General features: G+C 44.8%; 2 protein-coding genes across 2 annotated transcripts; both read left to right on the top strand.

Moving 5' to 3' along the window:
- The first annotated feature begins 534 nt into the window (after positions 1-534).
- On the top strand, positions 535-74,721 carry CASR (calcium sensing receptor). Its single transcript, XM_030471968.1, has 7 exons — positions 535-557; positions 35,981-36,426; positions 44,508-44,814; positions 47,686-48,567; positions 65,130-65,360; positions 68,534-68,657; positions 71,546-74,721. The coding sequence occupies exons 2-7, from the start codon at positions 36,242-36,244 to the stop codon at positions 72,994-72,996; spliced, it is 3,180 nt and encodes a 1,059-aa protein (XP_030327828.1). The 5' UTR covers positions 535-557; positions 35,981-36,241; the 3' UTR covers positions 72,997-74,721.
- A 2,081-nt stretch (positions 74,722-76,802) lies between these two features.
- On the top strand, positions 76,803-82,591 carry CSTB (cystatin B). The gene is made up of 3 exons (XM_030471995.1): positions 76,803-77,085; positions 80,915-81,016; positions 81,789-82,591. Exons 1-3 carry the CDS (start codon positions 77,020-77,022, stop codon positions 81,915-81,917), a joined length of 297 nt encoding a protein of 98 aa, XP_030327855.1. The 5' UTR covers positions 76,803-77,019; the 3' UTR covers positions 81,918-82,591.
- The last annotated feature ends 39,305 nt before the right edge of the window (positions 82,592-121,896 follow it).

The following is a 121,896-nucleotide window of genomic DNA, read 5'->3' as shown; positions in this document are numbered from 1 at the left end:
CCCCACAGCGGTGTCCTGCTGCAGGGTAAGGACTCGGGTGCCAACCTGTCGAGTGCCGCTGCATGGGGAAGCGCTGGCCCTGCGGCCGTACCCCGGTGCCGTGCAGGGGCCCTCGCACGTCGATCAGCGCAGCAGCGGAACAGTTCGCCGAGAGCTATCCGACTTCGCTGCCCGTCCTGGCCGGTGTGCGCGATGCTCTGGCCGGGGACGCCGTGCCCGAGAGCAGCGCGGCGCTACCTGCGAGCGCAGCGCGGGGCGGCGCGGAGCGGGACGCGCCCGGGCGGGTCCCCACGGTCGCCGCCACCGCCCGCCCCGCCTTGCGTGGCCCGTGGGAGCGGGCCCGGGTGCCGGAGGCGGCGGGGAGGGCTGGGACGGGGCCCTGGCCGGGGGTTTCTCTCTCCCCCACCCCCTCCTCCCCTCGCCGCCGGTTCCCGTGAGGCTGCAAGTGCCGCCGCGGCAGCTGGGGGGCCGGCGGGCGATGCTGCCGCCGCCCTGCCCAGCGCCGGAGTGAGGGCAGGAGCTGGTGGCGGCAGGAGCAGCCCCGGCGGCGGGACGAGGTGAGCGGGGCGCGGGGCAGGTGGGTGCGGGAGTGGGGCCGGGGCCGGGGAGGGCAGTGCTCCCGCCGGGGACAGCCCCACCGCGCTGGGGGCGCCCGGGGAAGGGACGGGGCGCAGCCTGCGGGGTTTGCATGGGCGGCGGGGAGGGGAGGGGAGAGCCCGCAGTTGCAGCGCCGGAGTCTGGCTTTGGGGGTGCAGACACCCGGAGGAGCAGAGCCCCCGGTGAGGCGGACTGGGGAGCAAGGCGAGGGCGGAGGGGAGCCAGGGGTATTTCAGGCTGAGCCCGGCCGGCGGTGCCAGATGCAGACGTAATTCCACGGAGGGACCCCTCCGCCTCCCCTCCCCAAATCTTGGGCAGGGTGGCTTCTGAAACATGTAGGATCAGGCAAAAGGCGAAGTTTCCGTAGAGCTCTGACTTGTTTTCTCTGGCTGAAGTTATCTAGAAATAATATTGAGGGGAAGGACAGTAATTCATAACAAAACTTTAAAGAGCAACAGGTTGTTTTACTGAAATCACACGCGCTGGGAAAAAAATCACCTCAGGTGGTGCTGATAGAAACCTGCTAATAGCAGTATCATGCAAACCTATTTATAACATAATTAGGAGGTTTGGAAGCTCTTAGCCTACTCAAAACAAATTTCACCATATTTCTGAAGAGAGAATCATATTTTCATATGTTTGGTGGAAACGTTTCCCTTTTTTACTGATGATTTTCCTACTTGAAACGGGTGGTTCATTTTGCACAGCCCTCCTGCTCACTGTCAGGCTCTGCCCCCCCCCCAAACCATCTCTGTGTGTCTTTCTTTGCAGACCTGGTGCAAACCAGAAATAACCCTGGGCTGGATTCAGAGAAGTAGGGGAGGTAACAGGTCAGTAGCCCTACGTCTCCTAGCCATGCCCGGTGCAGTGCTCCTGTTCAGTCATGTATGTGGGGGAGAGCAGCTTTGCAAGCTTTTCCTGATTTTCCCTTTCCAGTAGTGTCCTGTCACAGACAGGACTTTTTTGTCTCCTAAAAAGTCTCCTCGACTCTTTTGTCGAGTTTCATGCAAAGAGGATGTGCTGGGAGGGGCAAGGTCAGGGGTGTATTAGTGAGGCATTGCTACGGCTATTTCCCAGGCAGTGTAGCGTCCCTGAAAGCATTTATGCTAATTGTGGACCTTAACTCCTATTCTTGATTTAGGCTGGCGCTGGGCAGCTGTGGGCTCTTTTCACTTAATGTCCTCCCCTCTTCACCACGCTGCAGGACTAAGCTCTCCTTTCAATGAGAAATGTGAGTTCCAGCCCCGGGGACAGGATCCAGTTCTGTTCCCTGTGCATACACTGGGGTCCCATCATTGATCCCAGTGTTGTGAAGTCTGGATCCAGACATGTCTTCTAGTTGTGAGAGAGAAAAAAAATTAGTGGGATGATTGTTAGGAATATTTTTTGCTGAGCTTTACTGAGTGGTGGTGAAGGGAGCTGATGGCTGTTCAGATGAAACACTGTTTCAATAACTAGCTGACATTTAATGAATGCGTTTGAAGTTCTTGAAAAGTAGATAGTTTTAAAGCAGATTGATTATGGCAGGTTGGTGACGAGAAGGCATCCCAAAGTAATTTCTTTTATTCTGTGACATGATATGGCTGATGTTTGGGGTGATCTGTAAAATTATTAGGGTGATCTCAACTCTATGCCCAAGTGTGTGTCAGTTTCATCACCGTATTTGTCATGAGACTGTCCTACCCATAACCTCTCAAAGAGGCAGGCAATGGAGTGGGTGGCATGCAGGCAAAATTTTGACATCATTCTAAAGTAGCACTAGAGCAATACAGAGAAGGCTGTACAGTTACCTCATGTGCTAAACTTTATGGCTCAATGAAAGAATTCCGATCCCAGGTCTGTCAGTCTGACATCCTTTGCACCATTGTCAATACTTTCTTGATATTGTTAGAATTATCATCTGAAATACAAGCAAAAATGTCAAGTGAAACAGGGGCAGCTTTTCAGTCCACTCCTATTCCACCTGCATGTCGGTTGCAAACTGTTGCATTTAGTGTTGGTTGCAAACAACCTCTTCTGCATAAGTTGATAGAGTTTTTTAGTCACTTATTAACTGCAAGAGCGCGAAATGCTTTACCTGCACTAATTTGTGCCAACGATTGCAAGAACATTATTGACACTCAGGTAGACTGAGGGGGGCGTTGATAGAGTGGTGGTAGCTTTAGTACCAAAATCTTCTCTGCTGATGTATCGGGGATAGTTTTTATTCAGCTGAGAAAGTTAGGATAGATGAACCACTCAGCTTGCAAAATATGAGAGATTGTAATCTCTTCATACACACGTGAAATGCTAGTGAAGGCAACACAATCTGGAGACTTCATTGTAAAGATGATTCCAGAACCTGTTCTGGGCTTGGACACTGACCTCATGCAAACCATTTCCTTTCAGTTTTCCAGTTTCAAAAGCAGGGATAAGGACCATGCCTCACAGGGTCTTGTTAGAAATGTGTTGTTTAGAAACAGGGGTTTATAAAGCGCACTGGAACTTCCATGCAAAAAGCTCTGTATTGTTCTAAGGTATGGTTACCATGTGGGAACACACAAAGCAAAAGGGTGCAGAAGTTTCGGAACCTTTTCCCCTCCATTTTCAGGAGGTTTCAACTCACTGTTGTGGTGCACAGGGTCAGGCAACCACTTCTCTGTTCTGCAGTCTTCAGGTGGACCTTATAACTAGATCCCCTGTACCTGAAACTAGCTTTACTGATCTAAATCCATTTTGGAGTTGGAGGGAAAACTTCATGCTACTGAACTTGATAATTTCTATTTATTAATAGTTTGGGACACATGGAGCTTGCATATTAAACAGTCTCTGCCTGCAGTGCCTGGCACTGGAACAGTCTGCTTGGTGCTGAATACTTTGGTGGACAAGATATTGACCACCTGCATCAATGTCTGAAATGGGTATGGCAGTTAGTGCCTGGGTTCTGATTTTTGGTTGTTGAAAAATGGGGGGGCGGGGCATGAAACGCAGCTGTGACATTGCAGACAGAGATATGCAATATTCTTTTGTGCAGAAAGTCAGGGCCCTAGTGCTGTGTCCTAAGTCTGGAGGTACATTTGAACCATCACACATCAGGACTTGTCAGTGTGCAACTACTTGTGGTTATTGGTGGCACTTTGCATGCTAACAGTGACCATTCCAACACATTGCACAGGGAATGTGAATTTGTGATGCCACATACAAAGAGCAGAAAAAGAAGACGGAGAAAAGAAAGAAGGATGGGGAAGGAAAAAGAGACAGGAGCAAGGGTGGCAGTAATCCTAGCAAAGGAAACATTTTCCAGTAAGCAGTTCTAAATGTGATATACAAAAATAACAACTGAAAGTTTTATTTTACTACACAGAGCCCAAATTCTTCCTTTGATCTCTGTACAAGTTTCCTTTTGGCATCTGTGGGAGATCAGTGGAGAGAGGGGAGTGTGTAGTCTTGAATTTATGATGCAGCCCATGGTCAGCCATGAGATGGAATTCAGTCCTCTCAAAAAATGAATACATAGCCGTGAGTCAACCAGAAAGGTATACTCATGGTCCTAAAATAAATGCTCAAAATCAGTGTGTTCACAGACATCTCACAACCAAAACAGTAGGTAAGTTATCTGAATATTCTGTTCATTGAAGCTAAACTATTGGCATATATTTAAAACAAAAACAACCAAAACAACTCAGTATCCATGCTACTGTCTACAGGAATTCCTTAAACCACTTGATTTGTGTAATAGTTCACACAACTACACTGTTTTTGAGACTTTTACCAGTATTCAGCATCTGCAAACAGTTCTCTCAGCTTAAGAAGTTAAGAGCACAGTAAGTAACTCTAATGACTACCAAAAAATTCTCTGCAACGCTTTCTTAAATTATGGGATCAGATTACTAAATTTTGGTAATTAAACTCACTACTTGAAAATAGCTTTAAAAGCTATGTAACAGATGTAGCAACCTTTCTGAGCAAACCAAATACATAAAAATTCATAGAACTTAAGATGGTTGATTTCATTATTTTTTTCATCTGTTTATCATAAGTAATCCACATATAGGTCTATTCATCTACAGAAGGCTCACTTTAACTGGAAAGAATTTGACGTCTGATGTTTCTGTTTGCCTATTGTGCTATTGCTGTACTTGGACACTTGATATCTTGAATTAAACTGTTGGGAAGCTAGGGGCTTTGGGGTTTTTTACATACATCTTACAAGAAACAGAACATTTAGGAGCAACTATAAATCATCCCTGCTGTAAAAAGCTCTGCATGCTCTCTGCTGTCAGTCAGCAAGTCCTTCCAGCACCATGACACTGCTCAGAGCAGCCTGCTGGGTTTTGCAAGTAGCAGGGCTGCTGACCATTACTTGTCTCCACTTAGGAGGACATCTTATAAACCAGAATAGTGGTTCACAGTATCCTCTTGCAAAACAGAAAGGAGAGCTGGTCCCTGCCATAAAGTGCTGAAGTTGTCTCAGGCAGATTAGGTTAAATAGATGAAAGACAGTTCATGTTTCCATTTCCTGTCATCATCTCCTCAAGGCAGAGTTTAACAGATCTGAGTCCTTTTTCATCTAACCTGTATTTTATGCTTTCTGTTCTCTGTGCTTTATTTTTTTCTTGTAACATTAATCTTTTTGAAAAGTGGATGTTTATTTCCCATTCCTGTTTTTCTACCCTCTGGCTCACAAATGGCCTGGCACCATTTTTTAAGCATTTGCTTGTGAAGTTTCTTTGTTTGAGAACTGCCTGTGCTAAAGGAGCACCACTGAAGACAAGCTGTTGGAGGAACGTAATATTATGGGGAGGTTTCCTCTATCCCCGTTACTCCTGGCTCCTCTAGTACCAACTGGAAACATCAGGAGGGAATGGGAGCAGACTGGCTGTTTCAGTGAATGCACAACAGATCTGTGTCACTTATACCAACTGTTAGTGTCAGAGCGTCCAGCCAACTCAGGAGCTCTCCAGAAGCATCCACTCATGGCTACGGTCCCATGGTCCATTGCGCAAAACTTTCCACAGGGGCAAGGCAAAAAGGGAAGTTGAGGGCTGGTGGTGAGGGGGTTCATCAGTGAATTTACGGATTAGTGACTGAGGTAGCAGCTGGGTTGTTCATCCAATCTTAAATCCTTTTTTAAGAAGTCTGAGCTGATCTAGAGCTTGCAGATGGTTTGGCACCCTCTTCCCAGAAAGGTTCAGGTACCTTTAAAATACACGGTGAGTACCATTTCAGGTGCACAGCAGTATGGCACATAGCCTGCAGCAGCTGTGCTCTATAAGGGCAAGGATCTTTTGCAAGTTCTGTGTCACATCTGCCAGTGCAGTTCTCTGATATACTAGCAAGGCATGGTATAGGCAGGTTTAAATGTCTAGACTAGTGCCTCAGTAGTCAGTGCTTGTGGCAAGGATTGGCTCCTTATTCCCATCTTTTTCCACTTTTCACCTCATTGCTGTCTTTGCCACATGCAGTACATGTTTCTGCTCAGTTCTTTGGTGCCACTTGAAACCAAGTTGTAGGAAGCCATGACTGAATGGGTCCTCATGTAACATACTCAGTCTGCTATGGTAGCTTCTTTCAAGATGACCTATTTAGCTGTATGAGTTTTTAAATATTCCAAACATATCATCATTGGTACTTATTAGGACCTTCTGACGAACCCTGAGCAAGTCAGCTGTCCTGCCACAGTAAGCCCTGCAACAGCAAGGCAGTCTTCAGGTATCTCTCTTTGTTTACGTCTTAGAACATTTTACCTTTAGCCTTTCAGGGGGAATTGAACTAAGCTGTACCCAGTCTACACCAAGCAGGACGCTCTATACCATCAGTGTTGCAGCTGTTCAGATGCCATTCTCTCTACACAAGTGTTTTGTAAGTATTTTGAATTGTGGAGGTAGCTCCTTCCAGGTGACTTTGTACTGGAAAGACAACAGTCTGCTCAAAGGACAACTAATATACAGCACATTGAAGTCCCATGGGTGTTTTATGTCTTCTGCATAGCCATATATTTTGCAAGACTGTCATATTCTTGCACAAATTATAAAATGTCAAACCCTGCTGATGAGTTTCCTCAATTCAGAGGCCTTCAGCCTTGGGAAAATGCACAGATTTATAAACTGAGCTCTAATCCTAAATCTTGTGCTGCCTGTGTTTATTATTTCAGGAAACCTGTTTACAGTCCTTATCTTACCTTAGGGAGGCAACTGCATAATTCTCCTGGTTTGTGTATTAGAGATTGAAGGGGCAGGATACAGTTAGTGAATGACAAATCTGGTTTCTAAACAGCAGAAACAGGTTCCTTCTGTTGTGCCACAATGTCATTTAAATACATTATTCCGTATGATACCCTTGTCCAAAGCATTGTAATAAAGATACAAATATTAATAACAACAGTGGTGTGTGAATGTATATATGAATGAATAAGCATGAATTCTTGATATGATTTAGACTTCTGTCTTTAAAAACACATCAATAGCAGATAATGGTTCTTCTACTTGTCAGGATGCTGTTAGGTTGATTAATTGCAGCAGCTAGCTAAGGTACAATTACTGCTGCTTCCATTTCTCAGGAAGCAGTGTTTGCATAGTTAATGGTTTCTGATGTGCCATGTCCATTTTCATGGACAGTTGCATACGTAAGCCTTTGAAAGTAGCCTCAGTCAGAAAGCTTCACTTAATCTTAAGGAGAAGGCTTTAGCCTCCTTTCTCCACAGTTAGATTAGAGCATGTACTTTGAATATGCTGCCTGGAAGCTTTCAGTTGAGAGCTTGGAGCAGTGTCTCTCTATGGAGTGGTGCAGCACCAGTGTTAATGCACTGGCTTGCAGAGATGAGATCTCAACCCACTAGGCTAGCTGGATGACACTTCTGAGAGTGGAAAAATCTGTGCCTAAAGTGGACGATGAATATCTTAAGAACCTTTAAGGACCTAAGCTTCAGTTCCTCAGTGTTAGTAACTGCAAACCCTTCCTCTTCTGGAGTGTCTGCAATATTTACTGTATTTGTTTCACTCAAGCATCGAAGTCTTGGTCACAGTCACAAGAGCTAGAAGTATTTAATTTTAACTGAAAACTGAGGTTCAAATGAAACCACATGGTACCTAATCACCAAATCCATATATGCATTCTTGCTGAGTTTGTGCTCTGTCCAGGGATGCATCAGTAACTGTGGCTAGAATCTCACACAGGCAGGACCTGCCACCATGTATTGGAAACAGCCAGAATGAAGCAGATTAAGTTTTGGGGAGTTGTTTTGCTGTACTTATTTTCATTGCTTTCACAGACTCTATTTCAGTTTTCATTTGGGGCAATGAAGTACTTCATAAAGGAAGAGCAACAAAAATTGGACACAAGGCTCCTAGTGGGATGGGAGTTCACTACAACCAGAAAAATCTGTATGTACTGGCCACTGTCATAGGCGAACAATATGGAGAGGAGTGCAGTGGTTCTCTGTGGTTGGACTTCCTGTGAGCAGTGACAGAGCTGAAGGTACTCAGCTAGGGGCCTGGATCTAGCCATTTTTCAGTACTTGTCAAACTGGAATTACGCTAGCTGAAGTAGGACATGTTATACCATCAGCACCAGGCGAGGTAGCTGGCAGCACAGTGTGATGAGAAGCCTCGCAGTGGTAGCACTGAAACGAGCAGTAGTGAGGGAGTCTGGAGCAGATGTGGAGATCTCACAAGAGGCGGTGGTGGGTGGGAGCTGAGCACTGTCCTCTCTCTTGCAGACCTGCCTAAGTGAGAAGAGCATCATCCCTTGCGTGGCTGTGGGAGTGAACAGGGTCAGCGAGGTGAAACAAGGGCCTGCAAGGCTGAGCGCTCCTCATTTGTTGTGGCGCTTGTATGAGGATGGTGTGCTTTCCCTATATAATGCTTGGTTCCTTTCTCCCCTCATAAACTATTCCTTGCTTTGTACATCAACGTGTTATTTGTAGAAATAGACTTATTGCCTGTTAATGCCACTGTGTCATAGCACCTAATTTCCGTAATTCTAGGTGAGGACTATTGCTGGTTATAGCTGCATTTGACATTTTTTAAGACCCTTTAGGTTGGTGACAGTGCCTGGCAAATGACACTAAAGATGCTAACGACATCCTGCGAGAAGAGACTATTGATAAAGATTATTATTGAGGAACAGATTATTTTAATGCCATTATATCAAAATAATGTAAATAACTTATTTTGAAATTACTTCTTTTTCCTGAAAGTGTTATACTTTTGCCAGAATATCTTTCCTATAAGCAATGCCATGATATTGTTAGTGTTTGCAATTTTTAGAGTGAAATCTTATTCTAGGAGGTGATTTGTAGTAGTCTCATTTTCTTATTCAGTACTTCTGTTGCCATATTTATCAAGGTGATGGCTGCAGTTACTAAAGACTGAAACAAATCTTGGCACTGTGGTTTATTAACATTGCAAGACCAGCAGAGCTGACACAATGATTTGTATCCTCTCTCTTCATGTGCATTGCGTAGAGAATTACTGACTTGTAATTGAGAATTGTTGACAGTTGTGCCAACAAACTGGGGGTACAGAAAAGTGTAGGTGACACTGAGGGCACAGTTTGTTCTGACGACTTTTTGTTGCTGTTAGCAATTTGCAAACTGGCAGGTAAGACTGAAAGGATGGCCATTAAAAACTATAACATCTTGTAAATTATAAAGAATGTACTTGCATACAACACATGTGGAGAGTTAAGATTTTGGTTTTATAGGCACTTTTTGAAACAGCCCTACATTATATGGCCTTGTTTGAAAGCTGTGCCTGTAGTAAATCAGAGCATGTTGAAATAGCTGTCTCAGAAATAACAAAAGTTGGCTTGATTGAGCCAGGGTTCGAACATACAATTCCAGGCAGTAAAAACAGTTGACAACAGCTTGGCATTCAGATACTGTCTGTCATCCAAAGATCTAAAAGGGCTTTTAAAAATGTCTAATTACAACATAATGGGTTTCCATTTTGTATAAAGGATTATCAAAGTAGAAAAAATGCACTACTATAATTTCAGGTTCAGATTTCAATTGTTGTGTACTTACATTAGTATTATGCTCATGTTTTTGATCTAAATATGAGGTTTAGATGGCCACTTGCATTCACATTTTAAAAGTATCTTATTTCCAGACAAGGATGAAAAGAGAGAATTTTTTTATGAGCATATAAAGCATGTAAAAGCCTGGATATTTTGTTTTTCTCCGGGATTTGTGCTTTCAAATATCTTTTGCTTCTCATAATTTTCTCTGACTTCAGCCTATAGTTGCCACCTAACATATGTCTGTGACAGTTACACTAATATTATGCCACCTTCTTCAGAAGCAAAGCAACCACAAAAATTATTCAGGGAACATTACAGGAACAATAACTAGGAAATCATAATTCTTAGTTAAGCATGTAACACGGCAGTGCTGGCGTGCACCTAACAATGTACATTTCCTCCTAAATGAAGGATTTTAGGTGAGCAAGAGTTCACATCCTGCTGGAAAAAGGGATTATGAGATATATACCTCTTAATTAAGGGAATACAGTTTCACTGATACAGTGGGATTAGATAACTCGCAGGTCTCATTTTTTCCTTTGTATACTGTGGACTCATAGAAATTTAAGATGAACACAGTGATAAAGAGATCTCTCTGCTTTGCCTCTATACTTTGCCCAGTTTAAATCTAATCTATTAATTTTATGGCATTGTTTCATCCAAAAAGTTCACAGAGTACAGTTTTTCTCTTTCCTTAGTACATGCCAGCCCCCTTGATGTTTCTTGTAGGTGGGGACAATACCTGTGGCAACTAAAGTTCACCTTCTCTCAGTGGCCCTTAGCCATCAAACCCCGTGCTGGAACCGCAGAAAAGTGGGTGGTATACACAGTGGTCATGTAGCTATAGGGTGGCATGCAGGGCTGGGGCTGGTTTCACTGTTTGTTACTTGATTTGGGCAACTACAAAGATGGCATAAAGCTATTTTTATTTCACCTTCTCTGGACTTACGCCAAGAAAGAATCTAGGCATGACTTGTACAGCAACATTTACTTATGTGTAATTGTTCATTGAAGCACATAGTCCCTTCTCAGTCAAATGTTTATGCTATGGGTTGTAACAGATGCCTAGATTCATTGCTTGCTGCTATCTTCATTTTTTATTAATAAAGTAATAAAATCTTTATTTGCATGGGCTGTGTAAAACTGAAAGAGGCAAAAAATAAATCCCTTTTCCACTGCTTATTTAGTTTGTAAAGCCCACTGCAGTCCTGTTTAACACAGTGTGTGTTAATAAGTGCAACTTAAATGATTTAGAGTAATAATTACATATAAAAATGTACAGATGTCCTCACTTTGAACAAAATCCATAACTGTAATAAAGTGGCAAACCTTATCCCAACCTTTGCTCACTATACCTCTATTTTTCCTAAATGCTTGAAGAAACAGAAAGGATCTTGTGGTTCCTTTGCAGATTGCTAACTGAACTGCCCTTCTTACACTATCTTCTTGGGCCACTTCTTCAGACATATTCTACATGTTCCAAGACTCTACATTGATACATATAAAATTACAATAACAGCTGCCTGACATGATATTATGCTAGGAATATACTGCATAAGTGTGTAAATAAACATTGTACGATAATGCGCATCTCAGCTAGTTGAAAAATCAAAAGGTCATTATCATTTATTCTATACTGTGATGAAAAATGAAAAAATGATTGAATAGAGCAGTACAAATTTGAGCTCATGTTGTGGAGCTGAGCCAGTTAATTCTTCAGCTCAGTTCTTGTTCATTTGCCACCATGACTGAAGTTATTTCAGCTTATTTAAACAAAATAGCTATGATTTGAGGAAAAGCTCCTGCTCCCTGGTTACAGAATGATTTAATCATGCATAAGTAATCAGATAGTTACAAATTGAATATAGATAAAATTGATGGGTTCTGAAATTTGAATTAACTTTGCACAGCTTTTAATGTTGAGAAATTTCTATCAGGAATTAATTTCCTTTGCAGTTCTTTGTGTATTGTTTGCTATTCCATAGTCTTAACTTGTTAGTTTAGAAATTAGAAAGCATGTATGTAACTACTGGATCCTTTTAAGGTCATCTGATATCAAGAGAAAGAAGCTTTCTCAAATGTTATTTGTCTGAACAACTCTCCTGCACCTTTGTTCAAAGCTGTGTCCTCTTTTAGAGCACATCCAGGCTTCTGGTACTGTGCATTTTTTGCACACCGAACCAGGATTTCCTCTTGTCACACCTTCCCCATGTTGCTAAGATTGAATGAGTCCTCTTGCTGCGTGGTCTGACCAGTGGAAGAGCATGTTTGAAGGCTGGTGCTCTGCAGGTGAAAGATATGTTCTTCGGCCTAATTTAAAAGCCCTGCCTCCAAGCCCTGACCGGGAGTCTGAGCTGTCTAGAGTGCAGGTACATTCACAAACAAAACAGCAGGTTCTTACAGTTCTGTGTGACTAGGGAAGAGTCTGAGAATGTTTTGGATCATACAGCTTTAGAGGAGAAATGAGGGTAGGATTTGACAGAGAAAGTGAAATGATGTAAATCAAATCACGGAAGAGTATAAAAGTTGTATTGGGAAAGTTGTTGGTTTTTCTTCAAACACACAATACAGTTTTGGGTCAAAAAGAGGAAGACCCATTTTATGGTTGAATGATCATAACCTAATGTGCAGGTGGGTCACTTGCTATGTAGGATGGCCCAATTCTAGCTTTTCAGCCAGATCAAGGCCAAGTAGATCTAGTTGGACTCCAGAAGGTGTGTGTCGTGGAAAAGCGCCCATCTCACCAATGGCACTGGCCTCACTGAGCAACGTTTCTGACATTTTTAGCTTAAAACTGGGAAAGTTCTTGCAGTTCTTCTGATGTGGAATGGAAAAAATGACCTAAGTTCTCTCAGCATTCGCTGCATGGGGGAGCTTTTTTTGACATAGCTTCATTATAGGGGTGGCTGGCACGTGCTTTTGAAACTCCGAGTGACACCTACATAGTAAACAAGTACTCCTTAGGTGTAAACCAAACTCCTGATGCTTTTCAGCACCACTTAGGTTCCCAAGAGTCAGATTTCTAATCGATACCTGAATATAAGATTAGTAGCCTACTGAGCTTTCCCAATGTCCCTAATCACCTAGCTCTTTCTAGGCTTCAGTTCCCAAGTCTGAGGACCCAAATGTGGAGTATCCATTGAAATGGCAAGTTACAGTGGTATGTCATTAAACCGTAGTCCAATATGTTTTCTCTTGCTAAATCTCCACTTCTTACTTTCAGTTGTTAATTTCTTCATTTCCTATTTTTATCAATCATTGTAGCTGTCTTTATTCAGAAATTTGTTTTGCTGGAGGTATATCAGAAATAGGTCTCCATTTATAGGCATATATATTTTTAGGCCTATATAAGGCACTCTGGCTTAGGGAAAGCTGAACTAACTACAATGATTCATCCATTTCAACATATGTCAAATGCATTAACAGCAAATGGTGCTTAAACAGCTGCCTGCCTCAAGGCCTGAACTTTTTAAGGTGATGGAGCTGTGTAAACCATGCTGGATTGGAACCTGTGTTCCAATTGCAAATGAGACATCATTTTTTCCCCCTAAAACCTGTGTTGTTTTAAAGCTGCAGGTAAAGACTACTTTGCTTATTTTTACCGGGCTGACATGATACAAACTTTATTCAACATGGCCATATCCCAGAAGACAGCATAGCTGATAGTTTGATTAGCAAGGCCAAAGCCAGGAAGAACAGGCTGGCAGACAGAAACACACTGCTGGATTTATGTTACTCTAAATACATAAATATATTAAAGACCTGAATATAAATGAATGCTTATAAATTCAGAAATATTAATCACCCAAATATACAAATAAGAACAGTGGTGGTGTCTGGTTCATAGTTCTTGATAGAAGATATGGTGACAAACACACATGGAAAGGACAATTAAGTTAAAAATGGCTCACCTTTGAAGAAGGAAAAGGAGCAACTGAACTTTATGGATTTCAGCAGTGTTCCTCTTTTTTTTGTCTCCTAACTACAGTTTGAGCATTGTCTCTTCCTGATGGTCTTCATGGATGCACAATAATGTGTTTGGGGACACTTACCCAGCTCTGTCCTTCAGACAGGATAGATACAGAAAATCAGTATAGGTTTTCAAAAGCACTCTGCATATGTATGTCAGTCAGTGGAAAATTTAAGCAGCAGAGAGAATTTATGGGCCTAAGAATATAGCAGGCTTGGAAAAATGCTTCTTTTTAAAGAAAGTAGTGATGAATAGTCATAACAGTAAGAATATTCATTGCTAATGATGGCACGTATTGGTAGAAAGATGAAGTCCCTTAAGCCTCGATGCTTGAACAACTTGCAACTAGTGGAGAAGAAGGTGGGACTTGAGGTGGGAGGTTCATTATCCCAGCTTAGCATATTTTGTTCTGAAATACCCAGCGAGGATTTCTGCTGGAGAGAGAACCCGGGCAGGTTCTGCAGAGGTGTGGATCTTTTTTTTTCCTGTCTGTAAATAGATGTTGGTGCTTTTACTGGAATGCTGATAATCAGAATAACTGTTAAAATATTCCCACCTTACTAAGCTCTCTCTAAAAGAAATGATAGAAATCTTCTTTTGTCTCTCCAGAAAGCCCTTTGCAGGCTTCCTCTAAACTCTGAAGACACTTATTGTTCCTTGATATTGATGTGCCAGACAGAGCTATTAATGCTGAGCCTCCAGACACAGAAATTGAATTTACAGGCTCAATATTTTAAGGCTTCAAAGAGCTGAAGGGGTGGAGAGATGCTGGCATGAAATAGTACACTTTTCCTGATTTCACTTTTGGGAAATCAAATAAACATTTGCAAATAAAATAATGAAAGCATTTTTCTAAAATTAGGTGTATAAGCATTAGCTGTTCATTATATTCTCCCATTTGCAAATTACAGTAAGGAGACATTTATCTTCCAAGACTGTGGTAGCAAGGCTTAATTTAATGTTCGTTAGGAAGTCTTGGATCCTTGGAGAGAAGCTGTAAGAGGATATGCAGTATCAGTATCATAATTTTATATATAATAATATTCTGTTCTTTTCTTTTGCTGAGGAACAATGATTCAGTCTCAACATCCTCCATCGTCCACAGAAGAGGTCAAAGCTAATTGTTGTCTCTATTTACTGGTCAGGGAAGCAGAGATTCCTTTTGCTGCATTCAGCATAATAAGTAAATGAAGCTGTCAAGAAGTAAGGCATATCCAGTGAACACTTGAAATCTTACTGATGTAGTTGTTTACAGGAGTACCTACTACCACTGTTTTCTTAGCAATGTTTTTGTTGCAAATGGGTTGAGCTCAGAAAGAGGTTGCAAATGCTAATGTTAGTTTTGTGCTCTCCTTGATTCCTTGCAGAAGGACCATAGAGGGGGTGATTTGTTTGATTTGAAATGGTTTCCTTCAGCTTTGCAAATAGTAAGAGACAAGAATACGGTGTCTTCTGAAGGTTTAGGAGCAGCCTGCCTGGGTATTTTATCATTTGAAAAGCTGATTGTGCTGAGGCTTTAGCAAGGAACTCAGTGTTATCAAGTAAAACAACAAACAAACAAAAGGGTTGAACAATTTGATTAAAATTTGCTGCTCCCAGTCTAAATGTTTGTTGTCTTGACTTTTTCACTGCCTATGTGGTATTTGCATAGAGTTTTCTAGTTTACAGAAATCCAGATTAGCTCAAGTGTATTTCTGTGGTACACCTTAGGTCTGTCTTTTCATTAGTGGGAAGGTAAATAATATGACCATTTTTTTCCACTGATAGATTAATTTTAAGAGTGTTCACTTTGTATTGTATTAGCTCTTTTAGCTGTCTGAAGATCTGGTAGACTTGGGCTTACCAAGGGTGCATTCTGAGTACTGAATCTGTACAGTCAAAAAGAGGAGAAAACAGGATATCACTTTAGCGAGAAGCCTCAGGAGGATTTGAGAATGAGTTTTCAGGTGCAGTGTTTGTACTTCCCCTTGTAAGTATGGGCAGCTCTCATAAAAGTGAGGTATCAATGAAATGACCTCTTGCTCATCTATATTTATTCTCCTTTCGAGGTTTGCTCTTTGCTCTATTCAGTTTGTAAGTCAAAACAAAGTATCACACCATTGCTAACACTGCAGGTTTTAGCCTGCTATCTGAACATCAACCCAGGCTTGTTCTGCTTCACTGCAGTAGCACCCACAGGAAAAGGACTCTGGATCTGGAACTTATCAGTGTTTTTTGTTTATGCTTGAGACAAGTGTACATGTGACCTAGACTTCAACTTTTACTGTGCTGACACTATAGGAAACACTTCGCTTGTCAGTAAGTTGATATGTCAACACCAGAAGGAGTTACAAGAGTTACAACTAGTGGCTACTTTTTTGGCTATTTTTCTGGTCATTTTTTTAGATACTGTAAGAGGACTGCCTAAACAACTGAAACTTGACAGCTCTGCTCAGGGAGTTAATGCCTCTACAACCAAAGTTCAGATAATCTCCAGCAGAACTCAGTGTCACATCCTTCTTATTTTATGTCAGTGACACATCTGTAGCGCATTCTATACATATGTTGGCTTTCCCTATGCCCCGAGCTTGTGTTATCCCCTGAGGAGCTTGCAGTAAAACTGTCATGCGACATACAATGTCACATATACCTTTCCTTTACCCAAATACTATGCATGTCTTTTGCCCCACATTTACTGAGAAGAAAGAAGCCTCTTCGAGTCATGCAGTGATCGCATCCCCTGAAGAAATATGTCTTATTTTTTAAGATCTTGTAAATCTATCAAATCTCTGGGTTTAAGTTTGTTATTTACATCTCTCTGTGCAAGTCTAGAGAGATAAGAAGAGAAAACAGTGAGTTAGCTGCTCTTGGGATTCTCGCCAGTCTTGGTGGGATGGAAAATTCCTTCCTAATTCCATATCTGACTTTAAATTTGACCCTCAGCATGTGAGCAAGATAGACCAACACACACGCTTCAGGAAAAGAAAAAAGATCCTTTGTGTTCTAGCAGGACACTGGTGCAACTTTTTCAGGGTCCCAGTCTAGCTGCTGCCAATCAGTGAAACTTTGTCTTCCCTCCAGCATCCTAGAGCCTGCGGGTAAATTGGGCATCAGAAAAGGGAACTGTCCTCTCCCTCCTGCAGGCTGTCAGCAGAAGCCTGGAAACATGAGATTTTGTTGTAGAGTTCATCTCAATACAGAGCTACCAGAAAGATGGGTATGTTGAGCACAAAGCAGAAAACCACTGGTCCCCAGGGAGAGTTGTGGTTTTGTATATTCCAACATTAGTGACCATTTATACATCAAAACTGTCATCTTTACTGCTAGCTTTGTGTTCTCCATTTTTAACAAACAGTTTCAGTTTACTATCTAGAAGACTGATTAAACAATATTGAATAGGTTCAGAATGAGATTGATCTCTCTGGGTGATGTCTTTAGAAATTACTCCACTTATCGATATCATGCCTTTAACAAAATTTTTGAGCTCTATCCATAAACTAGTTTTGAATCTCCCTATTAATGGCACTTTTTACATTTGTACAGTCATATGCCTTGAAGAAGGCCATGTTTTACCCTATACAGTTGCCTGTATCAAGTCAGCTTCCTATAAAAAGAACAGTGGGGTTTTCTGACAACATGGTGCATATTAATTGTATTTTATCCTCGTTGATGTTTAGAAAGAATGCTGTCTTAACTCATTTCCTCATTGTATCCATATTGGTGTTGGGGTACGGTGTCTCTAATTTCCTAGGCCTTCCTTCTTTAGTAGTTATTTAATACCTAGATACACTTGCAGTTCTCTGACCCTTTGGAATTTTCCCATTTTTCCATGAGTTGTTCAGTATCAACACTAGTGGTTCGGAGAACTCCTCTTTGAGTTTATGTAAGACTCCAGGCCTGTTGATTTGAAAACATTTAATTTTAGCAGACCTCGTCTCACATCTCCTTTTATTACCTACAGTGAATTTTGTTGTGCTGACGTAATATGGGATGATACATTCTCCAGCTTCATTCCAAGGACAAAACAATGTGCGAAGGACAAAATGTTTACTGGATATTTCCGCCTTTTTTGGATTGTCAGTTGCAGTTTTATCACCCGCATCCAGCAATGGGCTCACGGCCAGGCTCAAGCACACTGATACTTACAAAAATACCTTTTTTGTCTCTTTACCTCTGTTAACTATTAGTACTTCCTTGATTTTATTAACTGCCTTCATAAGTTCCCTGGATATCGTATCTTAAAATGGATATTAACTTTTACTTTACTCTTTCTTCCATGCTACAAATAAGTGATTTTTAGTATGTTTTATTGCCATTTTTTTTCCCCAGACAGCTTCTGGTTTAGTATAAATATTTTTGTGCTTGTAAGTGCTTATTTGGCCTGTGATTGGGTAAGCTTAACACTTCAGTTTACATTTCCCATTTGATTTTACACTACCAGTCAATTGAGTTGATTATTGTTCTAAACTTTTAAAGTTTGGCCTGTTGAAAGTTCCAAGCCTACACTGTGGAACCAGTCCCCTCTTACTGGTCGATGACACGTTCTGCTTGCATATTGTAATTGTAACTACATCACCTTGGTACCTAGGAAATTGCTAGGTTCAAGACAAGCACTTGAAACTTCTAGTCCATCATAAACAAGTTGGTGGCTGAGCTTTTTCCTTCACTGGGAAAATTCTATGTTACCAGTAGAACCCAGGGAAACTTGACCATCATTTTGTTGCTGGCCACTTGACAGGTATGGCAAAGCACATTCCCTATGACCCAGTTTATTTTAACCTGGATACAGACTATTTCAAGTTAGCAAAGGAATTATAAGAAGTGGGCAGGAAATGTGAGCAAAAAGTCATTAAGAGCAATTCTGATGAGATTCCCAAAGGAAGCATGAGGGGTTGCCTGAAAATCCTTGATTTTTTTTTTTCCCTTTTGCTGGCTGCTCACACTTGCTCCATGCTGTTTGCCGCCCCTGTTGTTGTGCTAGTGGAAACGTTTGTAGAGCTGTGCTGTAAATAAGAGCACCAAAATCCAATCAGATTTTGTAAATGTAACCAATGAAGACGTGTTCTGATTTATAGCAGCGTTCCCTGGAAGTTTTATCAGACAAATATCTATTCTTGGAAGTTTTAATACCAGACTGAATAAAGCACAGGACAGTATATTTTGTCCCTGTCCCCAAAGCAGAGAGCTAAGCTGGATATAGGTTATTCTTTACATTGCGGCACAGTGGGTCAGTGCAACCCCCAGTATCAATACAGGCTGGGGGATGACGGCATTGAGAGCCCTGAGGAGAAGGGCTTGGGGATACTGGTGGATGAAGAGCTGGACATGAGCTCGGAGTGTGCGCTCGCAGCCCAGCGTATTGTGGGCTGCATCCAGAGGAGCATGGCCAGCAGGTGAAGGGAGGCGATCCTGCCCCTCTGCTCTGCTCTAGTGAGACCCCACCTGGAGCACTGTGTCCAGCTCTGGAGTCCTCAGTACAGGAAAGACATGGACCTGTTGGAGATGGTCCAGAGGAGGCCACAGAAATTATGAGAGGGCTGGAGCACCTCTCCTGTGAGGAAAGGCTGAGAGAGTTGGGCTTGTTCAGCCTGGAGAAGAGGAGACTCCGGGGAGATCTTACTGCAGCCTTTCAGTTCTTAAAAGGGTGAGAAATAAGAAAGATGAGGAGAGACTTTTTAGTAGGGCCTCTTGTGACAGGGTGAGGTGTGATGATTTTAAACTAAAAGAGGGAGATTCAGGCTGGATGTGAGGAAAAATTCTTTACACTGAGGGTGGTGAAACGCTGGCACAGGTTGCCCAGAGAGGTGGTAGATGCAGGATCCCTGGAGACATTCAAGGCCAGGCTGGATGTGGTTCTGGGCAGCCTGATCTAGTTGAAGTTGTCCCTACTCACTGCAGGGGGTTGGACTAGATGAGCTTTGAGGGTCCCTTCCAACCTGAACTATTCTGTGATTCTAAGTATAGCTGACATGCTCACTTCTGTAACTTCAGTGCTGTATGAGCAGCCTTGGCTGCAACTTAAGGAGGCTTTACTCTGAGATATTATAGGGCTCCCCCTTAGAGAGAAAAGGGAGAAAAAAGTCAAGTTAAATAACTGGGGTCTTGTTGGAGATGAGGAAAGCACGTGAATAAAGGACCATCAGAAAGGAAGGCTGTCCTTTCCGCTATAAGTACAGTTTGGTTTTATCTTTTGGTGAAGGGGAGACTGGTTCAGCTGCTGGTCTTGCACTCATGTCGTTGCTAGAGAACAGCAATACTAGCCCTAAATGAAGAGGCTCCTCACCTTTTGACGTTTAAAAATGGACTGTCTTGCCTCCCTGCAGTTCTTTTTCTGACATCTCCCGAGGACAGAGGAAGCCTTTCTTTGGGGGTTTATAGGCTGCAGGAAAAATTACAGGAGTAGCTCAGGAGAGGGCAGGATTTTTTTCTTTCAGTAGGGTGCAAAATTCCTCCCAGGAGAGGGGGAAGTATGGCTAAGAAATGGTGGATGAACATTTGGTTAATGTCACAAGCACCTTCCATTCCTGCACCTGCAATAGTGACTCTCATCACTCATCTTTTCTCCCTTTTGCCTTTCCCTTCCACGTAGAAAACAAAAGAACCCATTAACTATGCCCCTGAGAACCATGTAGGGATGGAGCGAAGCCCTGTGGACAGGGGGCTGACTCACATGGAGAGCGTTACTGGAGGTGAAACACATGTCCAGGTCTGGCCCTCTCTGGTGTTCTTTCATTTGCCACATTAATCCTGACAGCAGCACAAGCAGTCAGCATAATGCCCCATTATAAACAAATATACACATGAAATATCTAGTCAAGGTAGAACGTGTGGGTTTGTTGGGGTTTTTTTGGGGGGTTGGTGGTGTTTTTTTCCTGTTCTTTTCTTTTTCCACTTGCTTAAATAAGCAGAGCAGAGCTGGTTTTTTATCACGCTCCTGCTCCTGCATTTTTCCAACCCAATTAGGCCATTACCAGGGCTAAATGAGGCATGGAGCCTCCAAAAGTCACACCGTCGTCCCGGAGATGAAACACGTATCGCTGCAGAGTTGGCAGGCAGGCGAAGTGCTGGGGCTCACCGGAGTGTGACCCCACGTGTTTTTCTGTTCCAGAAAGATCACCTTCAGAGTGGAGCAGGGGGAAGCCAATGCAAACATATTGATTTTCACAGTGCTGTTTTAATGAGGGGTTGCCACACCACGGACAGTTAAGGCGGCTGCATGTCTTAGGGATGCACGGAGGAAGTGGGTTGCCACAGTGTCTTGTGAAAATGGCCAAAAGGGCTGTGAAGACTATGAAAGCCTTCATGTATCTTCCAGTGGTTCTGATGGTAGCTTTTTCCTTGCTGGTCCAGGGCTCCCTCCCTGCTGCAGCCTGCCCCAGCTCTGCAGTGCTCCCAGGCAATCTGGCTCTGCTGGCGGACAGCCGGTACTCCAGTGGCCAGGCTCTCTTTCCAGCTGAGGGCCTTCAAGTCATTCGTAGCTTGCGTAATAAAGCAGGGCACTCCTCAGCTCTTTCCATGACACAAATACCAGGTTTGCTTCTATTCCCAAGCTGTTGGGAACTCTGTGCTGGATACAGAAATGATCCAGAGGAGGGGGTCATCTGTCCTGCCCTGAAGCTCTGGTAGCCCTCACCAATCATTCTTAAATTATGAAGTGGAAAAATGATGTTGGAAGTTTCTAACACAAGGGGGAAAAAAACCAGACTTCATGTAGAAAGACAGAGAGCACAAAGCCTAGCAATTAGACTCATCAAAGACAAGCCTTCTTTACTTCAGAGAGGAGCTCTGCCAGGAAGAATGGCAATTTTCTGACACATACTGTTTCAAGCAGATAAGATTTTGTATGCTGAAAGAAAATGAGCATGTGCACTTTTATGAATTTCATTTTTGTACAATGAAAATAATGGCTGAAGTCCTTTGCTCTGAAAACAGGTTATGTTAGAAGCTGCATAGCTTTCCTTGTCCTTATCTTCATGTCAGTTCTGCTGTCCTTTCTTACACTGAGCAATACCTTAGTTACCAGCTAAATCATATGAAACCTCTTGCAGAATATGGTAGCAGAATCAGATGCATTACTTAATTCACCAGCTAAGTAAATCTGGAAGTGAGAAAGATACAATTCCTACCATTTTACTGTGGATTAAAAGTGTATTAATAGATCCGTTGAGATAAACATAGCCAAATGAAGCCCACACTTAAGCATTATTTGACATCCTTGTCTCTAAATTGGAGAGACATCAATTTGATAGATGGACCACTGGGTGGATAAAAAACTGGCTCAATGGCCGCACGCAAAGAGTAGTGGTAAATGGCTCGATGTCCAGTTGGAAACCTGTAACGAGTGGTGTCCCTCAGGGATCGGTGTTGGGACCGGTCCTGTTCAACATCTTTGTCGGCGACATGGACAGTGGGATTGAGTGCGCCCTCAGCAAGTTTGCTGATGACACCAAGCTGTGTGGTTCGGTTGATATGCTGGAGGGAAGGGATGCCATCCAGAGGGACTATGACACGGTTGTGAGGTGGGCCGATGCCAACCTTATGAAGTTTAACCAAGCCAAGTGTAAGGTCCTACACCTGGGTTGGGGCAATCCCAGGCACTGCTACAGGTTGGGCAGAGAAGAGATTCAGAGCAGCCCTGCAGAAAAGGACTTGGGGGTGTTGGTTGACAAGAAGCTTAACATGAGCCGGCAGTGTGCGCTCGCAGCCCAGAAAGCCAACCGTATCCTGGGCTGCATCAAAAAAAGCATGACCAGCAGGTCGAAGGAGGTGATCCTGCCCCTCTACTCTGCTCTCGAGAGACCTCACTTGGAGTACTGCGTACAGTTCTGGTGTCCTCAACATAAAAAGGACATGGAGCTGTTGGAGCGAGTCCAGAGGAGGGCCACGAGGATGATAAGAGGGCTGGAGCACCTCCCCTATGAAGACAGGCTGAGAGAGTTGGGGCTGTTCAGCCTGGAGAAGAGAAGGCTGCATGGAGACCTCATAGCAGCCTTCCAGTATCTGAAGGGGGTCTACAAGGATGCTGGGGAGGGACTCTTCCTTAGGGACTGCAGTGGTAAGACACGGGGTAATGGGTTCAAACTTAAACAGGGGAAGTTTAGATTAGATATAAGGAAGAAGTTCTTTACAGTGAGGGTGGTGAAGCACTGGAATGGGTTGCCCAGGGAGGTTGTGGATGCTCCATCCCTGGCGGTGTTCAAGGCCAGGTTGGACAGAGCCTTGGACCACGTGGTTTAGGGCAAAGTGTCCCTGCCCATGGCAGGGGGGTTGGAACTAGATGATCTTAAGGTCCTTTCCAACCCTTACGATTCTATGATTCTATGATTCTATGTTCTTCTGGATCTAGCTGCAGCAGTTTGAGGACTTATTCTTACATCAGCATGGTCTTCACCTGGGCAGTCTCCCCAGCAAGAACTATGCTCCTGATCTGCTTCAGTGTCAAATTCTAGCTAATTTTGTAAATTGTATCCTCAAAGCAGTTTGAGCTAAACTGCCAGAATTTGCAGGGAAAAGCTAAGGTGAAGGCTTAAGATCTATTTTGATGACTCTTTTGAGCTCCAGATGACCTCCAATAGTGAGTGGTACAATAAATAATCGCAGGCGAGATAGAGATATTTTATGTGATAGTGCCAGCTGAGCAGAGTGACAGGGAATTTCCAATAGGAGAATATCACTCAGCGATATTAATCAACTGCTAACTAGTGGAGCTAGAAATATTCCTTTTAAGACACTAATGCTATAATTGTCTAGCACATTCAACATTTTTGAAACTGGTATCACTGGGTACTTCTGGAGGCAGTTTCTTACATCAGATGGACTGCTGAGTCTGGATGGCAATTTCCATAATCCTCCTATGTTACAGGGCAGAAAACATGCCTCTGTAGGGTTCAAGATGAATCCTCTAAAGAATCTAAATGGGATTATTGAAAGCAAGTTTACGCTTGTCCTCCCCATCTGTTACAGATGAGGATGGAAAGTTTGCTTCATACAAACTTGCAAATAATACAGTGCATCCCCAAGAAGGGCAGGTGGAGAAATAGGGGAAAGCTGCTTTGGTATTGCTACTTGCCAGTACTGGTGGTGTGTCATGGGTCTGTGGAATCATCTTACTGACATCTTCAGTAGGGAAGTGCAGCCCCACAGGCCCAGCCAGCATTTCTCAGGTGAATAATGTAAATAGTCATAACTGATAAATAAGTCCTTGCATATCACATTGATCTTCCAGTGCATTGCACAGGCAGATAAGGGTCACTGTTCCTGTTCAGGGGCCAGTGTATAGCGTACAGTATTGTTTTCCACCCCGTGCTCCATCCCCCATGAGACATGCTAATGCAAGCCACCTCTGCAAGGAAGAGTCAGCAAAACCTGCCTTCTCTCACCATAGGACTAGAGTGGGACATGTGCCTGTTCAGGCCAGTTACTCACCTCCCCTCACAGATGCATTTCTACACTTGATTTTCTTCTCTGCCTTCCACTGGTATGTTTAGTGATTTTATGGGTTCAGCAGAACTTCTATCCTTGCTAGCGTCCAACGTTTCTAGTGAGCTTACAGAGATTCCCTTTACATTGAACCTATTTTCCTTTTTTGGAACCCTACTCACTCCTGCCTTCTTTAACAGAAAGAGGTTACGCATAGTACACAGGCAAAAGAAATACAAAAATAGGAAAGAGTGTTTGGGTATTAGAATGAAAGAAGGGGAGGGAGGAAAGCTGGAGAAGGAATAATAACTATGCCGTTCAGAAAATCATAGAGAAAATAAGCAATGGAAAAATAGGAAGCAAAGACATCCTGGGACAGTACAGAACTAGAAATGTAAGGGAAAGGGTAGAGAAAAAGATCACAAAAGATTCATAAAGACTTATTAATAAATCATGCTGGACTTAATGTAAAAATAAACCATCCAACACAAAGAAAGTGTTTATTTGTTTTTAATAATAGCATAAATGAGAATGGAACAGCCAGCCAGGGGCTACTTTAGTCTCTGATTCAGCAAACCGCTAAAGTACTTGCTAAGCTTTTAGAATCTACTAAATTTCATTAAAGTCAAGTCTCACTAAAGCTAAGCGCATACTTTAGTGTTTTTTCTGAATTAGATTTATGTTGAAATTGGCTCGGAATTACAGTTGTCCTTATTGTTTGGTTCACTGAGGATTCTGCAGGGGGAAAAAAGGGATCTAATAAAACATTTTCTTCAGACACAGAGGTTTTAAAAAAAATCAAGTAAAATTAAAGGAAATTATGAAGCAAATTATGGTGTTCCCTTGTAAGCAATTTGACAAAGTTGAATTGGAAAAAAGTTCAACTCTCAAATCTGTATATTTTTTTTTTGCTAGAGAAATGCCTGAATCAACCTTGATTCAGCTGATTCTCAGCTTGACATCCATTGACATGGATGAAGCATAGTTGCAATACATTTCTGAACTTCTTTCTGGACACTATTACAAGTTGGGAAACCAAGCCCCAGATAAATAAAGTGGCACAAGGCTGCCGAGCCAGGCAGAAGAAAGAAGCAGGTATCATGTCAAGGATCTTTTTCCATGTCAGCTCTGGTAGAACATGACTTTCAACAAGACCATACCGAGTGGTTATCAGAAATCTGTTCTCCTAGTTTATTTAAAAGCTGCACTTTACAAGCAGATTGACTTTTCTAGTGGCTTGCACCTAATACTAATGCATGACAGAAGGTTTTGGAAAGAAGAATTTTGCTGATATAAACCAGATTCTTCTTCTCATGTTTATTTACATGATCTGACCTTATTTGCTCCTGCTCTTTTCTAAAAGAATGATCAAAAGCTGGTTTGATTAATGCAGAGAAATACAGAAAGTTAATTATGCTTTTCCTTATTCTAGTGTTCTTACTCTGTCATCTCATGTTCCCCGATCTTTTGGTTCCCTAATCAGTAGATCTTACCCTGGCCAGTCAGAAAGTGTGACATCTCTTTTGAATAACACTGCACTAAATTGTGTGATTTTAATTACTTATAAACAGCTGTCTGCTTTGGCATCTCCTGAACCACTTTTCCATTCTTTCCTGCCTTACAGTGTAGCACAGAAAGAAAACAGTTCAAAATGGCTTTATCCTGGTGACCAGTCTTTCTAACCTCTTATGTTCTAAACATACGAGACAAAAATTAAAGACAGATGTAGGTATAGAGCATCCGGGAGGTGATAACAGGGGTAGTTCCTTCTTATTCTTTCCAGCACACACTAGAGCAGCGCAGTTTCATAAATTATGTTCTTGGATTGACATTTATTGGTGTTAAAGAATTGAGCTGAAGCCTTTTTTCATTTGCTTTTAGAGAAGCGCATCTTAGAAAAAAATGCCCTGATGCAAAAGCCCCTAACACAACCATGTTGTCTTATGGGCATGCCTAGCAAGGGAGAAGGACTATTCTAGGGGGGATTGAGCCCTCTTGTCAACTCCAGAGATGTTTCTGGTGAGAAAGGAAGAAGATAGACCAGGAGCTGGGAAAGATGGAGAAACTTCCCAGTTACATATGCAGGATTGTTCTGTAGAGCAGTGGTGGACTTTACTTCTGAGGGCTGTGAACACAACACCCATTAACACTTCTGTATCCCCAGAAAAGCTATTAATCCTGCAAATTAGAAATTAAGAGCAATTTGGTTGGGTGACACTTGCTGGCAAAACTTCTTCATTGGATGTAGGAGGAAAGGTTTGCTTGAGATGCAGGAATGTATATATAATATGCAGGAATGTAAGGTACTTTGGAAGGCACACAGGTTGAATGCCTGGTTGTTTCACCTGCAGGCAAAAGTTTGAACTACCCCAATTTTGCAAACAACATCCGAGTGCCATATGCACCATCCCACAAGGATGTAGAGTGCCTTCATTCTGCAGAGCATTCCCAGGCTTGCTTTCTCCGTATAGTCACTGCCCAAAAATCTGGAGTGGGGTAAAGTAGCTGTCACTGAAATGCACATTCGTTAGTGTGGTTGGTGGGACTTTATTTAGAAACAAGGACAGTTGAGGACACTAATTTCATAAAAAATGGTACCTTAGAAAAAATATTTCACCTCCTGTTTTACTGCAACTTTTAAGGCTCCTAATCTCCCTTGTACATGAAGACAAAAATCATTGAAACTACTGAGAAGCCTTAGACTGATCTTATATCTAAGGTATCTTTTCACTTTAATCAACTGATAAAATGGTAGGCTTTTAACAGGAGGGATAGGAAACAACTAAGTCAGTAAACCATGACTCAGCAAGAGAAGGTCAGAGTCTAGAACACAGAGAGGCAAAACAGGACAGCTTTAAGATGAAGACAGATGGATTCCCTGCTTCCTATATTCTCTAAATCTGAGATTGCTCAAAGGTCTGGTGCAACTCACAGCATAAATTAGAGTAGTTAATAACTGGTGGGTTTATGGCAACTTCCCAAAAGGCTGCAGATCAGGTGCTGTGGCTCTGGAACTCCCTAGGATTAGGAAGTCCCTCCAAGCCCTGCTGTTCTGCCATGGCTCCCGTGCAGTGCTGTAGCTCCTCAGCATTTCTTGCCAGTTCATTAAGCCATGAATTTGTCAGATGTTGTTTCTTGTCTAGTCATTTCCCAGTGAGTGCTGGGGTGCAGCAGAGTGCTTTGCTTGGTAGGATGATACCTTGGTCACCTCATGCATTTCAGTACTCCCTGTGTATGCGCATACACTTTTGCTGCGCTTGTAGTGAAGAAGTCACAGGAGTGGAAAGATGAGAAGTTGCAGAACGGTCTTAATCCATTCCAGTATTTGTTTCAGAACTTTGTGATATGTCTTGTAGAAATGAGCTTTAGCTCTTACTGCATGAAATTCTTACCCTTCGGAGGAATAAGAGCAGTCATGCCTATAAGGTCCTTAGAGCTGCTTCTCAGGCTGGCTTACAGCCATGCCTATGTGGAAATGGCTCCAAAGACATAGGTCACCCTCCAGAAAGATTTCCACCAAGTACTCATGGCTCAGAAAACACTTACAGCTCTGTGTTAGCTAATACATCCCTGTGTCTGCTAACGATGTTCACTGAGTGCATTTGATGAGTCTCTAAGGTATTTTCTATTACCGCTTCTGTTTCTGTTTTTTGCTTTCCACCACCAGCAAACACAGAATTATTTCCACAAAGGGATATCAGTTCCCAGGACCCAGATTACACTGATCAGGGATTTTGAACATGATACTGATGCAAGTTACTTGAGAAGTGTTATGTGAATCCCAAAGAAGAGTCCTGGTTGAAAGGTGGTTGCTATAGAGCCATGCAACCCCAGCTACATTGCTTGGCATGTGATTGTGTGCACTTTATGAGCCAGTGCTGAAGTGGGAAGAAGACCAAAGGCCTCATAACCCCATATTAAATCCACACATGGTAAATGCTGCCTGTGGGCAGGTTTGGATTTTTACCTGGTTGTGCAAGAGACAGGAGCTGTTGCTCTTTTGACTGCTGTTCCTACCACCAAATTCGTTTGAGACCCATTGAAAAAGTGTTCTGGTTTCCTTTTTCAATATCTGCAGTTCCCCAGAGGCTCGGACAGGACTCTGAGGCTCTTACCAGTTTAGGCTTCCTTGTTCTCAAGTAGCTGTGTTGAACAGAATATCAGCAGTGATACCCTAGGTGTATTTCTGCCACTTTGGTATTTCTTAGTGCTAAACATGGGTGAGGGTGTGACTCTACACTCTTTCATAGTAGGCTCTTTATTACTTAGACACCAGTACATGAACTTAGAAGTAAAGAAAAACTAATGGTATGACTGCTACATGAAATAATGTTATAGGTATGGATATTCTAGAGATTTAAATGGTAACTCACTGGCAAACTTAACAATGTTGGGCTTATCAGATGTAGAGGAATTAAATGTGATACAATTGCCTGGTTTACTATATTTTTTAGAACATTTTATTTATCTTGTAGAATTGATAATGTTACTCTAGGACAAGTGCTTCAGTTTTTCATGGCCAACTTTGGCCATGCCTGAACTCTTCCTTGTCTGTTGAGAGCAGGTGTGTTGATCATGGCTTCAAGCTTACCATGATCTAACTGTATGCCTTGCATCAATAATTTCAAGGTACAGCAGGATATCTGCTGAGGAATTTCTGTTACTTCAGCAAGATACAACTCTCGGTTAGAGTGAGGCTTAGTGAATCCCAGATTTAAAAGCCACCAAAAACCCTAATGAATTATTCTGGCACCTGCATTATACAAGGTATAGCTCTCCAGACAGTAATTATTTTATCACATGAGCAGGTTCTGACTGAGGTATACTGGATCTTCTAGAAAGATACAGAAACATGAAAACTTGAACAAGCAAAAGCTGAAGAGGTTGTGCTCAAAGCAGCATCTTCTGAGAAAGCAGCATTTCATCAGGAAACAGTGATTTGTCAAAAGCAAGCAGCTCTGTGGAAGACTCCTGGTGGGACAGTGCTTTGCTGAGGTGCACCTGGAGTTCCCACAAGCTTTTGCTTCATGCCTGTCAGGCGCCAGGGGGTGGGTGAGCAGCTTGGCTCCTCCAAACCACCCAAAATCGCAGCTCCAGGGCAGTCTCATGGGCAGACTGTGCTGGCCATGCACATCCAGGCCTCCCAGAGGCAGGACGACCCTGCTGAATAGGCTGTGTGGAAGTCCAGGGTCTTCTGGGTCTGGGGCAGCCCTGTTGCCATGGCCAGTATCAGGAATCTTCCCAAGATCTCTGCTGTATAAAGGTCCTCAAGTCCAGGAGACTCAACTGAGCTTGAGCACGCTGGTTCCTTGTTGGTATTGATGTTGATCACACAAATTTAGCAGGTTCTACCTTTGAGCTGAATGGGAGGGAAGAGCTTTTGGAAGATGAGAATTTTCTCTCCTGTGAGGTTTCATGGCCTTGTGGATATAAACATGCACAACTTTGCCTTGTGTTCAGGTGATGATCTACCATAAGTTAACAATATCATGCTGTTCCAAAAAAGACAAGTGCCATGCTGAGATGTATCTACAGGGCTGTAGCTTGCAAGGCACATGAAGTAATCCTACCACTCTGCTCAGCACCGGTAAGGGCCCAGCAAGGGCACTCTGTCCATTTCTGGGCACTGGTCTGCACTAAATGTGGAGACATGCTGCAGAGAGGCCAGAGGAATAAAACAAGAATAATCTGAGCTCAGGAAAACACCTTTATGAAAAAGAAAATATATATTACATTTAAGTTTAGTTTGCTTGGTCTAAAAAAAAAATCTAGAGAAAAGGGGAGGTGAATTGGTGAATTAAAATCCTAAATAAGGCGATTATGAGTAGGGAGGCACTGGACTGCATGTGATAGATGGGAGAAGACAAGCTTAAGTTGCAACATAAAACATCCAAGTCAAATGTGAGAAAACATTTGCCTCAGTAAGAGCAGAGAAGCATGGGAATAGGCTGGCTTGAGTGACTGACAGGACTTCCTCCTCAAAAGGTTTTAGAGAAAATATGCTGGGAGCAGCACTACTATTGCTGAGCCCTTGTTAGGCTAAGGTACAGGCTGCATGACCCCTTGAGATCCTTTCCAACCCAGCTATTATATGAATTTGAGCAGCTGCTGTTTAAAGCTGTGGTTAGTTACTGTTTCATTAAGTACTTCATAAGTAATATATGCTATGAGTCTGCCATTCAGCTTCTTGTCATCCACAGTAGAAAGATTCATTGAACATTTCTGGCTTTTCTGCATAGTTTGATCTGACAACTAAAACATTCACCATCCCTGGAAGCGCTCACAAACTGTGTAGATGAGGCCCTCAGTGACATGGGTTAGTGGTGGCCTTGGCAGTGCTGGGGAACGAGTGGACTTGATGATCTTAGAGGTCTTTTCCAACCGTGTTGATTCTATGATTGTATGATTCTAACTAGCATGGTACCGATTGCTGCAAGCCTTGACAGTACCTCCTCAGGCACTGTTTCTGTCATGACAGTAGTGGCCTGATGTCTCCCCCTGTTCCTGGAACCACTTCAACTTCCTCTACCAGAGCTTAGGTGAGATAGCTGCTACCTTACTTCCACTTCCAAGAGAGTTCAAAATCGGAATGTCTGATAGTTATAAAACAGAGTGGAAAAAAAGTATTAAGCAATATTTTGAAAAAGTGGAGAGGATTAAAAATAGGGCCATTAAAAAAAATTTATTTATTTTTTATATGTTTCTTGCAAAGGAATTCTTATGGAATTGTATTTGCTGAATATATGTACAGGGAGAAGGTGTTCTGCATTGAAGAGCTCATGATGAAAGAATTTTTGTGCTAACAGTAAATAATGTTTTAAATGTAGAAATACTTGCAAAGGAAACAAATAGCAATGGATTCCAAGCTGCCTTCATAATTCAGATGCTTGTTAATTTATTCTTTTCAATTTATTAGCTGATAACTGTGGGACCCCAGTAATTTGTTCTCTTAGTAATATAATTTCCAGCTATATTTTGCTAAGTTTTATGTCTTCAGGCATGCGTCAATGGGTAATTCAATCTTTGGCTGCATAATGCTTTCCTTTAATAAGGAAGAGGCTCATAATCTTAATCCAGTTAAAGAAAAGAGAACTGAAGGAAGATTTGCCACGACAAAAGATGATACTAGAGGATATTACCTTGGGGTACTGGCAGGAAGCTAATAAACATTCATCAGGAAATCAGTATCTTCAAATATTTTCAACCTCAGGCATTGAGAGCACTTGAAAGCAGCTGGGAGACCTCTATCTCCTATTAAATGAGTTTGAGATACTTGGTTTCCCACCTCTAGTTGATATTTAGGTACAGAGAGTTATAAATTTTGACACCGAGATTTACAAGGTGCTGGGCAAATGGTTTTGTTTTTTCTGGCTATCATTTCGTGCCAGAGCATCTTTGGACATTGATCCCTCAGTTTGCTGCCTCAGGGATGTGTTTTATGTATCTACATCCCACATCCCATCTTGTTCACAGACAGCACCTCTGATACTATCTCAGTTCTGTGTCCTGTCCCTGAGAATAGCTTGTTCCAAAGTATTCAGGGGATACCAAGTTGTACCATGAATCAATAACTTTGTTTTCATTGAATAATCTCTTGTGATGCTGTCAAATGACATCTTGGAATACTGAGTGCTGTAAACACTGTTTTAAAATGAACCCTATTTTATCAGTTTAGATCTTCCAGCTTTGTCTACTGTGAGAAAAGAGAAATAAGAATGTGAATTTACTCTTTCTACACTTAAAACTTCAGCCACATACTGTCTGGTGGCAAAGAGTGGTTCCTAAATATTCAGTTGCATCAGCTCAAACCCCTCCATAGCATCCCAGAAAACTAAATTACATTGTCTGTCTGTTCATGATGAAAACAGTTTCCTTTTTCATAAGCAAAGAACCCCGAAGGTAAAAGAAAGTGTTATTAAAGGAAAAGCAGAAAACCGGTAATAAATCAGGAGGCTGCGGTCTCAAGCTTACCCCACAGCAGACGGGGAAGTCACTGATCCCATCCCACCTTGGCTGAGTCTTATGTTTGGTTCCAGGCTCAGGGGAACCCATACTGGCCTCCTCCATCGCTGCCCCTGAAGGAGCATGCAGTCAGGTACCTTTGCCAGCCAGGAGGGAGACAGGGGAGGGGATGCCCTAGGCTAAATAGCATTAGTCAGACCATCACATCTCTTTGTTGCTTCCCTTCAGAAATTATTCTCCCTGCTTCAAACATCTGTCTTCTAAGTCCTGACCCCACCTGCACTGGCCCTCACCTCAGTATAGCTGAATCAGCTTTTTACGTGCTGCTTCTTTGTTTTAAAACTAGTGAAAGAATTAAAATCCAGACCCCTCTTCCTCTTGTTTCCCTTTCCTAGGGCTCCTCCATGCTTTCCTGGAAGGCTACATTGCTGACCGGGGTGACCGCCCCAGCCTGCCCCTGAGCACAGCAGGGTTTGCCCATTCCTTACCGGATGGGATTAGCAGCATTTTAGTCATATTATCCTCAAACCTAAACAAGAATGCTGTGCCCTAGCACAATTGCTGTGCCCATGATGATGGCTCCCCTGCACCCCCTCAATCTCTAACAGATGCAGGCAGAGGGCTCCCCGTAGAAAGTGGCCTCTGGCCAAAGTTCTAGGTTGCTTTTCTTTGCCCACAAGTGTCAGCCATGAGCTCTTGCCTGTCACAACAGGCTCCATGTACTGTTCATAATCTCAGGTCTTTTCTGCTCTTCCCTTTCCTTTGTATCCTCTCTTAATTTAAAGAGTGCCAACCTTTCTAATGACGAACTCACTCCTGGACACACAACTTTTTTGCTGGCTTTCTGAGCTGCTTTCATTTGTGCTATATGCTACACTGGGAAGGGTGTTTCTGAGCCAACAGTAGCTGCAGGCATATTTAGATTGACTTTAATAATACTGCCGCATTACTTCGTGGTTTTTAATCTCACTTTGCTACCCGGGAGAGCATTTTACTTATTTTTGACTGATTATTTTTACTGAACTGTCCAGAAGAGAACCCAATTTTAGCCTGTTGTTATTGATTTTCTTGTGACTGCTCATTCTGGAACATGCACAGGAGCTAATCAAAATGAGTGTAAAAATATATTGTTCAACTCATAGTTGCATCTAAGAACAGAAGCTCCCAGCGTAACTTTTCATGCCTGTGCCAAACAGAAACGGTAGTTAAGCAGGATGTGTATCTACTCAGATCAATGAAGCAGGCAAAGAGGCAAGTGCAATCAGTTGCACCAAAGGCAGAGCACACTCCTCCACTGGAATGCAACATTCACACTGGGACTGGCTGGACCAGAGCTCGTGTGATGGACCTCACTTGTCACCCCAGGCTTTCACAGAATATTTGCAGGCCCCAGAACAGTTCATGAGGGCCCTACCCACCTTTGGATGTGGTTGAAGAGCAGACTGAAAAGGAGGTGAAGCAGTTCAGCTGGAGAGCAGACCACTCTTTTCCTCAGGGCCCCCATGCTATTAGTTCACCCAGTGCTGGGAGGGTGCCCTTGGAAAGAGGGCTGCAAGGAGCAGGCTGACAATAGTAGAACAGTTTGAATATGTGTCTCCTTGCTGCCTGGTCTGAGCAGTGCTTGAGAAAAAGGACAAGCAGAGTAGCAGCAGGGATGCTCTGGCCATGGTTCTCCATGTGAGTGGAAACTTTCCAAAGTGGTCCTCACACTGGGGCAGTGAAGGGGCTGTGAGCAGATGTAGGCAGCATGCATGATATACTTGAGCTTCCCTTCTGCAGCATATCTGATGCACTCCCGAAGCACTAACCTTGCTGCGCTTTCACCATTCTGTCTGGCTGTCAGGAAGGTTAGCTATGTGTCAAGACAGGGGGCCATGGTGTAAAACACTTTCCTGCAGCTGGCACTCCATGTCTTTCTTCCAGCCACAAGCCCAGAACACCCATTCATATTTCTATGGGGCATCAGATGGCAGGAGGGCTTTGTGAACTAGGACAGAATGGAAGGTGTCCACAGCTGACTGCAGTGATTGTTTGCCTTCCAGAAATTTGCCTCATAGGATGTGGCAGAGTTAGCCTCAGAGAGGTGGAGAGAGAGAACATCCATCTAAAAAATGTCTGATATGCTTTTTCATCTTTTCTGAATCCATAAGTGGCGGGAGGAGGATGACCTTTCCATAGCTGAAATGTGACAGAGTGTTTCCTTCCTTATTCTGTTGGGCACCAAAGAACCAAGTACTACCATCCATCTGTCAAGAAAAATGGGAACCCAAAAGCTTGGGGACACTTACTTGTGGCACTGCTCTGTCAACACCTAATCCTGGCTCTGGTTAAAGTTCAGTCATCCTGCTGTCAAAGGGCCACATGCCAATACCAGTGGCTCCTTAGTGAAGGGTACCAATCAGATGTTAAGACAATACACGAGTGGTAGACAGTATTGCATCCTGACTAGAGTAGTGCGACATAATTCCAATTGCTTGCCAGAGGAGCATCTTGAAGTGTTCGACTGCCAGTGTCAGCAGCCACTGGACATTTCATGTCCATATTTTAGATTTTGAGAATGGTGTTGAAATCCCCAGTCAGGAATAGGGATCTAAGAGTCAAGTTTGTAAAAAATGGGAGTTTCTGACTTTGGATGGAGTCACTTGGATGAACATGAAATACGTATCTTTTCACGTGAAAACCTGTATGTTCCTACGAAATCTCTCCATGTGACTCCCCATTTCCTGGTAGAAAATTGTTTGCCTAGATATATTTTGGTCTCTAGCTGAAGATTTGATTGCCCTTGCCAATAAATTGCGCTTGTTCAAGCCAGGACCAAAGAACAATTCAGAGTGGACCTACCACAGAGAAGTGCAGCATCTACCCAGCTGTCCAAGTGTGTTGACCACAGAGCATGAGAATGACGTGAGCTTTGTCTCTTCTCCCATTGACTGCTGCATTTGGACCTTCATTTTAACAAAAATGTATCAATATTTACAAATGCTTGGTGGTCATACAGCATATGTAATCATTAAGGCTAGCTGCTAGAAGAACCTTCATGATCAGAGTGTTTCCCTGCAGTATCTCCTTTTTTGACCTAGGTAGAGGTCAAATCTGTCCAGGTACATTTAGTACGTAAGTCATCATCCTCATAAGAAGATTCCCAGCACTTGAAAACTCTTGATGACTTGCTTCAGAAATTCACTGTCCTCAGGATTAGCAACATATGCCTAACTTCTATTCTGAATTCGACTAACTTCAGGTTTGTACTACTAGCTTTTAGACCTATTCCAAATAGGCTGAAGAGCTGTGTATTGTGATTTTTGTGTGCTACTTCCTCCCCCATAGCAATATCCATTTTCATATGCCATAATTAAGTTAGTTCTTCCTTTGGCAGGCCTCTAGATGTGCTGCAGAGAGAATATATTGAGCACAGAGAAACTGCAGTATTTCTTATCCCAGGATGTAGGCTTTAAAGCTCTACAGCTAAGCTTCCAATGACATGATCACCAAACCTTTCAAGCCTTCATGATTCCTTATGGAGAAGTATCTGGATTTCAGAGGCTTCCCTGGAAGCCATCTTCACTTTCAATGAGAAGGAAGTCTTTCTTGTGCCCTTGTTTCATTTTTAGCAAGGATAAGTTCAAACCAGAGAGTTAAGAACAATCAAGGGAAAGGAGGGGATGGACCAACATCAGAAGATTATCATAGTTATTTGCTTAAGAGAAAGGTTTGATTCTTACTGCATTTGATGCACCCTTATTTCCCACTTGCCCATCCAAGTCTCTCACTGTGTGCTGTCTTCATGGATGTCCGATTACAGGTTTTACAGGTGTGACCAGAGTCACACAGAACCATAGAATCAGGCATCTCACACTTGTTTGAGGAGGTGTGGCTGGCATCACTGGGGTGCCTGGCTTACTCTGTCGGGGTTGCTATGTGTCCCAGGCAGGTTGTTGAGTGGGGGCAGACTCAGGGGCATACTGAGAGGTTGATTTGACAGAGCAGAACCACCATGGCAGCATGGGGCCCTGGTGTGTAGCTGGGATCACTTTTCATGTCTTTCTTTTACAGTTCTCAGAGATGGGCTCTCTGTAATGCTTTGGTTATGAAGAAAGAAGGACTGCTGAATTGTTGTTTTGCAATGGAGAAGACAGAGGGAGAAACATCAGCACTGCGGCTGCCACCTTGTTGCTTATCTCCCTGCAGACATGTGTCCCATATCTTCTCTGTGCTATATTAAGGAAAGGAAAAGCTTAGACATTACAATATCTGCTTTCTTACATCGTCTTTTCCAATTTCGCATCCTATAACTCCCTGGTGAAAAGAGGAACAATGACTTTATATAGCTGCTGCTTGATTCTTTTGCTATTTACCTGGAACACTGCTGCCTATGGGCCAAACCAACGGGCACAGAAGAAGGGAGACATTATTCTCGGAGGATTGTTCCCCATTCATTTTGGAGTGGCTGCTAAAGACCAGGATCTAAAATCAAGACCAGAATCAGTGGAGTGCATAAGGTAAGCCAGAAAAAGTTTTGCTAGGGAAGCCTTGACCTTTCTCAACTCCAGATGACATGCTATACGTTGTATAAATACACTCTGTGGTCTGATGCTTGCAGGGACAATGGGAAGGTATGGTGTAAATAATAGAAAAACCAAGTGTGTAAGGTCAGGAAGTGCATATGTTAAACGGTAACATAAATAATATTTGGACAGTGAAAGAAGGCAATCATTGTATTACTCAAAGCTACCAAAACGTGAATTTACTGATCTATTTGGCCATTCACAGTAGATACTTGAATAGTATCTGAAAATCAGCTTTCCTAGTAGGAGGGTGGAAAATAACCCACAGTGCCCTTAAGTTCATTTAGTTACAGTCATGCACAGCAAAATAGCTTAGAAATCGTTTTTCCCCCCAGTTCTGCCTCTCATCTTCTAAGATTTTACAAACTGTTCAGTTGCCTAAAAACTGAATAGATGAAAGTGAGATAGGTCACTGCTTTTTAAAAATTCCCACTGAACACAGAGATGTCTCTTTAGGACCTTAACACAGAGATGTCTCTTTAGGACCTTTACCAAGTCCCAGACTTGAACTCCTTACCCAGGCTTTCCTCACCCAAAGTCCTTTTTTTCTATGCAGATAGTGCATATAGGTTTTGTCTTCAGCCTTTGGCAGTTAACCCTGGAGGAAGAAATGCACATGAGAACAATTACTCTCATTATTGAAGTGTAGCCATTTTTAGGATGAAACATGAGGAATTTTTAACCTTACAACCTGACACATAATACATATAACAAATGGAAAGTGTGGCAGAAACTGATTGCAACTGAAATGTCACATAAACAAAATATAAGAAATTGATGTGGAATTTTGTCATGTCCATGCATGGGAAAACACTTCAGTGTTATGGGACCTTTTCCATAATCATATGTGAAAAATTGTGTATCTGGAATTCTTTGGACTGCTCATCCTAGACTGGGGACGTAGCACAGTTTTGTTGCAGATGGCAGTGAAGAATGGCTGACAGCATTCCTGCTATGCTTACAGATTTCAGGTGCAGTTTCCCATTGAGATGCTGAGCAAGACACGTCCATCTAGGTTATGACATCATCCCCAAATGCTTTCATATGAAGCACTCAGAAAGAAGTGCAATTAGACAGGGGTTCTTTTGACTTCTTCTGTGCATGCATAGGAAAGACATGAACTAAATGTATGTGGAATGTCTACTTCATGGAGCAAGAAGCTCTGCTAGATTTTCATCATTTGTTACTCTCCCAGATGATGTATTTTAAAAGTGGAATGCTGAAAAGCAATAGATGTTTTCAGCTTCATTGTCTTCTTCACCTACTCCAGGTGGCAAGCAGGACAGTGCAGGTATTTGCAAACTGAACATAGCTTTCATTTCTGTCAATGCTGAGCCAGCCTCAGTGACTGTCTTGACATGGTCCCATTATTAGAATGGATCACAGGAGAATGTTCCCCCACGAGTAGTAGAAGTGTGTGATTGCCAAAAGACTTTTTAACGAAATAGCACTGCCAGCAACAGGCAAATCCTGAAAAGCCAGACCAGCTGTTTTAAGGACACAATGGGAGATACTCCTGGGCAGCATTTGATCTGCTCAAAAGCATCCTGCACGTGAAATTTGCCTGGATAAAAATCTGTGTACCTGTTATCCCTGCACCAAGAAGCTGCAGGTGCAAAAGAGAGGAGTTAACTGAAGAAGAAGGCGTTTGTGGCACTTTGCTGCACTCCTTCAAGGAACTGGCTAAACTGTGAGTTGACAGCATAATGCAAATGGAAAGAGAATTCTTAATGAAGGTCAGAGATCTAGCTGCAGAGGTAGTAGCAATTACGACAGCAACAAGGATAGGATGGTTGGAGCAGAGAAGACTGGAATTTCCTTCATTGCAGATGTCTTTACCAGAAAATGTCCACTTCCAGGAAAGGTTTAATTCAAAAGAAATTGGGTTGAGAAGACTTTTTGCGACTGGCCATCACATTTTAAGGATGAAGATAATTACTCCATGGGACAGTTTATGTGTATTCCTTCTTACTGCTACAGTTAAATTGAGAACAGATATTTTTCCTGAAAGGATTTTCAATTTTCAGCAGCATTTAAGTCAGAAATTTCTTCTGGCTGGACTTGTACAGGGATCTCTCAACACAGCTGTGGTGGTCCTTTATGGTTTTGGGCTCTGTGGTTTGGTGGTAGCCTGTGGCAGGTTTGTGCATGCTGACTGTAGGAGCCCAATACATTCTTCAAGTCATGAGCTAGAGTCTTTCATATCATGTTTGAGTTTCTTCAGTTCTAGACAATTGCCTGATCTGGAATGATTGAAATCATATTTTTTTGGGGGGAGGTAGGAGGGTGGAAAGGCTCCAGTTTCTTCACAAAGTAAAATCTCCCCAATCTTGTAGTGTCAAAAACTTCTGTGAGGTGGGAAATCTGCTAGAGGTGCTTAAGTGTGGCTGTACCTGGCCAACCCAAATATGCTGTATCTGTCCCATACCTTTGACTGTCCTTGTTGCCCTTCTCTGAGCCTTCTCCAGCACTGCTGTATTCTTTTCAAGGCTGAGGCTAACCAGTTTAGACCTGTCCCCGTTTCAAATGTCTGTGTACATAGGAAAGCGTCTCATATCACATAAGAAAATTAGACCCAGGTCACTGTAGGAGTATGGGCATCCTCTGTCTTTCCTCATACTCTCCTCCATTAGGCAGCAGCAAGGCATCAGACCATATGAAAAGCTCCTTGCTTTGAAACCAAGAAAAGAGACCTAAGGGTCCCGCTGAAACCCTGTGGGTGGTTGCCCCGGTTTCTTCTGGAGTTCAGTATCAAACAATTTAAGGTAAGGTGGCTTTTCCTTTCTTTTGAGGACTGTTCAACCTGATCTGTGCTGTTTGGACCTTTTTCCACACATTTATCTGTGTTCGGTGGCATATCTGTGCTCCCAAACAGAGCTTCTCAAAATGGGTAGGACAGTTGCTGTACCGTTTTTCACTTTTCACACTTCTCATGCTTTTTCTCCCCAGCTCAGCATACGTACTGGCCTGAACCTACTGTGCCTACCTTGCACTTGATTATATATACATAACTCAGCAGCGAAAGGAAAAGAGAACAGTAACAGTCTGTTCTCCATTCTTTTTGGCAGATTTTACTGAAAATACATCTTCATGCTTTAAGCAGAGTTGTAGAGTCCAAAGTGAAAAATGACTCTTGATTTTGCCACACCAAATGTCAGATAGGAGTACAGAAAGTGAGAGCAATTTAGTTTCCTGTTTATTGCTTAAGCAATCAAGTATCCCACATTTGACATAAATACACCTTCTGTCTATGTAAGCCTTAGGTGCTGTTGCAGCAACTTTCCTTGTAACATTCTCTGATGCGCATCTGATGTGTGCAGTGGAGACAGTGGCTGAGCACAGCACAAGCAATCCCTGACCCCCATTCTCTGTCAGCATCTGCAAAGGCCTATTCATAACCTGATCCCTCTGTCAGTTCTTTTTTTCAGGTAAATTAGCAGTAGTGGTAGTGGTGGTATCATTGATGTTATTGTTATCATTATTGCATGGATAGGCCATACCCATGTGTTCCTCTTACTGTAATGAACTGCAATGAGGAATGTATCTTACTGAGCTGTGATACAGTGTGGCCAATATGGTGTCACTAGGTCATGGTTTTTAGTGCATATTTCCAGTATTCTGATCCGCAGTCAGGCCAAGGTCCCACACTGTGGCACACAGCTTTCAGCTGTGGTGAGACATCATCCCCATGTCATAGTGCAGGAGTTCACAGAGTATGGCTCTGGGACATGTTAGCTCACTGAGTCTTTCTGTCCATCTGAGAGAACAGAGTTTTAATTCTACCCCTTGCAGACATATTTGCTAATCCTGCTGCAGCACTCAATACATAATAGGATATGTAACATTTCCTTTCTAGACCAAATTATTTCCTTTTTCGCTTTTCATTCCACCCACCTTCTGAGTTTTTAATTTTTAATTTTCTTTGGTCTGCACAGGACCCATAGTACTAGCTTGGAGGAGTGGTAAGCAACTCATTATACCTACCAACTGCAGGAATCTAACAAACGACTGAAGGTCTCCCCTTTGCACAGCTTAGTAATAGCAGTGGTAGTAGCAGCAATAACATGTAATTAATGTACTGGAAATCTAGAGAGAACAGAGAAATTAGTATGTGCATACAACCACTAGAGAAAGAGGAGTACTGGCATGAGCCGAGAGGCATATGCAGGCTTTGCCACCATTCTTGAATAAAATTACCTGTCAGATATGGGAGGGTAAGTGAAAGCTGTATTTAGAGCTTTCGCATTACTTTCTCCTTCTTTTCCTTCCTATTCTGTTGCTTCTAGTTTAGTGCCTTGCAAGTGTTGATAAATGAAGATCATGAATTCACATGAGACTGTGAATTCTTCCTTTCTGACCAACAGGGATCAGGACTAATTTCCATGCAGGATCCAGACAGTAAGAACTGTTCAAACCAAACCAGACAAACAAACAAGCAAACAGGGGATGAAGCTATGGGGATCTTAAACCATGCAGTGAGCTTGTGTCCTTTAATTTACATACTCTTGTAACATTGACTGGAACAGTTAAGCCAGCCTGAGCATCCCTTGACAGACACATTTATACCAACTAGAAAGAAACCTGTGGGCATCAGTGAGATCTTGCGAAGCTGCTATTTAGCAATCTGAGCTGCTGCAAAAATAATCTGTCGCTTGCAGATATGACAATTGAAATGAGAATTTGTGGAGGAATTGTTTCTGATTTCTCTTTCCCTGTTTGTGCTCCTGCCTGGGAATAAAAAAGATCAGTGGGTTGCATGCTCTGACAGGTGGGAGAACAGGCATCAGAAGGAAAACCTTTAAAGAAATGAGAGTAAATAAAAATGCGTATCTACACCTTTGGGCACTGAATCATTTCCATTAATCTCTCATTTAGAGCTTAATGGCCATTTTTCATAGTACCACATCTCAGAAATGTTAAAATACAAGACTATTGCCAACATAACTGTAAAGTAATATGGCAGAAAATAAGTTTTGGAGGCTGCTTCTTTTGCACCAAGAAAAAATCAATGGCTGTTTAAATATTCTGAAATTCTAATGGAAAGTTTGCTTCTGTTAGCAAATCCTTTCCAGTTTCTTTATGGAAATTGCCAGTCAAATTTCTGAATAGTTGACAGAGCACTCCATCAATTAGTCATACTACCTTCTCTGAAGCTCTATCAGGTATTAGAGAAGATAGATCCATCCCATTGGATCCTCTTCTCCTGATCTACCGATGCTGTTATCAAAGAAGTACAACTGAAGAGAACTCCATGTCTCCTGCCCAGGCTAGTTTGAGATAAATTACCAAAAGCATCTTGGAGGCATTTTTGAGTCTAGCTCCCAGAACACACCCCCTGCCCTCCTTTCCCCTTCAAAATTAAACCAGTCCTAACTCAAGGCTGTGCTGAAGTACCAGCCTTAATCATCAGGAGCATTTGTCACAGAGGAAAATAAAATCTACTGTGTATCATGGGCCTTAGTCTGCATTTACTTAATTCAATGGCAAATATTTTCTTTGAAGTCAAAGGGGGGACAGTCCAGTTCTCACTGCTTTTGAAAGTGAGACCACCACCTGAAAACACCACCTTATGGTATTTTAAAAAGTTAAGCCAAACTGCTGTCAAGCAGGCAAAATAATTTTGTGTCATACTCCACCTGTATCATTTACTGTGAGGAGGCTTAAATTTACTTTTACACATACTCAAAACATAAAGCTTTCCACAGTAGTGAAGTGGTACCTTTGAACTTCCCAGCTTCTCAGCAGTCTTCTCTTTAAATATAGAAAATGCTTTCAGATTTTTCTCTTTTACATGAGGAGCCTGGATACAGGGGGTTTTGGGTTGGTTTTTTTTTTTTGCTTCAAATCCTATTTTCACTGTAATTAAAAATATCTGTAAACACATTTAGCTTTTTTAAGAGAAGCGTCACAAAATCCCTCCTTGCTGCCATTCATCTCGTGTATTTCTGACCACGTGAGGCAACACGGTGTGCCCAGCATGTCTTTTTTCTGTACACAACACTCACTGCCTCATTCACTCTGAGACTTTCCCTTTTATTTCCAAGCTTTCCCACTACATCTCACTCCTCAGTGGTTTGGAACTAGAAGAAAAGATCATCTAAATGACCAAATTACTTCTCAGAGTGACCCACACTCCCATGTTCTAAAGGGTGTCCTTAAAAAGAGTGATCTTGAAAAAGCTGTCCCTTGGGTTGTAAGTTCTAAGCAAGGATTTTTATTGGCCTCAAACATTTTGTACTGAAACTGTGCTGTCTGGATGTTGAGGTACAACTTCAGAGCAGAACTTCATTTGGAAGTTGGCCGAAGATGTCTGGAGCAGATGACAAAAGTTGAATAAAAGAAGTTTTTAAGACTTAAGGGTAAACCTGAGATGTGGTATCTTTAGAAATTGTGATCCCAGATGAATCAGCTAAAACTCCTGGAATGGAAGTAACGTGACTACGTTCATTCCGTTTGAAGAAGTCAGACACAGCTGACACTAACTGGAAGCGGTTCATTTAATCCAGCAATTTAAAAAGTTCGGATTATATATCTCGGAGATGGAAAGTTTATAATTTCATAAAGCTTATCTTCAGAAATCTTCACCTTGGTAACAGAAACATCTCTCAAAGCATTTCAAAATGGCACTCAAGTGAAACCTACAATTTACCATTTCATGTAGAATCTGTTCTTGGGCAGGCTATTTCCCCAGGCTCTTCCAGTTCTAGGAAGAGCCTGTCAGTTTCCCAATGGATCTCAAGCATAACAGCTTTGACACTTTCCTGTTTTCAGCTGCAACTCAACACAAAACTGCAAACTAACTGCTGGCCTGACCCATAGTGCATTACAAGGAAAGGCAGGTTTCAGTTCATGAAAGATTCTGCCATTCCAGCTGAATTACCCTAAAACACGGCAGCTTCACAGGCACACAACTGGTTGCTTGTGCAGGAGAAAACACAGTAAGTAAAATTTGAGAATAACATATATCAAAGCTTCTTTCTTCCTGCTGCTTTCCACAAAGAAGCTTCTCTGTTTTGTGGATGAGTAATCACTCACCCTGCATCAGCTTCTTTCACTGCGAGCCCTTGCGATGCTCTGAACAGGGACTCCCAGGTCCTGCAGCACACTTGCCAGCACTCCCCAGCTCTGGGTTAGCTCCATGCACTGCTGAGAGACAGTCAGAAAATTCAGCTTCTCCATTTTAGAGATTAGAGGAGGCTTCAAAAAATGCAATTTTTTCATAGGCCATCTCTTAGGACATCTTCTGAACTCGTGTCTAAAGCAAATGTATGAGAGCACTATAATAATGAGAAAAGTTATTCCTTCAATGAAAGCACTGAAGTAACTAATTAACAACTTAGTGAGTTACGCCTGGATTTCCATTTATAGAATGTCTGTGTTCTCTGGTACAAACAGGTTGACTGTGCTCTCTCCTCACAATGTGAAGTGTGTGATGTGAGGCCCCATTTCCCTGAGCAGAGCTCCAGTGGCATGCCAGTGCTGTGTCTCAGCTTGCTTTGCCTGCCTAAAGCCATGAGGAGCTGACACACCAAGCACCCCTGAGCCCAAGTCCCTGGCAGCATGATGCTCAGCACAGGCTTAGCACACACTGCCATCTGCATTCAGAAACATGTCAGAGGAGCCTGGAAGGAAACCTGGTAGGTGTAGCTTTGTGTCAGAGCATTTACTCAGAAATCACGAGATCCAGGTTAGGGTCCTGAGCAGAAGGGAAAGGCCAGAGCCAACCCTCCAGGCAATGCTCTTTTTCAACTTTCCCAGACTTTAGGCAACTTAGAAACCCCATCCTCATGACCTCTGAAGCGAAAAGTCAAAAACCAAACAAAACCTTGTAGCATATGCATACCTCTTCTGTAACTACTGGAGACAAAAGCAAAACTTTCCAAATTTAGTAGGATGCAAGAAATGGCATAAATGGCTTTTGTATCCGGAGTTCTTCACTCTGTCTTTGTCTCAGTCCTGGTCTCCTCTGCTTCCCTCCTTCTCACTCTATTTCATTGTTATTTTTGCTCCCCCAGGTATAATTTCCGAGGCTTCCGCTGGCTCCAGGCTATGATCTTTGCCATAGAAGAAATAAACAGTAGCCCAACTCTCCTTCCCAACATGACCCTGGGATATAGGATATTTGACACTTGCAATACAGTCTCTAAAGCCCTGGAGGCCACACTGAGTTTTGTGGCCCAGAACAAGATAGACTCCTTGAACCTGGACGAATTCTGCAACTGCTCAGAACATATCCCTTCCACCATTGCAGTCGTGGGGGCAACCGGCTCTGGCATCTCTACTGCTGTGGCCAATCTGCTGGGACTCTTTTATATACCTCAGGTATGCTTTTACCTCTCTTGTTTAGGTTACAGAAGTGGCCTGCCCCTCTGCTCTGCAGAGATTAAACAAAGGTTGTTTCATCTTTGCCATTTCACATAGAACCTCAAGGAGAAAAACAATACAAAATGTGGGGGGTTCTTACAGTGAAAATGTGTCTTGCTAGCTATTTGCAGTCCCCAAAACACAAAGGTTAGCAAGCAGCCAATAACAACATTCAGCCAACTTAGTCTTGGAGGACTAGAGTCCTTTGGAGTGGTTTAGTCTGCGAGCATGGGTATTTTAGGTCAGTTACTGGCAGTTGTCAGCCTTGACAGGTTAGTTGTCACGTTACTTCACCATGGTCACTGTCTAGTCATGCCCAACACCCACAGAACCCACGTAAGGCAGAACTCAGTCACTGCCAGCTACTCTTAGGTCTGTCAGCATCTCTGGTTATTCAGGTAGATGATCTGTAAAGCTGTTGCTTGTGCTGATCAGGTGCTGTGAAGGTTTCTTCTGGGCTGACCTGCCTTTCTTTTGCCCTAGGGCCTCCAAAACGGGGTTTGTGAAAGCACATGTATATGCCCCTTCTTGTCCTGGGGTCATCTGCGTGGTGGTGTAGTTATATCAGCTGCTGTGCCACAGCATCCTTCTTGCTGCATGCTGACTCTACTGGGGCCAGTGCTAGTATCCATGGTCCCATCTTTTTGTTTAACAAGCTTCTTGTTCTGCCAAGGCCATAAGTAGGAGGCCGGCATATTATAGCTTAATGTTGTTGCTCTTCCAAAGACAACTTTGGAAAAAATGCTTTGCCTTATCCATTTATGTGTTGCCTTGCATAGCCTCTTCAAAAATGAAGACAGGTGCCAGAGTTCACAAGACTCCCTGTAACAAGATTGTGTCACACAGTACTCTCTGTCTAACCTGAGATGATATATCTTTACTTCAGTCAGGGCTCCAATTCTCATCTGCACCACAAATGAAGAAGGAAGAATTCTTGACTGCCTGGTGCACAGTAATATATCTCGTCTACTTAATGTTATCAGTCTGACTCCCTTGCAGGAGTCTGAAAAAATGCACATTTGGTCTTTGAGCAGGGTAAAAGAACGGTTTAAGCTAAGATCAGTGTGTGCTATCTAGGTATTGCCGGGTGTAGCATTGGAAAGTGGTGTGTAATAAATACCATAATGGCATTTAAGGGGTATTGTTAATTTACACATCACATTACCAGCTGAACAAGGGCAGCCAAGAAGGGCTGGTAGGTTGAACTGAGTGTAAGAGATGTCTGCAGTTCTCAGACTTTCCCTTTGAACAGTGTTTGTGCTACCAGGCAGTAGTCATATCTAGAGGTTGCAGAAATGGGTAGATGTCAGGAGGTTCAGTTCTGGAACAAAATCTCAGCCAGATGGTTAAGTATGACGACTGAAAGCAGGCTTTTAAACTGCGAGTTGTTGGGCAGCATTAGAATACACGTTATCACTGCCATTTATAGCAAGGCCATTAGCAAATTCATGCTTAATAGACCCTGTGTTTCAGTACAAGTTGGAGGTATATTTTACGTTTAATGTAAGGCTCATTACTCATTCCGCTAACATAGAAACTGAAAATGTTAGGACTTCTGTTTCTCAGTATCTTCCCTCAGTGTACTCTTACAGCACATGTAGGAGTGTGGTACCTTGCAGGAGCGGGGTACCTTGCCTCTACCTCCTGGCAGTAGGATGTGGAAGATGACAGTAGCACTGAGCAGGAGCCTGTCCAGGGGAGAGTGTAGCTTTGTGAAAGGAGTATTCCATCCTTGAAACTGCACTAGGACACCTCCTTTTCTTCCTTCTTGCAGAAACATTAAATGTCAGAGTTTAAGGAGGAGATAAGGTTTTCTGTAAATTTCCACTTTGTACAAAATGAACTGCTTATGGAACACATTTTCAAATGTCTTAAAGAGTTCAAATGCCAATCTCAAAATACAAAGATAAGTGCATTTTAAAAGTTCTCCAGATCTTTAAACTATTCTTTTCTGGGTTTTATGGCTTTCTCGCTACTTGTAGAAAATTCAAATTGTATCTTAAGAGCATATGGCACTTGTTCTGATTAGGAAAAGAAAAAAATTATTTCTCAGTAGCTCTTTAGAAAAGGAAATAAAATCCCATTTTAACTGTGAAAAATGGTGTCTCATGGAGCATGGAATGCCTACTGGCTTCTTTGCTGATTCTGGCCAGCAATCAGGAAATACTGCTAAGGTAGTATTGACCATATTGACCATAACACTCCGCAGGGTCAAGGCGACAGATATACATCACATTCTTCTTACTTCAACTAGCAGAGATTGTATATAACATGCATAGAATGCTGGATGGAGCCTGTTTAAGGATGGGGACAGAGACAACGAGAGACAGAGAGAGTAGGTTCAGGATGGCAATACCAGCTGGCTGTCTCATCTCTGGTTGAGGCCAGAGGAAGCCTGCATTTTGTCAGAATTATCTGTATTTCCCTCATTTATCTAAAAGATACATTCTTCTTGTATGTGGATTTGGAAGAAAGTGCAGTGAGGTGGCTCACCTCTTCGCTACTCCTCCAAACTAGTGTCACTGACTCTCTCCCTCAGATCCTTGACCTCACAGGTGGACATGAGCTTGCTCCAGCCTCTTGGGTCCGAGCAGCTACAACTGTATGTGTGCCTCTGTAAGACAGTCGGCTACAAGAACACACAGACTCTCAGAGTGGATCTTGTGCAGCCGCAGGCTAAGAGTACGTGGCTGCCAGTGTGGTGCTCAGCTTTCTCTTCATCCCATCCGAGGTTACACAGGTTGACAGTGATGCTAGATAAATGTAGGCAATTCATTCCCAGGCAGCTCTCTTCATGGTGTGTTTTCCTTGTTTACTGTGCCCTCGCAGGTCAGCTATGCCTCATCCAGTCGTCTCCTGAGCAATAAGAACCAGTTCAAGTCCTTCCTCCGCACAATCCCCAATGATGAGCATCAGGCCACAGCGATGGCAGACATCATTGAGTACTTTCGCTGGAACTGGGTGGGCACGATTGCAGCTGATGATGACTATGGCCGGCCAGGGATCGAAAAGTTTCGGGAGGAGGCAGAGGAGAGAGACATCTGCATTGATTTTAGCGAGCTCATCTCCCAGTACTCGGATGAGGAGGAGATCCAGCAGGTGGTGGAGGTCATCCAGAACTCCACAGCCAGGGTGATCGTTGTTTTCTCCAGTGGCCCAGACCTGGAGCCTCTCATCAAAGAGATCGTCAGGCGAAACATCACAGGCAAGATCTGGCTGGCGAGTGAGGCCTGGGCCAGCTCTTCCCTGATAGCCATGCCTGAGTTCTTCCGTGTCATTGGCAGCACCATTGGCTTTGCATTGAAGGCAGGACAGATTCCAGGTTTTCGTGAGTTCCTGCAGAAGGTGCATCCCAAGAAGTCCACCAACAATGGCTTTGCCAAGGAGTTTTGGGAGGAGACATTTAACTGCTATCTCCCTGATGGCTCCAAAAATTCTCCATCTTCAACTTCCTTCCACAAGAGCCATGAAGAGGGACTGGGAGCTGGAAACGGAACAGCTGCCTTCCGACCTCCATGCACAGGGGATGAGAACATCACCAGTGTGGAGACACCGTACATGGACTACACGCACTTGCGGATATCCTATAATGTGTATTTGGCAGTATATTCTATTGCCCACGCCTTGCAGGATATATATACCTGTACCCCTGGGAAAGGACTCTTCACGAATGGATCCTGTGCAGACATTAAGAAGGTTGAGGCATGGCAGGTAAGTCTTTCATTTGTGTGCCTGTGCCATATACTTGCAGAAAAAAGACAAGCTGTCCCAGATGCCTTTTAGGGTGCCTTTCATAATCCTCAGACAGAGCGTAAGGCTCCTGGGACATTGGATATCACTATATGTGAGTAAGAAGCATACTCCCACCCCACAGGGAATGTAAGGTAAGTCGTGTAAGGTTTGTCTGCAATGAAAGGGGCTTAAACTAAGTTAAATCTTCTTGCATTTGCTACAGCCCAAAAGTGCACCCACAGACAATTACCACAGCCTGGCTGATGCAAGATAACTTGGTCATGTATTGAACCTTACATAAACAAGAGGGCCTGGAGAGAGCACCTAAACAAGGAAAACAGTTTTTAGAGTTCATTTTCTTCAGCAAGCTCTACATCTTTTACAATCCCACAGCAATTTTCTATACAGGCTGTATTTTTTCCCCCCAGTTTTAAGCTTATATAGGATCAAACTAAAACAGGTTAAATAATGAAGGAAAATAATGTGTGCCTATCGGGCAAATAATAGATAGCTGCTTTGATTTGGCAGTGATATTTATGAACTGATAAAATGATACTAACAACTTAGTCACATTTACCCATTTATTCAATGTGTGCTGCCCACCAGCAGGTGGATAGTATTCTGGCATCCTTTATGAATACTCTGTACCTTAGCATATGTTTGATTGTGTTATCTGATATTCAGTATGTGTTTTTAAACACTGCATTCTTAAATCTACTTCATTCTTAAATCAGATGATTAGCTTGTAAGGCTATCAAATGAAGATATGCCAGATCGGTAGCAAATTCCATTTGCCCCATTCTGGTCATCACAGAAGACTCAGGCCCAAACGTGTGTGAAATCAGAATGCCATGGGTGAATATTGACGGATGTGAATCACATCCTCATGTGCATGAATAATTTCCTCTGTTTAGGATAGTCTAACCAAAACCAAGGCTATTTGTGCCATAAACTTTGCAGATATTGGGTGAACATTTGCAGTGGGAACTGCAGTTTGGTTCCTGTCTAGTCTCAGTCAACTCAAAACATAAGTCAGGTCAAAGTAAAAGGCTTTGTCTTGTCATTTATGGGAAACCTGCATTGCTCTAGATACCTGATTTAGGTTTACCAAAACCACTTTACTCAGAGTTGATGAGTTCAGGGTTTGACCCTGATTTAGGGGAATTCTGTGATTGCTAGCTCTTTCTGAGCTTTCTGTCTTTCACAGCTATTCTGCTTTTCAGGAGCACGCTGGCAGAAGTGGGCAAGTCACAGGCAGTTTTAGCTTTCACTGTGTCGGTAAAAACAATCCAGAATAAATGTGGTTTTAATTTGCTCCTTTATGCCTTGTCAGCTTGGAAAGTAAAGCAGGATATTCATACCACAGCTAAGTAAGATAATGTGGTGTTTGTTGAGGATTCCACAAATGGGAAGAATGTCCTTTAATTTCTGTGTTGCTTGTCTGGTGCTGAAGGATGGCTGTACCAAAGTGTAAAGCATCCTGGTGATCTAGGCTTTTGGGTATGCATACTTGCCTTAAAGGAGGGAATCAGCATCAAGAAAGAGTATGTGGGGGATAACATGACTGGGCAGGAACAGTGGGTGCTACAAAGGAATAGGCTATACCTGAAATTACTACCATTATGTGGTGCTGGCTGTCAAGCAGATTCAATATTTGCGCATTTTTTCACTTCATTTCAAAATCAAACACATGAATAGCAGGTAAATGTCAAATTTGTGTGCACACCTACTTCATATCAGGCATTGTGGCTCATTACCCTCAGGAAGCTTTCCTCAGCCATGAGGTTAGTGAATTCACCTCACAAATGAGCATCCTCCAGCATCTGACAACCAGAAAGAAGAAAATCTTTCAGCTGAAGTCAGTCTCATTTTCAGTGGTACTTCTGCTGATGGTCAACACCAGCTCCCTGCTCTCACAATCAGCTTGAAAGGAGGTGACCTACGAGAGCAAGGACAGTGTTAGGAAGCATCCATACCTGAGACTAGGGGCAGCAGCTGCTAATACTGTCTGCAATCACTGACCAGGTGGTGTGGGCGACAGATAAGGCAAACTTGGTGAACTCATGGTTGGATTAGCCTGATCCTGTCCAGAGCAGCCCTTGCCAGCAGGATTGGTGGCTGGGGAAGATAAATGGTGCGTTCCACAATTTAATTAGGTACCATTTAATTTTGTTGCCGTTCAGTGGTGTTATGCCATTAGCATATGTGACTTGTTATTTATTCATTGCCTGCTAATTGTTAATTTTATGGACTTGTAACACAAACCTTTTGAACGAACTGCTTTATAGAATTTGTGGAGGATACTTGTGTGGGTCTGTATAGAAAAATAACATTTTTGCCTGAGTGATCAGTTGATTTGAACTGGACAGCAGGAATCTTAGCACAGGATTACTGTGAGTTGGTTAAATTGGGTGTAGTTCTTCGATTAAGAATTTGCCATTTACAGTTTAAGAAAACTCTAAGTATCTTTCAGCATGGGAAGCATGGGATTTTTCTGTGTCTGCCAAGCTGAAATATCAAATACTAATAACTTTCTTCTCTACTTATTTACCGCTGCTTGTTTAAGAAGCTGCTTGCTCGTTTCACCGCTAGGAGAGTGGTGAGGTGCTGGCACAGGGTGCCCAGAGAAGCTGTAGTTGCCTCATCCCTGGCAGTGTTCAAGGCCAGGCTGGACAGGGCTTGGAGCAACCTGATCTAATGGAAGGTGTCCGTGCCCATGGCAGCGGGCTGGAAACAGATGATCTTCAGGTCCTTTCCAACCCAAACCAGGCTGGGTTTCTGTGCTTTTCTCATGTGTTTTTTTCCTGTGTTTGTGATGACAGACCCTGTCCACAGACCCAGAGGCATTGCTTTGTTTGCCTCTGAAGCTGGCAGTGGACATCCTCACTAGATATGGTACTGGTGAGCCTGAGCTCACAGGCTGCTGCAGCACATGTGGAGATGTGGGCACAGGCAGAGCTGGTGAACAGGCAGAGCAGGTTCCAGGCAGGAGCCATGTGGCTCACTCCATGTGCAGAGCTGCCCGGAGGGTTCCGTCCTCTATCCCAAAATGGGAAAACTGGCACTTCTGTACTCTACAGAAAATGACAGACTTTGATAGGATGTGTGTGCTGCCTTTTTTGTGAGCAATGCGTGTGCCTTAAAACACTTAATTACTTCTTTTTGCAGTGTTTTGTTCAGGAAACGACAAGGTGAGGGGCAATCTAGAAGGAAATGTATCTGCAATTTTTGTCACATTCAGAAAAGGCAAAATTTTACACAAAGCACTGAGGTTTAAAGTGCAGGACAGCAAATAGTAAAACAGAAAGAGTCCTCTTAAAGAACTCCATCACCTCTGATTAACAGATGCCCATTCCCTACTGCTGGTGGGCTGTGAATATTTTTAAGAGACTGCATTGAGTAATTAATTCTATCTGTTGCTCTGGTTCATGAACTGGCCTCCCCTAAATCCAGGCTTTCCTTTAAGCTGCAGAATAGCAGTGGGAACGTGAGGCAAGAGGTGGGACATGGACTCAGGACTTCTGCGCTGATGCTGCCTCTTTCTCAAAATTCCCTCCATCATTTGGCCTGTTTCTCCATACCAGCTCAAACAGCTTTTTGAAGCCCTTTTTTCTTAGTATCTTCCTTGATCAGATTTCCCAGGTCCTTCAAATTCCTTCATTTTCTTGGTCTCTGCTCATGTGGCTATTCCCATAGTCACTTCTAACAACAAGTCCATCTGGTCTTTTTCAGTTCTTGTCTGTGCAAAGATTTATAACCCTTTGAGGCATTTACAAGAGCCTCTCTGGTGCCTCCCTCTCATTTCAAACACTGGGTAGACCTGCAGAAAAAAAATAGGGGAAAGCTGGTAGGGAATCCTAATCTGTCCTTTGGAGCAAATCATAGCATCACAGAATGGTTAGCATTGGAAATATTCACTACTTCATATTTTTAATGTGTGAGAAGAGGAAAACCCTGCCTTTTCTTCAGACACAATGTTTCTGCCCATTCATTTGACTGTGTGATGATTGCCAACAAGCAGCTGATGGGCTTTTCTTTCTGATTCGCAGTAAGAGTATTGTGACTAATTGGGGAAGAGAGGCTCCTGTGGATTTGAGAAGGCAAAGGTGTGCAGTCACAGGGTCACAGAGCAGAGCATCCTTAGGTGGACTCCCAGAAGACTTGCAGGTTGTGGTTACGCTGGAGGCTGTGAACTTTGGCAGGTTCATGAGTGAAAAATGAGGTAGCTCTTCCAGGCACCAAGGCAAAGCATGCTTCACAGGCTGAAAAATGAGCTGTCCTAATGATTAGCAGGTTAAAGACGTGCTCCTGTAAATTATGCTGTGCCTAGAAATCTGATTGACCTCAGCCTTTGTGAAAAGCTGCCATATGCTGTTCAACAAAATCAAAGCAAATACAAATTGGCTTCACCTAGCAACACCTGAAGTTTATTGCACTCATGCACCTTCCAGCCAACAGTTCCTTCCCCTTTGCTGGTGATCTGTGTTATGAAAAGGTAAAAATGGATTGGTGCCTTCTTCAACTTTACATTTAGGTATGTCTGGCTAGCTGGAAATTGATTCTGCAAGGCTTTAAAGAAGTGAATGATGCCTTAGATGGCACACATCTCTCCAGACCTTTGAGCCTAATGGGTTATCTGATCAATTCTGTGTCTCTTGAACTACATAGGCCTGTCTGAACAATTAAAATGGTGCATGGAAAACAGGTGCTTTGTGGTACAGAGAATGAAATGCTCTCAGAACAGGTATTAACTGAGGCTGGTGTGAAAATTAGTCACAATTGCAATGAAGACAGAGGAAGCTGCTGAATATCAGGCAACTGCAAAACCTCACCTAGTTTGCCTTACATATGCACTAGATATATATTTATTATGAACAGAAAGCAAGCATTTTCCCTGCTCATTGCAAGGGGGTTGGACTAGATGGCCTTTGAAGGTCCCTTCCAACTCAAACTACTCTATGATTCTATGATTTTACCAGGGTGCCTTTGTTACAGGAGACTGAATTGAGAGACAGCTTGAGCCACACACAGAAATGTGTGGGTCAATAGAGCAAACAGCCATTTCCCCACAAGGCCAGTAACAGATGATCACTTATCCATCAGTTTGGAGATAATAGCTTCCTGTCAGTGGAGAACATGGCTTGTGAGCTCTTCATGTAAACAGATAATAAATGGAGTATTATTCAGATGTCTCTGCAACTAAAAAACCCAAGACTTAACTGGGGTTAAGAGTACTAAAGGTAGGAGACGGAGGGTGTCAGGCCTGTACTATCTCCTGTAGAGAATGCACAGGGAAGCCACCACCCTTCTTGCTAGGAGAAGGGTTAATGAACTGCATACAGCAAATACATAACCTCTGTGTTGTGAAGTGAGGAGTTGTGGTTATTAATTACTTAATAAGGAATGGCTGAACTTCTGAATTGGGGTAGTACACGCTGCCTGATGACAAAAAAAACACAGGGCTCCTGCCTACCTCCAAACATGCTGAATTTTTCATAAAAGTAATTTTTAATATAGTCACTTATATGCTGTATTTGAAAGGAAGCATTTTCTAATATTTATGAAGCTCATTTGTACCTTTGTCACTTGGGGGAAAGAAGTCAGTTTTGCTGCCTATATTGGACCTGGGAATTTTAGAGAACGCTCCATGAGTTGTTTGTATAATGTGTCTGTCTGTAGTGACTTTGGATAATTATCCTTTGAATTACCAAGACATCAGTATTTTTTACTAAGACACAGCATGTCTTTTTTACACAAAAGCATGTAAAGTTTCTTCTAAGAATGACCTTTTCTGATGCTACTCACAAATGGAGCTGATGGCAAAGGGCTTCTTGAGAGTGCCCTGAAAGGCACTCAGAAAGTGAGGTGAGGGAACAAGTGGATTTATCGAAAATTCAGTTTCATGTTATAATAATTCTTCTGACTTGGCTGATTTCCATTTATCCCAAGGTAGTGTTGAAGCTAAGTTCAAAGGCACAATAATCATAGCATAGTTTATTATTTCTTTTCTTCCTGGGTGGTCAGTCATCTGCACAGATGCTTTATTGACCAGCCACATAGTTTTAACCCCAAGTGCACTTTCATGCACTATGAAGGACTGGTGTTGCTCCACACAGTGGGCGAAGTTTGGAGGAAGGAGAACAAATTGCCTTTCCTGGCATACACAGGACACTTTTGCCTTGTAGAATTAAAAGAGTGATCTCCCCACTGGACCAGAAGCAACACCTTGCTCACAAAGGATTGTTACCTCTGCCTCTAGGAGGAATTACATGAAGGTTATTTAGAAGCTGTAGAAATTAAAGCCTTGACATGATTTTTTGGTTTTTTTTTTTTTGTTGGCCAAGACCTATATTGATAAAGGAAATAGGAAAAATGCCAGTTTTAAGCCAGTATCCAAGCAGATCATCTGTCCAAACACCGCAGCAGTGAATTCACTGGGACTTCAGTTGACTGTTGATGGGACATGTGGCTGTGTTTGCAAGTTCCCATTCTAAATGCCTGAAATGGTTGCATGAGTTCAGTCAACTCAGTGTGACTATAGGAAACGTTAGGACTCTATTTACTTTTTTAATGGATAGTAGTTCTTAGATAGATTATAAATAACCATTGAGCTCAGGTTTGATGAATGTCCATTGTTTTATTACAAGAAATGATACCAAGTACGCAGTGTCAGTTGGTTCTCATTCTAGCAGAGAGGCAGCTTACCCAAGCAGTGAAGTAATTCATCCTATAGTTCCAAATAGAAATGAATTTACAGTCAAAAGCTATGGCTTTCTCCTCTCTTAGAGAAAGGCACAATATCAGCAAATCAGTATCAGCAGTGTTCTCTGCAACATGCTGTTTCAGACCTTACTGGGACTTTGATCCATAAAGGGCTGTTAGAAGAGAGCAACATCAAATGGGTGCAAAGAGACACATATACAGCTTCATTCGCTGCACAGCTGGGCAGAGGTAGCATTAAACACCTCCCAGAAAAGACATTTCAATCAATTTTTGATTATACAAGACATTATATGTGAATTATGCTACTTGAAAACACTGAGCCATTGGCTCTATTATTAGCTTTAATAATTGGACAATTAATTCTGTATTATTTAGCATTAAATTTAGACTTAAATTAATAAAAAGAGCCCTATCTTAAGTTTTTCGGTAATTCACCATAGCAGTTATTGAGCAATATGATAACTTTACCATTAGTACACACAGCACCCTGGGCCATTGCACCCAATGGATTTCTCCATATTATATTTATTACAATGGCATTTGAAAAATAATGGAATTATGGCATTAAGACTAGAGTAGGTAGCCATGATGGTTCTTTCATATTATGGCTGTAGGTAAAGACAGCAGCAAACAGAGTACAGTACAAAATATCATCTAACAACACTGACAGTTAGCTCTCCCTGTACCTGTAGAGTTGCCTTTGTCTGTCCAGAGACAATCTCTCTGCACAAAACCTTAATAAAACCTAAAAAATGTTCAAATGGAGCCACTTCCCAAATGATCATGCAGTTTGAAATCCTTTGTATAATAAATAATGTGAATTTATGTCACATTCAGGAAAGTAATCTTGATCCTGCTAAGGGATGCTTCAGATTGGTTATAAAGCCTAAGTATTTAACTTCTGAAGGACCATGTTTGCCAGTCAAACTTGTGTTTAGCAAGATTTATTTTCCCCAAAGTCACGCTGACTAGTAGACCTCTTTTATTTGTATGATCCATGCCAGGTCCCACCTCTTGTCACAGATCGTGTCTTATTTCTACTTGGGATTTAACTGACCTTTAGTTCCATTGGTCCTTACTTGGCCTTGCTCTATCAGACTTAACAGTCCAGATGAAGTACTCATAATTTTTCTCCATATGGTATTTATGCAATTGGATCAAATTATTCCTTCAACTTATCTTGATAATTTAAACAGAGTGGGGTTTTTAGTCATCAGATATGTTTTCTGCTTTATTTCTGTATCTTGTCCACTTACTCATCCTTCTTTTTGGCACATGTTCAGTTTTGCTTTAACAGCCTCAGCACAGCCAGACAGTGAAAAAAAAGATCCCACATTTACATACTCTTATTACTTCCTCATTTATACATGCACAAGTTACATTAGCCTTGCTTTTGCCACAGCATGCATGGAAGGATTACATTAAGTTGCCAGTAATACTTTGCAGGACATGGTACCATTTCTATGCCTGTGGCTTGAATTTCTTATACCTTGATGAATAAGTCTGAAATTCACTGTATTAAGCACAGATGTTTGAGCGCGATCTGGGGGAGATGCTTTGTCTTGGTCATTATTTACCATTGCCTTAATCTGTGCATTTTCTGCAAATTTTCCCAGCAGTGCCTTTGTATTTCCTGCCAGAGTACTGATGATGAACATACTGTGTACCAGTGAGGTTTTACTGAGGCTGGAGGAATTCTCTTGTTCTAGGAAACTCTAGGCTTCATTGGTTTCCAAGCACTCATAGCATAGCATGAGACAAAGGAAGCACCAAGTGCCTCTGCTGAGCAAGTGAGGTATTTCCAACACAGCTCATCCAAGTTCCTTCCTCTCCCAGTTTCTGCAAGTTTCTGTGGAGGGCCTGCTTCTCTCTCACAAAGCAAAAATAAATGTATGCATGGTTACCCATGTCAGCACCACTGCTGCCTGCTCTCGAGCAGAGGGCACTTGTCAGTTGAAGAGAGAGAGCGATCCATCTCTCAGCTGACTAGGGATCTCATATCCCTGATGGAAGCAGAACCAAACCAATTATCAGTTAAAATATGCTTATCATCACATACTGTCAGGGCAGCTTGATGTCCTGTACTTCTCTAGAGACCTGAATAGTCACTTGGCTTTGCAGGGGTAGGGGTCTGCTTCTGTGAGAATATATCACCTCTTTCCCACAAATAACTACATGAGTCATAAGCAGTTAAGTAATTCCACACTTCATTTCTCTTCAAATGGAAGTCAATCTGACTGTCTATCATCACCACCTCTGGACTTCTCTAATCTGCCTTTAATTTTGCCCTTTTCTGATCAAATGACTAGAACTTACTGCATTTTCCAGGGGAAACTGTACTATTGATGTACGTACTGGCAGCATACTTTTACTGTCATTTTCTTTCTTACTTTCATATCCTAATATTTTGTTTGCTCTTTCAATTGCATAATGCACAGTGTTTTTACTGAACTGCCTACAATAATCAACAAGTCTCTGTCTTGAGTGGTTAAGTAATTTAGTTTCCAATAAAGATTATCAATAGCTTAAATTACTACTTCCAACATATTGCACATTGTATTAGTCATACCCATTTATCCTTCAGTCATGCTGCCCATTGACCCAGCTAGCTTTACCAGGATGTTGCTCAGTTCTTATCAAAGCATAACAACTTTGAATGTTCTTGAGTTATTCTCAGCCTTTGTATACCTGTTCTTGTGTCTTGAACTAAGCTCTTTCTTTCACCCTGTTTTTCAAGTCACCTAGCATTTCACCAGAGCTGGGATGTCCACCCCATCTTGCCAGAATGCTTTTGCAGTATTGTCAATGAATCTCTGGCTGACTATCTATGTCAACCCTTTGATACCATCCCTTCTTCCCTTCTTCTCCCTTTGTTCATCTGCACTGTTACCAACTTGACAGTTTCAATCCTGGATTACAGCCCAGTCCTTGCACAGTAGGTGATGACTAGTGCTATTATTTCCAGGCTTCTGGAACCAGGTATTACTACCTCTAGGGGCTAAAGCCAGCACCTTCCTGCCTGCTCAGGTCCTTTGTGTCAGAACTGGTCAATACTGTGATGACAGCACTGCCTTTGAGAAAGCCTAAGAGTTGGTCCTACATAAAAACAGGCAGAACAAGTTAACCCAAAATAGAGAATGTAGCAGTAATTAAACATTTATATAGACAGTAAAAATTAGAGCTTTGCTAGCATGTAAATAAAGGTTGACATATAGATAGATGGAAACAAGGAAGGAAATGAAAAAAAAAACAACTATTGGTTCAGGGAACATTTCTCTTAAAGCATTTTACAAGTGGCTCTTTCAGAATTGCCATGGGCATATTTCCTCCTGATACTTGGCCACGGGCAGAAACCAAATCCTGTATGCCATGACCACTGGGCTAATGTGATAGCTGAGCTCTCAAGCCCTTACAGCATCTTTCAGCATCACCTCTTTCAGCATCATGAAAGTGTCTTCTCCAGGTGCTTGATTAGGAATCCAAAACAAGAGTGGAGAATGGGCCCTCAGCAATTCAGAATGAAAAGGAGGACTTGCCATCTTCAGTATAGTTGCCAGCTTTTCATCTTCACATTGAGCCATGAAGTGGAATTGTTCACTGCTCTCAGCATGGGCACTCTACCAAAGCAAAGAGAAAAACATTTGGTAGCGATTGGTCCAGACCTGCTTTACAGGCCTGGATATAGCTAGGTGGGCAGAAATTAAAACTCAGTGTGGGAAAATGTACGTTAAGTGTCAAGAGAAGGGGGAATCGTTTGTTCTTTATGGGGACAGACACCTATAATGTGCCCAGGGTCACTTCTCTTGCAGGACCATTTGGCCTAGTGAGGAAACATGTTAGCAAGAAACTGCAGAAGGAAGCCAAGGATATTAAACCCTTGCCAGTATATAGAGATCAGTTAAGGACCTGTCTCAGTTGAGACAGATTAAATGACAACCTATAGCAGATCTGGATACTGATGTTTATTTAAGAATTATCAAGACTAGAGCATTTAACCTGCTTAGTGTCTCACACACACTTGCTTTCCTCACACCGTTATATTCACCAGGTCTCACCTTCCCTTCCCAGCAGGGACGCAGTGGTGTTCTGTCAATGTGGAAGTCATTGGTTAGTGCTGTGCAGCTTCTCATTTACCAGTCTTGAGCATCATCATCAACCTGGACAAGGTCACTGGGCATCCCCCAACATTTGTCTCCACACATCTCCTTCTCCTTCAGGATCTTTCCCCAGTTCCAGTGTTTCACATCCAGATATGATCTTCGCTGTCTTCTTTCTAGCCCTGAGCCCTAGGTTTTGGTTGCAATCAGCCTCCTAACTGGTGGTTCTGTCTCACATCTTGTTACTAATTGGAGGATTTGGGACATGCCACTTTTGGTTAGTCCGGCTGCTATCAAAATGTACAGCTAGTACATACTGCTTGCAGCTAGCTTGTGCTCCAGAGTGTAATAGTTCAGCTTACACACAGCACACACACAATTATCTGCTGCCTGACAACATTCACAATTTAAATGGGGTTTTTTGCCTGCCACTGGCCCTAATACTAGTGACACAAAGTACGTGTCTACTGCAGATCACAAAGAGGTGAAGAAAAGCTAAGGGAGCTGGCAAGGCAAAACAGAGGTATTGAGTGGTGTTTATTGAAAGTGAGACAGCGTCCTTCAAATAGCTGAATTATGTCCAGTGGGTAAAACTGGAAGGATCATAAACTCTGGCAGGTTAAATGCAAAAATAAAATAAGGCAGGCCAAAAACCATAATGAGGAACAGGCTGTAAATGGGAAAAAGGTCATAAATCCTTATTTAAACACTTCAGCAGTAGGACTGTCTGTTGAGCCATAGATTATCACAGCAAAAGACAAGGTAAGGACATGATAGAAGAAAAGTGTGCTCTTTATGGACAAACTTGAGAAAGTTCCTGCATTTGTTTATTTATGAGGGACTTGTAGAGGATCTGTCTGATTGAAGTGACTGTTGAAGAAGCCATGGGACACAAGAGCAAAATGAACCTTAATACTTAAGTGCAAGTGAATGATGTTCACCTGAGAGCTCTGCCAGAGCTCACAGATGAAGTAGTTGAAGTGCTGGCTATTGTGCTCAACCTGTCACTTGAAACAGTCTTAAGCCCTGAGGCCTAGAAAGTTGACAGATGTGACATCAATTTCCTAAAAGGATCCTGGAGGAGATCCAAGGAACTAGCAGAGCCTGATGAGCCCATTATTAGAAACATTAGTAAAGAAAATAATAAATATATATACGTATCAGGAAGGAAAAACAGAATATACTGAGGACTTGAGGACTTTTGCAAAGAGAAACCTTACCTTACAAATCTCCTGAAGCTGTTTGAAGGCATTGGGATGTATATGGATAAAGGGAGCTTATGGAGTATGCTGAAGCTTCTAAAAGGCTTCTGGTAGCCTGTTACCAAATTCAGTCCTCACATGGTTGAATAGTTGGTTGAAAGACAGTCAGCAGAGGATAAAAGTGGTGAGTTCTAACTAATCACAGACGTGATCTTCAAGCATGAGCAGGTCCTTGGGTGAACTCCTCAGCTCTTAAGTAGTGGTTAAAGAAGCAAAGGTATTGTTAAGAACAGTCACACTGGAAAAGGGACAGGGAGGTAAACAGAGTGCCCTGGGACCACTTTATTAACCCTGTGTGCATCTCACTTCAATATCATGTTCAGGTCTCAGAACTGATGAAAGAGAAACTTCCAAACTGGGAAAGTTTGGAGAAGGGTCAATGGAACAGCTTCTGTACAAGAAGCAGCAAAGTCAGGTAGGCTCATCAGCCTGGGAAAGAGATGGCTGAAGAGAGATCTGACAAAGGCTTGTAAAGTCCTGAGAGGCATGGAAAACATGACTAGCAAATGACAATTCTTTTCCAACATAAGCATGAAAGTCATCAAAAGACATTTGTAGCTACTCTGTTCCAACAGACAAGAAGAGGTGCTTTTCTCATCAAATGTAAGCCTCCTTGCTATAGGAGGCTGCGGATGTGAAAAGTTTGCACTGGTACAGAACACAAATATGCGATGTCGTGGAAGAAAAATCCACCACAGGTTACCAGATACAAAGACCTTTGGCCTAGGAAGTAATTGAGCTGCAAAATGCGAGAGTATTCTGGGGAATCGTCACATCCCCTTCTACTCTTGTGTTGGTATTCGCTGGTGGCCACAATCAGAAACAGGTCCTGGGAGACGGGCTGCCAGTCTGACCTAATACGGCTGTATTTATGATCCTTCCATAAGAGTGAAAAGCACATGATCCAGAATATCTAGCCTGGATAAAGGATGGGATGCTATGATGCTGGGAATGGCCTTACCAGGAATAATGGGAGGGTGAACTAGAGGGCAGCTTGCAAGTCCTTTCTGATAATAGGTGTTTTAATTAAAAGGCATTGCAATTCAAGGTGAAGCCTGTGACAGAGGGGGGAAAAAAAGAAGGAAAAATTCCATCTGAAGACAGCAGCTTGTACAATGCTCTCCCTGCAGGCTTCCACCAGCTGCTGACGGTGTATTCAAGACACGAGGTCAACACTTCTTTCATAAACTCTTAGTTCCAGAATATGACACACGCATCCCTGACATGTGCTCTTGCCCTCACTGAAGCAGGGTCTTTTAAGTCTTTGTGGATTGAGTCCTGGGTATTTATGTTTCTATTTTTAGTTACAAAACACAGTGACACATTCTTAACTGTAAAGCCTTTAGCTAATCATTGATAGAATGCTGCCTGTAAAAGAGTGCTGTAGTTACTCAGAGTCTACAACTTCCTCCTTTAAAGTTCAGTGCTTCTATATTCCTCGGCTGTTTAAACCATATTTTCATCCTCCTGAGAGCAGAACTTGTGTGATACACAGATATCATCCTGGGATTTTCTTACCATCTAAACCAGGAACATGTCCCACTAGTTGTTCAGTTACCATTTCACAAGCTGCCCTTCAGAAATTTAGACTTGAAGGCAAGCTTTGGTATTTCCTGGAAAGAGAAACCAGGTTTTGTTACTCCTGTTGTTCTGTTGCCCCTCCATTTGGGATTTTAAATAGGGCACGTGTCTTTCCTGCATGAACTGATACACCAGGCTCTGCTGCTCCCCAGCTATGGCTGCATAGCTGAAGCTGCTATTCTATGCCTGCAGAAAAACATTAAGTGCAGATCAGTGCTTTTATATGAATATTTACCTGCCAGATAGAGATACCAGCTCATACATGAAATGGTTTGTAACCTGAGTCTTCAGGTGTAGGTGTGGGAACATGCTGCTAAACTAATCCTACAAAACCCCACCAGTAGCTAGGGGTATATATTACTTTCTAAGCAGCCTAATGTTAGGAATAGGAAAAGACTATAGGAAAAGGCAAAGGAATAGGCTATTGAGATCAACACTGTGAAATAAAACAAAAGAAAGTGCATCAAGGTAATCCAGAACTCTCTCCACTGTTGATCTTGCTGACTATAAGACCAACCAGCCTCCTCCCAGGAGAGGCAAAACTTGAACTAGAGAACCTTCAATATGGCTCTTGTAAGATTGTCTCCTAATGTGTGTAGTAGCTGTAATCAAGAGAAGTGCAAGGCCTGCATCTCCTGTCTATACAGATAACAGTCAACCCAGAAGTGATACCCAGTCAGGCTATCCTAGTGTTGCTCAGCAGAGTGCTAAAGTGCTGCATGAGAGTGCACTACTGAGTTGGAGTGAAGAGAAATATGGCATTCAGCTTAACATAACAACTCAAACCTGATCTGGATGTCAAAGCTGAAGGTGTCACCCTGCGGTAGGTGCTAGAGGAACACAGGTTCCCTTCTTGGGACTTTAAATCAGACTTTACTGCTGGTGGACAAGGTTCCTGCTAACATGTCCAAGATTGCAGCCCTACTAAAATGAGGTCAAAGTGAGTTGATGCAGTACAGATGTCACTGGGGATCTGCAGACCTTGTGTCACTTGTTCTGAACTCAGAGCTGCTTCTTCTCTGTTCTCACTGTTCCCTGACGGAAGTGGGCAAGTAGCATCTTCTTGAGTGCCCCTCAGGGATGAGGGGGAGGAAAGGAGAGCTATGTCTTCTTTCCTTCCCCACAGCAGGCAGGAGTGCCCTGGCTCTCCACTGTAAAGTGCCAGAGCAGAGCACCTTCTTTTGCCATGTCCATCAGAGGGTGAGGTCTTCCAGGGACAGGTCCTGACTTTTAAGTGGGACCACTTCAGCAGCACACCTTATGGGGTAGCTGGTCTACAGAGGAAGGCCAGCGGGGATGAGAAAGACAGAAAGAAATCCTGCCTCCACCATCTCATCCATTATCCAAAGGCTGAATACTGGGGCAACATTTTGATGTACTTCCATCACATCGCACAAAGCTGAAAAGGCACTGCCAGCCACATCCTCGCTGTGATTTTTCCAGACCCTGTCAGGCTGGTATTGATACAGGCAGTGAGAGGAGGATATGTCGGTAGCTCTGGAGATTTTAGCTTGAGATACGAGGATCCCAAAAGGAAACAGAGAAAAATTAGACAATTTAGCATAACTGACAGGAATTAATGGAGTGATTCTGCTCCCCTGTCCCTGTGCTTCCAGGTGAAAAGGCTTAATCAAAACAATGTTGACTGTTCTATGTCTGGGGCATGAGGAAGGCTCTGCCTGCCCAGACAAATTGATTTCATTGTGGTTTTTCTTATATGTTGCCATCCAAGATCATATGTTTGGGCACTCACAGGTGAGAGAGACAAGACTGGGCTGACAGGCTGCCACAAATGCTAGAACCACAGCAGCAACTACATGTCAGTGATCTAGGGGCAGCTGGCAGCCCTCAGAGTCACCTCAGCTTTCCATAGGTGGCCTCTACAGAGAAACTAAGAATTATAGAATCATAGAATATTTAGGGTTGGAAAGGAGCTTAAGATCATCTAGTTCCAACCCCCTGCTATGGCCATTAAATGATGGAGGGGGGGAGGGAGGAGGACTGGAAATCTGATAAGTGCATAAACCAGCAACTAACTTCTGAAGATATATGGATTAACTGTATTGCAGTAGCCAGTACAGGCTTTCCTTCATGCTGCAGTTTCTTTGGGCTACCTGTCAGGCTATCTAGATCATGAATTTTGCAGCTGCAGTTGTCCCTGAGGTTAACTGTACTTGTCTGCAGCATATGGCAGTTTAAAGCATGAGGTGAAAACTACAGGAGTCAACACATGGGGACAGGCAGAATGTGATTACTTGAAACTACACAACCAAGAGTCAGGAGCAAAGAAAAAGGAGTATGAATTCTCCAGACCTGCCATATGGCGACCAAGCTTGATTTGTTGTTTTTTACTGCAGTGCATTGAGCTTGAGGTGTTTCAATCAAAAGTCAAGTTTGAATTGTTTCTTGGCATTCCCGTTTCCAAGTGTTGGATTATTCAGCAGTGAGTGATGCCAACTGAGAGCATTTATGCAAAGTGGTTACAAGAGCAGGGTGAGAGGGATGCATGGGTGACTAAAACACGTCAGTGGCTGCTGTCACTTCTCTGCCCCTGACAAAGAGCTGCCCGATGGCTTTTCAGAGGTGGATCAAAAGGGACTGAAGAGGAATGCTAACTGGCTGATGGGGTAACAACTGGTGTTACAGATGGATGCTGACCACCTTGAGGGCCATGATACCTCATGCTGTCTGCAAGGTTTGTACAGGCTCTGTGTGTGTATAATGTCTATGAGAGAAAGCCTACTACTACTGTAATTAATTGATTTTTAAGAGATTAAGGACTGTAGTAATTATTTCCAGTTCTGTCCCTGTAGCAGATGTGTGCTGTGGTAGGGTTGTGACAGGCAGGCATTCATGATGTCTCTCCATCTCTCTCTAGGTGCTCAAGCATCTGCGACACTTAAATTTCACCAATAACATGGGGGAGCAAGTGGATTTTGATGAGTTTGGGGACCTGGTAGGGAATTACTCAATAATCAATTGGCACCTCTCTCCAGAAGATGGCTCGGTCGTCTTTGAAGAGGTTGGGCACTACAATGTTTATGCCAAGAAAGGGGAGAGGCTCTTTATCAATGAAAACAAGATCCTGTGGAGTGGATTCTCTAAAGAGGTAGGTGCTTAAATCCTCACAGCACCATTTCCCAAGTTTCTGCAGGCTGAAATTTGAACTTAACCTGCAGGCTCCTCATATTATGGCTCCATGTCTCATTAAAAAGATCCATTCATCTTACTGTATACATGGTCTCTGCCATAGTCTTTCACACCCTGATTACACGCTTCTGGAAATAACAGGCACCTGCTTCTCCCCTCCTATATATTTGATGGGCCTGGGTATTAAGCCCTGTCAATCTGCCCAGGTTCATTTGGACATGGTGCTCAAATAGAGATGCCAGTACCTGCTACCTTTTTTTAATCTAGCAGAAGGTGTTTCTGTAGTCTCAAGAGTACGTGATGTAGCCATTGATTTTAGTCAAGCCTAAGTCCTTCTCCACTTCCTTGCATACGTTAGATCGTTTCAGCATAACCATCATCGCTAGCAGCCAGGGCTGTGTCTCCCCCGTGTGATGGGAATGTGGTGCAGAGATCTCCAGGTAAGAGTACCCTCCAGCCTAGACAGAAACCCTGGCTTCCAGAGGGGATGCTGAGCAGGCATCTGGCTTGTGGCCTGGGAGGTGACACAGGGAGCTTAGAAATGTCACTGTGGGGCCTGGTTGCAATGTTTAGATGTGTTAAATCAGCACCCGATTAATGAACAAGGCAATTCACTTCCAGGTGATTATTCACATTTCCTGACAGATATGTAACTGCTTCTGCAGTAGCTACACTTGCCTAATACAATTACACTATCCATTAAATCTTACTTACTCCAGATAGCCCAGCTTCACTTACGGCTTAAATCCAGAACTCTCTGAAGGAGGCATGGGTCAGGCAGAGCACATTACCACAGAAATACTGAGCTCAGGCTTTTCTAAGCCCAGCTGGAGTCTTTGAGCACAAGCTACAAGCAGCATTTAAAAAAACTGATGTCCTAACCCCTCCTGATCATTGCAAATGCCATTGGCGCCTTTTCCAACAGCTAGGATGTTACTGGTTTTTACTTAAACCAAGTAACTGTGTTCACTTGGTCTAAATTCCTCCAACAGCACTATATTTACCTCCATTCTCTATCCTAAACTGTTAAAAGTTAGACTGGATGTTGACAAGTGTCACATAAATTGTGTGCCAGTGGAGGGGTTTGTGATCCCTGTGTCTGCTGCAGCTTTTTTTTTTTCAGTTTATGTAGAGTTTGAATTTCTTCCAGATAAAAGGCTTTGCTCAAAGCAAGTACTCAGTACTTCACTTGCTGAAGCTTTCTGTGCCTATGCCATCCTCAAAAAAAGATTAAATGTAGTTAATTCTAACACAGGAACTTCAGCATTCGCCAGACTTGCAAAAGAACAAGTTAAAGAGTAGGTAAGATAGATAGATTCTTTTTGGCAGGACTTGATGAAATTCCCCACAGAATACTTAAGAAGGCAGCCAAAGCAATCTCAAAAGTGCTAGCAATTCATCTTTGAGCAATGTGGAGGATGGGCGATGTCTCACAGGATTAGAGGACAGTGATTGTAATACCTGTTTTTAAAAGCAGAGATAGGAAAGCCACGGAAATTACACACAATCGAGCTGGGTTTCAGTAACCTCAAAGACTTGATAAAAAAACCCTATTAAACAGTTTATAAACACAGGATAATAAACTGATAAGAAAAAGCAAAATGGATTTGTCAAGATGAAATCATGCCAGACCAATTTAATGTTCCTCCTTGGAAGCTCAGTCAGCTTAGTAGATAATGGGGAAGCAGTGCATGACTTCAGTCAGGCCTTTGATTCAGCCCTGTTCAAAATCATCAGCGACTGTCTAGAGTGGTGAAGTCCTCGTGGTGGATGCCCTGCCTGCTGAAAGACTGGCCCAAGGAATAGATATTAACAGCAAAGAGTGCTTCAGGTGGGGAGCTTCAGGGATTTGTCCTGGATATGTATCTGTCCAATTAATTATGCAATCCTGATTAACAGCTTAGAAACAGTGTTCCCAAACTGTGCTGCAGCTATACTTCAGAGTGATAGGCAACAGTGGCCACCCTCAGCTGCAGGTGAATATCAAAATGGGCATCTCCACATAGGAGTTTCCACTACCGAGGCAACTTACTTGCAGTACTTGCATACCCTGTGGCTGAGGTCAGTGCCTGCACACAGGATATATCCAAACTATACCCCAGACTCACCACCTAAGTGCATCCACATAGTAGGTTCCTGGAGATCAGCACTTGGGAAAGCTAGCAGCAAACTTCTAAAAAGTTGAATGGAGGCTTCCAACCAGAGCAGCCCTTAAGCATGCACGGATCATGGTGGCAGTGGAAATCATGGGTTTACCTCCCCTGAGCTGGGAAACTCATCTTCTCTGTGACCTCTCTTTCCTTAATTTTGTTGGGAAAAGGAGAGCCCAACCTCAGGTTGTGCTCCTGTGTAAAAAAGGCCCAGGATTCCACTTACTATGCTGAACTCCTCATTCTCAGTGTGCATTAGGTATGCAGGGAGCATGCCCATGCAACCACTTGCTGCAGGGATATGACCATGCCCAGGTTGGCTCACACACAGCATAAATACACAGCCAGCAGGTGACACAGCTCATCATTTGCAGCAGCAGAAGTCTGGAAGCCTTTGGATTTGCATATAGCTGCCAATTTGCATCTTTAGATGCTCAGTGTTCTAAAAACAAGGCCTTTCTTTCATATGAAAACTCCTGGTCTAGTTAATTTACCTTTTTTGTTTCTGGGTTGGAAAGGGTCTTCAGGAGAGGAAGAGGAATTGGATTTCAAGAAACTGTTTTAATTCCCATAAATTGTCAGCACACAATATGGACTATATGGAATGTATTTGCAAGGTTGACTCAAATTCCTGCCAGTAGAGATTGATTGTCTTTTGACCATCTAATGACTGTTTTCTGGTATGTGTATCATGGGTCACATATGAGTTTGCAGTGCCCACAACACAGAAGAGATTACAAAGATCTGCTGATCTACCATCCTTTGATGTGGTCTTTCAAACAAATACCACTGCAGTAAGCTGGGGAAGAACTACTGTGCAAAATGTGTCTGTTGTGTGGAGCAAAGAGGTGAGCTCTGAGGTTCTCCATCCAGCATGCTAGTCAAGCAGTAACACCCTTGGAGGAAGCCCAGGGTCCTGCTGTAGAAAAGCTGCACGTGGGGCACTGCCACCGTTAACCCTCCTTGGGCTCTTTTCTTGCAGGTGCCTTTCTCTAACTGCAGCAGGGACTGCCTCCCAGGCACGAGGAAGGGCATCATTGAGGGAGAGCCCACCTGCTGCTTCGAGTGTGTGGATTGCCCTGATGGGGAGTACAGCGATGAAACAGGTAATACCCCTGGAGCTGCTCTGGGCATGCAGAGGGCCACGCGAGCCCCCTGGGCATCACCTACAGTTGTGCTGAGAGTGCTTCTCTGCAGTGCTGAGCTGGGGGCGGCCTTGCCAGGTGACTTCACAGAAAGTCTGCAGGGGCTTCAGAAGAGCTTACAGGAGATGAGTCCTGTGACCCCCAGATCCTGTCTTCCACTAAACCTGCTTGTCCCTGCTGTGCTCAGTTAGAAAAGTTAAGGCAGAGAACTTGAGAAAGGACTTGCATATAGGAAGTCTCTCAGGCAGCCACAAGCAAACTCCACTGCACTGTAGCAGTAGCTTTTATTCTTCCAAAAACCTGGAGGAAGGAGACACTTCCCACCCTAATCCTAAATTCTCTAGTTATCTGTCTACCTCCATCTTTTCCTCATGTTATCAGGGTTTTATTTCATGCTTTATGAAGTAAAGTCAATTCCAGCCCTGACTTCACAAGCAGAGAGGAGTATTTCCCTTTATGGAATCACCAACCACAGCTTCTGTTGAGCACTGGCACTGCAAGAGACCAAAATCCCTGGATCTTACCAAACACCCATGGACATCTTATTTGTTGGTTTTAGTGGGAGCTTCAATCAAGCCACTCAGGTTGTGCAGTGGAGGGAAAAGGTAGCCTCAGTTTTAGAACTGACTGAAAAATTCTGTATTTCCAACACCATTAATGCTCCCTCAGTGCTGGGCAATGAAGGCAAATGAATCCTTTCAGAGCAGGAGTTCCCTCCATGCTGAAGAGCACTCGGGATCTCCTCACACCCCTTCCAGCAGCACTGGTCCCAGCACACACTGCAGACCTTGGCCAAGATGAAAACTTCAGTTAGCTACTTGCAACTCTTAGAGCAAGCGTTCTCCTTTGGGAGAATCTAATTTGTATCCTATCACACCGGAATTCTATGTTTTTAGCATGAATATATACTACTACAGGATGCTTGGGAGAAGCATTTTCAAATTAAATGGAAGTAGTTCTGGTCATGTGTAATATGGGTCTTTTGATGTTTTTCTCATGATTTTGGGAGCTAGCACTTGTTGCGCTGGTGAAATCTGTGGGGCTGAGGGGGCAACTGCCTTCTGACAGTTTCCTGCTTCAGTTTCAGCTGATAGTAATGCTCTTTATTTCCTGTGATTGCCAGTCTTATAGGCATAGAGAGCAGCTTTACAACCAGTCTCATCCAGCTGAGACGGTGATGCTATCGAAGGAGACAATCTGTTGTGTGCTCTCACAGCTGCTTGCTCCCACCCTTTGTCTGGGAGCAGCGCTGGTACTCTGCAACCAGAGTGAGTTGTACTGGGTCTCTTGTCTTCCTGAAAACCAACTCTTGGCAGGCTCAGTTTCCAGCTAGAATGAGAAGCTGTATGACCTCTAGTGCTAACACAAAGGAGGGGGCAGGAATGAGCAGCCTTGGGGGAAGAGAGAGATCTGGTTTACTCTGTTCTGTGGCAGCATGGTCTCTGGGTCACCTCAAGACAACAGTGAAAGCACATCTTTAGGATGCAGTGGTAGAGAGCTGCCCATGTCTCTGGTAGAGGTGGATGAATTTCCTGCTATGTGAAGTTAGCTCTGCCTTGCCTGCAGTTTGCAGGAGATTTCAGGTAAAAGACACAAGAAAAATCAAAGTGTTGGCTTAATGGATGTAAATGAAATTACACATGGTGATGGGACGTTCTGACTGAGCTTTTGCATCTAGTGCCAGTTTTTCACATGAACAGCTTAGGTGAAGCAGTCAGTCCTTGGGAAAGCAGTACCAGGTCACAGATGCTCCTTCCAACCAACTATGCAGAATGAGAGAGCTTGAAATCCTCTGTCCTCATTAGCTGGGTACTCCTGCCTTTCTCATTAGCACCACGCTCTGCTCTGGAAGCTATGCTCTGAGTCTTTGCCTGTGCTCAGGTGCAAAGCTCAGAGGGAGGTTGCTGCTAAAGGAGTTTTCTGAATGTTTGTTCCCAGAACTCACTGCAGCCCATTGCTATCCTGCTGGAATCCCAAAGGCTGAGGTAGGTTGTGACTTCCAACTGACTGCTCTCAACCCCTTTCCACTGTCATCAAAGAAGTCATGACTGTCTCCGCTGGAGGCCAAGACCCATTTGGATCAAAGAAGATGACCAGAAGCAGCAGGTCCTTGCCTTTTGATCATGGCAGCCATTGGAGACATACGTTGCCATCCCAGTAGGCACAACTAGTTTCATGTGGAGGAAAGAGATGGAGGCATCAATTTTCCCTCTGAAAGTACCAGTGGGACACTTTGCTGGGCATGGGGAGAGTGATATCTGTAAGACACATCTTCCCCTGATGTTCCAACACGAAATGAGAGTGTGCTGGGAGTCAAGGGCATTGCCTGCCTTCAGGAAAGAGCAATTTAAACACTTCTAAGACTCGCCTCTGCAAAATATGAAACAGGCTCTCAAAGCACTTAGGGAGGCAGGCACGTTTTTCATTTTCTCTGTAAGAGAGACATGCAGGATGTTTCACATGATGATAAAAATGTGAGAAGTATGAAGACAGAGAGGAGTAGATGATAAAAATGAAGGAACAGGAAGAGAGAGGAACAGTGCCAGTGTAATAGTAGTTGCAAAGTTTTGCCAAGAAATGGATTCCAAAAACACAAATGTAGGGGCAGGACTTTATCCAGCTTAAAGCTGGAACTAAGCATGCCTTGTGATTTCCTCCCCGTGGGAGGCTGGTTGTTTCAGCATAAAACACTGAAACACCAACATACGATTCTGTGAATCTGCAGACACCTGAAGGGAACAACCCATGTATTAAAGATGAAGGCTGGTGCACAGCTGCAATACATGTCAACCCACATTTCAGCCTCTCAGTCTGACAAACCTTCCCTCTCCCTGTCACTTCTTTTTCAGATGCAAGTGCCTGTGACAAGTGCCCTGAGGATTACTGGTCCAATGAGAACCACACATCCTGCATCCCCAAGCAGATAGAATTTCTGTCCTGGACCGAGCCGTTTGGGATCGCTCTGACTCTCTTTGCTGTGCTGGGAATTTTCCTGACCTCTTTTGTCCTGGGAGTCTTCACCAAATTTCGCAACACGCCCATTGTCAAGGCCACAAACCGGGAGCTGTCCTACCTCCTCCTCTTTTCCTTGCTCTGCTGCTTCTCCAGCTCATTGTTCTTCATTGGCGAGCCTCAGAACTGGACTTGCCGTCTGCGGCAGCCAGCTTTTGGCATCAGCTTTGTACTATGCATCTCCTGCATCCTGGTGAAAACCAACCGTGTCCTGCTTGTCTTTGAGGCAAAGATCCCCACGAGCCTCCACCGAAAGTGGTGGGGCCTCAACCTTCAGTTCCTCCTGGTCTTCTTGTGCACGTTTGTACAGATTGTCATCTGTGTGATTTGGCTCTATACAGCCCCACCATCCAGTTACCGAAACCATGAACTGGAGGATGAGATTATCTTCATCACCTGCCATGAAGGCTCCCTGATGGCCCTTGGCTTCCTCATTGGCTATACCTGTCTCCTGGCAGCCATCTGCTTCTTCTTCGCCTTCAAGTCTCGAAAGCTGCCTGAGAATTTTAACGAGGCCAAGTTCATCACCTTCAGCATGCTGATATTCTTCATTGTGTGGATCTCTTTCATCCCTGCGTACGCCAGCACATATGGCAAGTTCGTCTCTGCTGTGGAGGTGATCGCAATATTGGCTGCCAGCTTTGGACTCCTGGCCTGCATCTTCTTCAACAAAGTCTACATCATCCTCTTCAAGCCCTCCCGCAACACGATCGAGGAGGTGCGCTGCAGCACAGCTGCCCATGCTTTCAAGGTGGCTGCCAGGGCCACGCTGAGACGGAGCAACGTGTCACGCAAACGCTCCAACAGCCTGGGCGGCTCAACCGGATCCACTCCTTCCTCCTCCATCAGCAGCAAGAGCAACCATGAAGACCCTTTTCCTCTACCAGCCTCCGCCGAGCGGCAGCGCCAGCAGCAGCGTGGCTGCAAGCAGAAAGTCAGCTTCGGGAGCGGCACGGTCACCCTGTCACTGAGCTTCGAGGAGCCGCAGAAGAACGCCATGGCCAACAGGAATGCCAAGCGCAGGAACTCCCTGGAGGCCCAGAACAGCGACGAAAGCCTCATGCGGCACCGGGCCCTACTTCCCCTGCAGAACAGTGAGCCCCTCAGCGCTGAGCCTGGCTTCCAGGCAGCTTCCAGCCCAGAGACCAGCTCACAGGAGTCAGTGGTGGGTGACACCAAAGAAGAGGTACCAACCCCTGAGGTGGAGCCTTCCCTGCCATCGGCTAACTCACGAAATTTTATAGGCACTGGAGGTGGCTCTGTAACAGAGAACACGGTACATTCCTAACAAAAGAAGATCGTGAAAAGCACATCAGCCCCCAAGAGGAACTTGCTCACCTCTTGCTTCTGAATGGGAAAGACAACAAAGACACACTCCTGTGACACAGCCCCACCAAACTTTACTGCTAGCATTGGCAGGGTAACACACATGCCTCCAGAAGAAGGACTGTGTCTGGGGAGCCTTGGACTGGATTTGCTTTCGCTTTATTGAAACCAGGACATCTCAGAAGGACAAGCGAAGATCGCCTCTGGTGGGGCTTAAGCAGAAGTCTGCATGCTGACTTGCCTCCATAAGCTTTTCCTGCCAGACTGCAACTCAGCTGACTGTGGGAGGCACTAGGCAATTCCACTATACTCTGCTTTTACATTTATGTATAATATTCCTTTTTCCCACTATGTATAATATTCCCTCTTTATCCAGTATATGTGATCTGTAACCATGTGCAACAGGACTCTCAGCTCTACAAAAGCAAGGTACACGGTTTCACTTGGGGAAAGCACGGTCATGGGGAAAATAAAAAAGCCCCCAACATCCTGCATCCTGCAAGGGTGTGAACATGTAAAGTATTTAATGTGACAGAGCGCCCTGCTATTTATATTTAGTAATGTCCCAATCTCTCCTTTCTGCCCAGCAGGAAATACTGGACAATACTCTTCATAGACTCCATTGCACTAGCCCAAGCTACTAGGTTCCTACTGGTTTCCTCCAGCTGAGGTAGTTTTACCTCCAGCCAGCCTGCTTTAATGGAGGGGGAGAACAGCTTGTTAATTCCTCCCAGAGAACGTTGCGAGAGCACAATGAGATGTATCCATGATCGATTATGTCGCTAGTAGATGTATGCTTAACAAAGTGTTGCTGCTGTAATATTCCACATGGCATACATGGCTAACCCTTTCACACCATAGTCAGTGTTGTGCTTTGCCATATTAATCTGCCTTGCACCTACACAGAGCATTGAGCTAGTTGTGATGATACTGGTGGGCCTGATACAAGGCAAATGAAACAAAGTGAAATGAAGGAGTTAAGTGTGGAGAAATAGCCTCCAGGTGTGGTAATATGATTGCAGGAGTGGGTGAGCATCTAACTGTGTGTGCTGGTACATGACTGGATGAGGAAGATGTACAGGCCTGGGCTCTGAGACACGCACAAAGACAAATGGGTAAATCAGATATGTTTTGGCTCCTATAGGCCCATCTTGAAGAGAGGGCACCTAGCACAAGAAGGATGGACTGCACCTAAATTAAAACAGTAAGGACTTCAGCAGAGAGCATAGCAGAACTTCTTGACTCTTGTCCCACTCCCCCAAAAGCAGACATAAGTGCTCCTGGTGTTGCAAGGCATGCCTGGTTCTTCTCCATCCATGCTGGAAAGGTTGAAGTAAGACAGTCATTAGAAGAGAGATTTGGTGCATCCTGATGAGAGAAAAAGCATCCCTCAACAGCCTGACAGGAGGGGGTGGGTTACGTTGCAGAATTGATTTCCCTCTTCCCTGATGCCATGTGCAAGAACAACTGTCTGACATGCAGATGCCAGCACCCTCCCTCATCAAGCATGAAGGTAGTCTTAACCAGTATGGAAAGGTAGACAGGCTGCAGCTTAGTGTGAGCAGAGACGAAAGGACTATGTGAATGTGTTAGGGAAAATACCACAATTCTCTTGTTACTGTTTTTGCTTGGTTGTTCTTTGCCAGGGCAGGAAATAAAACTTACAGGCGACATTACTGCATAAAAACTTTGTTTTGCTACCTCCACTTGTTGCTGACTAAGAAGAGGGGCTTTGGCTTAGGAGAGCAAAGAGGAAATCCAGAAGCCCAAGGAGCATGCTATTCAGACAAGTTATTTTAACCCTTTTGTTGATCTCTTACATTCCCCTCAGAGTGGGCTCAAAATTTAATTACAGCACATAAGAACCAATCTGACTTCAACTGTAAGGCCTGCAAATTACAATATTTTAGTTTCAAGAGCTCTATTTCAAACTCAAAAAGGAGTTTGAAAACACAAATCTTTGTGGCCACAGTTTTGGAAACCACATTCCATCCCTGGACCCAGTGAGAGTTGCTCAAAAAACAGGTCCCTTCCTTACCATGGCCTCTAGGGTTAATTTGGGGGATGGAATCGAGATCCTGGTCTCCTCAGTCTGACTGCACGAACGGAGATGGGCACTAGGTGGCAGAAAGGGCTAAAGAAAGTATTTCGGCTACGGCCCACGCTTCCAAAATGTCAGTAAGCGAATAGTTTTAGTGCTAGCGAATCCTTCCTACGGGCCGAATGCAGACTGAAGCGAAGCTGACAGCACTGAAAGCAGAGAAGAGCTTAATGAATGAAATTAAAATGACACAAGACACAAACTAAAGACTGTGCACAAACATGTGCAACATGAGAAAAAGTCACTATCGGCTGCCTTGTTTGGAGAACAATATTCGCTGCCTAGGCACACAGTAGGTAATGTTGACATTTGGGTGGTTTTCATTCTTTGGGTAGTTTTCATTCTTTAGATGTTTTTTTACTTCTTTATATCTACTTAAAAGGAATTTATAGCCTGGCACACAATGAGGCTCCAACAGCTGCCATAATGTTACAGCAACAGAGCAACTGTGCTCAATTTGCCATCCACCCTCAGCGCACACCTACCCGGAGCTCTAAGCCTCAAGCCCCACACGCTGCGTGAGAGCCGCTCCTGCAGCCTGTTGCAGCGACACACACACTAGATGCAAAGGAAGTTCAGCAGAAAAGGACTCCCTCCGTGAAGGCCGTTTGAAGCCAAACCCTTTTTCCCATGCACAGAGGAGGGTGTATGTTCTCCTCCTGCCAAGTCCAGGAGAAGAGGTTTGCTCAGACACGCACCCCAAAGCCGGTCACCCAAAAAGCAGCGTCACACAAGACAATACTGATGTTGGGTAACACCTTTCTGTTGAAAGCTCAGCCCCTGAGAACCTCCACTGCCATGTCCCACTAGAAGCTGCCCATGCGAATGGCTGCCCCATCCCCACCCCAACCCACACCATGGCTCAAAAACTTCCTGGAAAGCATGTGCCAGTGTGGTGTTTCCTGAACCAACCATCAGCAAAGCAACAACAGAGCATATCTGCTCTGTGGTGGGATTTCCATTGGCAAACTTGGCTGATGGGCAAGGAACTGTCTCAGTGAAGAGCCTGATCCTTCATCCCCACTATGCTCACAAACCTGGCAGACCACTGTCTTCCCAAAGCCCCAGAAGAGTGTTTATTTGCCCTGCACAGAGGAGAGAGATGGTACCAGGGGAAAGAAATCCTGCTTCCTCATTCTGTTTCATGCTTCTCACCATGTCCTCCATACCAGTGCAGGAGGTCCATCCACTATGCAATACCTGCTGCTGTGAAATTTAGGGTTATATTTACCAAATTTTCCAAGGGGTGCTGGGAAGCAGGGAGAGGAAGGTAGGGTTGTGTTCGTTTTTCCAAGAAATCCAGATGTTTGGGGGGAAATATAGCTAAAGAGCTGGACATTCAGACTGCAGTCTCACCAGGGGGGGGTCTCAAAAGCTGGGTAATTCAACATGACCTTCAGTTTGCTGGCTGAGGAACTGCAAACTCAGCCTGGGAGAGGGAACAACATGGTGAACGAGGGATTACCGGACATGGAACTTGCCATGCTGGCTAAAGCGAGCATGTCCATAGGTGACAGCTGCTGGAAAACGTAACACACTGGGAAAGGTAACAACCGCAGTTGAGGCGAGGACAATCCTCGTATGGACCTGTCACAGCGGTGTCACCGGTGGGGCCGTCCTGCAGGAGCTTTTATCGCGACTCTCGCTTCTAGGTTTTCCCTGTTCAACCTTTCCGCCGCGCCGGGGAGGGCTGGTCCCGCTGTGCTGCACCAGAACCACCCCGACCACCCTGCCCCCTGCGCGGCGGCCGCCACAGCACCCGCTCAGCTCGGCGGACCCACCCGCCCCGGGTCCCGCCCGGTGCCGCCCCCGATCCCGCCCCGCCACCAGGCTCGGCCCCCCGCGGGAGAGGAAGGATCGGAGCGGAACGGAGCTGCTGCCACCATGTTGTGCGGCGGCGCCTCGGCGGTCCGGCCCGCCACCGGCGAGACGCAGCAGATCGTGGATGAGGTGAGGGGCTCGGGTGAGTCCCGGACCCGGGCAGGGCCTGGTGGCGGGTGTCCTGGGGTTGGTCCCGCCAGGCCTGTTGGCGGTCGGAGCCCGCCGGCTTGGGCCGCCGCCGGGCTGGGCCTCCCCGCCGGGGGAACGCACCGACCGGCGGTAGGTTTGAATGCGCAGACGGGCTCCGACCCCCGTGGAGGGGATGGCGGTGCCCGGGTGTGTGTGCGCGCAGCTGAGCGCGGAAACGCCTTTAATCCCATCAGGGTAAAAGCAGGAAGGCTGGCTAGCGGCGGGGATGTGTGCGCAGTCACTGCCTCCCTGGAGCCCGCCCTCCGCCTGCTTGGCCGTGCGTGGCTCTATTCAGAGCAGGTTCCGCATTTTAGAAGGATGTTTTTGACGGATTTAGAGAGGAACTGTAGTGCTGAGTGCTCGGGGAGAGCTGGGGTGCGTCCTGCTCCGTTCCTGGCTGCGCAGGTGATGTGTTACCTGCCAGCGTCAGCGCAGGGCCACCGGGCAGCTCTAGCATGTCCGTCTTGAGCTTGGGGAAGGAGCTCAGATGGTTTTTACAAAGTCTAAACCTTGTAGCCAAGTTGGTGTTTTGGGTTTTGGTTGCTTGTTTGTTTTGGGGGGGGTATCGGGATAAGCAAGCTGCTTCTGCTATTTCCCAACACAGAATTAAGCTCTAACCACTGGCAGCACCAAATCCTGATACTACTTACAGTAACTGCCCATATTTTTACTCTGAAAATGCCAGTGTATAACTTACGTTCTTTCAAAGCACATTGAGGTGTTTCAGTTGCGAGAAACCCAAGTTCCTTCTGCTTTTTGGTTTTATCAGGTAGAGTGTGTCAAGCCAGTGAAGGAAGATGAAGATGAGCTCCAGCTTCTTACGTGCTTTGTCATTTGTTCATATTCCCCAGGCTGCAGCTGTTTCTAAACATGTACAGAGCACTCAAAGGCACAACAGTCATTGAAATTAACGTTTAGCTTGTAGAATCTGATGATTCTGCATTTAAAAATGAGAGAGAAATGTGCGTCTCCTAAGCACCAACCTGGGTATGTAGTAATGAGTACATTATTGAGAGTTGCTGAGAGAGTCACAATTACTGTTTTGACCTGACAGGGCCTACATGTCGTGTTAATGGTAATGCAGATATGCAATTAGCATTGCACATGGTCTGAACACTAGGTTTGAAATCCTGATTTTCTATTCTGTGGCAGGCTGCAGGGGGTTGGTAATCCAAAAGTAAGATGAAGAGTATAAAAACAAAACCCAGTTGGATTCAGAAGTGAACATAATTAACCAAAAATCTGTCATTTTCATTTAAATCACACAAATACTTCAAAGTTTGTCCAGCTTGTTTTGACTGCCAGTTTAAAGTACTGAAATACAGGTGGGAAAACCCAAAACTGAAATTTGCCCATGCAGTCATATCCTCATCTAGATACAGACTGTGAAGGCAACATTAGTTCTGTTAAATCAAGGTAGATATCTCAAATTGTTTTGTTTGCTTAAAATTGAATCTTTGTGGAGCTTTGTTAGAGCCTGCCAGTTTGCTTGCCATAAATAGATTTCCAGTTCTTGCCTCCATTGTATTGTTTCATAAGAATTCTGGTGATGGCCACATGTGGCCCTGACAGGTACTGCTGCTCACCTAGAGCAGGTACAGCACGAGACAGAGCAGGACATCTTCCTTCTGACAGTGTCTGGTTTAGGAGCCCCATAGGCACTGCCTCTCTGCAGCAGGGATTTCCACCCAAGCCTGTTCAGCCTTTGGCTTTTCACGGGCAGCTGTGGCAGAGGTTAGCCAGGGTGATTTTGAACCATCTGCTTTTTAGTAACTGCTCCGAGGCTAAGCAGAAGGGCCACACTGAACAGCAAAGAGCCTTTGGGGTGTGATCATTTTCAGCCCTGTCATTGAACCACAGATTGTTTGGGTGGGAAAGGACTGCATCTTCTGCCTGAGTGTAGGGTCAGCAGCCCCAGGCTTCCTGGGGCTTTGTCCAGTCAGGTCTGAGGATGGGAACTGCACAGCTTCTCTGGGCAGCCTGCTGTAGTGCAGGAGTGTCCCCAGGGGAAAAGCTTTTCCCTATATACCCAGTCTGAATCTCCAGTTTCAATTTATGACCATTGTGTCTCATTATTCTGCCATCACCCCTCAGTGGCCTGACTCCTTGTAGGTACTGGAAAGTCTCAATGCCTTCTGTTCACCAGGCTGAGCAAGCTCATTTTTTTCTTCTCCTCACAGCACGAGTGCTCCAGCCATCTGAGCTCTCTACAGTTTATTGACATCTTTCTCGTACTGCATGCCCAAAACTGGACACAATATTCCAAAATGTTCTCCAACAAGTGCCAAGTAATAATCTCCTGCCTCTCTCTTCCAGCTAGGTTCCTGCTGATGTGGCCTGGTATTGTGTTACTGGGGCATAGTGCTGGCTCATATTTAGTGCATTGTCCACCAGGACCCCCAGACCTAGACTGAGATAATGAACTAGCAGGGTGGGCTGATAGCAGTTCTTGCAGAGAGTATTTCCCTCTGGGCTCTCCCTCTCCATGCTGAATCAGGATGCTCACTTGTCACATGCTGTGGTGAGTCACTGCCATAAGTTTGCAGCCACATCTGGCTCTGAGCTGTCTGCGGTCATGGAGCCCAGTGGTCAGCTTCCTGGTGGAAATACAAAACATGCTGAGCCAAGGCGATTCTGAGACTACGAAACCAACCTTGTACAGTGCCTAGGATTGCTAAAGGAGCACAGGTCAGGATAGGGTCAGTGGGATACCTATGTCTGCCCTCTCCCCTGCTTCTCGAGATTTGTAATAGTAGCTCCGGCAATGGCAACTGAAACTACTTGCTCCTTCCTCTGACTCGGGAAAGGAAAACTCAGGAGAAAGGAGGGAAGGCTACGTAATGATGCAGTGCAGGAGCTAAGGCCTGGTAGAACTGCACTTGCAGCAAGGACTCCAAGACTAATTCATCTCACCCTTGTAAACAAAGCCTGAAATCATCTGCTTTCCTGACCAGGAATTTCACCATCTAGCCGTGATGTTTTAGAGAGTCAAGCATGAGAGAGAAAAGCTGCAACTCATATGAGTTCATGCCTCCCTCTGGGGTGTTGGACAAGTTATTCTGACTTCTTGAGCACTGGTTTTACACTCTGGAAACTGGGTTGATAACTCAGAAGGCTTTATGGTTGTTATTTTTAGGAAAATATTTGCAGTTTTAAAATGTTACAGATTCCAGCAAACATGGAAGAACTTTCAAATAAGAGTTGTAAAAGCTTAGGCTTGGGTAGTTTGCTTTCAAAGCTTGATTTGTGGATGGATGTCTGTTCTGTGATGCCAGATCAGTAAGAACTTGTTCTGAATTTGAAAAGGCAGCTAATGCCAAAGTGGCCCTTTTCCTTATTGTAAGAATGATGTATATTGAAATCTTCTCTTTAAAAAGATTTGTAGTCCTGTGCATGTAGATACTGAACCACTTTACATTTGTTGTTTGATATACAGGACAGAAAGAGAAGCTGAGACATCAACAGAGGAAATAATTTGTCAGATAAAGCTGGAATACCCTCACAGTTCTCTGTTGGAGACTCCAGACTTGGTGACTGAGTCACACTGCTGTCCTGGCTTTGCTCCTGTCTAGATTTCTGGTCCTGCTTTAACACAAAACTTAGCATTATTCATTTTGATTTTTTAATAACTAAGAAAAGCAGGAATTCTCTGGGTGGGAATTCAGCAGCAGTGACCTGAAGGGTCACAGTGTGCTGGAGCACACTGATAATGAAGGCTTTAGATCCTAAATATTTGCATCAGTCTTAAATAACCTATTGTTTCCTTAAGGTGAAATCTCAGCTAGAAGAAAAAGAAGGGAAAACCTTTGATGTCTTCACTGCCGTGGAGTTTAAAACTCAAGTGGTTGCTGGAACAAACTACTTCATCAAGGTAAAGGACACTGAGCAAGGAGCAATGGGGTTTTATTTTTTTTTTAATTAACATGTATAATATTTGGAATAGTGGGGTTTGGGTTTTTGTTTTAGTTTGGGTTTTTACTTAGCTAGAGAGGGATGCTTATGATTTGGCCTTAATAAGAAAAAACTCATACATTTAAAAATACCCCAATGTTAAAAAAACCAAAATTAATAATCCACCCACCACTCAGCCTGTATTAAATGGAGACAAAAGTACTTCCCTGCTTTTGTAATGATTTTTACTTTTCAGTTATTTTCTGAAGCTTGGTTTGGGGAATAATTACACGTGTGTGATGTTGAGCACTAACATTGCATGAAGTGAAGTCCAGATGTGTAAAGACACAATGAAGCATCGAGCCTGCTCTGGCTCTGCCTGAGGTGATACCACACACAAAACCAAGCAACTGTGATCCAAGCATTTAAGCGCTTATACCAGATAAGATGAGAGCATTTTGCATGTATTTAATGCAGTAATCACTTCTCTGCAACTCCTGTCTGATTCCCTCCCTGTACGTTCCCTATCTCTGGCATAGGGATGATTAACAGGCAGAGAAGAATTAGGTGGTGTTTTGAGAGAGTCATGACTCCCAGTCTGATTTAAAACAAGACCTCACCTTCTGAGGTGGTGGGTTTCCTTACCACTTCTCCATTTCTCCATCGTCCAAACACACCAGTCTTACACCATCCCTCCCACTGAAGGCTGCTGTTACTCCATGGAGTAACTCACTGGTTTTCATGCTTTGCAGGTCCATGTTGGCAACGATGAGTTCATGCACCTGCGGGTGTTCAGAAGCCTTCCTCATGAGGATAAGCCGCTGAGTCTCCACAGTTACCAGAGTAGCAAGACTAAGCATGATGAACTGACTTATTTCTAGCAAGCTTATCTTGTGTGTTTTATTACGGTTTCTTGTGTGCGTTTTCTATAGGCTGCAAAATACTGATTCCTGTGCCAACAAAGGAGAAAAGAAAGCATCTTCTTTTTTTAACTTAATGCTGGAAAAAAAATCCATGTCTTTTATGCCATTGCCTTCCTGTGCAACATCTAAATTTGAGTCACACAGCTCTCCTTTCACCTCCACTAATGCAAACCCAAGTGGCAGCTTAACTGGAATACTGTGGCTGAGTCCCATTTGTGGACTTCCTTGGTCTGGAAATTGGAAGGGGAGTGACACTAGCACTCGTGTATTTGCAGCAAGGAGCAAGACGAAAGCCTGAACCTTTTCTGTGCTGTTTTGCAACTGTGAATATATCTGTAGATTCAGATTGTACTACATATTTTATTGGGAATGACCTGAGGAGAGACTTAAGCTGAAGCAATTTTGAAAGCAAGAGGAGGAGTGTATCTTTTGTAACAAACATTCCCTTGGTAATCATGTTTATCTTCTTGCAGCAGTAGAATATAATGTCCAGTAGAGGGTGTATGAGTTTAAAAGAACCCAAACAGCTTGCTTATTTTCTCAGTCCTAAGGAAAGTCCTGGAGAGGAACTTAAGCTGGACAAGCATTTCTGCACTAATAACAATAAATATTTCTCTTGACTTGATATGGCATATTTGACTGGTGTTTCACTGTTCTCTTTACTGGTTTTCAGTGTTGGTTATTATCTTGCTCAGATTTTTTTCCCCATATTTTCATACAGGAAATATGTTTTTTCATATTCCAGATAACCTTATGTTTATTCTGTGTCTTAATTAGAAATATCTTAATCTGGTGAGAGGCATGACAGGTAACAAGAAAGACTTCTGCAACAGAAGGAACACTAAGGAAAATGGGCCCGCTGTGCTCAGTGGAGCAGGGACCTGCTGACAGAGAACACAGAAGAGGCTGTGGGGGACTCAATGCTGCCCCTGTCTCGGCTTTTTCTGGTAGGACTTGCTTTCAGGAACTTGAGGTCCCTAAGAGTTGCAGAAAAGTCTGGAGAAAGGAAGAATTCCCTCAGCAGAGCTGGATCGGGCTAGGGGAACACTTAAACTGACTGGACTTAGGCAATGCCATGGGATAGGAGGGGACGCATCCATGGATGCTTTGGGAGCTGGCCAGTGCCACACTCAATACTTTTTGAAAGGTCATGGGCATGAGGGGAGGTTCCCAAGGACTGGAAGAAAGAAAGTGATGCTCCTATGTTCAAGAAGGAGTATCTGGAGCATCAGAGGCTCATCAGCCTCACCTTAGTCCCTAGAAAGGTGGTGGAGCACATAATGCTGGAATCCATTTCCACAATTATTAAGGACAAAAAGGTGACTGGAAAGAGTAAGTGTGGGCTTACAAAGGGGAAATCATGCTTAATCAATGTGATAGCCCACTAGGATGAGATAAATGTCTTGGCAGAGGAGAAAAGGGCTGTGGATGTTATTTACCTTGATTGTTCAGTATGGCTTTGGATACTGTCTTCCATAGCATCCTCATACGCAAACTAAGGACATGGTAGGTAAGTGGACTGCAAAATAGCTGAATGGCTGTGCTCCAGAAGTTCAGCAGCACCTGGTCCTGCTACAGGTCAGTCCCTAGGGGTGGACCCTAGAGGCTGATATTGGAACCAATGCTGTGTAACATCTTCATCAATGACCTGGATGATGGGACCGAGCGCAACCCTCAGCGGGTTGGGACACAAAACCCAAAGGAGTGCATGACACACCTGATGCCTGTGCAGCTGTTCAGAGGAATCTCAATAGGCTGAAAAGGTGAGCAAACAGGCATCTTGCAACTGTCAGCAAAGGAAGATGCGCATTCCTGCACCTGGGAAGGAAAACCTGGGGTGGCTGGAAAGCAGTGCTGCAGAAAAGGAGCTGGGATTTGTCCCATCAGACACCTTGCTGAAAAGGTGACCAGTGGTACACATAGGCTGCATTAGGAAGGGCATTGCCAGCAGATGGAGAGGCCATTCTCCCCCTTGCACTGATGAGGCCACACCTGGAATGCTGTCCCCTGTTCTGGGCTCCCCAGTACAAGGCGGACTGGGCATCACCTACACATGGTGAGCTCTGCAACAGTGCCACCGACATTGCAATCTGCCTTTGCTTTGCCACCTAAAACTCCATCTGTGTACTGCCTCTCTGGGCAGCGCTCTCAGGAGCCCCAGAAACCAGCTTCCCTAAGTGTGAATGTCCAGACCCTGCTCCTAAGCCTGAGGTGCCAGGACAGAAAGCTGGTGCTGGGCATCTCCTATGCTCAGCTTCTGCAGCTGCTTTTAATCCAAAATCTTTGCTTTCTACAACAGTATGATACCCCCAGAGGAGTGTGCTTTTGCATTCAAGGAAGATCTGCGATCTTTCTTACCCTCTTTATTCACATTTAGCGCTGGCTAGTTACTTCATGTTGCTCGAATGTTATTTCGGCCTGCTGAGCAGCTTTGTGTCTCTCCATCAAGTCAGAGCTGCAGGGTTACCTGGGCTGAGAGCGCTGCTTCCTGGGCTGTCACTGGAACTGGCCATCCCTCTCCTCTAGGCTTCCTGGTATGTATTTCAGCTCTTTTCTGCAGATAACACTACCTGGACTTATATAAGTAGTAAAAGTAGAAAGCCAAGTCCCCTTCCTCCTGTACAGATGATTAAGATTAAAGTCTACTAGTGAAAACATACATATGTTCACTCTCTAGATCTACAAGCACATTCATAAGTCCTTCAAATATCACTATGTGCTCTCAGCCTGTCCAATATCATGCTTTGATCTTGGCTCTCTGACTGAGAGACATGCATCTTGTACTCACTGGCTAGTCCAGCTTGATGCTTGTTAGCCAGCTGATGCACATACTCACACACTTGTGTCGTAAGCGTCCTCATCACAAATCCTCTGGCCGTCTAATATTCCTGCCTGGATCCTGAACATCCTACATGCCAGCTAGTCCAGCTTGAAGTTTGCTAGCAAAGTACACCATTATGACTCATTTTGAACCAAAAACATCTTGGTCTGATAAACTTAATGAAACAGATACTCTGATATTCCACATAGCCTTACAAGTATGACTTCCCATACTTTCATAAGTGCTACAAGCCTTCAGAAACAAAGAGCAAGATGAGTCTTAGGAGGACAAAAGGGGACACTTGTAGAGCTTGTGACTGAGGAAGAGACAACAAAGCTCAACAGAATAATTCAATTAGATTTAGACTTCTGCAGGATCCATGTCTCTTAAGTATGGGCTAGCAGACCCCATGCTCTGTAGCAGCTACAGGTCAACACCATCTATCACATGTCACTGCCTCTATTATATCAGAGGTTTTAATGCAAGTCCAGCCATGGCTTCCCTGTCAAAGCACCACACGCTGCTTTGTCCCACACAGTATTCAAAGTTTTATGCAGACATTCTTAGACCCATCATAACCACCTAGTGACATAGGTCTCACAGGTCTCTGTAACTTTTCCCTCCCTTAGATTTCTGACCGTGGTTGGGCTAGTGGAGACAGTTTCCTCTGAACGGACACCAGTAGTGTCTCACATTCTTTCAACAAAAAAGGCAACCAGAAATTTAAAAAATCCGCCATCATTTCTTGTTGCTTTTGTGCTGAAAATTCATTTTATGCTAAAGCAGATTTTCAAGAAGTTTTATGTGATAGCACAAAACATTTTGTGAAAACTGAAAGATTTTAAACAGCTGATAGTGCAACAAAGGATGGGAGCTGACTCTGGGAATTGTTCTAGTGATGATTTGGTAATATTGTGCAGAATGCCTGTTAGTTAATTTCAAAACCAGTAAAGGGGAAGATCTTCTAGTTGCATGATCCTGTAAAGCAGGTGCCCAGTGATAAATGATAAAAGACAGATAATATTTATGAGGAAAACCAATGTTTGCATAACTAATTCTGCAATTCAATTCAATAATTCATTAGATGATCTTTCTGGTGCTTGGTATTTGGTCACATACACCAGAGCAGAATGAGTGAAGCCAAAGCCCCTTGAAAGATGGTGGCCAGACAGAGGATGGACTGAGTCCTGAGTACCCATACTACAGAAGAAACTCCAGCAGAGTTGGAGCAGAGGGATGCTGGTTTCTATAAAGAAGAGTTCCAGTATGACTCAAACCATGTGATCAAGTGTTGACATTCATCACACCACTGTAAACTCTTTTCCCTTCGTGTTAATTGTAGGTTGTTCACCATGTCCAGCAGTTTCCTGGAGAAGCAGCACTGAAGATAACATTCACAGAAGAGTGTGCTTGTTTTACAGTCACAAGATTACAGCAATCACATATAGACTGAGTTGTCAAGACCACACCTCTCAATCCATTCTCCACCCAGCCTGTGGAGGGTGTGGGATTGCCTGTGTTTGGGATTGCCCTGACCCAGGTGTAGGACCTTGCACTTGGCCTTGTTGAACTTCATGAGCTTGGCATTGGCCACCTCTCAACCATGTCAGGGTCCCTCTGGATGGCATCCCTTCCCTCCAGCGTATCAACTGAACCACAGAGTGCAGTGTACTGGCCAGAAAGGGAAGATTAAAGGAAATACACACACTCCAATACCCTCTACCTCCAATAAATAAGACAGGAGAACTGGTGCTAACTGACATATCCAGTTGTGGTTGGATTGATTTGAAGGGCAGTAGGCAAACCAAGTAGTAAATGGTCGGTTCATAGTGTGTGCCCATCATTTGCCTATTCTAATGAGAAACAAAAGGAATGAACTCCCCACAGAGTCAGATTTGATGCCACAGATGCCAAAGACCACGGTGTGTAGGGTGACTCTTGGCACCCCACAAACACTTCTCACCGCTTACCCTCCCTGTGTGTCGCTGCTGAGAAGACACTTTGAGATGCTGTTTCTGCTCCCCCTTAACTGCAACGGGTGCTGAGGGCTTGGCTGGGAAGGCAGCCCTAGTGGAGATGTCACAGCTGCTTGGATTCAGCTGCAGCTGAGCGAGGGTTCCAGGGTGCCCAGCAGGTCCCCATCACCCCAATAGCCTCACCTGGAGCCTCCCCAGCCACACACCCTTCCCCATTGGCCCCAGCTCTGTATTTAAGCTCAGGTCAGGGGCTGCTTTTCTCCGGGAATTGTGTTACACATCTTTTATTTTTCTATGAGTTTTTATATTTCATTGTTGTCTTTAGTTTCTGTCTTTATTGCAATAGTGCTATTGGGCTGCCTTTGACTCCTGTTTAGGGTCTGTGGGGTTGTGCGTGCATTCGTGTGTACGTGTGAATCTCTGGTTTCCTGCTGTCCCTGGGGTTAGGTTTGTTTGCCTTCTGGTTTTGTTGTCATTTGCCTGCATTGCCTGAGCTGGTACCAGGATGTGACTTCCTGGAGTTTTTGCTTCTATTGCCTCATAAAAGAAGGCTGAAGTATGTTCTTTTTAAAGCACGCTTGTTAACTTTTGCGCTACTGATTACACCTAGAAATGCTCAGTCTGCTCACAGCACAATGGTAGAGATTCTTGTTATCCTGATCTCTGGCAAGCTACTTGTTGTCTTTTTTAAGCCTAGTTCAGATTAAAGGGGCTCTTCTGGTGACCTGTACCTATGGAGGGCCATATGGGATCTCCTGAGAGTAAGGATACTTTTTCTAGTTCAAGTCAGAGCCCTGGAGCTTCTGTTCTTCCTCTGGATGTGGAGATGTAAGGTTGGTCTAGAGCACTACTATCATTCCTGAGATTCTTTTCCTCTATCCTTAATCTAGATGAGGAGGGAGGAAGCTTGCAATGATAATGCTGGGATGACTATTACCACCTCTGCCATGGGGTGTGGATTTTGGGGAGGCAGGAACAGGAAAAGCAAAACTGTCATCCCAGATACAAAGGCCACCTAGTGGTGGAAGAAAGGAGGAAGAGGACAATTACAAGCAAAGAGCTTCCTCCAAAATCTGACGTCCTCACCCAGAACCACTTCGCAGTTCTGCAGGGGGCTGACAAGGACACACACACTGCACTAAATGAATAACCAGCTGATGCACCTGTAAAGAGGATTACTACTGGTGCCTCCAGGAAAAAGTGGCAGGTCACAGTAGTAGGTGACTACTTTGAAGGGCGCAGAGGCACCCATCTGTTGGCCTGACCCAGTCTGGAGGGAGGTGTGTTGCCTACCAGGGGCTTGGGTCAGGGATGTTTCTAAGAGGCTGCCTGGTCTAGTAAGTTCCGTTGACTATTACAGAAACATGGTGGGATGGCTCCTATGACTGGAGTGTTGGCATGGAAGGTTACAGGCTCAAGGACTCTGTGGACGAAGCGCTCTATAAACAGATAGGAGCAGCCTCACACTCACAGGCCCTTGTCCTCATGGGGGACTTCAACCATCCTGGTATTTGTTGGAAGGATGGTACGGCCCAGCACAAGCAATCCAGGAGGTTCCTCGATTGTGTGGAAGACAACTTCCTCTTGCAAGCAATAGAGGAGCCGACAAGGAGAGGGGCCATGCTTGACCTCGTGCTCTCAACAGGGAGGGGCTGGTTGGGACTGCGATGTTCCAGGGCAGCTTTGGCTGTAGCAATCATGAGATGGTTGAGTTCGAGGTCCTCAGGGCAGTGACAAGAGCATGCAGCAAGCTCACTGCCCTGGACTTCAAGAGACCAGACTTTGGCCTCTTCAGGAACCTGCTTAGTAAGGTTCCATGGGATAAAGCCATGGAGGACAGGAGGCCCCAGACTGCTGGTTGATACTCAAGGATCACCTGCTACAAGATCAGGAGTGTTGCATCCTAACTAGAAGGAAATGGGGCAGGAGGGCCAGAAGCCCTCCATGGATGGATAAGGAGCTGCTGAGAAAATTTAGAGGGAAAAAAAGAAGCTTATAAAAGGTGAAAGGACAGGTGGCTTGGGAAGAATACAGGGAAGTTGTCTGGGAAGCTAGGGATGAAGTCAGGAAACTGTGGTCCAGTTAGAATTAAATCTGGCAAGGGATGTGAAAGATAATAGGAAGGGCTTCTATAGGTACGTAGCAAACAAAAGACAGACTAGGGACAACGTGGGCCCTCTCCAGAAGCTATCAGGAGAACTGGCTACCCTGCATTTGGAGAAGGCTGAGGTTCTTAATGACTTCTTTGCCTCAGTCTTCACTGGCAAATGCTCTGACCACGCTGGCCAAATCTTGGAAGGCAGATGCAGGGACTGTGAGAATGACGACCTTGGGCCCACTGTAAGAGAGGATCAGGTTTGAGACCCTCTTAAGAACCTGAATGTGCACAAGCCCATGGGACCTGATGAAATCCACCCACAGGTCCTGAAAGAGCTGGTGGATGAAGCTGCTAAGCCACTGTCCATCATATTTGAAAAATCATGGCAGTCAGGTGAAGTTCCCAATGACTGGAAAAAGGGAAATATAACCCCCATTTTCAAGAAGAGGAATATGGAAGACCCAGGGAACTACAGACCAGTCAGTCTCACCTCTGTGCCTAGCAAAATCTTGGAGCAGATTCTGCTGGAAAGCATGCTAAGGCACATGAAAAACAAGGAGGTGGTTGGAGACAGCCAACATGGTTTCACTAAGGGGAAATCCTGCCTGACCAATGTGGTGGCCTTCTATGATGGGGCTACAGAACTGATGGATAGGGGCAAGGCAGTTGACGTCCTCTACCTGGACTTGTGCAAAGCATTTGACACTGCACAAGAATGAGGTCTGTTTCTCACTTCACAAACTGCGTCAACTTACTTCTAGGCTTCTTGTCTCTCACCCTTCAGGCAAGACCCAGGTTTGCATAATTTACACATTTTCGCAATTCAGAAACTTTCTGGATGATACTCCATCATGATGCTCAGTCCTTTTGTTGTAAAGATAGCTTGTTACTATTTGACACAACTATCAACAAAATCCCATCTCAGTGAATGATCACTCACGTTGGAAGATGTGTTCCACAAAAAGAGTCATCACTGTAGAGAAAAAGTAATTTCTATGGACATTCAGAGTGAGAATACAGACAGGGCAAGGATGAAGAATTAGAGAAATAAAATTTCCACTGTGTCCTATTTCTTATTAGAAATATTTCAGTTCATATTAGGTATATTTAAAGGACTCCGAGCTCAAACAGAGAAAAATATAAAGCTAACATTAGCTATAAAACTAATATAGCAGAATGTGTTAATTTAAAGGACAGCTGACGATATAGCTTCCAATTTTCCTTTATCATATGTTTCTGTGGTATCAGGTATCAGGTGTACCTGATTTTAAATGTAATCCTTATTAACAATGCAAAATATGTCATATATGAAACATACACATAGGATCATGTTCTGTGCGAAAATTTTAACTTTGCTTTGTGGTCACATATAATACAGCATCATGTATATTGTTCATGTCCTTCCACTAGATGGATCTGTTCTGTTCTTTCTCCCATATGTATTCACATCCTAGCCATAGTAGGAGGAAACCGGTTTAGAAAGGGAGAACAGAACCTTGGACTAAATTCTGATCTTATTTACATCACTCAGTAAGAGAGTTACCAGCTGAAAATCCATTATAATTGCTATTTCTACACACGCCCCCCGTAAGAACTTATTTTAGTTGGGTAATTCACATTATAATATATATATGCAGAGAGACAGAAGACAAATCTCCTGTAGCATTATGACATGCATGGAAATATTTGATGTATTTTTGTTTTTTAAATATTGCCTAGTGTCTCCTGTTGAAAGTAAACAACCCCATCTTTTAAATTTCTTTTCAAATCATAGTCTTTTCTGCCTTATAGAATCATAGAATGGTTTGGGTTGGAAAGGACCTTAAGACCATCCAGTTCCAACCTGCTGCCATGGGCAGGTATACCTTACACTAGGCCATGTCACACAAGGCTCTGCCCAGCCTGGCCTTGAACACCGCCAGGGATGAAGCATTTACTACTTCTCTGGGCAACCTGTGCCAGTGCCTCACCACCCTCACAGTAAAGAACTTCTTCCTTATATCCAACTTGAACTTCCCCTGTTTAAGTTTGAACCCATCACTCCTTGTCCTATCACTACAGTCCCTGATGAAGAGTCCCTCTCCAGCATCCTTGTAGCCCCCTTCAGACACTGGAAGCTGCTCTGAGGTCTCCACGCAGCTTCTCTTCTCCAGGCTGAACAGCCCCAACTTTCTCAGCCTGTCTTCATACGGGAGGTGTTCCAGCCCCCTGATCATCCTCGTGGCCTCCTCTGGACTTGCTCCAACATCTCCATGTCCTTCTTATGTTGGTGACACTATATCTGGACTTAACGACTTTTTGGTGATAACTTTTCAAGAACAGTATTATCGCTGTACCTAAGTGCATTATAAATACTATCAATGTTGGTCTCATTCCTTCTATGCCTTAGTACCTTGTTCCCCTTTTTGCTTTCATTGAGCAGAGACCTTCACTGAACCATCCATAACAATTTTGTTCCATTTCAGAGTTGCTGCACTTAACTGAGAATCCTTTTAAATCCTTTAAATCCTTTTAAGGACCCTGAAAATTGTAGAGAATAGACTGTACAGACTGGACAGGCTGGTCAGAAGTATCGGTTTCTTTGGTAACCACTGGATAGTTTTAACAGTGTGGCTCCTTACTTCAGCCTTAATTGTAACCAGAATAGTTGAACAAAAGAAAGCAAAATTGCAGAAGGGTACTCATATAGAAGGAAAAATTACTTCAGAAAATGCACAAAAGCACAAACAAATCGTTATGTCTGTAGACCTTTTATTACTAAAACGGAGAGAAGGAAGGGGCACTCAATGTGTCAGTCACTTTGCACAGAACCTGAACAATGCAGCAGTAGAACAATGGAAGCCAACAATAGCATACCAAAAAAAGAGTAATTCTCAGTGCAAAGGTGGTTTTCTGTAGTGGGAGATTCTAATGTAGATGGTATCAGCCTAGGAATGTTTGACCTTGATGATGGGGCCCTGTGTCCTTGACAGAATTGGATAAACAAGTTTGGACAAGTTGGCCTTGAAAAAGGCATGGTCTGCAAGAAAAACAGGGTCTGGGTTGCAACGTCCGTGCATGCGTGCACAAGGCAGTAGCCAATTGTTAATCAGCAAAGAGAGTGTGGACAGAAGGCTGTACCCTATCAGAGGCGACCTGATAGCACGTGAACAGTTACCTAAAGTATAAAAGTAGCCTTGTTGAGATAATAAGGGTCTTCAGTTGAAAAAGCTACTGGAGTCCATGCAGTCAATCTCCACAATCTTCTCTTAAGAACAACTTTTACACTTGCTGTGAAGTTAAAGAAGAGCACACACCACAAAATGATACCTGATAGCAACCACAACTTGGCTGCTTATAAAACTGTTAACTAAGCACACATAATATTTGCCACTCAGAAATGCAATTTTCCATAAACATTTAAATCTGTGGGAAACTACGTATATTGAAATCCACAATATTTGCATACTCACTGCATACTCACTGCAACAATGTTCTGTGTCCAAATTAGATGCTTTTCGTGAGGCAGTAAAGCATTAGAAATACAGTACTTTTACATGCCCACTTTCAAGTTGACTTTTCCCTACACTTGCAGTAACACCAACGTTGGCAGACCTCTACCATTAAAAAAAAACCCTAGTATGTGAATATTGAAGTCCATTTTTAAATTCATGTTATCAGTCACAACTGACTGCTGATGGACATCTCTTTGTTGACCATTCTTCCCTTGCAGTGGCTGTATCTTTAGGTAGATATCAGTAACACAAATTGCAGAGGAGTGAAGTTTTTTCCACACCTCATGTAATGAACCAGGGAAGATCTGGGTTTGTGGAGAATCCCAGAGGCTTTGTGAGATTCCTGGTACTCTCAGGAAATATATTGTTAATGTGAAGGACAAGAAAGGCACACGGGAAAGGCTGACTTTCCTTCACATCCCGTCCCCAATCCAGAACAACTTGTGAAGCCCTGACATGCTTTGCAAGGCTGCTGGGCCATTAGATGAGCCCCAGTTACACAGCTGACTCCTTGGGAACCCCCAAACTCGATGCTGAACTCTTCCAAGTCCTTCTACCCCTTCCAGCAAGGTTCTCCTGCCACGTCCCCTTGGTCACTTGCACCTGAGGCTGGCTGTGTAACCACCAGCACCTCTGAAAGCCCACTCCATCCATCAGCTGGTCCCAATTCAGTGCCCAGGTGATGCTGTTTAAATCAGGGCAGGCTCCGGCCTATAAAACCTGGGGTGGGGAAAGGTAGGGCCTTTTTTCTCAGCCAGGATCAGCTTCTATGGAATGGGTATGGAGAGGGCAGAAGCATGTGTTTGCTTTTGGAAGGAAGACCAGCAGCTCAGCCTGGAGAAAGGTATGGTCTTTGCTGTGGTTACTAACTTGTGGTAGTGCCCTGTGTTGTTGTTGTTGACTGGTGTGGGAAGGTTAACTGGGCAGCTTTGTGGAATCATAGAATGGTTTGTGTTGGAAGGGACCTTAAAGCTCATCCAGTTCCAACCCCTTGCCATGGGCAGGGACACCTGCCACTAGATGATATTGCTCCAAGCCCCATCCAACCTGGCCTTGAACACTGCCAGGGATGGGGCACCTGCAGCTTCTCTGGGCACCCTGTGCTAGGGCCTCAGCACCCTCACAGGGAAGAACTTCTTTATAATGTCTCATCTCAATATCCCTTCTGGCAGGTTAAAGCCATTCCCCCTTGTCCTGTCCCTACAGGCTCTTGTCTAAAGCCCCTCTCCAGGTTTCTTGTAGCCCCTTTAGGCACTGGAGCTGCTCTAAGGTCTCCCTGGAGCCTTCCCTTCTCCAGGCTGAACCAGCCCAGCTCTCAGCCTGTCTCCAGAACAGAGCTGCTCCAGGGATGGGGCAGCCAGAGTCTCTCTGGGCAACCTCTGCCAGTGCTTCACCACCCTCACAGTGGGGAATTTTCTCCTAACAGCTAATCTAAATGTACCCTCTTTCAACTCAAAGCCATTCCCCCTTGTCCTGCGATTACAGTCCCTCTGCAGGCACTGTCTTGCCCGGCAGGGTGCATGGCTCCTCTCAGGCTTGTGCTGCCCGCTCAGTGGATGAGGCCGGTGCGTGTCCTGCCCGCACGGAACGCGCTGCAGCGGCTCAATGCGAACACCCGGCTCCGCCGCTGTTCCGCAGGGGCCCGCGGGAGGCGGTGGCGCGCTCCGCAGCCGCCCGCGCCTCGGGGCACGTTTCCCGCGGGGTGCTGCCGCGCACGGCCATTGGCCGCCGCTTCCCGCCGCGTTGCCGGGGGAAACCTGCCATTGGCCGCGCGGGGCCCTGTTGCTGGGCAGATCGGGATCGCGGGGGCGGACGCCGAGTGGCCCCTGCGCGCACCGCCATGGCGAAGCGATCGTGCGCCACGGGGTGCGCGGGGCCGCCGCCGCCGTGCAAAGAGCTTAAAAACACCCCGAACAAAGCACCCCGCCGCGAACCCGCGCCCGTGTGCGCCGCAAAGGGCCGATGAGGTGCGGTGCAGGGGCTTGGGAGCGTTTGCCTTGCCCTGAGGGACGCTGCTCGGTGCGCACAGCTGCCGTTGTTTATCTGCTTCCATTACACTTTATTTCTCTACCTGTGGCTAAGCTAAGCTGATGCTTTCCTTCACAAAGCAGTGTGCTGTGGTGTGTCCCACAGGACAGCACGGAGTTGTAGCCAGGTGGAGTGCCTGCGGTGGTGTGAATCCCACACAGAAATCGGCCTCCTGTGCTGTGGCTGTTCGGGGGCTGGAGCGGGGGATGTTTACCCGGTGGCACTCGCTGTTAGCAAACTAGGAGCTATTTCTACGAGGGAGGTTTGGAGTCAAGAAGCTTGTGCCTGGATCAGTAGGATGCGTTAGGTTAGGTTGGGAGAAGTTTCTGGGTCTTGTGCTCAAAGCAGGAGCAGCTTCAGAGTTGAACCATGGAGCTCGGGCTGTGACTTGTCCTTGGTGGGCAGTGAAGCACCGCACAGCTGCTGCCTCCGTTGCACTCACTCCTGCTGTGACACGGGAGGGAGGAATAAAAGCAAGAAAAATGGGGTGTGTGTGTTAGCCGAGAGAAGAACACATAACCACTCTAAGGAGGTTATATGTGGTGCTTTATTCCGAGGCCCCGGGAACCAGGGGTACCCACCCAAATCTGGTTCCGAAGACCGTTACAACGTGCTCACAATTTATCCTGTAAAGTATTACATATGCATCACCTTTCCCACTATGCTGATACATATTCATGACCTATCCCCGCTTCGTATTATAATGAGTACAAAAGTCATTTCCATATGTTCTGCGCTTGCGCAGTGCCTCCTGATGGTCGTGGGCAGGGGTCTCAAGATGAAGTAAGTAGTCTTCCTCAGATGAAGTAAGACGTCTTCCTCGCTGTGTACTTTTCACCTTTTGAGTCCTGGATAGGTTCCAACGATGATGCTTTCACCAGCATTCTTCTTATCTCTTTCTGACTGGTACTGGTATGCATCTTCGTTTCTTATCTTAAAGGTTCTGCTTTGAAGTAACCTGGGGAGTACTGCTTCGCCTGGGGAGTACTGCTTCGCTTGGATAGTCTCATATATTTATCTCCACATCCTAGTTACCAAACTTTCCAGTAGCCTTGAGTGCAGACACCCAGCTCGGCCAAGGTCTGTCTTTGCTGTCAGGACTTTTTATGCGGTACTAAAAAACTCAGCAAGTTTCAAACTGTTAGCAACAGGCTTAACGGAACATAAATCAAGCAACTCACAAGTCTAATTACTTTAAAGCAACTCACAAGTCTAATTACTCTATATATCTAACATTTCCCCCCTTTGAAAATACTTCATCTTTTGCAAGTATTTTCACTCATGTAGTAGTTTCCTGATAGGTAAGAGGAGGAGTTATTGGGTGTCGTGGATATTCTCGAGTCACTGCTCCAATGATTTTATGTGTCCAACTGGTATTCCGGGTTATTTCTCTTTGAATACAAAAATATACCAAATAGATTACGAGGAACACAAGCAATAGGGTAAACACTGTCTCTATGAGGGAATGAATCCACCCAGTAAGGTGAATTCCCAATCCATCAAATAATGCTCCTACCCAATTTTGACTTATTTCTTCCTTTTCCTTTTCAGCTTCCTTTTCAATTTTCCCTAATTGAGCAATGTCATATTCTATATCTGCAGTTACGTTTGGTATATGCACACAGCAGTGATCGGCTCTATCCTTGAGATATCCACAAACACCATGTTCTTTCAACAACCATTTCACTGTTTCTTTAGCCTGATTGATGAGACAGGGAGAGGCTTCTGGCCATCCAGAAAAAGTGTCAACCCCTACTAACAAGTATCGATATCCCTGTATCTTGGGTAATTCCACAAAATCAATTTGCCAATAGTCACCCGGCTCTATACCTACTCTGATATTTCCCATTTCTACTTTCCTTTTGACTACTGGATTGTTTTTCAAACAAATTTCGCATTTAGATCCTATGGATTTTGCCATTGTTAACATCTGTGTAGAGATCATTCCTCGTTTTAAATATGTTACCAATGCTTCTGCCCCCCAATGACATTTTTGATGTTCAATTTGTAGAATCGTTCGCATGATAGCAGGTGGTACCACCACTTGTCCAGTAGTGGTTACGTACCATCCTTTCGAGTTCAATCGGGCCTTTACTAATTCAGCCAATTTAACATCTTCTTCTGAATATCTTGGTTTTTGGTTCATATAATTCTGTAATGGGCTTACCTTCGTTGGTATCAGAGCCATAACTGTCCGTACCTGTCGTGCAATTCGTCTAGCCATCCGATCCGCAAATGTATTTCCTTCGGCTATCTTAGAACTTCCTCCTTGATGCGCTTTACAGTGCATGATAGCCACCTGTTTTGGTAATTGCACAGCAGTTATCAAATTCAGAATTTCCTCTTGATATTTTATGTTTGTCCCTTGTGAGGACAGGAGTCCTCGTTCCTTTCATAGAGCTCCATGTATATGGGCCACACCGAATGCATATTTCGAATCGGTCCATATATTTACCCGCTTTCCTTTGCTCAGTTCTAAAGCTCTGGTGAGAGCTATTATCTCTGCCCGTTGTGCTGAAGTCCCTGGGGGCAAAGCTTTTGCTTCTATTAGGGCGTTTTGTGTAGTTACTGCATACCCAGCATAACGGACCCCACCTTCCACAAAACTGCTTCCATCAGTAAAAAGTTCCTGATCAGGTTGCTCAAGTGGGGCATCCTTCAAATCGGCCCTCGTCGCATATGTATATTCAATCGTCTCCACACAATCGTGTTCTAATATGCCGTCCTCTGTGTTTGTACCTAGAAAAGCTGCTGGATTCAACAAGTTAGTCGTCTTTAGAGTCACATCATCTTGCTCAGTTAATACCGCCTGGTATTTCATCATCCGACTTAGGGATAGCCAGTACCCCCCTTTTTGTTCTAAGACAGTCATTACCATGTGTGGCACATATACATCAATATGTTTTCCTAAGGTCAATTTTCTTACTTCTTGTATTAATGTCACTGTTGCTGCTACTGCTCGTAGGCACGATGGCCATCCAGCACTTACCGGATCCAGCTGTTTGGAGAAGTATCCCACTGGTCGCTTCCAGCTTCCCAGTCTCTGCGTCAGAACTCCCAATGCCAATCTCTGTCTCTCGTGCACAAACAGCTGGAAGTCCTTGGTTAAATCCGGTAATCCCAGGGCGGGTGCTTTTATTAACACTTCTTTTAGCTTCTTAAAAGCTTCCTTTTGGGACCCTTCCCAAATGAAGGTCTGAGATTTCTGTGCCTCATATAAAGGTTTAGCTATCAGTCCATAGTCCGATATCCATAACCTGCACCAACCCGCCATTCCAAGGAATGTTCTCAGTTCATGTAAATTCCGAGGCTCTGGAATAGCACAAATTGCCTTTATACGATCAATTCCCAACCTCCGTTGTCCCTGGGAGATTTCACAGCCCAAATACATTACAGTAGTGCAGGCAATCTGGGCTTTCTCCCTCGAAACCTTATACCCATTTAGTCCCAATTGATTCAGGATCTCTATTGTTACTTGTACACACAGTGATTCTTGTTCAGTTGCAATGAATATATCATCTACATATTGCAATAAGAGATATTGTGTTCTTGGTACCTGAATTTTCCTTTGAGTTACCCAGAGTTCCAATTCTTTCGCCAGCTGATTTCCAAAAAGCATCGGGCTATTCTTGAATCCTTGTGGGAGTCTCGTCCAGGTTAACTGAGTCTTACGTCCATTGTGCGGGTTTTCCCATTCAAAGGCAAAGAGTTTCCTACTACCTTTGTCAAGGGGGATGCAGAAGAAAGCATCTTTTAAATCAATTACTGTGAACCATTTATATTTCTCCTTTACAGATGTCAACAATGTATATGGATTAGCCACTACCGGATAGATATCCTTTGTTATTTCATTTATTGCCCTTAGGTCCTGTACTAACCTGTATTCACCATTCGGTTTCTTTACTGGAAAAATTGGTGTGTTATATTCTGATTCACATTCTTCTAAAATTCCAAACTTTAAAAATTTCTCAATCGTTTTAACTATCCCATATCGTGCCTCCAATTTTATGGGATATTGTTTTATCCGCACCTGTCTTGCCCCTTCTTTCAATTCCACTACTACCGGCTGAGCCATCTTTGATTTTCCCGGAATTTCTGTCTCCCAAACTGTGGGAATCACTGCTTCCTCTACTTCCCTAGGTATTCGGGCATTTGGACTGTTCTTTAACACTAGTATCTGTCCGGATTGTGATTCCGGTACCTGCATAATCAATTCCCCATTTTCAAAAATAATTTTAGCATTTAATTTTGATAATAAATCTCGTCCCAACAGGGAAACAGGACAGTCCGGCATGTATAGAAACTCATGTATCAATTCCTTTCCCCCAAACCGTAATTCCAGGGGTCGCATGAATGACCGCACCTCCTCTCTCCCTGTGGCCCCTATTATTGTGGTAGTCTTATCCCCTATTTTCCCATACAGGTCATTTAACACAGAATAAGTTGCACCAGTATCGACTAAAAATTGTACCTCCTCTCCCCCCAGCCTTATTTTTACTAGTGGTTCACCCTTTTCCGATTCTAGTCAGCTCTGACTCCCATATTCTCCCAGAACCATGGCTTTTGCCACCTCGGATTCCCGAAGGAGTATCCAGATTGCGGGTTCTGTCTCAGTCTCTGAGGGCATTCATTTTTCCAATGCCCCTCCTGTTTACAATAGGCACATTGATTAATGCCTAATCTGCCTGATCCTGACCTTGGATTATTAAATGTTCCAAATCCTCTTCCTCGCCCACGCATTATTCCTCTACCTCTTCCCCTATTACCTGGGGTACCTTGTCGTCTGCCTTGTATTATAGCCAATAAATTTCGCTGCTGCCTCTGAGCACCGTCTTTTTCTCGGTTATTATACACTTTCCAAGCTGTTTCCAGCAGCTTAGCTAAATCACGTAACTCAGCACCCTCTAATTTCTGCAATTTCTTCCTGATATTATCCTGAGATTGCCCTAGGAAAATTAGAGCCAGCTGAGCCTTAGCCTGTTCCGTTTCTACATCCAGATCCGTATATGAAACCGGGGTGAAGGGACATTCCCGTTCTTTTCTACATTCACATCCTTTATTTACTTCTAGGTTCTCATCATCACTGTCATCCCTTACTTTCCTGCTTCTTAAGGCAGGTGGGATTGACGGAGTTGGTGGGGCTATCAACAAATCAGAATCATCATCATCTTTCTGAAATGTTGAACTTGCCCACCTCGGCGCTGCTCACCCTGCCGCTGCCGCTCTTTTGTCCTTGGCGGCGGGGCTCGCCGCGCCTGCGGAGGTGGGAGGCGACGTCAGTTGCCGCAGCCGGCGCCGCGCCGCGGACACGTCACGTGGCCCAGGCGCGCGGGGCGGGGGGGCGCGCGCGGACAAAGGTGGGACCCGCGGCGGGGTGGGGGGGGGCGCAGTGTGTGTGGGACGGGGCACGGGACTTGAGCGCTGCCGCTGCCACGGCCTGCTCCGAACGCCGCGGACACGGCGGAGCTACCGGCACCGCCGCGCCCTCCCGACACACCCCCCCACCCCCGATAGCGGGGCGCAGACTGATGCAACACCGGCGGGCGACTGTCACACCGCCGGACGGCGCCTCCCGCGCCGGGGCCGCCTCTGTGTTTACCTCCCCTCTTCCTCACCGGCGACACCGGGCATCCCCGGCGCTTTCAATGGGAAAATGCAAACCGGTCGCGGGACATCACCGCGCCGCAGCCGCTCGGGGTTTTTCCATCCCGGCGGCGTGTCCCTGGGCGCACCTGCCACCGCGTGTCCCGGTGGAGCACGGTGGGACTGGGCGGCAAGGTGGGGGGCTTCCGCCGGTAAAGGCTGCGCCCTGGAAGTCGCCCCGTTCTTCCTGCCGCGCCGTACCTTCTCCACAAGGTCCGGAAAGCAAAACATTATTCACAGCCATGCATCCCATACATTTCTTCTCACCCACACAGCCTTTACATTGTTCACTCGATTTTGCACTAACAACCATTATTCCACACGCCTTTCTCCATTCATCATTGTCTCTTAACATAAAGAACAGTTCCACATATGGGACCTCGTCCCATTTTCCTTCCCGTTTGCAAAATAACATTAATTGCATAATCGTATCATAATCTAAAGTTCCATTCTCCGGCCAGCGGACTTGATCCTCTAATTCATATTGCATCCACCACACATTACAGTAATCAATTAATTTCCCTTTTTGCATCCCTTGTCCAAACCGCCCCTCCTTCCAGTGACTCAAAATACACCCTAACGGCGACGACTTTGGTATTGATGACATTCCAAGCTTATTTCAATACAGGCTAATACAGACAAATTCGATTTCAAAATATGAAAGTATACCAAATACTTTACCAGACCATGAAAGTATACCAAATACTTTACCAGACCACTGTTTGCCTGAACCTGCAGGCTTTATACCAAATAGTTTACCAGACCAGACCACTGTTGCCGAACCTGCAGGGCTTTCGCCACTGTCTGACGGACGGCGCCTAGGCTTCCCCTGGAGCTCCGTAGCCCAACCACGCACAGCTTTCGCCGTGTCTAACAGGCAGGCTTTTACCAGACCAGGAAATGGTACCAATACCAAATAATAAAGCACCGTCTCTTACCAATGCCGTTGGTCCGTCGAGAGCACCGGAGGTCGGTCGCGGTCGATGGCTCCCCGAGAATCACTCGGTGCCGGCTGGAGCTGGATCGATGCGCGAGCCGCCTCAGCAATGCCCGCGAGGTCCCATCTGGGGTGCCAAAACTGTTAGCCGAGAGAAGAACACATAACCACTCTAAGGAGGTTATATGTGGTGCTTTATTCCGAGGCCCCGGGAACCAGGGGTACCCACCCAAATCTGGTTCCGAAGACCGTTACAACGTGCTCACAATTTATCCTGTAAAGTATTACATATGCATCACCTTTCCCACTATGCTGATACATATTCATGACCTATCCCCGCTTCGTATTATAATGAGTACAAAAGTCATTTCCATATGTTCTGCGCTTGCGCAGTGCCTCCTGATGGTCGTGGGCAGGGGTCTCAAGATGAAGTAAGTAGTCTTCCTCAGATGAAGTAAGACGTCTTCCTCGCTGTGTACTTTTCACCTTTTGAGTCCTGGATAGGTTCCAACGATGATGCTTTCACCAGCATTCTTCTTATCTCTTTCTGACTGGTACTGGTATGCATCTTCGTTTCTTATCTTAAAGGTTCTGCTTTGAAGTAACCTGGGGAGTACTGCTTCGCCTGGGGAGTACTGCTTCGCTTGGATAGTCTCATATATTTATCTCCACATCCTAGTTACCAAACTTTCCAGTAGCCTTGAGTGCAGACACCCAGCTCGGCCAAGGTCTGTCTTTGCTGTCAGGACTTTTTATGCGGTACTAAAAAACTCAGCAAGTTTCAAACTGTTAGCAACAGGCTTAACGGAACATAAATCAAGCAACTCACAAGTCTAATTACTTTAAAGCAACTCACAAGTCTAATTACTCTATATATCTAACATGTGTGTGAAGATTAAAAAGAAGAAGGTTTGAGAAGTGGAAGAATTGAGGAAAATAAGTGAGGCAGAGGCAGCCACTCTTCTCCTCCTGTGGGTAGGCTGATGCCAGTCTCTGAGCAGAAGATGGCAGATCCTCCTAAAGCCCTTTCTTTTCTCTCATTGCTGAGCATGGTCCCTGTTCAGTTAGTTTGGGTCACTTGCCTGGCCGTGTCCCCTCCCAGCCTGCTGCACACCCTCCAGGACTCACTGTTGAGGCAGGGATAAGCAGGAGCCCTCAGTGCTGTGCAAATGCTGTTCAGTAAAAGCTGTGTGACTGTCTTGAACTCTTTTGGTTAAAGATGTAACCCCCCAGCACCATGTGAGCTGCTGTGAAGAAAAGTAATTCTCTCCTGGCCAGGTCGAGCCCATTTGAGCAGAGACAAATGTGCAGCGGTGGTGGTTCCCTTGTGGGCAGGTGGTGCCAGGGCCTGGGGGCTCTCACTGGGAGTCGGGGGGGGGGGATGGTAGAGGGGAAAAACGGGGCGAGGGAAAAAGTGGAATAAAAAGTGGGGAAAAACATGGTGGAGAAAGCCCCCCAAACCAAAAACAACCCAATAAAAACAAAACAGGAAAAAGGAAAAATCAACCCAAAAAAACTTATGGGGGAAAAACCCAGCAAAAAAAAGGGGGGGGGGCGGGGCAAGCTCCCCCACCCCCCCCCAAAAAACCCTGAAAACAAAACCAGAAAAAAAAAAAAAACCACAAAAGGGGGGGGGGAGGGAGAATGTTGAGGAGTGGGGGAATTTGGGGGGAAGAAGGGAGGAAGAGAAGGGGGGGGGGGAACTGTGGGGAAAAAACTTACCAACCAGAAGGGGAAAAAAAAGGGTAGGGGGAAAGGTGGGAGGTTGAAACGGGGGTCGGGGTGGTGGGAGGAAAGTGTGTGTGAGGGGAAAGTGGGGGGAAAAAAAAGTGCAACAAAAAATTTGGATAAAATCCAGCAAAATAAAATTAATAAAAACCAACAGAAAAAAGGAATAAAGAAAAAAAAAATTTAAAAAAATCGTTGGGAGAAAAAACCCAGCAGAAAAAAAAACCAAACAAAAAAAAAAATCTTAAAAAAAAAAAAAAAAAAAAACACCACCAAAAACCATGCTACCACACCCAAAAGAAAAAAAAAAACAACCCCAAAACACTAACCTGGGGGAAAGCTAGCAAAAAAATAAAGCCCAACCCATGGGGCATGAAAGGGAGGGGAGAAGTGTGGAAAATAGAAAACCCTGGTAAAGAAGGTGGGGAGGGGGGTAAGAACTGGGCATGGAGGGGGGAAAAACTTTGTGGCGTTAAAAAATGTGGAACAAAAAAACATGGGAAAAAAGGAACCCCGGAAAAAAGAAAAACAAAACCCCAACAAAACCAAACCCCTGAAAACAACTTGGGGAACCTAGCCAAAAGAAAAAGGGGGGGGGCCAAAAAAAAAACCCCACCCAAAAACACCAACAAAAACAACCTCCCCAAAAAAAACACCACCGGGGGGGGGGAAGTGGGGGGTGGGGAAATTTTGGGGGTGAGAAGGGATGGGGGAGAAAAGTGGTGGGGGGGAACTGTGGGGAAAAACCCCAACAAGCACAATGGAAAACATGGGTGGGGAAACAAGTGGGGAGGGAAGTGAGTGTGCGGGAAACCATAGGGAAAAAGCTCTACCAACCCCGGGAAACAGTGGGAGGCAGAAAGAGGGAGGGACGAAAGAAGGGGGGGAGGGGGGGGCGTGGAGGGAACAAGTGCGGAACAAAAAATGCTATGGGAAAAAATTCAGCAAAATAAAAAAAAACCACCCCAAACAAGCAAAAAGAAAACAAACCCCAATAAAAACCCAAAACACCGCCACCTCCAAAAAAAAAAGAAAATGGGGGGGGGAGAGAATGAAAAAGGAAGAGGCAAAAGTGAGGGGTGTAAAAGTGGGAGGGGGGGAAAGTGGGGAAAAGATAGCTGCGGGGTTAAAAAATGGGGAACAAAAAAATGTGGTGGGAAAAAAATCCAGGAGAAAAAAAAGGAAATAAACAAGCACACCCCTCCCTGGAAAAAAAAAAAAAAACCCAAAACCAATAAATTAAACTCCAAAAAAACCCAACCAAAAAGCCCCAAAACCACACCAACTTGGGGGAAAAACCCTAGCAAAAAAAAAAGGGGGGGAACCCCACCCAAAAAAAAAACAAATGGGGGGGGGGCAAAAACCCCCCAACCCTGTGGGAAAACCCAACCAACCAGTGGGGGGGGGAAAAAGTGGGTGGGAAAAGTTTGGGGTGGACAAGGAACGGGAGGAGAAAGGTGGCAGAAGGGGGAAAACCCACCAACCAGAAGCGGAAAAAAGTGGGAGTGGGAAACGGGGGGGAGGAAAGTGTGTGTGGGGAAAAGGTGGGGGGGGGAATGTGGAACAGAAAACATGGATAAAATCTAGCAAGATAAAATAATGATTAAAAAAAAAATCAGGAAAAAAGGAATAAAGAAAACCCCAAAAACCAACCCAAAAAATCCTTGTGGGAAAAACCCGGGGGGGCGAACCCCAAAACCCAACAAAAATCACCCAACCTTAAAAAACCCCCAAAACACTAACCTGGGGGAAACTGAGAAAGAAAAAAGGAAGGGGGGGGGACCCCAAATCTTGGGGGAGGAAAATGGGGGGTGGAAATGTGGAAAAAAAGAAAACTCTCACCAACTGGTGGAGGAAAAAAAGGGGGGGGGGGCGAGTGGAGGGGGAAAAAACTTGGGGGAGTTAAAAAATGTTGAACAAAAAACATGGGGGGGAAAAATTCAGGAAAAAAAAGGAACCCAGAAAAAAGGAAAAAAGAACCATAAAAAACGCAAAACAAAACAAACAAAAAAAACCAAAAACCACCCTGAAAACCCAACAACAACTTGGAGGGGGAAAACCTAGCTGAAAGGGGAGGGGGAGGGGCAAAAAAAATCTCCCCCCAAAAGAAACCAAATGAAACCCCGGGGGGGAAGAGAAAAAAAATGCTCTTTTTCTCCCGGGGGGGGGGGAAGTGGGGGGTGGGGAAAAGTTTGGGGGGAAGAAGGGATGGGGGGGAAGAAGGGATGGGGGAGAAAAGTGGCGGAGGGGAACTGTGCGGAAAAACCCAACAAGCAGAAGGGAAAACATGGGTGGGGAGAGAAGAGTGTGTGTGGGAAACCATGGAAAAACCCCTTCCAAACTGGGGGAAACAGTGGGAGGGAGCGAGGAAAGAAGTAGGGGGGACATGATGTGGGGGGAAAAAGTGCGGAACAAAAAATGCCATGGAAAAAAATCCTGCAAAATAAAACCACCCCAAACAAACAAAAAAATCCTCACCCCCGAAACACCAACAAAAACATTCCTACTTCCAAAAAGAAAAAAGGGGGGGGGGGAGGAGGGAGGGAAAGAGGAGGGAAAATTATAGGGAAAAAATAAAGGGGGAGGGAAGGGGAGGGAGGAAAAAGTGGGGGAAAGATAAATGTGGGGTTAAAAAACGTGGAACAAAACATGGTGAGAAAAAAAATCCAGGGAGAAAAAAGCGGAAAAAAGAATAAAAAAATAAAAAATTGGGGGGGGGGCCCCAACTCCCCAAAACCAAAAACACCAACAAAAACTCCCCCCCCCCCCAAAACCACAAAAAAACGGGGGGGGGGGTGAGGGGGGGACAATGACACAAAACCACCCCAACCTCGTGGGGAAAAAAACAACCAACCAGTGGAGGACAACAAAGTGTGTGTGCATTGCCATGTTGGTGGCGGTGTTGTGGAGGGACCATGTGTAGGACATACCAGCCCCAGCTTTCTGTCCTGGCACCTTAGGCTTAGCATTAGGCTCTGGATGTTCACACTTTGGATATGTGGGTCAGCGGAGAGTGGTGTCCAGTGAGGCTTTACACAGATGGAGTTTTAGGTGGGTAAGGAACTGAGGATATCCATATTGGTGGCACTGTTCCGGAGAGCACCCTGTGTAGGTGATGCCCAGCACCAGCTTTCTGTTCTGGCATCTTAGGCTTAGGAGCAGGGTCTGGACATTCGCACATATGGAGCTGGTTTCTGGGGCGCCCAAGAGTGCACTCTTTCTAGGCAGAACACAAATGCACTTCTATGTGGCTAAGCAAGGGTGGATTGCCATGCCTGTGGCACCCTTCCAGATGTCTCCATGTGTAGGTGATGCTTAGCACCAGCTTTCTGTCCTAGCACTAAGGATATGGGAAGAGGAGCTGGATGTTTGCACTCTGGAGCCGTGCTTCAGGGCACCAGAGTGCACTCAGCAGAGGTGCAGTACACAGATAGTGTTTTAGGTGTCAAACCAAGGGCAGGTTATGATGTTGGTGGCGCCATTCTGGATGTCTCTCTGTGTAGATGATGCGCAGCACAAGCTTTCTGTCCTGGCATGTCGGATGTTGGAGCACATTCTGGACGTTTCTGATCTGTGTTCCAAGGCCACCTGTGTGCATTCAGCAGAGGGGCAGTACGCAGATGGTGTTTTAGCCGGCAAACAAGGTCTCTTTGCCACGTTGGTGGCACCGTTCTGGAGGTCTCCTTGTGAAGGTGATGCTCAGCAACAGCTTTCTGTCCTGGCAGTACAGGCTTGGGACACCAAAGTGCATTCAGCAGAGGGTCAGTACGCCAGTGGTGTTTAAGGTGGCAAGGGTGGATTACTATGTTGGTGGCACCTTTCTGGAGGTCTTCATGTGTAGGAAATAAGTTGGTTTTTCCGTAAGTCCTCATAGACTGCACTGGATTATTTTTGGTGGGCTTCAGCTACAGAATGAGCAGTGAGATGAGTGGAAGCAATGTGCTCACAGGTGGGCTTGGTTACCCTTACCAGGCACCAGAAGGTTCTCTGAAGCTGGTTGAAGTTGATCTGGGAGAGCTGGGCTTGGAGAGGAAAGTGTGGAGGGAGTTGGGTTAATTTTATTGTGTTTTCCTGAGGTGAAAAGTATGAGTTGAATTTGGCTTTGCTTTGGGAAGAAAGTAGTTCTGGTTTTGTTGGAGTGCTGGGGTCTACTGATGTATGTGGGCTTCTCCTTGACTTCTCCACTTGCCTTGAGCTTTCTGTGTGCTTATGAGGGAGAGTTTAGTGCTGCCTTCTTCCTTAGGGACTAAGAACAACAGCGTGGTAGAGAAAGGAGGTAAGGAAAACTGGAAGGAATTTGCAAGCTGCCCTTATAGTGGTATGCAGAAAGAAAGTTTCCTGAAGGTCTTAAACTTCTGAATAACTAGTTTGGCCTGGCATGATGTGAATGGTACAGAATAAGGAGTGGATACTGTCCTGGTTTTAGCTGGGATAGAATTAGTTCTCTTTCCTGTAGCTGGTGCAGTGCTGTGTTCTGGTTTTATTCTGGGAATAACGCTGGTAACACACGGATGTTTTAGTTGTTGCTCAGTAGCACTTACCCTGATCAAGGACTTTTCAGTCTCTCATGCTCTGCCAGTGAGGAGGGGCACAAGAAGCCTGGAGGAAGCAGAGCCAGGACACCTGACCCAAACTGGCCAAAGGGGTATTCCATACCACAGCACGTCATGCCCAGCATAGAAACTGGGGGGGAGTTACTCAGAAGGCCCAGATCGCTGCTCGGGTCAGGCTGGGTATCGGTCGGAGGGTGGTGAGCAGTTGTATTGTGCATCACTTGTGTTTGTTGTTTTCCTTTTCCCCTTTTCATTTTATATTCTCTCCCCTTGATGTTTCCCGTATCACCATTGTTGGTAACAGTAGTAGTTTTATATGGTATCTTAGTTACTGGACTGTTCTTATCTCAACCCATGGGATTTACATTTTTTTGATTCTGCTCCCCATCCCTCCGGGAGCAGGGGGGGAAAAAGGGAGGGAGGGAGCGAGCGGCTGCGTGGTTCTGAGTTACTGCCTGGGCTTAAACCGCAACAGCAGGGTCTGGACATTCGCACTTAGGGAGCTGGTGTCTCGGTTACTGGAGAGTGCTGTCCAGTGAGGCTTTACACAGATGGAGTTTTTGGTGGGTAAGGAAGTGAGGATATCCATGGTGGTGGTACTGTTCCAGAGGGCACCCTGTGTAGAAGGAGCCCAGCTATTTCTATTTGTCCTAGCACATTAGGTTTAGATACAGGGTCTGGACATTGGCACTTAGGGAGCTGGTATATGGGGCATCTGACAGTGATGGCCTGCATGGTTGTACACAGATGGAGTTCTCTGTGGCTAAGCAAGGGTGAATTGCCATGTTGGTGGCACTGTTGCGGAGGGCACGACGTATAGCTGATGCCCAGCACCAGCTTTCTGTCCTGGCACCTTAGGCTTAGCATCAGGGTCTGGACATTTGCACTTAGGGAGCTGGTTTGTGAGTCAGTGGAGAGTGCTGTCTAGTGAGGCTTTACACAGATGGAGTTTTAGGTGTGTAAGTAAGTGACGATATCCATATCAGCTGGCTGAGCTGTGGGAGGCTGTTGGAGAGCTAAAACATGCCAGGGAAGCTGAAAGGAAGCTGGGCTGCTTACTCCAGGCCCAAACCGTGCAGGGGCCGCAAGCGTCCATCATTGCTCATACAGGAAAGAAGGAGGGCAACAACCCAGGAAGCTGGGAACTAGTTACAAGAAAAACCAACAAAAAAAGGAGGAAGAGGACAATTAACAGCAAGGAGCTTCCTCCAAAATGTGACATCCCCACCCAGAACTGCTTTGCAGTTCTGCAGGGGGCTAATGAGAAAACACCCACTACACCTAATGAACATCCTGCTGATGCACCAATAAAGAGCATCACTACTGGTGCTTCCAGGAAAAAAGCAGAGGGTCATAGTAGTAGAGGACTCTACTTTGAAAGGCACAGAGGCACCCATCTGCCGGCCTGATCCAGTCTCGAGGGAAGTGTGTTGCCTGCCAGAGGCTCGGATCAGGGATGTTGCTGAGAGGCTGCCTGGTCTAGTAAGTCCTGCTGACTATTACCCCCTTCTAGTGGTCCATGTGGGTGCTAGAGATATAGATAGCAGTAGCCTGGAGAACATTAAGAAGGACTACAGAGCCTTGGGAGAGGTGGTTAGGGGCTCTGGAGCTCAGATAGTTTTTTCATCGATTCTCCAGGACAAAGGGGAGGACCTTAAAAAAGCTAGGCGCGTTTGGCAGGTTAATAAATGGTTAGAATGGTGGTGCCATAGTCAGGGGTTTGGCTATTTAGAACATGGGGCTCCATTTGGGAGGCCAGGTCTACTGGAGGCTGGTGGACCTAGTCTGACAAGAGCTGTTTTGGTAGGAGGCTTGCCAGGCTGGTCAAGAAAGCTTTAAACTAGATGTGTTGGGGGCGGGGGGCATCGATCCATCGATCCATCCCAACTCCTGGTCAGTTGCCAGCACCTATAATAAGTGCTTGGAGCGATGTAAAGAGATTTCAGCTGCTCCAGCCATTGAGTCGGCTTCATTTGGAGCTCGGCTCAGATGCCTCTATACAGACGCCTGTAGTATGGGGAACAAACGAAGAATTAGAGATGCGTGCAAGGCTATGGGGATATGATGTCATTGGTATCACAGAAACATGGTGGGATGGCTCCTATGACTGGAGTGTTGGAATGGAAGGTTACAGGCTGTTTAGAAAAAACAGGCCCGGCAGATGGGGAGGGGGTGTTGCTATTTATGTCAGTGATAGGCTGGAGAGTATGGAACTCTGTCTGGGGATGGGTGATGAGGTAACAGAGTGTTTGTGGGTCAGGGTCAAAGGGAGAACAGTGATGGGGGACATTACATTGGGGATCTGTTGCAGGCCGCCTGATCAAGAGGACTCTGTGGATGAAGCGCTGTACAGACAGATAGGAGCAGCCTCACGCTCGCAGGCCCTTGTCCTCATGGGGAGCTTCAACCATCCTGATATCTGTTGGAGGGACGGTACGGCCCAGCACAAGCAATCCAGGAGGTTCCTTGATTGTGTGGAAGACAACTTCCTCCTGCAAGTAATAGAGGAACCGACAAGGAGAGGTGCCATGCTGGACCTCGTGCTCACCAACAGGGAGGGGCTGGCTGGAAATGTGATGCTCCAGGGCAGCCTTGGCTGTAGTGATCATGAGACTGTTGAGTTTGAGATCCTCAGGACAGTGAGAAGATCATGCAACAAGCTCACTGCCCTGGACATCAAGAGAGCAGACTTTGGCCTCTTCAGGAACCTGCTTAGTAAGGTTCCATGGGATATAGTCCTACAGGGCAGGGGGGCCCAAGACTCCTGGTTAATGTTCAAGGATCACCTGCTGCAAGCTCAGGAGTGTTGCATCCCGACTAGAAGGAATTGCGGCAGGAGGGCCAGGAGATCTCCATGGTCTGCTGAGCTGCTGAGGAAACTAGAGGGAAAAAAGAAGCTTATAGAAGGTGAAAGCGAGGACAGGCGGCTTGGGAAGAATACAGGGAAGTTGTCTGGGAAGCTAGGGACCAGGTTAGGAAAGCTAGGGCCCAGTTAGAATTAAATCTGGCAAGGGATGCGAAAGATAACAGGAAAGGATTTTATAGGTATGTAGCAAATAAAAGACAGACTAGGGGCAATGTGGGCCCTCTCCGGAAGCTATCAGGAGAACTGGCTACCCTGCATTTGGAGAAGGCTGAGGTTCTTAATGACTTCTTTGCCTCAGTCTTCACTGGCAAATGCTCTGACCACACCACCCAAGGCTTGGAAGGCAGATGCAGGGACTGTGACAATGAAGACCTCAGGCCCACTGTAGGAGAGGATCAGGTTCGAGACCATCTTAAGAACCTGAACGTGCACAAGCCCATGGGACCTGATGAAATCGATCCGTGGGTCCTGAAGGAGCTGGTGAATGAAGTTGCTAAGCCACTGTCCATCATATTTGAAAAATCATGGCAGTCAGGTGAAGTTCCTGATGACTGGAAGAAGGGAAATATAACCCCCATTTTCAAGAAGGGAAAGGTAGAAGACCCAGGGAACTACAGACCAGTCAGTCTCACCTCTGTGCCTGGCAAAATCTTGGAGCAGATTCTGCTGGAAGGCATGCTAAGGCACATGAAAAACAAGGAGGTGGTTGGAGACAGCCAACATGGCTTCACTAAGGGGAAATCCTGCCTGACCAATTTGGTGGCCTTCTATGATGGGGCCACGGAACTGATGGACAGCGGCAGAGCAGTTGACGTCATCTACCTGGACTTGTGCAAAGCGTCGACACTGTCCCACACGACATCCTTGTCTCTAAATTGGAGAGACATCAATTTGATAGATGGACCACTGAGTGGATAAAGAACTGGCTTGATGGCCGTACGCAAAGAGTTGTTGTAAATGGCTCGATGTCCAGTTGGAAAACAGTAACGAGTGGTGTCCCTCAGGGATCGGTGTTGGGACCTGTCCTGTTCAACATCTTTGTCGGCGACATGGACAGTGGGATTGAGTGCGCCCTCAGCAAGTTTGCTGATGACACCAAGCTGTGTGGTTCGGTTGATATGCTGGAGGGAAGGGATGCCATCCAGAGGGACCTTGACACGCTTGTGAGATGGGCCGATGCCAACCTTATGAAGTTTAACCAAGCCAAGTGCAAGGTTCTACACCTGGGTTGGGGCAATCCCAGGCACTGCTACAGGTTGGGCAGAGAAGAGATTCAGAGCAGCCCTGCAGAGGAGGACCTGGGGGTGTTGGTTGATGATGGCTGCAGTGTGCACTTGCAGCCCAGAAAGCCAACCATATCCTGGGCTGCATCAAAAGGAGCGTGACCAGCAAGTCAAAGGAGGTGATCCTGCCCCTCTACTCTGCTCTCGTGAGACCTGACTTGCCGTACTGTGTACAGTTCTGGTGTCCTCAACATAAAAAGGACATGGAGCTATTGGAGCAAGTCCAGAGGAGACCACAAAGATGTTAAGAGGGCTGGAGCACCTCCTGTATGGAGACAGGCTGAGAAAGTTGGGGCTGTTCAGCCTGGAGAAGAGAAGCTGCGTGGAGACCTCATAGCAGCCTTCCAGTGTCTGAAGGGGGCCTGTAAGGATGCTGGGGAGGGACTCTTCCTTAGGGACTGTAGTGGTAGGACAAGGGGTAATGGCTTCAAACTGAAACAGGGGAAGTTTAGATTAGATGTAAGGAAGAAGTTCTTTACTGTGAGGGTGGTGAGGCACCGGAATGGGTTGCCCAAGGAAGTTGTGAATGCTCCATCCCTGGCAGTGTTCAAGGCCAGGTTGGTCAGAGCCTTGGGCAACATGGTTTAGTACGAGGTGTCCCTACCCGTGGCAGGGGGATTGGAACTAGTTGATCTTAAGGTCCTTTCCAACTCTTAACTATTCTATGATTCTATACTGGTGGCACTATTTTGGAGGGCACCATGTGTAGACATGCCCAGCTCCTGGTTTCTATAGTAGCACATTGGGCTTAGGAGCAGGGTCTGGACATTTGCACTTTAGGAGCTGGTTTGTGGGTCAGCTGTCGAGTGAGGCTTTACACAGATGGAGTTTTAAGTGGGTAAGTAAGTGAGGATATCCATGTTGGTGGCACTATTCTGGAGGGCACCCCATGTAGATAACAAGAAATGGAATACAAGTCCAAGCTTATAACAAATGAGGCCCTAAGATTTATGGAGACATACACTGCAGTCCTTGGTCCACATTCCCAATTCACAGAGTCAACCTTAGGCAAAGGTAATGCCCTGAGACATGAGTCAGATCATGAGCTTTTGCCAGAACTGCTGCTTTTTGTGCACAGGAGTCAAAAATCAGCCACCACATGTGCCAGGTTTCTCATCCTCATTGCCAGCTGGCAGCAGAGGTCAAAGGCAATCAGGAACCCTTCAGGTCTACAAGCAGTGATTTTTCTGCTGAGGAAGGGTTTTAAGAAGGGTTTTAAGAAGGGTTTTAAAGGATCTTTTATGACATCCTCAGTTCTGCCAGTAGTAAGGCACAGGGCCCATAAATTCAGAGTCAGGTTCCAGCCAGGGTACAGAATGCGGGAGCAGCAAAGTGAAACAAAATCCATGTCCTGGACAATAAAACCCACCATAACACAGCTGCAGACAATCGTCTGCATCCCTGGCAGTGTTCAAGGCCATGTTGGACAGAGCCTTGGGTGACATGATCTCATGTGAGGTGTCCCTGCCCATGGGAGGGGGTTGGACCTAGGTGATCTTAAGGTCCTTTCCAACCCAAACCATTCTGTAATTCTATGATTCTAAGTCTAACCAGCCATTTGCATGAAGAGTTCCACAGAAGCACTGCAGTTAGAAATCAGGATTTTAAAAAGGATGGTCATGAGATCTGAAACATTAAACAATTCCAAGTAATTAATGTTTTAATTCATGGGGGTTTGATTGCTTCTAGATGTTGCTAAGGGCACCTTGGATACCTGCCCTCCCCTTATGACAGTCTCCCTGGACACTAGAAATCCGTTCAGTAGTTTCTCACATCAGTTAAGTGCACATGGGAGGTGAGAGCCATGGGTAAGTGGGGGTGTTGCTTTTAAAGCATGATGCTCTTCACATAAAGCAGCACACTCCAGCAGCATTGTGCCTGCTCTCAAATACCCCTGTGGGCAGCCTGCCATGTTTTCAGATGAACACAGGAGCCTCAACACAGCAAATAACTGCTTCTGCCTCTGAACAGCTTTGGCTGCAGTCCTCAGGCAAACCAGCTCCCATCACAGTTAACTCCCAAGAGAATTTGCAGCAACTGGGAACTGACAGACCACAGTGGATCTGAACAGCAGGTGCCTTCATCTCACACCCTGGGGGTGAGGGGAATTCCTGTTGTCTAATCTCAGGCACTGTGCAATGTCTAGGTTAAAGACAAGGCTTTCTAGGCAGTTGATCACTTGTATCTAAACTGCGTGCGCCCCAGCAGAGCACACCTAAGGAAGAAGCAGCCTCCAGAATACACAACAACCAGGTTCCTGCAGCACTGTGCATGCACACTCTCCAAACCTGGTGTCATGCCCAAGGGGAAGGAGCCTGTAGCCCCCCATACAAGACATGTTACAGCCATGGCCAAACTCTCCTGCTGAAATCTCTCAGCACTGGTGTCCCACAAGAGCTGAGGAGTCCTTCAAGAGCTCAGTGGAGCACTGAGACAGCAGCTGAGGGATGCTCAGGTCAGCTGAGTGGCACCAGGACAGAACTAATGCAGTGCTAAGGATCACTGTAGCTCAATGCTTCAAGCACAGCAGCCAAGCTGCAAGCACAGCTCCAGTGCTACAGGCTTCTTGCTCCTTTCAATTCAACAAAAAGGTGTCATTTCTCCCAACACAAGAGGGACATGGAGCTGTTGAAGCCAGTCCAGAGAAGGACCAAGAAGATGCTCTGAGGGCTGGAGCAGCTCTGCTCTGGAGACAGGCTGAGAGAGCTGGGCTTGTTCAGCCTGGAGAAGAGAAGGCTGTGGGGAGACCTTGTGGTGGCCTTTCCATACAGCAATAGTATCTTAGGAACCTAAGGCACCTTGAACACTACTCTCATGGTTTACAGAATCATCCCAGTGACTGAGGCAAATAGAAGGTGTGATTGCAAGGCTGGAGACTAAATTAAGCTTTAGACCATGATTGCAGATGAACCATTTCTGAAACAAGCCCTTTTTTCCTAAGATGACTGTCTCTATTGACAGCTTCTCCTCCCTTTAGAGCACAGACCCACAATGCACTTAAAGAGAACACTAAAATACAATTGAAAAGTCAAATGGCTATTAGGAACAGCAAAGGCATCTCTGTATGGCTGAATGAAACAGAGTTGTTGTTCTTTTCCCTTGCCAGCATAACACGTACCTGGATCCGCAGGGCACCCAGGGGAGATGCAGCCCCGTGAGGGAGATGTCTCTTCTGCACTGGTTAGACCAGGGCTCTCCCTCCTTAAATACCCCACGAGCACTGTGGGGGGCCCCTGTCACAATGGGCATCTCCACAGCGACTGTCACGGCTTTGTGATGGCGGCAGCATCATGCCCATGGCCACTGGGCTCCCAGGGGTGCTCTGGGAGTCACTGCGGGGGGACCGGCCTCTGCCCAGCTGGCTCAGGGAGCTCCCTCACGGGCTGCTCTTCCTCAGTGGCTTTCGTCCAGAGATGGAGCATGCGAGGGGTCACAGCTCAACCTGGGCAATGGAACAGGGCGTCACGTCCACCTACGAGAGGTGGAGAGTGACCGACATTCGCAAAACGGAATCATGGAATCCCAGACTGGTTTGGGTTGGAAGGGACCTTAAAGCTCATCCAGTTCCAACCCCCTGCCATGGGCAGGGACACCTTCCACTAGAGCAGGTTGCTCCAAGCCCCTGTGTCCAACCTGGCCTTGAACACTGCCAGGGATGGGGCAGCCACAGCTTCTCTGGGCACCCTGTGCCAGCGCCTCAGCACCCTCACAGGGAAGAACTTCTTCCTCAGATCTCATCTCACTCCGCCTTTGTGTAGATCTATTGGTAAAAGTGTCAGCAACAACGACTGAATCATGAAGTCTTTCTTTCAAGTGGAACCCTCCATTATTTGCAATTAAACCACAGAGAAAACAGAAACGCAATGCCCAGTGAAGTTAAAAAAAAACAATTAATTGCAGATTTGTGAGAACTGGTCTCTAGGTTCAGGCAGGCCTCGGTCAGACACAGCAGTGAAGCAGCTGTTTATTTAATGTTTGTGCAGAAATGGGTGTCCTGACAGGTAGGCACACACAGCAAAAGCAGAACTTGGATTTACATTTCTTATCCCGCCCGCAGGTTCCCTCCCTTGTTTCCCCATTGGTTGGGTACTCCAAGGTTTACAGCCTGTCCGACACGTACAATCTACATGCCAACTGTCCCGCCTCTGGTTACATCTCCCCTTACTTGATTTTGTAGGCCCCTTCCTCTTATTTATCTCCTTTTATGGTTCAATTTCATAACTTTCTGGCAGACATGTGGTACCACAACTTTCTGTTTAACTACAGAACCAGCCTGAACCAGCTTAGTTTCCTGGTTTGTACAAAGATAGCATTCTTTTGAACCACAGAGTGTGTCTGTCATGTAAAGATGACATTGTCTTGAACTACAGAGTGTGTCTGTTTAAGTCATGGTATTTCAAACCCTTTGTTTTATTCTTTTAGTAACTTAACCCCCATCCCAGGATTACAGAGTCTTAATATTGCAAAGCCCCATCCCCAATATGCAAAACCAGCACTGTTTCACAGGCATCAGCAACACACAGTAAGCTCTGAAACAGTGCCACCATCATGGCAATCTGCCATTGCTTTCTCACCTAAAACTCCACCTGTGTACTGCCTCTCTGGTGTCCGCTCTCAGGCATCCTGGAGCATGGCTCAGAGAGCACAAACGTCCAGCCCCTGCTCCCACAGCCAAGGAGCCAGGACAGAAAGCTGGTGCTGAGCATTACTTACACAGGGTGAGCTCCATAATGGTGCCAACAACATGGCAATCCACTCTTGCTTTGTCACCTAAAACTCCATCTGATTACTGCTTTTCTGGTGTCTGCCCTCGGGTGTCCTGGAGCAAATACTTAGTTTTACTTTATTGAAGAGTCATTTTCTCTCTTTGACCCTTTCTGTGTTACAGACATCAGATACAAAAGAGAACAGACTCTTGCTCATGCTGCCCCTTTTATCCCAGCTGGTGGTTTGCCCCACCCCTGCCCCAGGGCATTGAGGGAGGGGTTGTGGGTGTTGCCTGGGGTATATAAGGCTCAGTGTTTCAGTAGGGAACTCATTCAGCTCTTGGGCTTCCACGGGGTCAGTTTTCTGGTGTTTGTTTTGTCCTTTATAGCTTTTGAGTCTTGTGATGCTTTGTGCTGTTGTTTTTTGGTGTTTAATGAAATGGAATCAGCTGAGTGAATTGTTTCAGGATATATGAAGGTTTACCAGTGTATGTAATAATAAGTAAGGTTTTCTTTTCTGACGTATTGTATTTGTAAGAGGTGTTTAGGTTTCCTAAGATGGTTTATTGGTGTGCTCTATTATTTTTATTAGTAGGCACTGAATATGTTTTTCATTCAGGACACAGTTTTGAGGTTACTTTTTACTATTTGTATTCCGTATTAAGATGTTAATGACTTGTGATCTATTAATAGTATTATTAATTGCTATTTTTTTAATTTTTAAATAGCTAAAAATTAAATTTAAAATATTAATTATTGACTTATTAATAAAATTTTAATGAAAATTGATAAATTTTTCAATTTTTACCTATTTCATTGTTTTTTTTAAATATTAATGAAACATTGTTTAAAGAACTGAAGTAGTGACAAGAAGGTGGAGCTAGGAGTCTTTTTTTCAGATGTTAGTATCTGACTATTGTTGCTTGTTGCCTACACTTGGGAATCTCATGTACAGTTCCACCAACATGGTAATCTTTCTATGCTTTGTTACCTAAAGCTTTCTCTCTGTACTATTTTCCATAAAACACGGTCAGATGTCTAGGAGCAGAGCTCACAGGGTGCAGGCATCCAGCTCCTATTCCTAAGGCCAAGGTGCCAGTAGACAGCTGCTGCTGGTTAGTCCTTACATCTCAACATCTCTGGGACAGTGTCATCAACAAGGTAGTTCACCATAGCTTAAACCACACAGCCACTTAAATCCCCATCTGCATGTTGCACAATATTTGTATATTGTGCTGAGTGTTCTCGAGTATCCTGAAGCACACCATGCAGAGTGCAAATGTCCAGCCCCTGCTCCCACAGCCAAGGAGGAAAAACAGAATCCTGGCCCTGGGCATCACCTACACAGGGTGTGCTCCGCAATGGTGTTGCCAACATGGCGATTAGACCTTGCTTAGCCACCAAAATCCCTATCTGTGTACTGCCTCTGTTGAGTGCAGACATCCAGCCCTGCTTGCACACCCGAGGTGCTAGAACAGAAAGCTGGTGCTGGGCATCACTTACACATGGAGACCTCTGGAATGGTGCTGCCAACATGGCAATGAAACCTGTGTAGGTGATGCCCAGCACCAGCTTTCTGTCCTGTCTCTTCAGCTGTGGGAGCAGGGGCTGGCCATTCGCACTTTGTGAGCCGTGCTCCAGGACGCCCGAGAACAGGCACCAGAGAGGCAGTATGCAGATGGAGTTTTAGGTTGCAAAGCAAGGTCTTTAGATCAGAGGAAGATTCAGGTTGTGTCCTTGTAAAGCCCTGCTCTGGGTGTTTTTGAAGCTCTCCATCTCTCCCCTTAGAGCGTTTCTGGAATGATTTCAGTGGTCTGTGCCTCAGTTTCCCTACCTGTAAACCAGGAACAGTAGCAATTTCCCCTGCTTCTCTGGCTTTTCCAATTTACTATTTTTATTTAACCCCCCTCTGTGTTTCTTTGGAAAGCAGCTACCACTGGTAAATACTGAATAGTCCTTTTCAGTCTCAGGTTTGAGTCAGCTACACAGGCATCAGCCATTCTGTGCTGCAGCAAAAAGAGTGTGCCAGTGACATCAGTCCTCCATAGAGAGTAAAAAAGGGTACAAAGGAAAACAGGGGGAAACAAAAAAGTCTAAAGCCATTTTCAGGGTTCCAGCACATTCTCCAAAATATCTGCATCTTTTTGGGACTCCCTGATGTTCTGAAGAGCTTTGATGATGCTGGATTGTATTAGCAAATAGGTTTAGACCACTCTAGTAATGCTTTTGCTGGTCTAATGTTGTCAATTCTTGTTTGTTTTTCCTCAGCCTTGTTGCTGCTCTTGTCTGCATGTGATCATCCAGAGCAAGACTCGAGGAAATCCAGGGAAGACTGCTGGAATACCTTCCATCCTCTCCCTACGTACCTGAAACTTGATCATCTGACAGTAAGTAATATTTATGTGCTTTTATACATCATACATAACCTGTAAAATTGCTTAGTTTGCTCGGTGGCTTTGCATTTGTAGCACAGTGATGTTTTGCATACACATTCTCTTTTTTTTTTTTCTGTAAGAGATTCTTTTTAGGGGTGTTTAAAATCTTAGCATTTGATTTCCTCTCGATAGTCTTTGAGTGTGGGAAGTGTAAAACAGCATCAAAGGGCTATGGTAGCCAGCTCCCACTGTCTGACCATTTAGGGAGCTCTGGACCTCTAAATTCGGTCTTCTCACGTGCTCTGTTGAATGCAGGGGCAGTACGCAGATGGTGTTTTAAGTGGCAAACAAGGGCACATTGCCATGTTGGTGGCACCGATCCGGAGGTCTCCATGTGTAGGTGATGGTCAGCAATAGCTTTCTGTCCTGTCACTATGGGCTTGGGAACAGTGGCTGGACGATTGCACTCTGTAGCTGTACTCTAGGACACCAGGGTGCACTAAGCAGAAGGGAAGTACGCAGAAGGTGTTTAAGGTAGCAAAGGAAGGGTGGATTACCATGTTGGTCGCACCATTCTGAAGGTCTCCATGTGTAGGTGCTGCCCAGCACCAGCTTTCTGTCCTGGCATGTTGGATCTGGGAGCAGGTTCTGGACGTTTGCACTCTGGAGCCGTGCTCCAGGATTCTCCAGTGCATTCAGCAGAGGGGCAGTATGCAGATGGTGTTTTAGGTGGCAAACAAGGGTGCATTGACATGTTAGTCGCACTGTTTGGAGCTCTCCATGTATCGGTCATGACCAGAACCAGCTTTCTGTCCTGGCTCTTTGGCTGTGGGAGCAGGGGCTGGAAGTTTGCGCTCTGTGAGCCATGTTCCAGGACACCCAAGTGCACTGAGCAGAGGGGAAGTACACAGATGGAGTTTTAGGTGGCAAGGTGAGGGCGGATTGCCATGTTGGTGGCACCATTGTGGCGGTCTCCATGTGTAAGGGACGCTCAGCACCAGCATTCTATCCTGGCGCTATGGGCTTGGTAATAGAGGCTGGACGTTTGCACTCTGAAACCATGTTTCCCACCAAATAAGAGCACTCAGCAGAGTGACAGATTGTGTATTAGGTGGTAAAGCAAGGGCTCATTGCCATGTTAGGGGCACCATTTCAGAGATCTCCCTGTGTAGGTGATGCTCAGCAACAGCTTCCTGTCCTGGCATTATGGGCTTCAGAGGAGAGGCTGGACATTTGCACTCTGAAGCCGTGCTCCAGGACACCCAAGTGCACTCAGCAGAGGGAAAGTACGCAGATGGAGTTTTAGGTAGCAAGGCAAGGGTGGATTGCTGTGATAGTGGCACCGCTGCGGAGCTCACCATGTAGAGGTGATTCCCAGCACCAGCTTTCTGTGCTAAGGGAGAGGCAGAGCCAGCCCCAGTCCTCTCCTCCCTCTCTCAGTGCTGCAGTTGATGCTTGAGGGGGGATTTGCTAGATGACCACTACCCTGATTCCCTGACTATTACAGAGCAAAAAAGAGCTGGTGATTTATTGTTAATAACAACAATAAATTATTGTTAATAATAACAATAACATTAATAAGTGGCCAGAAAAACAGAAATCAGTCTCAGGAAATGTTAGCAGGGTCGCTTCTGTAAGCTGAGACAGCTCAATAGCTCTGCTTGAGCAGAGCTAATATTGCCAAGATTGCCACTGTTAGATGGCTATTATCATCCCCATTTTTCACACGAATCAATTGAGGCCCAGGGAGAAAACAAGCACTGGGAACCAAAAAACAGCCACATATCCTGATGCTGAGTCCTGGGCTTATGCCGGTTTGACTGGGATGCCTCTTTGAGGTGATGGCTGAAGGTACCTCCTTTCTCCTTGCCCTGTGTCCAGGCCCTAATGGCCTGCGATCACTGGCACTTGACGTTTTCTGCCTTCAGTGGAGTCTACATATGGTTTGCCCATAGTGTTTTAGCAGAGTTACATGCTCCTCTAGGTCTAATGCTGCATTTTGGCTTCAATTGTGGACTCCTTCAACCTTATGGAACATTGACTCTTGAAGTTACTGCAAGTTCTTTCCTCCTGTTAATGGTGATTTCCATTACTGTGCCATTTTTGTAGACATGCAAGGCTGGGTGACTGCTCGAGGCAGACTGGTGTGCTGGGATAGCCCAGAGGACATGCTCTGTCTTGTGCTCTAGCACTGGAAGAGCTGTGGGAAGACTGAAGAAATCTGGGATTAGAGCTCGGAGGAAAATTTCCTTCCCAGCAGAAAAAGGGCGCTTTTGTCAAGAAACCCTGATGTGTGAAACAACTGTGCAGTGCTAAAAAAAGGGGGGAAAAGCGTATGGAAGCAAGAACTCCAGAATTGTTTCCCCCTACTCCTCCTTTCTCTCTGCCTATTAACCAGCAAAATGGGAATCTATAGAACTGTGAGCATATGGGGTGAAAAATAAAAAGGTGAATAAAGTGAAATGATTTTCTGGCTGGGCACCTGGTTTTTTGGCATTGATTTCATTTGTGGATGTCAGAATTGGGCTGGGGGGGAATAACGTAGCATCTGGACTGGTGTGATGACAGTAAAAGAGGCAAAGATCAACCAATTAGATGGAATTAATTGCAGCACAATAGGCTGGATGTGGAAATAACACCATGTTCAAGAGAGCAAATGAGAGAGTGGTGGCACTGCCTGATCTGCCAGGTCTGTGCAACCACAAATCAACCCCTTTGTGTTAAGGGAGCCTCAAATTACCTCAACTCAACATAGCATGTGTGTGACCCCATTAAAGTCCCTTGGAACTGGAGCAGCTCTGGTTGGGGTGGTGGCAAGGCACAGAGAAACCCCTTGTTAGAGCAATCTCCTAGTTAGAGATGAGCACTAGATGTGGAGTACACTTGGCAGATGCCATAGCTGAAATTTCTGTTTCACTTGAAGTTTGCATTTAGGGACCTGGTTTGTGGGTCAGTGAAGAGTGCTGTCCAGTGAGGCTTTACACAGATTCAGTTTTAGGTGGGTAAGGAAGTGAGGATATCCATGTTGGTGGTTCTATTTCAGAGAGCACCCTGTGTGGAACGTACCTAGCTATTTGTTTCTGTCCTAACACATGAGATTTAGGAGCAGGGTCTGGACATTCACACTTTAGCGAGCTCGTTTATGGGGCCTCTGAGAGTGCTGCCCTCTGCGGTTCTCCACAGATGGAGTTTTACATGGCTAAACAAGAGTGGATGGCCATGCTGGTGGCACTGTGGCGGAGGGCACTGGATGTAGAACATGCCCAGCTACTTGTTTTTTTTTTCTAAGGTATTAGATTTAGAAGCAGGATCCGGACATCTGTACCTAGGGACCTGGTTTACGGGACGTCTGAGAGCACTGCCGTGCGAGGTTGTACACAGATGGAGTTTCACGTGGCTAAGCAAGGGTGTATTGCCATGTTGGTGGCA

The sequence above is a fragment of the Strigops habroptila genome, chromosome 2, assembly GCF_004027225.2.
Source record: "Strigops habroptila isolate Jane chromosome 2, bStrHab1.2.pri, whole genome shotgun sequence".
Taxonomy (NCBI): Eukaryota; Metazoa; Chordata; class Aves; order Psittaciformes; family Psittacidae; genus Strigops; species Strigops habroptila.
The sequence above is the reverse complement of the archived record's forward strand: the minus strand, read 5'-3'. Positions and strand labels throughout refer to the sequence as shown.

Coding starts and splice junctions, on each gene's coding strand:
- CASR (XM_030471968.1), top strand. CDS start 36,242: ATGACTTTATATAGCTGCTGCTTGATTCTTTTGCTATTTACCTGGAAC. Junction 36,427..44,507: donor GAATCAGTGGAGTGCATAAG/GTAAGCCAGAAA, acceptor TTGCTCCCCCAG/GTATAATTTCCGAGGCTTCC. Junction 48,568..65,129: donor AGAAGGTTGAGGCATGGCAG/GTAAGTCTTTCA, acceptor ATCTCTCTCTAG/GTGCTCAAGCATCTGCGACA.
- CSTB (XM_030471995.1), top strand. CDS start 77,020: ATGTTGTGCGGCGGCGCCTCGGCGGTCCGGCCCGCCACCGGCGAGACG. Junction 77,086..80,914: donor CGCAGCAGATCGTGGATGAG/GTGAGGGGCTCG, acceptor TGTTTCCTTAAG/GTGAAATCTCAGCTAGAAGA. Junction 81,017..81,788: donor GAACAAACTACTTCATCAAG/GTAAAGGACACT, acceptor CATGCTTTGCAG/GTCCATGTTGGCAACGATGA.